Source organism: Numida meleagris, chromosome 1, assembly GCF_002078875.1.
Source record: "Numida meleagris isolate 19003 breed g44 Domestic line chromosome 1, NumMel1.0, whole genome shotgun sequence".
NCBI classification, from domain to species: domain Eukaryota; kingdom Metazoa; phylum Chordata; class Aves; order Galliformes; family Numididae; genus Numida; species Numida meleagris.
The window spans coordinates 50956712-51076714 of NC_034409.1; the positions used below are offsets into that span (position 1 = coordinate 50956712).

The following is a 120003-nucleotide window of genomic DNA, read 5'->3' on the forward strand; positions in this document are numbered from 1 at the left end:
GTGGGAAGCTGCATGGGAGGTTTCTTGGATCCAGGGCTGCACACAGAAGGTGTATTTCATCTCTCCCACACAGATACGTGGGCACACGTGCACACAAAGCCTTTCCTGGCTCTTACCAGCCACAGCCTCCTCCTTGCCTTTGCATCAGCTGCAGGGAGGCCCTAGCAAGGATCCCAAAGAAAGAGCTGCACAGAGAACAGAGGGATGACGACAGTGGTGACAGCAAGAAGAGCTGCGCAGGGAAATGGACCAGCAGCAGCCGTTTCCATGACTTGGCCTCCAGCAGTCACTGGAACAGAGAACAGCAAAGCTGGGTGGGCCAGGCTGTTTCTTCTTTAATACTCAAATCTGACTGCTTACAAACCCTGTGACTCACTCACTGTCCCAGCTCATCTTCTGCAATGGTTGGCAGCAAAGTTACATCCAGGTTCACGAGTACAGCTTTGTGTCACCCCCTTGATGGAAGCCTGCCAGCAGCTTCCCCGTGGCTGAGCTGCTGCTGGGAGCTCAGGGTGGGGCTGCATGGGCAAAGCCAGCAGGCTGACTCCTGGGAGCAATTACGAGACCTCTTGGTAGCAGATGATCTCTTCAGAACCACTGATTAATCACACACAAGCAGAAACGGATGAAGACTCAATTGCTCAGGGGCTAACAAAACATTTGGCCCACTGGGCTATTTTCTTTTTGCACAGGAAAGGAATGATGATGAGGATTCTGGAGGATTTCATCATGCACTGACAACCATTCGCAAAACAGCATGTTCTTCCCCACACTTGTGAAAAAGCAAGCAAAAACCCCAGGGCTTTCCTTCTAATCCTGCACTAAACCTACTCCCAGGCAGCTAGAAGAAAGTCAAAACTTTGTTGGGTTTTTCTTTCTTTCTTTCTCCTAAAACAGAGCAAGATATTCTGTGGTTGTTGTTCTGGATTCATTGACTCTGCTAAAGAAACCATGTTCCCTTTTAAGAGCCCTGAGCAGCTCAGTTCTACTGTTTGTTTCTGCTGCTTGGACTGCACTTGACTGCTGCTAGCTTGTTTCCTGACAGTGAGAACCTCGCAGAGCTTAAACCAGCCCTGGCAGCAATTCTACCTTACAGTCTTGCTTCCACAGGCTAACCAGAACACAAAGAGCAATGAAAATACACATTAACGCTACTCTTAACAAGGCGTTCCAGACCAGGGCTATGTTTGAGAAGAAGTTTGTGCTTATCAAGAGAGTTCAACTCCTGAATCCTTCTATTGCAGCAATTGTTTTTGAAGCAATATTCAATGCAAAGACCCTACAGCGTTTTCAAGGGTTCCCTCACATTAGCAACACTGCTGTGCGCGAGTGAATTCCCAATTACTTATACCAAACGCTACTTACACGGAAGACTTTGAAACAAGATGGAGCCTGCCTGAAACAACATCCTCCTTTTGGCTGCAGGGTATAGCATCTGTGGCTGGCGCCTGTGCTTGTCTGTCTCTGTCTTTGTTCTTGTGAGTTTGTCTCCTTGGATGCAAAAGGGAAGCTGTTGGTCATACTGTGCTGTCAGGAACTCCAGCGTACATCCAGCATAACCCCAGTGGGCGCAGTGAAATTAATCCAGATTTGCAGAAGTATAACTTTGACTCTGTAGATTAATTCACATGTTTAAAAGCGGTTTGGAAATTGGTGAGAAACCAGTGGAGACCGCTCTAACTTTTCCTTCCAGAAAAGTTTTGATTTATTGAAATGCTGCAGTCATAAATACAGAGCAAAGGAAGTGAATATATTACAGTGTCTTCATTGTAAAAGGGCAATGGCAGATGCTTGGATAAACCAGGAGACAGGTCTTTATTTCAGCGCAATGCCCGCAAGGATTTCTACCTCTCATACCTCTCCAAGAAGTTATTTTAACTACCTTCCTATGAGATATATTAGGCTGTGAAGGAGAATCTCAAACAGGTGGTAGAATAACGAAGTCCTACAAAGATACGCTGGTGAATTGTCTTGTATTGCGCTAGGGCAACGGCCCAGATGACCTAGTGGCCTTTTCCATTTCTAACATCCGTGATTGCCACAGTTACACCTCAGGATACTAAGCAGAGCCATTTTCTTCCTTTCAGAAGCAGCAAAATGTCACTAATGGCCATGCTAAATCAGAGGAACTTATCCTTCTGCAGATGTGTTACGCACTTAGCAAGACAGCTATAAATGATCCCACTTGGTTTATATTTGCTATTTTCCATTTCTGTAGTGCGAGTGCGCTGCTCAAGGGGACTGCCAGCCACGAGAAAGAATTTCTGGTAGGAGATTAAGGATAACTAAGGAAATGGTTGTATGACCTATAAAGAGAGGATCATAAATATTGCAACAATAAAACCAATAGCTCTTTCAAAGTTTAAATAGCTTTTCTTTTCAAACACTTGAAGTAAATGCCCTTTTCCCAGGGTTGTCTAGCATCTGCACCTTGGGATTTTGCTCAGTTTCACCAAATATATTGTAATTTCTCAGAGAGATAGCTTTTCCTTTTAATCATTTTTCTTTGTGGAAGTGTCCCCTTCAGAGAAGTTGGAGCCCAGTTACCTCGAAGTGCCTTATTACTTCCTCTAGTACTGAAGTTTCAGAGAAGCCAGAGCACACCAACAGTAAAATAGCTTCTGCATTTCTTAAGCACCATGGTCACAAACAATGCAAGATGAGGCAAGTGTGATTCTGTCCTTCATAAACAAGCAACACCACTTATACATTTTCTTACGTGCTAGAGGAAACCTCAGACACAAGGGTCTGCCCATGTAAATACTGAGGTATAGAATTTATTTTCTTCACAATCTCAACTGTGGAAAAAGCCAGACCTGGGCTGCTGTCACTCTGCATAGTAGAAGACAACCGACATTCCTATCCCACACACACTGTTGGCATGCAAAACATGCCTTTGTTTTCACGGTGTAGGATCCAGCTCTAGAGTAAGCAACCTGGTTTTATGTGCTCACTTCCCCCCATATTCCATCCTACATTATTGTGTACCTAATTCGGGGGAAGCTCAAACTAATGTTCCACCAGCTATATCACAGGGATGCACGCACATCTTGCCAAAGCATTCCTATGCCTTTGTCACACCATTTTCTCATGTTCATTTAATATACGTCTTACGCCCTGGTTTGGGAGTACTGCTTTGGATACAAAAAAAGTCACTACGCCTGCCACAGTACAGAGGCTAGAGAGCCTCGATATTAGTCCTCTATCCTGTGTATTGCTCAGATTGCAGAAAGCAACATCCTTTCTGTAACAGCCACTCCAGTTTGGTAAATCAAAAAGCTGAAGAAACACGGTGTTCATTCAGCCCACAGTGGGCACGTGCCAAATCCACCCCCAAGCCCATGCAAAATGCTGATCTGGCCACAGCCCACTGGCACAACATATTTTTCTCACTTGCACAATTGCAATAAAGTTCACTATTCAGCAGCTTTTTTTTTTTTTTTTTTTGCTTTGCTTTAAATAAATTAAAAAGGCAGAAGACCCTTGAATACAGACAATACTTAGAAAGTATCCTTGACCTGACCTCCCTGTTGCTTGCCTATGGTACCATATGCATTTGCATTAAAATCAGGTCTCATTTTTATATTCTGTGTTTCAGGCCCTCTGTAATGGCTACATTCCTCATTATTCAAATGTTTTAGTCTGGTTCTATGCTCCGTCAGCTTTCCTGCGCGAATTCCACACGTAACCAGGAAAATACAAGCAACAATTTCACACATCTGTTGTCATTTAATCTTGGCTTTCAGCACACCCTATCATCAAGAAGTTGCCTGTCTCAGGTAGAAAGCAAGAGAAGGGCTGTTTCATGCTCACAGTTCTCCTACAAGGTGACTTATCTAATATTTTAGAAAAAGAAAACAAAACCTGACAAGGCAGATGAAAAGGCAGGAGCTGGTATCGCAGCTAAGCTGACTGAAAATGGAGTGAGAAACAGAATTAGAAACATCTCAAAAACTTCTGACATTGACAGATCACATTATGAATTTAGGATACATCAGCAAGTCTGCCCTAAGTTCCTATGCAGATGCTTTTCAGCTATTCTTCCTTGCTTTCATGTCTTGTTGAAAAGCATGGCAAATTTGCCCACATTGTGAGTGAGACTGGAGAAGCTGAAACACTATATATTAAGGTGTGGTTTTCTGCATCCTCACTCCGTGGGTATGCATGTCCAGACTTGCAGCAGAAATCAGAAATAGGTGTTGTGCCAAGAGTTAGGTAAACATCTGTCAGCCCTGCTACATGCTACAGTTTCATCTACATCCATAGGTTTCTCTTCTGAGAGGGTTCCTGCAGTTGTTTGTGCTTTTGGTGAACTTGTTTACAAGGATTCCCAAATTTGCAAATTTCCTCTAAGACAGGGACACAAGGTCTAGGTGACACAAAGAGGTCTTTCATTCCGGGGCTGTTGCCTGATTTTGAAAGAGCACAAATGAAAGTGTCAAGAAACAAGAAAAAAGTTGAATATTCAAGTAAATAATAAATAGTAATATTTAAGATAAAGTACATTTTTCTTACTTTCTTGGAGAACCTCCCTGAGATAAATACAGGAAAAGAAAAGGCACAAAGGGATGGTATTAATACTGGAGCCCTGACATACTCTGTAAAACAAGCTTGGATTAGATAGACTCCTTTTAAACTGTAAGGATGCAATTGCTATGTGGTCTTAAAACACAGAAGGAAAGACAAAGATTATGTTTACTGCAAGTACATTTTCATGTACCGTAATGCCCAGAAGTAAAATAGAGACTGGATTTATTCTGAAACATGGTCAGGAATTTTAAAAAAGGCTTTTGTATACACAAACAAAGGGAGCACGGGAAACGAGCTAGGGAGTTACTTAAATGTCAAGGATTGTACTGTACCAGGTAAACCTGAAATGTAGCAGAGGGATTCTGTTTCATAAGTGAAATGTCATCACTGATGGGAACAAATTATATAGGAAAGATGGAAAGGGAAGCAGAGGTGGCACTTCGTCATATGCATTTATAGCTGCAGCAAGACATAGTTCAGCTGCAAAGAGAGTGGTAATGAAGAAGAACACCAAAGAGAAACTGCAGTGGACACCTACTACAGCCTGCTCCAATGATTTAGAGCCTCTCTCAAGGTAGTCAGAGCCAGAAGACACTGCGCTTGTATGGGCAGCTGAATTCCCCACATCTGTTAACAAACATAGCATTGGCCAAAGATGTTTACGTGTCACACAGAAACCTACTCTAATCCAGAGAGTACAGGTTCTTCACAAATAAATTTTAAAAATCCCAGCAATCTAGGAAGTGCAGTTGAGAAATTAAAAACAACACCAATGAACAAATTACCTGAACATAACATAGCAAAGAGTTTATTTGACTTAGAAAACATCTTTGGCATAAGTCACTGAACACAAGTACATTAAATATACAAGTGCATCCCACAGGAAACATAGAAGGCACACACTCAGCCAAGACACTCTTTCAGAACCACTCCCCATTTCACATCAGAAATAGCAAGCTGCAAGCCCCAGTTTCATTACTCTTTTTCCAAAACCAAGACTGGCCAGTATAGGTCCCATGGTACACCACATGATCAGCAAACCTGGGCTCACATGACGAAGAGCGAAGAAGATCCAGAGAACAGACAACCTCTTGGGATTGTCCAGGCTCAGGAAACAGACTCCAAAGAGAGCTGACCTTGTTCTTCCCAATAGCAACCACCAGATATCTCCCATCTTTCCCACTCCCTTGGAAGGTTAATGACTTGGTTACATTAGTTCCAAGAGCTGGCTTCTTGAACTAGGACAAAATGACATCTTATTTGAAGACTGCTGTACCTTCAGCTTCCATTAAGAGACTTCTAACAGAATTGATAACTGCTACTTCTCACCCCTCTACTCCCAGCAAGATCAACAGCATTTTATCTGGAGAATGTAAGAGGTTCATTTTACAGGTCACAGCTTTAGGATCCTAGTACTTATGAGGAACCACAATTAATAAAATAAATGCCGTCACCTCACCAGGACTCAGAACCGTTGCCATAGAAGCAGCCAAATATCCAAGTTCACCTGATCTTGTCTGCAGGGAAGAACAAGTTCCACCAGAGTCTGAAACATTCCCTCTGGATCAGCAAGGTTGCGTGCATCCCTAAAGAGTCACGCCAAGTTTAAGAAGCAGATTCACATCATGCAAGAAAGCAAGTTTGCTCTCTTCAATTCAGTTAATTAACAATGTGTAATAAGCCTGAGGGATTCTGCTAGACTCTGGAGTCAAGGCATGAGATTAGACTTATATGACTTTCAAGCAATAAAAATAGGGAACGGAATTAAAAATGAATGAACAAACCCTACATTTTAGGAACTGGTGTGGCAACAAAACAGAAGACAAATTGATGAGAGATTCTCACTAGAAAGGAGATCCTGTTAGTTGACAATGCTAAAGAAAGTGCTTTCCCATCTTTCATAGGAAAAAGAAAGTAAAGCATGTTAATCAGCAAGCACAGAATAGAAGAAATAGCAAGTGAAATCAGCTTCTCAGGTGATTTAAGTCACTCCACCCCAGATGAAGCAACAAAGACAAAAAACCTAAAGAGATAGAGGACTTCCTGGAAAACCTGACCAGATACATCAACACAGTACTAGTCAGTAAATTAGCCTATTGCACAATTAAAAAAAATAAATAAATATCATAAAAGTCTGGGAGTACAAGGAAGCACCAGGTGACAATATTTCTATCAGAACAAAAAACTGGAACCACATTGGCCTTATAAATTTCTCTTGAATCTCTGCTAACAAAGTGAAATAAATACGAGGAGAGAAAAAAATCTCCTAATCATTTGGAAAATAATGGAAGCATGGCAAAATCAAGCCATTTTAGACAGCTGTACACATATATAGCAAATAGCTTTTGGCACATAAACATTGCACCCACAGCCAACAAGATATCTCATGTATTAACTTACTTCTGTGTCCAAGTGATGGTGTAATTTCCAACACCTCTTCTCTTCCATTACCAGGAACAATTTTATAAAACACTGCTGATAATAGGAGCTGACAGACCTAGCAGTAAAACTACAGCCTGCTCCCAGAAGGCTATATAGAATAACTATATAGAGTCACAAGCATTTAACCCACTGCGTGAAGGTGTATTTAACAGAGAGCATTTGGTATGTTAGGGTCTTGAGATATTCTACAGGGTAAAATCAGAGTAAAACAAACCTGCTTGCCATTCAAATTAAATTCATTTCCAGGAAAGGCAGTTAATTAATCAATCAATCATATTTTATCATTAACTAGAGGCAGCTGTTTTAGTGTAACAACCAACACTGCACCCCAGCACCTGGAAGAGCCTTTGGAGCAGTTTGTTCTGTGCTGGTAGTGCAGCAGTTGTCTTTGTTGTCCTTGTGCACTGAAATAAACTCAACAGTGTCTCAACACAAAAAAAAGAAAGAAAATGAAACCTATATTCTTCTGATGTCTGTATAGTTTTCTGGCAAACAGGTATGTTACTTTTCAGGTGTCTACTATGACTAGGATTTATTTTTCTTAGATATCACAAGAGGGCTTATTTATGACAGGAGAGTATATAATTTAGATGGAAAGAAAGCAGAGTGAAACATCAATCTGCATACTGAGGGAACAAAAACAACCGGCTTCTCCACTTTGTTAGTGGCAGAACTGGAAAAGAGCCAGTGAACTAGAGGGCAGCGGTGTTGAACAGGTCCCCTATAATGAATAGCTTCACATACCATGAACCTGTAGCTTGGAAAAATGATGGCTGAGGACATGTATGATACAGGTCTGTAAAAAGTGGCAAGGAGACGAGGAATAGGAGTGGTCAGAACTACATCTGACAATGGAAGAATGAGGGTCACTCAATGAAATCATCAAGTAAACCATTAAAACTGCCTGAAGACTGTTCTTTTTAATACCACACAATGAACTTAGGGTCCATTGCCGCAGAACACTGTGGAGGCCAAATGTATAAAAGGATTTTTAAAAAAAGACTAAGTGCATTCATTAAGGCCAGGTCCAGAAGGAACTGCCAGTTCAGAAAGTCCATAGACTGCTGGAACAGCGTCAGAGAAAGATTTTTGTACCCGAGCTTTAATTTTTATGCTTCTGTGATCACCTGTTACTGGGTGCCCTCAGAGAGAGGACAGCAGATTAGATGGCCTTTGGTCTGATTGCATGCAACATCTCTTATGGATCAAAGCTCATGATTTAGGCATTTTTTAAGAGCTTGGAAATGTTAACCTGACAAAAAAAAAAAAAAAAAAAAAAAAAAAGGAGCATTCGAAAAACTCGTCTGCCTGCCTTGCTTTTTTTCAGCCTCAGAGATGTGCTCCTTAATCATACAGTTTCCATGAAGGGTAGAGTACCGCTCACTTAGCAACAAACAGGATTTTATAGCAGCCATCGAAGGCTGTGTGACTGCTCCCAGATCTGCCCACTCTCCCGTTTAAGGCATTTCTCTGACCCACTCTCAGCTACAGGTTAAGCACTCCCCTAATACTCCAGTGCTTCTCTTTAACAGATTATTGCCAAATCGCTTTGTTTGACTACTATATTTACAACCTGGAAAAGGCAGTTAAGATACTAATCCATTGGCCTCTTCTAGCTAAACTCTTCTCCCCTGACCACTAATTTCTGTGTGGGTAAGTGACAACGGGAATCTACAGGAAGACTCCTTGAGGACAAAGCATTGCTATGCTGTCTGTAAACATCACCGTTTCACCCAGAATTTGCTGCTGATTGGACTTCGCTTCCAGCCGGTCAGACCAATACATTTCTGCAATGCAGTAGAGTAAACAATGCAACACAGTGATTCTGAGTCTGTAACTAAACAGACTGAAGTAGCAGCACAAGTAAGTCAGAAAATCTCCTGCATTTATCTGGACACAGAGCAAGCTCTGAGACCCAGTCATCACAGTTGTTTTTATGTATAAAATCTATAAGCACACACACGTATGGACTAATACATTCATCATTAACCCTCACTTAAGGGATCAACCATCCAAAGTCTATGCTTCACCCAGTAAATATGATTTAACTGGGGGTGCCAGCTGCATCCAGGACCACACAGTGGCTTGACAGACCACCGTGGAAGGACAAATCAATAATCATGTTACTAAACCAGCTTGTTCAGTCTTCAGTTTCCCAGACAATCAAGATAACACACAGGTAGATTGTTTGCTTTTATCGCTTGTAGTGGAGTTTGGACCCACATTACCTGGAATGAAAAGAAGTTAAAAAAATGTTAATATTAAGTAAATAAGATCTGGATAAAGTTTAGACTCAAGCTTTAATCCTTGTTATTTATCATACACCTCATGTTAGATCTACATCACTCTGCATTCTCTTGGGGTTTTATTTCCTCATTCTGTGAAATGAAGAGACACTAAAAAAATAGCAAATACAGAGTATACTATGGAGAAAGCCACTGGAGAAGTACTTCCAGGCTTTGGCCTGTACCCAGGCTAGCATCAGTGGAATTCTCAGATCCCAGATGGTGCTGAAAAGCAGTCTGGCCGTGACTTGAGTGGAAGGTTTTCCAAGCAGTAAGGGATGAAAACAAAAAAGAAAGGTCAGGTCATCTCATCCATGAGATCCCAACACACATTTTCAATAGAGCTTTTCCCATGTTCGGTATTAAACATCTCAAGTGGTGATATTTCCACCATTTCCTTTGCAAGAGAAATCCAGAGACCTCAGGGTCCCTCAGTTAAGTAGCATATAATGCTGCCCAAATTTTTATCTTCTTAGGGTTTATTCCATTGCTCATTCTATAGATTTCCTTCTCCAAATGTCTGTACTTTTTAATACTTGAACTTTATTTCAGCCAGATTCTGAACTGGATGCCCCAGCAAACCTTTTTCAAGCACCGTTATAAAGTGTGTTTGCGTAAGCTTTTGCAAGTAAGTGAGCGCTGTACTCAGGGCTTAGCTAGGCTTACACAACGTATATCACGTACATCCCAAGGCTGTATGTACTGAGGGGGGCAGCTGCATGGCTTGCAGCCACTCTGAACAAGGGCAGACCTCGCTTACATGTTTCTACAGAAGGAAGGGATAGGTACATCTCTCATGCAGTTGGAGCCAATGATCTATACAGGAAAACTGCCCGACATGTTACTGAGAAGTCTCAACATCGCTGAAATGAGGAAAAATTCAATCCAAGCACTGCCCTTGAACTGGGCTTTAAGTGCATTATTTTTTCACAGAGTCGTGGAATCACTATGGTTGGAAAAGATCACTAAATTCATGTTGTCCAGCCATCCATTTGGATGTGGGTATTTGACCAACATTTTCCTCACCTGTACCTATGGTAAAGAGGAGAGCTCCCTCTCCCCTTCCGCACAGCAATTTCTGCATATCCACATGGGAGGCTGCACTGCAGTCCGCTCTCCCTTTTGTGGTTGTTCTATATGCTACAGCCTACTCCCCACAACTCCCCATGGCACTTCATTCTAACTCCTGTACCCCTTTGACCCATTGTGTATGTTACTACTAATCTTACCATTGCCCCTATCTCCTCACCACATGTTCAAGTATCAAGTTCAAGACCTTCATGTTTATCTTCAAAAGCATCATTGCTCCCTCTCAGCTCAGTCTCAGCTCTCAGCTCCTTTATTCTTCTCACTTTTCCTACTCTTGTCTTCTGGCCTTTTTCTACAGATCCTGCTACAGTTAGAGCAAACACAGTCCTTCCGTGTATGCAACATCATTTCCTTCTTTCTCTTTACAACAGGAGCTAAAATGTCCAGTTACCACCAGTCTATGATCCCACTTGGGCTGAATAGCACTGGTGATACATAAACAGCTATTTCTGCCCACTTAGACTGCTGCTTGCAGGGGAGAAAACAAAACAAAAAGCCAATGCCTTCCAAAGGCATGCAGCTTTCAAACCCTTGCAGTATTTCCCAGAAACTGCAGACAGACATCAGTCTCTTTGCTGCTCACAGCCTGCCCAGCAGCAGCATAAAATTAACAACATTCTGGTCAGGTTCAGAGCTGCTGCTGTTGTGCTCCAAAGCAGGCAACAGTGAAATTCAAGAACTGTGTTGATTTGATGGTGTGGTTTAAGCAAACCTTGTAAGACAAAACACAATCTCCATGTACTGTAGTAGGACAACACCCCAGAAAGATAATTTGAGCATGTAATTTAGGACATTACTATCTGTAGCCCTTGTATTTTCCAGACTCCCCATTCTAACTTGTAGTTAAAATTTTCTAGCATGTAAATACTAACAGATTTTCAGAGACTGTTGCAAAATACAGTTTCATCCCATCCCAGTTTGTGTTCTTTTCAACACCATTTGCTCTTATGAGACTGAACTGGACCTTTAGCCTCCTTGAATAATGTCTTTCAATTACTCTGCAAGCTACTTGGGGTGTAGATCTGGTCTTTCTGTGCATTTGCAAGATGTGATGTGCCTCTATGGTACTACAGAATTACAGAATTAATGGTGACTTTAGAGGATGTGTACACAGGCAGGCCCAAAGGGCTTAAGTGTGCTGTTTAATCTTTACAAAAGGTAAGGGCAACAATTTCAAACTGTGAAGCTCTGAATAATTGCATCCTAACCTGACTGCATATAGAGCACCTTCTCCCTCCTTCATTTCCACTTCTTATCTCCCTTTTGTCACTCAGGGTATTGTAGCATCAGTTTTGACTAGGTCTGCTCAGAGACAACTTTTAAAACTTTGCAAGTCATACAGTTTCCTCAGAACAAAGGGTGTCCTGTTTTTATCTTTAAGCTAGAACTCTATTTCATATCCACATTCAGGATGCTTTTATTAAATTCTAGTGAAGCACACGCTGCTAATCAAGTAGCTGCAGGATCCTCTGTGGTAACCCAATTTTTCCTTTCACATGAGTCTCATCTCTCTAACGTGCCCTCTGCTATCTCTGTTCACTTTTGGAACCACTAGGCTAGTGAAGCTTTCTTTCACAAGCAGTGAGTCAATTCAAACACAACACACAGTGATCTTCCTCCAGCCTTTTACATGGGATGACCTAAGCCTACTTGCACCATACTTCAAAAGCTGCAGAGTCTCCCACTGTCACCAGAGCAGGAAATCTCATTTAGCATAAAGCAAAAAAGGAAACATTTGCACTGACTTCTTGGAAAGACTTGTCAGGAAGAACACAGCAGGAAGATTGGAGTACTGAACCTCTGCTGCTTCCCTGCACTTTCAAACTGGCTTGCCTGGACCATCTTAGGTCTCCCAAGTTCAGTGTTTTGTGTTCTCCTTTATTAAAAGAGGTGCCAGCACTCAGGAAGTAGCAGTGACAATTATAAATAGCATGATAGTGTCTTTATGGAAATGGTCCAGACCAAGCTGGCATAGATCCACTGTGTTGTAAGGAATAGAGAAGTAGAGACATCCCTGCTGCCCTGACCTATGCTATGCAATGCCCAGAAGGGCTCAGTGCCCCAGTGTCCAACTAGAAAGATCAGTCTCTTTCTTGCCTTAATCTGGACCTAATTTCGCCTTGATATTGTAGGAATTGAGGGCTGTCTGCCTTAAAGCAGCTGATAACAAGAAACTCGGGGAATGTCTGATACTATGAAGTGCTGACAAATCTGAGCTTACACAATTCTCCACTTCTGTCACTAGAGGGTAGTGCAAGTCCTCAGGTCCAATCCTCTGAAAAGAAATGCCCATACATCTCCCTATATGTCTACGAATTTTCTTTTTCCTGGCTCTGAGGAATAGGGCCTAGCAGCACATGCTGTCTACTCAGAAAATAAAGTGATCTGATGAGAGGGTAAAGATGAAGATTTACTTTTGCCTCCCCAAATGACAAACACATCCTAAAATGGGTCTACTATAGTCTCAAATAAGCCATTTACATTTTCTTATAGTTCTCCTTTCTCATGTTCATTTGGCATTTTTGAGTCTGTCCTTCATTTAGCCAGAAATACTTCTAAGAATTTAATCAGTCACAACCTGGGACCTTTCTAGTATCTTGCTTTTTGCTCTCGGGAGAATATCTTTCCACATCACATCATGGTAGTTCTAAGGGAATTCATGTTTTCACTTCCACATTTTAAATTTATCAGAACACAGCATGGCCAGACAAGTTGGGAAGACATTTTCCTCTCTGAACGAGTTTATTTTCCTTCTAGTGCAAGATGTATTGGCATCCAGCACACCCCACTGGGAGAGACAGACAACCAGGCTGCGTAGTCCTTAGTTTTACTTCAAACTGACAAAGCATCTGAAATGTTGAGATGTTAGCAAAGAACACATAAATTAGGAGAAATTGTTATCATTTGTGTTTTCAACCAAATGAAGACCTGGAAGAGCTCAGTGAAAATATCAACAACTCCTTAGCAAAGAAGGGAAGGTTCAGATCTAGTGTTTCTCAATAGCTTCTATTTTCATGATCCTCTCTCCCATTTCAAAGGGAGATAAAGGAGCAAGTTTAAAACACTTCTACCTTCTCAACTCCTTGCTCTCTTACTACAACAGAAACTTGTTTCCTTCCTTCTCTACTGGTAACCCTGGCACAGTAAACATACTCAACAAAAGCCAAGCGATGAAAGGAGAGGTTACACTGGAAATTTGTCTGCACACTGCTAACCACTACAGTACTAAGCACACTGCTGCTGCTTATCAGGACACTGCACTTAAAGAACTGTACACACAACCTGTTTTTCACAAGGAGACATTCATCTTTCTCTCTATCCTACATCTGCTTAGTGGGAAGTATCAGAAAATATATACATGAGAAGTAGCAATCTTACAGTAAGAATGCCATTAAATTGCCTTTGGAATTATGCTTAGTTTGATGCAACTGCTCTTCTTTGATCCTTGTCATTTTAGTATGGAGGAAATAACAGGATCTACTCAGGTGCCTATGTTGAATACATTTGCACCAATCAACCAAACTCAGAGACAGCCTAAAACCACAGAAGCAGAATGTGCTGATAGGAGAGGTTTTACCTGAGGTGCCTTCAGCACTCCGAACACTGTTATGGCCAATGCTGAGCTGCTCATATTCCAGTTTCATATTCCCAAGGTCTTCCCCTGAATGTCCTTCACTGGCAAAAGAATTTGCTTCAATGCTTGAACCTGGAGATCGTTTGGCCTTGCGACTAAAAAGCCCACTGGCAAATCGCTTTCCTTGCTTTGAGTTGGCCTGTGCATCTTCTTTCTTCACGACACGAATGGACTCTCTGGACTTGGATTTATTTTTCAGGTCCATCTGTAATCGGGAGAATAGTTTCTGAGGGCTCCGATTCAGCTTGTTGAAGTTCTCCAGAGGTGGTTCAATCTCTGGGAGTTCTTGCTCCAATGTGATTAAGTCATTCAGAAACTGATTTAATCGTTTCTTAGATTCACTTGTTTCTTCCCTTTCCATATTCCCGTGATTATCCTGCCTGTGTCGTGAAGCCCAGAGCATCATATCACCACGGGCTGCCCCTGTTACTAAGCCATACTTGGGATTAATGATCTTCCGAGCCACAGTGGAGGAATGAAAGCCTGGTTTCCCAATTCCATGAAGGTTTGGACTAGCAATACCCAATTCCTTGCAGAAATTAACTTCCTCTGAAATAGCGTAGAGCTCACGAAACTCAATGTCAAACATCTCCACATGCTGTCCTGTCAAGACTAGTAAGATGTTTCTGTCAATATGGGATGAACTCCATGTGAAGCTATGAATAGGAAAGAGAACCATAAGATTTTTGAGTGCATACTTGACCCAGCCCACCCAACAATATCCAAAACACTGTGAGAATACACAGCATTGTGCTATTTGCCAATATGGGTCAGGATAGATAGGTGAAGTTGTGTATTATTGTTCTTCATTAGGCACACAGGCAAGATCTGGAAGAAAATATCTGAAAACTCTGAAGAACAGCATATCCTTTTCAAAAAGCAACTGGAAGACTCTCCAGATTGGAAACCTCTCTGAAAAGAACTGACTACCGTGGCCAATGCAGTGTAGCACTGTCTCTAGCACAATGAAACAGTTCACTGGCAGGGGAATGTTCTGTTCTCCTGGGAGCAGCTTGTGCTCTAAGCTACCTCCTCTCTTATCTCACTCCAATTTCTACAAATGCCAAACAGATTACAGAGAGGAGGATAAGAAAAAGAATGACATGAGAACAAGACTCACAAACCATTCTTTACCTAAGAAGAATGTAGCTCTGCCTTAAGCAAGAGCAACCCACCTGTATGATCCAGTGGCTACCTTTTCACCATCCACCATCAGGAATCGGGATGCCAATGTACCTCTGATCTTCCCTGCTGGCATGTAGAACCCAACTCCTGTCACAGAACGTATGCGGATGTTCTAACATGGAAGTAAAAAAAACAAAATTTCACAATAATAGGGCAGAGAATTAGATAATTGCCAGCTCCAAGTCTTAACACATCACTCACATTATCTCATAACTTCTGGGACTACAGCTCATCATTAGACACCAGAAATCAGAAAGGCTGCAGAAAGGAAAGCAGAGTGTTGAAAACTCTGTTGTTATCATCTTTCAGTACAAGTCACTCCTATGCATCAGTTTATAACCCTGTCCAGAATGTCAGCATCTTTGTAAGCCTGTCTGCCATCTTCAGCTATTCATCTTAGCCCACTGTCAAGACAATGCTTTCCACATCAAATAATCCGCCGTCTGCTGTGCTGTAGATCAGAAGGCCCAACTGAGTTCAGGGGAATGAAGCTCTAAGTCACATCTGTACTCTCCAAATCCCAATCCCTGTTCTGTAGCATCAGTGAGCTCTTTTCCAGACAATGTTAGCAGAACCACAAAACCAAGGAACTTTGCAACACCTGTATAATCCAAAAGACTCAGAAAGCAACATATGAGGCTTAAATTAGGTTATTTTGGGCTTGTGTTCTGATCCCAACAACATATAGTTTGATAAAACTGGGCAAATTATAGAGCTAGGCAATTTATTACAGAAGGGGTGAGGAAACAGTTGCACTATTCAAAACATACGTAGATATTTCCTACCTGTTACAACAAAGGAACCCTGACATTATCATTTTTCTAAGAACACCAGACAGTTAACGTCTACCTACATTCACCTCTGTACAATGGAGAGTGAAAAACGCAGAATTTTATTCTGAACAAAAGGTGCAGGATAAGTGTCTCTGCTGATGTCCCAAACAGATCAGCAAAGAAGTATTTCTGCAGATAGGGAAGGCAAAACAGTTTATGAAATGTACTGAAGTAGCTGGAAGAAGGTATTATCTCTCCTCAAACCTCCTGTCTCACACCCTTTTAGCCATCAAACCTACAAATAACACAAAGCAGTACTGGAGACAGAGAAAAAACCCCGATTTAAGGTTACCTGATTTTATACAACAGACTTACGCATGCACATAATATAAAAACATATTTGCATATTAGACTGTGAGTTACTCTGCTCAGACCGATGCTGAACTCCATGGGTCCTGGCTGCTTGAGGATGAATTGCCAGACAGGTGTATATACATACTGCCTGACATTAAAAAAAAAAAAAACAACAACACTCAAAAGTACTCACTGCCAGTATAAGTTTGGAGCAAATTATCTTGTCACTCTGACATACAAATTTAGACCATTTTCTTCATACCATCTGTTTCTCTAAGAATTCTTTAACAATGAAAAGCTAAAAGGTATTGTGATCTGCAGTAATAAATATAGGGTTAGGAGTCAGACAGTCTCATGTGTAATCACAGTTCTGGCAGTATTCCCTGTTACGTTCTGTGAAAGTCAATTCACCTTTGCCTCATTCTTCCCCCATCTGCAGAACAGGAGAACCATGAGGATTTGGCTAACGTTAGCACAGCCTCAGATCCCACAAAGAGCTAACTACTATTATTGTGAACCTAATTGACAGCTTAAATATTGATAGGCTGTAGAAATCAGCATGCAGGAACGAGTGATTGCAAGAAAGTGGATTTCTTTCAAAAAACAGTTTTCTGAATATAACTCTTACCTTTTCAATCTGTTCCTATTTTCCTCAGTAAAATACAGCAGTGACAGTACAAATTCTGACTAACAGTAACTGATGATCCTACTATTTTGCATTCATCTATTGCTTGATCTGTCTGCAGTCCTGTGTGGGCATTAGCTAATTAATCCTCCCAACATCAATGACAGTATTATCGCCTTGTTTTAAAGATGAGGAACCTGAGAGACAAAAAAGATGAAGTGACTTGCCCAAGGCCTAGCTAGCAGTGAGTCATTTGTGTGGGATGCTGAATGCAGGTTGGATAGAGCACAGGAGAAAGGCTGCCCTTTCCAGTATTTAGAATAACATTTGTAGATGACTGGCTGGTCGCCTAAAATAATTGTCTTTTTTCCTTGCTGAATAAAGCTGGATTTGGAATTTGCCAAATCATGGAATCTTGACGGCAGGAGTCAATAAGGATGCCTGTCCTTCAAATCAGCCAACAGCTCTGAAATGTCATATTCCTTTCTGAATCAAGGAGTATCAGCCTGTTTCAGAATGTTTTTCATTTCATTTCATCAGAATGTTTCTTAGCATGTAATAAGTGTGGATTTTATTGTGTTTGTATGTTATATCACCTTCTTTAGGAAGAGAGAAGCACATTTGAATTTTTGCAGTAACTGAGCTATGCATAACACTGAGAAAGGCACAGAGGGGATAGAACCAAACAGCTGAACACATAAACCTCCTTGAACAAGGTATGCACAGGAGTGTATAAATGCATCTTGAAATGCAGAAAACAAGCACAAAGTCATATAAACATCAAGTCACTTAATAGGTTATTTGTATAATGTTTTCTACTTTGAAGGATCTTGGAGCATTTGAAGACTAATATATCAAGCTGTACAGGGAAGGAACAAGCTCGGGTTCATGTACTGAAGATTACACAACAGAAGTGGAAAGACAAATATAAATGAGCTGAGATTTCAGCCACTTTCTTTGGGCACTAATGTTACTGTAGTAACAAGTATTTTGGGTAAAGGACCAGTTAGTTTCCAGGTAGAATATTGTTGCAGTAACTTGCTTACGTTCGGTTATATCCTTACTCATGTAGACTGCAGTCTATGTTAGGTTTCCACATTTCCTTTACACAGACTTACACCACTCCTCATTGCAAGCAGTGACTAACAACTCTCTGGCAACAACCTAATACAGACTGGTAACACTTCAGCCCACTTCAACACACAGCAAAGGAATCAGTCTTTCTTGCTTTATTCTGACACACTTTTAAACCTTGTGCTGCATCCACAGCAAGTTAAATTAGACTCAACTGAGAAAGTCAGTAGTACATTGTTCCTGACACTCAGTCGACCATTGACAGACCTGAGCAGCAATGCGCACAAGCACGGGGTTGAGTAACATGAGATAAATGAGATGGACTCTAAAGGCGGGTGTTGCAAGTATTTTCACTAGGGAATCCTGTATGTCCCTTTGCTCTTAGAACTTCTAACAGCTGGTATAAATGTCGCAAAGGAAGCAGAAGTCTTTGTTTCCAGTTGGGATGGATGGCATGAAAGATTTAAATCAGATAAAGGACAGGCAACAGACCATAGCAGTAGCTGTTATATGACGACAGCTCAACAGTCCCTTACATTGACTGTTTTTTTGTGTCTTTCCAAAAAGAGGCACCTGTAAACCACTGTTTTTGAAAGGTCGCAAGCAGCCTAGCAGATTTTTCTAACAGATAATTAAAACAGCACTGCACCACATCACATTCAGCTTCTCCCTTGAGTTAGAATTGGATGAGGAAACCTGGAAGGTAAGACATGAAAAACTGGAATGAAATTCAAAAAATGTTTTAGGCAGAAACCTTTAAGAATATCTAGAGTGAGGAAAGGAACTCCTTGCATGCTAGGGAAATGAATGTAAAAATTAACATGAAAGTGAACTTCCTGCAGATACCACATTCCCTGTGTTTCCTCAGAGCTCCAGGTGAACTCCCTGTCTTTGAGCGAAAGTGTCTCTCATTGAAGACTTGATTAGCAGAAGCATGGGGAAGAAAACACCTCTAAAATCTGGTGACAACCCTCACCCTCAGGTCAACAAGAAGAGGACTTTTTGTGGGGCTATGAATTTTATATCTATGAGAACTTTGATTCATTCTGATCTCAGAAGAACATCCTTATGTCAAACATAACAAAAGTCTGGCAAACCACGTCCTGCAGGCTCAAGAAGCCACATGACTCATACAAACAAGACATACTCACATTAACATCTCAGGATGAATGCGCAAATGATTGAAGTTAAATGCATTTTTAACGATCTCTGGCCTTCATGCAAAATATAAGATTTTCTCATTTCAAATGTGAAGCCAGTGAAGAGTCTTTGTAGAGTGAGATACGGTCTTCCTACACCATTTTCCCTGCTGTGAGACTGTGGGAGGATTGTGATACCTTGCCATCTTAAAAAAATAGCCAGGAATTTCGTGAAAATGCCCCGCGTTACATGTAGACAAAGGGCAAAATCCAGAGTTAGCAGTAAGCCTCCCCGTATTGGGACTGTTGAGGTATTCACTCTGCACTGGATGAAGAGATCGACGGAAACAAAAGGACAAGAATCACAGCAGTCTGAGCATCTGGTGATGACAGAAGACAGAATAAGCACCCTGAAGCTGCAGCAATGCCAACCCATAGTAATGTGTCATCTCTTTTTCTCTTGCATGAGAAGTTGACACTAAACCTTAAAGTTATCTCCCATATTACTGCAATTTTCTGTGGAAAGGCCAGCACTAAAAATGCAACAACCCTAGGCACATTAGCTCAGTGAGGTGGGGTAAGTCCTTAAGGTTGAGACTACACCTTGCTTGAGTCTCCTTAGTTATCCAAAGACTGCTGTCAGACTGTATGATGATTTCCCACCCAAACAGCAGCACTGATACATCCAAGAAAGCCTTGAAGGAAAGCATGACCAACGAGCTGCTCCTCATCTTCTTGACCCTCATAGTCACGTTGATAACAGGAACTTGGGCAGAATGGTAAGAGGCTATCTTCCTTGAGAAACAAGTGACCTGCTTTTCCTTACAGGAAGACTCTTCCCAGTCTTTCCATAGCACCACAGAAAGGAATAAACTGCATTGACCTTAACAAAATTAACTAAAGGCTCCTTAGCTGTACTGGAAAAGGAATATGACATCCCTAAGAGGGCTATTTATGATACAGTATGACTGAGAAAACAGGAAAAATACAAAGGACAACAGTCTGTGGGTTGGAAATTTGCAGAAGAGTGAAGAACTCGGTTAAAGAAGAATGTTAAAAGGTTCTTCCTCAGTGGAACTCCTTCAGATCAGTCTGAGTCTAAAGAAACACACAAGTGCCGCGGTGAGAGAAGGGAAGTGCAGAAGGGACTTAAGAGTTTTCTACTGCTTTTGATGGCCTAAGTTCAAACTCTGTCTCTTTGGAAAGGGTGACTTTGTGATTCAACAAGGCTACTGCAGGACCTAGTCACTGCTGCAGCACGTCTTTGTGATAATTGGTTTTGCAGTGTGAAGTTTGTGTAGATACCTATGGAGAAAGAGGTAAGAGTAAAAGCAGGAAGAGACTGCCTACTTTTTAAAGATGCAGAAGGCAGACAAAAAAGAACATGCCTCTCCAACAGGTCTGCAAGTTTTTCTAAAATGCCATGGCACTCTATCCAGGGTTTAAAGTATGCAGTACTGAAGTCATCATTCTTGCACACAGTGACATGGCAAGAAAAGTACCAGAAAACGGGTACCAGAGCAAATGGAACTACTGCTCTGCTTGTACAGTTTTCTACCAAAGCGACTTGAGCCCAGGCCACAGAACACCTCTGAAGCTTGAAACAGGTCTATTATAACAATGTCTGTGTCTTGCTTTCAAAGACACCAGAGGAAAGAAACTTCCATCTCTGTTTTGGAGAAAGATGAGAAAGCTGCTCAGTTGGATGTCTTTTCTGATGAAGAAGTCCAGAAACTACGAGCAGAGTGGTAGTTCATAGGAGCATTGTTCAGAAATATGCAATTCATTTTCACCACATTTAAGATGGTTCTGCTTGAATGGTTAATATAAGCCTCTCCAACCTTCAGAGCTTTCTGTTTGTTTGTTTTTAACTATTGAGTGTTTATGGAAGATCTGCCTTTCCTCCAGGCAAAAAGGGACCTTTTTTCTTTTTTTTTTTTTTTAACAACTCTGCAAAGCAGTTGGACCACAAGAGTGGTGATTCTTGCACCCTGTAGATTGTTTCCAATCTAGTGACTTTTCCAGTATTTGGAACAAGTCTGTAGTAGCAACAGTGACTAAAAACCATTTAAAACAGTAAGCAACACAATACCAGCTATAAACACACAAAGGATTTCAGTTTGTACGCAACGGAAAGAGATCCTACTGAAGTTGCTTCTGCCAGCCAAGCTAGGCTGACTACTCTGCTGTGATACATGCGCTTTGTGAAGATATACTCCAATACGGAACTGGAGAGCAGCTACCAAGTCCCATATGTTCTCAGGCAAAGAAGGACTATAAGCTTGTTCAGTCCCAGATGATCACTGCTAGATAGGAAAGTCTTGATTTCACAAAGTATGTATATGTGTACTGTTATTGTTTGCTTGGAGCCCAGTTACTCAAATAACTAGTCTAGAAATCTGGAACTTGCATAGGAGACCTACAGGAACTTCCTCAAGCAAATTTCTTCCTAAAAGGAATATATAGGACACAAGAGCCAAAAAAATACACAGATCTCTGTTTCATCATCCCCTGCCTAAGTTCTGTGATGTGACACATACAGAGCAAGAGATGTGTTTGGCTCTACAAGTGAGTTACAAGGTTCATTTCACTCAGGAAGGCCACTTAACTGCAAAAAATAACAATTCAGTCTTGAATATCTTACCCGAATCTGCAAGTCACTGAGGTCAAGGCATCTGCACATTTCCAGGAAGAGCTTCACACCGTCTTCATCTAGGATTATATAGACTGGGATCCAGCGCTTATATGCTGCATTAACAATATCTCGGAAGATGTCCCGGTCTGTAAATACATCCATGACCACTGCAATAATCTAGAAACGAGAAGACAGCAGACAAGCAACTAAATAAAACATTAGGAATTGAAAGGGAAGCCCCTTTCAATGATACAAAATAAAGGAGAGTACTGACACCAGAAGAGGGAAGAGGACACAGGTGAGACAAAAGCATGGGAATGTATGTGCCCAAGCATTTCTAATAACCTTGTAATTTTCTAGGATGGCTCCTGCTACATTTTAGAAAGAGCACAGTAACTAACAGTCTTTGAGGGTTCTCCTTCTTCTAAGGGAAGATGGCTATTTCAGCAGCCTGAAGAATGCCAAAGCCAAATACCCATTTTTAACCCTGTACTGTGAAACTCTCTTTGTTTCCATAAGGATCCACTTAAACAAAAAGATACGTTGATAAAAGTCTGAATAAGAAGAGTGCAAAACTCAGCCATAACCCTTCTCAGAAGGTGAGTAATGGAAGAATGAATGTGCAGAGGAATCAGAGCATGACTCCTCAGCTATGGTGCGCAAAGCAGACAAAAAGAACTCTGCTCTCAGGGCTGGCTTTATGAGGAATGTCTTGTGGAACTCAAACATAAACATCTCATAATTGTAAGGAAGAGACTGGAGTGCACATTCAAGATTTGGAGGCAAAATGATTGTTCCCTCTCTTCACATGTACATTTTTTCTGGTATGAAACTAATCCCTCTTTCCAGACACAGATCTTATATAAAAGCAAAAGGTTGCACTAACATGACAGACAAGCCTGAACATTCATAGGATGAGTAACAACAAAAACAAGATGTCTGTGGGCAACTTTTATGCTGACCTTATGTGTTTTGTCTTCCTCTCCCTTTCTGTGTCTTTTACACCATTAGAATTCACTTTTCTTCCTGAAGGAGTTATTCTCAACAGCACTCTGGATGCTATGAATGAAGGCAACTGCTGTTCTCCCCATCCCTAGGAACCATCAGCTTGGCAGGTCAGAGCTCTCATGCTGATGGTAGGCTGGGAATAGAGTTGCCTAAATTCTAGATTCCCAGGTGCCAGGGTCACAGCAACGAGCCACACTGTGCTGGAAATAGCACATAATGTGTGAACGGAGCTGACGACGGCACCTAACAGTAGAGTTTTCTTCAGTTGATGTTTGGAAAAGGTGCAGCTCCAGTTGCAGTAGCTCCCTGTGGAAGGGGTGATAATTCTCACCAGGCGCTTCTTTCCTTTGAAAATGCCCTTGACCAAAATGGATATGGGAAAGTGATACCACAGTAAATGTCCTCTGTTTCTGTTGAGTCTCTGCTTGTATGGCCAACAACTTGTATGGCTCTGCTCTGTCACGCTCCTTCTGTCAGCAGTGCTTACACAAGCTATTCTTTATTAGAAAAAGAAAAAAAGAGCTGACATTGTGTTATGTCCATCATTAACATGTACATTCCTGATACAGGTGAGCTATGGTGGAGGTACGTTATAAGCTAATTTTAAGTCCTTCAGCAACTTCTGTTAGGTAGAAGAACTGGATTTCAGCTCCCACCTTGGTTCTTACTTTCAAGCTAAACGTAGCAAGAGGCAAGGAATGTTACCTCTGAAGAATACACTGAAATTCTGCCACTTTACTCCTCAACAACTTCACATGCAGACACATTGCGACTTTTCAGGTATTAATTGAGGCATGCTGTTCTTTCTTTCCCCTGCACACACTCTGGTCTGGATGTTGTTACTCAGCAGCAAGAACACCAAATAAAATTCATTTGAAATAAGAACATTAGCATGGGGAATTGATGAAGAATAGATAGAAGAAGTAGGAATGTATTTTCTTTCCATCCCCTCCATCCACAAGTAGAATGATGACTGCAGAAATTGCAGCACACCCTGGACAGACCATTAATTATTAGTACTGCCACTGCAGTATGGAGGGACGGTTGCCTGCCAGCTTGGCAGCTCTAGGTCAGTTCAGGCTTCTTTACAAGACTATGGACTAAACCCACAAATGTGGAAACTAAACCTGTAGGAAAAGCTGATGAATTGCCTTGCAGATGGCTCTTTCAAGACTCAAACTGTGAGAGGGGCAACCATGCTGCTGATGTTAGTCCTTCCAAACCCCTGACACTGCAGATGATCTGTCAAGATTACCTAGGAGCGTTCTCAAATATGGCAAGTCAGAACATGAGTGCCTACCCCATGTAGGAGCTTTTTTTTTTCCCCATTCCTCTATCTGTCCTATGAATGATAATGCTACTTATCTATAGGACCTATAGGTATGCCTTGGTCTTCATGGGTATTTACAGATTGACAAGCATTAACTTGCCAAAATCATTGCAGAGAGGTAGCTTCATTAATGTATGTAAAACACTAATGATAAGCCACCCACAGACATGTGCCAAATATTACTAGTATCTCTTTAGGGCCACTCCCTCCCCCCCAAAACCAAACCAAAACAAAATACCAAAACAAACAAAACCCCCACTCTAAGCTGTTGAATGAAAAGCTCCCACCTGGAGATTTTATTTTCCAAGGCCAGCTTGGTGGAACACAGTAAGCGCTCATCTAAGAAAAAGACCATTAAACACTAAAATGCCTGTTAAACATGAAACCACCTTTGGGCTGGGAGGGGCACAGTTCATCCAGCGAGTGAAAAATATCTACAAAGAAATTAACTACTTGTAGGTGCCAGGCACAGATATTGAAAAGGGCAAAGTTTCTCAGTCATCTCACAATTTGTAGAGGCTTTTGCAGCAAAGCAAGAGGATGTAAGCAAGAGCATCAGCAAGTCAGAGCATAACCATTTTACAGCTTCTGCTTCTTCTGTGTGACTGATTGCACCAGTGGTGGAACAGGATGACAGTGTGTGCATGCAGTGCTGCAAGCAGGGAGTGGGGAACACCCTCTGGATAAACGTCTCTGGAAATTTTCTGTTTCGCAGCAGATTTGCTTTAAACAAGCCTCTGCAAAGGCTGTGCGTGCAGAGTGTGTGCTTGGAGAGTGGTGGCAGGGGAGAGTGCTGAATCAGACAGTAGAAAAAACAGAAAGCAGCAAAACTAAGAGAAGGAATGAGGTGGCTTATGCTGCTGTCCCCTCTCCAGAGGGGAGATATCAGCTGGGGTAATTTCACAGATGGTCTTTCCTGGAGATTTCACCCAGACCTAGAAAAACTTTGTCCTCTACCTCTTCCATGCAAGCTCTCAGAGCGTCACAGCTAGCTTGTTTTCTTGCCAGAGGTGCACTGTCACCACTAACAGTCCTTTCCAGTCCAAGATAAACAGGAGGAACAGCCACATATTGTCTGGACTCTGGCTGCCTTGCAATCAGGGCTGTATTGGATTGCGAACACAGAAAAGAAAACAATCCAAAACAAACCGGCTGCCCTGTGTTTAACTGGGGTTACTTGCACATACAGGAGGGGTGGCTGGAGAAGCACCACTACCTGCCTTCCCTCTGGACAATACACTGGGATGGGGCAGGAAAAAAACAAACCACGGCTACAAAGCTGTAACGCCGGGCTGGGGGCGAACCCATTCCAGATGTCAGCTTTAGCAAACTTCAGTGTGAGGGGTGATTAACTGTATGGAAAATCCAGCCTGGTGGCCACCAGGAGAGTGGAGAATGCTTGGTGTGGTGGTGGGCTCCTGCCACCCGGCCACTCCGCGTGTCCCCAGCCCGGCCCCCCTGCCTGGGTGCCCAACATGTGGACACAGCCCAGGCACAAAAGCACAGAGGCCACTCCCTACCTTCTGTGCCTGTTGGATCATCTCCCGCACCACCTCCTTCAGGTGGGGTGCGTTCTCTTCCTTGCGAGGGTGCGTGAAGAGGGCCACCCGGCTGATGCCCCGGTAGAAGGTCTTGTCAGTCCAGCCGAGGTCCAGCGGCGGTACCTCTGTGTCTGAGCGCTCAGGCCAGTAGGCCAGTGAGATGGCCTCGCCACTGGGGCCCCGCACCACCTTCCCGCTCTCCCGGGGGTCATCGTAGGCGCGCCAGCTGCCCCGCAGGGCCTGCAGCTCCTGGCTGGAGAGGAAGTCCCGGAGATGCTCCTTCCGCAGGGTCTCCCTGTAGGCAGCCTCACCTCGGGTCACCAGTGCCTCCAGGGCCCAGCGCTGCTCCTCGCTGTAGTAGAAGCAGGCCTGGGCCTCTGTCACCTTCTCGTTGACGTGCGACTCGTCCAGCAGGACCACCTGGGAGTCCGCCATGCTGCCGGCACCCGTAGTGCCAGGAGGCTGTGGAAAGGGGGAAAGGCAGGGCCGGCACCGCCTCACCTGGCCTGCCCGAGCCCGCCCCGACAGGTGGAGCAGCCGCACCGCCCCGTGTCGGCCCCTCACGCTTCTCTGGCTCACTGGGGACACGGCTGTCCCCTTCGTTCTGGCCCCCTGCCAGGCCCGCCTGCCTGCGGCTCTGATCAGTGGGGGACGGGGGTGGTGGTCCCGCAGCATGGCAAGCTGGCTGTCCCTGACCGCTGTGTCTGGGGAGAGCCAGGCCTGAGCTGCTGCCACAGCTTGGAGAAGAATCATAGAATGGCTTAGGTTAGGCTTAGGGGACCTCAAAGCCCACGCAGTCCCACCCTGTGCCGTGGGCAGGGCTGCCACCCACCAGCTCAGGCTGCCCAGGGACCCGTCCAACCTGGTCTTGAACCTCCAGGGATCGGGCACCCACGGCTTCTGTGGGCAGCCTGTGCCAGCACCTCACCGCAGTCTGAATAAAAAAGTTCCCCCTAACATCTAACCTAAATCTCTCCTCTTTTAGTTTAAAGCCGTTCCCACTTGTCCTATAGTGTGGAGCTGTGTGAATGCAAAAATCTATTTAAAAGGGTTTTTTTTCTTTCTTTCTTTTTCCTTTTCTTTTTGAAGGTGACTGCATTCATCAGGAATGAGGCAGACCGTGACAGTGGCCATTGGGTGCAGCTGGCTGCTAGCCGGCCCCCTCCAAACCCACCAAAAGAGCAGCTCAGTGACTCCCAGAAAGCCCAAAAAGCAGGAGGTGGGTGCCCTGTTTACAAGCAGGAGGATGACAGAGAGATTTGCCCAAGGCTGCCCAGCAGGCTGGTGTCAGAGCTGGGAATAAAACTGCACTGCTCCAAGACTCTAGCTGGGAGTGTGAATAAATAGCCCCACACGTGTCCCAGCTGAGAGACTGGGGGCTGTTATGTTAAATGATTAATTTTGCGTGGTATGTGATAGTTGCTAGGGGCCCTAATCAAGATGCAGGCCCCACTGAGGTTTGCGGTGCATACACAAAGGATAAAAAGCACTTCTTCCCCATTGTAGCCCAAGGACCGAGCTGACAAAGATGAGCGAGGAAGTGGGGATAAAGACAAGGCAGTGGTGATATACAAACATTCAGAGGCATTTGCAGGGCTTTTCATATGTGATTAGCCCTAATTGCTCACGTACACAAAATGCACAAACTGCAGGAAGAGAGCTGGAGGAGCTGCTCTTTGTGTCCTCCCTGCAAGCGATCACCTGTGCTCAGAGTTTGTCATAAAAAAATATCCATGGAGGAGGTGAAGCACTGTAGCTCTTCCCTGATTTTCCTCTCTTTAAATGGAAGGGAGAGTTTTAGCATTCCAGACTGTCATCGATAGCTTTTCCTGTCATGAAATTCACTAAAAATTTGAAATTGCACTTTGCAGAATCTAATGCTCTGCCTTTCAAATCCCTTTAAAAAAAAAATTCAGTATATGCCCCTTTAGCTTGATTATCATGGAAACAGGGCTTATGTGGCAGTGGTGTCTCCATCTGTCTGCTTGTCTGTCCATCTCTATTAACTTCTGAACCCGCTGGCTGATTTCAAGTAAAGGTGGCAAAGGCATAATTACACCCCTGCAAGTTTTGTGAAAATGAAGAGCCTGATAGCAAAAATAGACCCTATCACAGTCCCCTGACAGGGAAAGTTGCATTAAGGGTTCACGCCTTATTAGGCTTCAAAGATTCCATAAAAGTTGAAACACTAATAAGTTCCTGAACTGTACGAAAAGCTTCAAATGAAGTTTATGCCATGCTAGACACCCCAGTCAATCAACCACAATATACAAATACACAGGAGATGCTGCTTTGTTAGTGTCAGTGCTCACTGAACTACTTTTTTCCTTCTGTACCAGAGGCTGCCATCAGCTCTGCTATTTCATGTGGAGCTAAGTAAAATCTCTTTAATCCGGGATGCTCTATTCAATTGTAGCTGCACAATGTAAGCTTTTCTGTTCAGCTAAGACTCCCACATGAAAGCAACAGTAGGTTCACAAAAGTATGTTTAGTTTTATGTTTAAAAGCAAGTGAATGTTTCCCACATCCAAGTGAAAGCAACAGAGATTTTCAGCTTGCTATGATGAAATGTTTAGCCCCCATCTCTCACTCTACAAGACAAAGTGTTGTCTGTATGTTGATATGAGAAATAGGGGCATGGAGCTGTGCAAAAGCTGAGAGAGACACTTTTCCTATGCACGCATGGTGTCGTTGTCCCCCCTCACCACCTGCTCTGCCAGCTAAACATTCCAACCACGAGTATTTTCCATATGAGGTTTTAAAAATCTGATGATTCAGTCTCTTTTGACATACTCTGACCCTCTGGCTGACAGCCTCACCTAAAACACAGGCGAAAAGAGCTTTGGAAACAAACTGCCCTCTCCGTCGCAGAGACAACCCAGCCCTTTAGGATTGGAGAAGAAACAGGGCAAAGAGGGAGGGGGAATTGAACCTGGCTGAGGCTGACAAGTGAATTCCAGTTTCCACTCTAGATGAGGTTCATTCCTGTTTCAGCTCAGGTTTTCCACTCTGGCTCAAGAGAAAGGAAAAAAGGGGAAGCCTGCTTTAGGATTGGGCTGAGGCTGCTGCAAATCCAAGCAGACCTTTGATTAGATATTAGACCTTTGATTTATTATTATTATTATTATTATTTTTTTTTTCTGGGACTCACTGAAGGGGCTGCCTGTGATTGGGCAGGGTCGAGTCTCTTTCTTTTGACCTTTGCTTGGGTGTCATCCCAGCCAAGTCTCAGTTAAGGTCTAGCTGACTTTTCTGGTCTAGTTCCAAAACATTTTCCAAAGGAAGTAAACTAACCTATCAGGAAATATTACCTCTCACTGTAACCCTCCCCAACCCCATTACAGTGCTTTAAATCTACTGTCTTCAAACACCTCCCACGCATATTCTGCTTACTTGGGCCTAATTGCTTCACTTTCCTTTGCAAGGCAGCGCAGGTTGTGCTTTAGATAAAGATATGACACCTTATATTTAGCATTAATTGTAACTGTGCTCATCCATACATCTCTCTTACCCATCTTTCCTGTGTAATTTCAGTCCTTAAATAGCCCATCTCATGAGATAGTCTTCGATAAACCTCCCAGTGGTGTTTTGCTTGTGACAAACTGCTACAGGCTCTTGTTATACAACTTCGGGTACTCAGTTCTTTGGGAATAAAATCTCGATGCCTTTCCCTCCACTCTCTCTTTACATCTTGTTTCTCCCAGCAGCAGTCAACACTAATGTGCAAAATAGGAGTAAAAACATGGGACAATATTAAAAAGAAAGGATCATTCTATGATAGAACAGTTGAAATTAGAAGGGATCCTTCAAAACAAACCAACAGGATTTACCAAAACATCCCTAGTCAACCTCACTACCTTTCAGCTTTTTCACTGAAAGTGGCAACTGGTTAAAAATGAGTTTTGCAAAGAAAAGAGGTTAGCTCAGTGGATGGGGGATACAGGACTTTGCAGTCTCAAAAAGGAAGAGTAAGTTAATAGGTTGTGCTAAAACACCACTCCTTCCCTGTGTTGGCTGGCACCAAAGCAAGACTTGCAAAGGCTTGGTGCAGATTGCATCTTCCTGATCTGTTATCTTGGAGGCTGCATCCAGGAGTTTGTGGGAAGGATGTTACAGACCCATCCGGCCGCACTAAGCCTGTCCTAGGCCTGACATTCCATTTGCAAAGGCTGCCAACCTGGGGCAGGAGTGGGTGCGTTAATCACGTCCTGGTGCTGGCAGAGCTGAAAACTCTGAAACAAGGTGATTTCAGGGTGAAGAGGAAAAAGCATTTGCCTTCACTGTTCTCCCTCCAGTGAGCTGGAGAGCTGCAGGCAGTGGAGGGTAGGTGTGTCACCTCTGCAGCAGTGACAGGGCTGCAATCCAGATGATGAAGAAATGCTTTCAGATGCTTCCTTTCTGTCATATTACGCTGCCTCAGGGAGAAAAACCTAGCTGCTGAATTGGAGAATTGCCGCAACTGAGTCAAATGCTTCTGGCCTCCCACTCAGTCTTTCAGCTGTTGTTTCCATGTGAGAGTAAATAGGTATAGAGTCCTCTGAAGAGAGCAGAAAGGAGCAACTGTGTTTGCGGGCTCATTTCTTGAAGCAAGGTATTTGCTGACTGAGCACACAGAATGGCCTGTAGCTGTTTTCCCTGGCTGCTCCTATTTACAGGGCAATACTTTGAGGCTGTTTCCTACAAGAGATCACACTGACCCAGGCCTCTTGCTTCATCTTTCAACTGCCGTAGAGGCAAAAGCTCGTAACTGGTTTCAGTTCAGAACACAGCTGAGCTACAGAGGGGCCTTGGCCAGGTCAGCTGTTGTGCCTCAGATCCCTATCTGTAAAATGAGGATAATGTTGCTGTATTTCACAGAACTGCTACGAGGAAGAGCTTAAAAAAACCCACAACCACCCAAACAGAAAAAGCAAACACAACCAACCTACCAAAAAAACCCCAAAACAGCAGCATCTCCTACATTTCCTTTGGCCTCTGCAAAGAGGAGAAGGAGCCAGATAGCTGCAAAGTCCCTTCACAAATGAGCTAAGCCCTGAATAGAAAATCTCAGGAAAGAAAATAGTGAGGAATAAGTGGCATAGTGTCTGAACAGGATGCTTAATGCAGCTATAATGATGCAATTCTCACAGCACAGTGCACTTTATAGACAACAGAACACCAGCGACAGGACCTGAGGGAATGGCATAGAGCTGTCAGGGTGGGGGGACCAGGTTGGGATTTAGGATAAGGTTCTGTACCAGAGAGTGGTCAGGCATAGAACATGCTCCCAGAGCTGTTGTATTGGCCCCAAGCTGCTGGCGTTTGAGAAGTGTTTGGGCAATACTCTCAGACGTACTGTCTGGATTTGGAGTGGTCCTGTGTGGAGCCAGGAGTTGGACTTGGTGGTCCTTGTTGGTCAAGTTGGGGTATTCTGTGATTCTATGGGGTAGAAGATACAGTCTAGATGGAACTACGTGCTGATAGCAAGGAGATGTTCAGATACGGTGTGGTGGATAAGAGAGAGTCAGTGGAGAGAATGCAAGACAGAAATCATTTGTCTAAGAATGAACAAATTCAATGAAAATCTGCACAGTCAGCAGAGGATAGGAGTAATGGGAAGCTGAGATGAGGCTCTGGAGTCCACAGTGTTTCAGTCATCCTGGAAACTTAAAGAGCAAGATAAACCAAACCAAAACAAAAAATTCCTGTTTTGTATAAGGAGGAGGAAAGAATAAAATTGTGAGGCTTGATAATTAGACTTTTTTTTAGACTGCTAATCATTACTAGAATACTTTGAAATTAAAGTGATCCCTGAACTACAATAATAAACAAGTAGGAAGCAAACCGATCCCAACAATAAAAGCAAAACTGTATGAAGAGAGCAGCATAGGAAAGAAAAATAGACCTCTCCAAAAGAAGATGCAGAAGGCTGAAGTGTGAGCTCAGAGCTGGTGACGGAACGAATAGATTTGTTATTTGTGAACATTAAGAGAGATAGAGTTAGGTTTCAAGACATGGTAGAACTGAGCTTAGTGGGTTAGGAAGATGTCCTTTTTTAGCCAGAATATGTTGGCCTCTGATGCTTATTTAGCTTAAAAGTCTCCAGAGAACTGGTGTACAGGTTAGCTGCTCACTCAGAAGTACCAGCAGATCCACAGGATGCTTCCCTCCTGTTCACTCCCCAGTGTTTCCATCCAGCAAACTCATGGCGAGGCTATGACTTGGGTAAGTTGCACTAATTTCATTCTTTTCAGATCAGCAGATCCTTCTGGGATCCGGTTTTGAATTCTTCCTAGAGCAAAACCCAAATGCGTAATGCACTTATGTTCCTCCAGTGGCTGTTTTTAGATCCATTTCTTTTGCAACTCAATTAATCAAAACTTCACTGCTCATTTTAAAATAAGTGGCATCTTTCTTATGAAGGTTTATTCCTTTCAGTCTTAGAGGTTTAAAAATAATCAAATGGATTCTGATTGAATCCAGATTTATGAACGATTCTCATTGTTCATATCTCAACACTTCGGTCATCACATTTAAGATTCCTTTCCTCAAAGGGATAGTTTTCAGGCAGATTGCCCCAAGTCACACCCTCCTTTCAGGCTGCAGAATGTTACTGTGTTGGCACTCATGCGAAACTCAAAGGAGGAAGGGAGGTAGAGAAGGAGCTGTAGCAGAAATAAACCACAGCTCTGAGCTTGTCCATGGTGTTTTTTTTCCCTCTTTTCTTCTGAGGATGGAGAATCCACAGATCCTTATTCATTTATTTGCTTAACCTATCTCCTTCAACTGCTCATTCATATTTGCCCTGTCATCTTTTGTGGCATCTTTCAAAAATCTCACCTCGAGAATGGTTGTGGGCATTTTTCCTTTTACTCTTCCAGCAAGGGTGGCTCAGTAACATGTTTCTGCTCATCAGACCCCCACACCTTCTCCTTCCCCACCTTTCTGTCCTTATTTCTTTCTGCTGGAGAGGCAGCTGCATCCCTGGGGAAGTGCACAGCCTGTGGCAGATCCCAGCTCCTCCTGGAATATTTCTGCTCTGACAGGCAGGATGACAGAGCCTAGCCTTCATGGCTCCACATCCACTGTGTTGAGGATGCCAATTAGTAGAGGAAGCACTGATTGGATTTCCCCCCCCCCCCACCATGGTGACAATTGACCTAAGCCACAGTAAGGCAGGAAATGCAATTAGACAGCGGATGATCTTGGGAAGGGCTGCAACTAATGGCTTAGCATTTTGCATTTTTCACAAACATTTAATTTATTCTCTTCCCGAAAGTTGCATATGGGATGGAGTGGAGTCATTTCATCCTCTCTTGTAAAGTAATTGCTCCGTGATCCTCTTTCAACATTGCAGAGCAATGTGAATAGCAAATTACAGCTCAAGTATCGCTCTTGCCAATGCTTGGGGTAACACTGTGGCAGGCAATAGGAGGGATGTGCTGGTGGCCTTGGTAGCCGAGTGGCACAGGGCCTTCACATCCAGGAGCATTAGCTGCAGGGAGGCTCTTGGGAGCTTTTGGCCATATCTGTCATGACAGAGCAGTGTCACAGCCTGTGTCCGTCAACCCCAGAAAGCTTCAGCTGACACTCAGCGTGCCAGACCAGAGGCAGCTCTGACACCTGCAAAGGAATGAGAAGGGCTGCACACAAGTACCAGTACGGGGACTGGGCCAGCCTGACACTGAGAATGGGAAATAGCTCCTGCTCTGGGTGTTCAGTGCACAAAGGCCCTCTAGGCTTCAGTATATAGGCAGCCATATACTGTCATGGGAATCCACAGCAGTGCAGAGGAATTAATTTAGTCATCTTGGAGCAGGGTGAGTTTGCATTGGGTTGTTTGTTTGCAGCACTAGGTAAGTTACCTTTATGAACGCTGACCTAGTAAATTAGTTAGATCAGGATGGTTCCCTGCCTTCATCTTCTCAATGGCCTGCCAGTCCCTTTTGTTCTAAGCTCATCTGTGTTGAGAAGGTAAACACAAGGTATGCCAATGGTGACCTTTAGAACTAGAAGCCTTTACGGTTTGTGTAACGCTGCAGATGTATATCCCATGGTAATAAATAAGCTAGTGCAATTATGGAATAAATCTTTGCCCCAGAGAGATACCCAGATGGGAATGGTGGAGCACATTGCCAAACAAAACACAGATCAGCCAGAGAGAAATGGGATGAAAGCAGCCAGAGTTTTTGCAAGAGGAGGGGAAGCCTCCCCTTGCAAGAGCAAGCTGAAAGAAATCAGAAGGACAGAGGGTATGAGAAAGACAATGAAGGAGAAGGTTAAAGCATGCACGAGGATAAGGGCCAAAAGATAAGGCCTATAAGAGAGGATAAGAAATGCTACGTTGGCAGAAATGTAATCATGGAAGAGGAAGGGAAGCTTGAAGTTTGACATCCATAGCTCTGCCACCATCTTGCTATGCTGCCTTTGCAAATCTCAGCTCAATGACTTGCAATTTTTTTGGAGGAAGATTGTCAGTACAACAGGCATGTGAGGCACCTACTGCAACCAGGCTAATCTGTAATATGAAAGATAGCAAAATCTTATGGAAGATGGAAAGCAGTTGGTCTTGGAAGAAGACTTGGACACAGGCAAGGCACCTCTTTTTACACAGACTGACAGCCTCTGCAGTGGAGGTGAAACAAAACCAGATGTTGAAGAGGACCACCAAGAGCACAGCCTGTTCTTGGCAGACAAATGAGAACAGGGAAGAGAATGAAAGAAATACTAACACCATGGTATGTGGGTGGAGGTGGAGAAGAAACAAGCAATGGCTCGGTAGACAAGGCAGGTGCTATTTTAGTCACACTAGGCTAATTTCATCTCTGATGTAAATTCATTTACGTCAATTTTAGTCAGTTGAATTACACAAAAGATTAATTTGGGTCAGAATGTTGAGGTGAGGTTGAGTCAGCCTAAAATAAGTGTCGGGGTGCAAGGAAGAGATGTGAAATAGGGACCAGGTGAAGAACAGGAGTCATCCTGGATGTGGAAAGCAGGGATGAGAGAGGGAAAAAAAGAGGCAGCAAAGGGAAACTGGCCACAGGATCCCACAGAGGTGTTGGCCAATGATTCTCATTCCAGCTCTGGTCAGCTTGCAAAGAATTTCAGCCTGCTCCTTGAGCTTTGCAGCATGGTGGTTTTTTACCCCTTTGTCCTTCTCATGGTCCGCCTGCCCTCACCAGTCCTCCTGGCAGCTCACACACCCACATACCATGCTCAGTGAGAGATCTTAACAATCTTTGGTTTTATTTGTTTGTGTTTAATCACAAAGTTTTCTGGGTTTAAGCTGAAATAGATTTTGGATCAGGGTTTCACAGAGCAGCAGAGACAGATGCATTTAGCAGGGAGAATGGATCTGATTCACTCCTGGTACAGCTTCACTGGAGTCAATGGAAATGAATTTGTTCCATTAATTCTCCAGAGATGTCATGGGAGCCAAATGAAACCAGACAGGGCCATTCTCAAGCTGACAAAAGCATCCATACCTTAACCCTCACCAGCCTGCTTCTGGAACACATGGAAAAAGTGCCAGAAATACCTGACACCATCTTTAAGGTTTCTAAAGAAATGCCTCTCAACACAAAGCATAAGAAATAGAAGAATGATGCTATTACATTTAATGAAATGAAAACAAGAAATAATTAAGCACGTCTCTTCCTTTCCACTCTGCTTTTTTCCTTTTCCTGCATGTGCCTTCCATCAATTGTTTGTGATGACTCTTAAACTGGTGTTTACTTTTCATAACTTTATGTACTGAGATAATCCCACATCATGAATCCCTGAGGTTTCTTTTCTCTCCCTTGTCCTCATTTACCCTAGCTTTTATTTTCCTATTCAGTTTATGCATTGTTGTTCTTTGAGATCATGATATTTAATTGTATTTTATTTGAATTCCCTTCTTCTATAGCTTGGCCCTGTTTTTGTTTTTCTGTTGCCTCCTCCCTTGTTCGGCATCAGCCTCAGTGAAGAGAAGGTCAGTAACATATAAAGATTATCTTTAACCATCTCTTTGACACTTGCCCCAAACTCAGCTTCCCATTTCCCACCTTCCACAAATACTTGGTACTTCACTACAAATAAACACGCACAAGGCACTTTCGTCTCATACTCAATCAGCATAACAAACACAAACTCTCTTCTACAACATTCAATCATTATATTTAGTCGTAATATCATGCTTTTCATCTGCAAACACCCACACATGCATTGGTTAATTTGTCCTTACAACAGCCCTGCAAGGTAGGTAATTACGTGTTATTATCTCCATTTTATACATAAGGAAACTCCAGGAGAAATTATGAAACTCCTAACAAGAACACATACCCGCAAATCTAAACATGTACTAACTACAACTTCTACAAACACACACATACACACAGTCGCCTACCTATACATTAGACTACAATGAAAATAAGGAACCAGCAAGTGTGCTGCAGGAAGGGAGAAAGGCACTGAACACATTGCATCTGTCAGAAGGAAACTTCTCAGACCATGTGATGGGCCTTGTGTGGCAGGGGAGAGGTGCGGGAAGCAAACGCTGAGCTCTCTGCAGCACACTCTGTAGTTTCTGGGCAGCATTTGATGACTTCCCTTTCCAGCAGATGAGCAAATGTGCAAGGTGAACTCTTCCTTGCCCTCACATAATTCTGAAGCACGACCATGGTTTGATTTCGTATTTGCAGTTTCACTGCCTTCGCTCTATCAACATTTGTTTCTGAGAAGAAGTTGGGAAAATCCAGCCATGCACAACTCCCCTCCTGACCTATCTGAATGCTAACCGAACCCTACTTCGTCTACTGCCTGTCAAGATGTCACGATGGAAAGATAAGGGACCTTCTGGACCAGAGGAAGCCACACAAAACCAAAGGAATACAGAGGAAACATTAGTGGGAAGGCCAGAGAGCTAAAATGATGACATGAGCAATTAACTTTGCTCCAGAACAGCAGGACTCAGTGCTAGTGCATCCTGCGTGACCTGGAGTCACCATCCCTGGAGGTGTTCAAGAAAAGAGATGTTGCACTGGGTGACATAGTCTAGAGCAGTCACAGGCATGGGCTGATGGTTGGACTCAATGATATTAGTGATCTTTCCAATCTTAATGATTCTATGATATCCCCTCTGCCATGGGGGCAGGGTGCTCTGCTGCAGCCCCACACGCTACTCCCCATGTACTCCTCACAGAGAAGAGGCTCGAATGACTCCGCTGTGTTCAGAGGGCACTGCTTCAGAGGTTCAGATCCTGAAGCATATTTAGGCATTGGATTCCCACTTATGCAAGAAATGTCCACCGTAACTAACATTGTAACTATGACTGCCTCTTATTTCATTGTCCTCCATTCAGTGTGACACTGAGGCTCTCATGGACTTGGGAATCACGATTCAATGAACATCATCCTCTTCCCTCTCCAGCTGCCTTATTTTCCAAATCTATCACATCCTCTCTCAGCATAGCTACATCCAGGCAAATTATTTCAATGTCCTCTTCCTTTCACTCCTTGTCTTTTGGGGCGGACTGCAGACAAAGCTATAGGATAGGGGTAACCAAGTTCAATATACATGTTTGTTCCATGAGAGCTAACAGAAGGCCCCATAACTTCTTTATATCAGTAAAGACATTAAGGATTTTTTTTTTCTATACCAGATTTTCTTAAAATCTCTTACTCTTCTTAGCTTTTCCAACATTGTGCCCCGATGTATTCAGTTTTCCCTGTCAGTTTTCTACACTTCAAAATCTGTGGTTTAGAACAATTGCAATCTTTTTTTTTTGTTGTTGTTGTTCTTTCCCCTAGCTGGCGTACATTACTTATTTTTTAATTTCTAATTGCTGCCTGAGCTCTACTACCAATCCAGAACAGGCTGCTGCTTCCTCAGACACTGGAGCCAAGGTTGAACCTTCACAGCATTCAGCCTACTAACTCTGCATACTCTCATTACAGGGGTACTCTCAGCTCCATCCTTATTAATTGCAATCAATCTTCTATACCACAGAAGTGACACAAACTTCTGGACCAGTTCCTGATCTGAGCATCCATGCACTGTGCCAGCATGGAGGGAAGACTAGCCCTATCTTACAAACAAGAACTTGACAAGGTGAGGCAAAATAATGGTTGGGCAAGACGATCTTAGTGGTCTTTTCCAACCTTAATGATTCTATACAAATGTTTATTCTGATCTCATTGCATTCCTGCGCTACTCCTGTCTACTTGCCTGTATCCACCTCATATCTCAAGCTGGAAGCTGCAAGAGATCTGGGGCCTGGCCATAGTCCAGCCTCATGGGGTCTTGGTCTGGATTTAGCGTTCCCAAGTGCTTATGGCAACTGGGCAATAATGCAAACAAACAGTAAAACAATACAAGCAAAACTTAAAAAGCTAATGGCCGTGATAAGTATAATACATGTCATGGAAAGCAAACGTACCCACTGATGTGGGAGAAGGTGATAAGGATGAGGAAGTTTAGGAAGAATACAGATGGAATTTAAGGATTGTAGTGCAGCATTTGAGCTGGGAATGCAGGACGAAGGAATTTGAAATAGCCATGATGAAGACAAGCTAATGTATTCCAGCTAATGTGGGATTGCAAAGGGAGATGGTGGCAGGATGCAAATAGGAGGCTGTTGTGATTGCAGCACTGAGCCAGCCAACCTCCGTCTACACTAGCAGCATACATTGTATTAGAAAGTTTTGCACCCACGCTCTAAATAACACGATGCTCAACATAAATTTGAATTTTGCATGAACAAAAGACAGCTGCATTAAAAATGAGCTAGTCAGTCTTGGTTAATGCTTTTTGAACACGTGTCTTCTATATGCTAGGCTTCAGCCTCCTTGGGCACAGTATTCCTTCCTTAATGAGTTAGCTCTTCTTTACATGAGATCATCATTTATGTGAGTTTACAACACAGTTGTTCTTCACTGACTCCATTGCAAGGTTCGTTACCCTACACAAAACCTCCAAGTAGTGCCCTCACTTCCCACTGGTGCAGGACGCTTGGCTTGACCGCTTACTGAAAAACACTCATGCCACAGTCACCAGCTTGGTTGCTTTACTGAGCTGAACTAGCTTTAAGTTAGCTGGCTGTTTTTCCAAAATGACGCATTTTCCCTGTGCAGACAAGGTGGGGGAAGAGAAACCACTACTGCGACAGCTTTTTCAACAAGCTGGAGGCTGCAAAAACAAGGAAGCTAGGAACAATAAAACGTAATCCAATGAATATGTTGAGAAGGGTTTTAGAGCTATGGTCAGCCTTGTCTGAGTCATGAGAAAAGAAAACCACGAGACTTTGACCATATTAGACTGCCTTACATAGGTAAATATAAAGAGTCTTTAAATAGATGAAAGATGATAATTATAATTTCAAAGAGGAGTAAATCACTACCCACACCCTTTGCCTCCCTACCTGAAGATCTTATCAAACTAAATTATGATTTCTTTCTGGAATAACGAGGTAGAGCCTCAACCAGTAAAAATCAGAACAGCTTTGTGGACTTACACAGCAGCGACTGACTCAGCCAGAGCTCAGTCCCACTGCCTGCCTGGATGTCCTCCTCCTCCCAGCATCACACTCAGAGCTGTGTGCACCGTAGCCACATGCTCACGCAAAAACAGACCGGTGTTCAGAGATGGCTTCCCCTAGACCCGAGGAAGCCAGAACTTGAGAAAAATAGGCTTCATAAACCCCAGCCTTTTGTTAGTGGTGGTACCTTTTGCCCTTGTGGTTGGCTGTCAATTCTCTGATGGAGCCAAAGGCTTCAGAACATTGAAGGGACACCTGTGACTACATTCTCTATGTTTCCATAACCAAGGCCAGTGTGTTTCACCCAGCACACCTTGCAGCAAGCCCTCTTGCTGCTGATTTAAAACGTTTCATTTCAAGAGTTGGAGACAGCATAGTGGATACCCCCACCAAGCTTGTTACACTGTTTAGGTGGTTATGTGCCTTCACTTTTAAATAGACATGCTTTATTTTCATCAGAATTTAGTCTCTAAAGTCAGTGCTAACCACCCATGTACGCATCTTGAAGCCTTACCTGTTTTTTCTCAGAGTCCTCAATTCAAGATGTTTACTGCTGGTGCTTCAGCATACATTCTGCTGCGTAAGTGCTTGTGAAATGCCTGTGCTCCCCAAGCCACACACAGCTGAAATGAGAACAGGCAGCTATCATTTTGGTCAGCTGATGCTAGAGAGTTAAGCTTGTAAGCACTGCCGTGCTGCTCTCCAACCTGATAAACATGACCAATAGCTGCACCCTGCCTGGAGAGAGAAGCATCAGCAACAAGTGGCACTAATTCAGCTATTTCACAGGGTAACAAGATGCCACTTGCTATTATTCTGTTCCCCACCAGAGCTAACAATGATAATAGCATGAAAGATTGAGACTTGTACTAGTGTGAACAAGTTAGGATTTTTTTTTTCCTGCTTTAATTTACAGTCCAAGAAATAGCAAACTTTCATGGCTTTGCTGTTTGAATGAAAAGTTTGAAGGAGAGCTTCCATGAAGGAGGTGTAGGATGCACCATTTGCAGCAGATCTGAGGTCTTTCTCCCCTTCCCTTCCCACCCATATCTCCTGAAGAAGCTATGAAGGGAGGATTCCCTATTCATGCAAAGGCACTATGCCAATCTTGAAGCCAAGCGAGTTGTTTTGCTAAGTCTGCAGCCTCGGATAAGGTGATTTAATCACATTGGCTGCCAGCAGCGGAGGCCTTGGCTTCCTCTTTCCCCTTCTGGCTGTGCATTCCCACCACTCACCCTGCACCTGCTCTGGGCCTCCCCAGGTTGGTTGCCCAGGCTGAACTGACTCATTGCATCCACCCAGCAGAAAGCGAGGGCATGGCTAACTGCAGGGCAGCAGAGAGCTGATAGGGTGACTCACCTGCTCTGATGAAATCACAGCCACTGTTTTCAGCAGGCCATCTCCATCCAATAAGAGGCAAATAGCTGCCATCACAATGGTGAGATGTAGAGCTATGCAATGCCAGATAGCTGACTCTGCTGCCACACATGCCTTAGATTTGCACCTCTGCCAAGCAATGGCAAAAGGCTTCAAGTTCCTGTGCGAACTACTGTGCAGAACGTGCTTTGGCAGGGGATTGGGCTTGATGAGACCCAGAGGTCCCTTTCAACCCCTATGATTCTGTGATTCAGGATGAGCTGCGGCGATGCACGCACTCCACTCTGATGAATGTGCAGAACATAAGGCAGTTCCACCAGCCCTTGATGCTGGTAGCAAACCTGCACTTGGTATTATTTTTTTCCTCAAATTCTGAAGAGACCTCCAAAAAAAAAAAAAAAAGAAGACACTGATTCAGTCTTATTCTAATTCACCATTTAAGAATCACAGAATTGTTAAGGTTGGAAAATACCTCTAAGATCGCCTAGTGCAACCATCAGCCCATCCCCACCATGCCTACTGACCGTGTCCTCAGTGCCACATCCACATGGTTCTGGAACACCTCCAGGGACGGTGACTGCACCACCTCCCTGGGCAGCCTGTGCCACTCTTTTAGAGAGGAAATGTCTCCTAATATCCAACCTGAACCTCCCCTGGTGCAACTTGAGGCTATTCCCTCTCATCCTGTCAACCAAACTGTCAGCATGCCACACCTGCAAGCAAGGAAGATCAGTCCAGGTGGGTCCCTGCAGCGTGATGTGATCTGTAAATGACCTCCAGATAGCAGAGGAGGTGCCTCATTTTCCCCTTGTATTTTCTCTGGCTGGATATCATGGGATGGTTTCCCGGAACAGCCTCTCGTATGGGGAATTGAACTTTAGCTGTGCTGTCAGGGTGCTGTCACTGTTTTATAGCTTTAAGTGCACAATAGTGGACTCATGTCCTAAACTGCATTTTTTCTGCACTGAAAATTCTCCTTTTTATCTGTGACAAACAAACTTGCTGTGGCAATATCTCCCATAAATCCCAGTGGAAACGAACCTGCTTGGGCTAGCGAGGAAAAGCCACAAGATATCTAGAGATCTGTTATTTTTTTTTTTGTTTCTCCTTCCTCTCTTTGTTGCCTGAGCTAATTTTACTTCTGTGTGTCTACCAGGATCTGTGCATGCCTGCCATTTGGCAAACTTTGCATTCTGAAGTTAGCAGGCAGGACATCCGCCAAGCAGCGTTCAGTCGCACAATGACAGCAGATAATGTGCTTTGAATTTTCTTGCTGCACAGAGGTCAGTGAACTTGCCCTCCTCACTTGCCCATTTCCCTACTATCCTGCACTTCACAGATAAGTCCTTTGGCTGTTTTCTACTGACAGTTCTGCTGATATAAGAAACTTATTCTGCATTTGATGCAAATGAAGGCTCCTGAATTGTCACACAGAAGCTGCTTCTAAACACTGGAGGAATTGGTCATGCTCTGCCCTCTCCTTCAGAGCCATTAAAGGCTGTATCACATGCTCGCTTCATGCTTCCCCACTGAAATGCAAAACTCTCAGCAGTGAGGAGTGCCTGGGTGTCAGGAGCTCTTTAGTCAACATGTGTGTTTGAATGAGTGAATGTTACTCTCTGGATCATCCAGGGAACATTAATGGCTTCAACTGATCTCTATAGGGTTGCGTTTAAAAGCAGCTAAGCCAATTGCTTTTAACAAGTGCTTGAAATGAGATGTCTACAGAGTGTTTTCTTATGCCAGCACAGAGGCACAAGCTGGGCGATGGGCTTTTGGGTGTATCAAGGGGCAGCAGGGTGATGGGCTGCAGCTGCAGTGAGGTGCAGGGAGGCTTATTTTCACTGAGAGGAGTGTGAGGTGCTGGCATGGGCTGCCCAGAGAGATTGCGGGTGCCACACCCCTGGATGTTCAAGGCCAGGCTGGATGGGGCCCTGAGCAGCCTGAGCTGGTGGGTGGTAGCCCTGCCCAGGGCAGGGGGTTGGGGCTGGGTGGGCTCTGAGATCCCTTCCAACCCAACCAGTCTGTGATTCTATGATTTTATGATTCTTTGATTCTTGGCCATGTGAGGCACGGACAAACAGCAGCTCTGGTAACCTCAGAGGGAACAGCATTTCCAAAAAATTCTCACACCTTGTCTGGTGCAACTCAGGCTCCTTGGCAGAGAGCAGCAGAGCAAGACTCTGAGCACAGCCCAAACCCAGATGGCTGTATCTCTGTTCGGCCCAACATCTTGTTGTCCATGAGATGTGATGTTGATATAATTAAAGACCTGTCACTTCCCGTTCTGTACAGAGTTCACCCCTCACCTCACTGCTGGACAACAGCTGGTGGGACATTTTGCATTACAGGTATCTGTTGTGAGAAGCTCCACATTTCGTGCACAGTCCATTGAAATTTTAGTATCTAAAGGGGGGCTCTAAGAAAGAAGGGGAGAGACTCTTTAGCATGACCTCTTGTGATAGAACAAGGAGAAATCATCAAGAGGATTGTGGCCAGCAAGTCAAGGGAGGTGATCCTGCCCCTCTGCTCTGTGCTGTGAGGCCTCACCTGGAGAACTGCATCCAGATGTGGAGTTCTCAGTTCAGGAGAGACATGGAGCTGCTGGAGCGTGTCCAGAGAAGGGCTACAAAAGTGACCACGGAGTGGAACATCTCTCCTATAAGGACAGGCTGAGAGAGCTGGGGCTGTTCAGCCTCGAGAAGGGAAGGCTCTGAGGTGACCTTATAACGGCCTTTCAGTATCTAAATGAGAGCTACAGGAAAGAAGGGTGGAGATTCTTTAGCAGGGCCTGTGGTGATAGAACAAGGGGGAATGATTTCATGCTCAAAGAAGGTAGATTTAGGTTAGATATGAGGAAAAAATCTTTTACAGTGAGGGCAGTGAGGCACTGGAACACGTTGCCCAGTATATGGTTGATGCCTCATCTCTGGAGACTTTCAAGGCCAGGCTGGATAAGGCCCTGGGCAACCTGATCTAGCTGTGGTGTCCTTGTTCATTGCAGGGGAGTTGGACTAGATGGCCCTCAGAGGTCCCTTCCAACTCTAAGGATTCTATGATTCTATGAAATGGTTTCAAACTGAAAGAGGGAAGATTTAGATTGGCTGTAAGGAAGAAGTCTTTTACAGCAAGGGTGGTGAGGTGCTAGAATAGGTTGCCCAGAGAGGTGGTGGATGCCCCATCCCTGGAGACATCCAAGGTCAGGCTGGAGGGGCTCTGAGCACCTGATCTAGCTGTAGGTGTCCCTGTTCATTGCAGGGGAGTTGGACTGGATGGCCTTTAAGGGTCCCTTCAACTCAACCAATTCTATGATAAACTGAGAATTACTTTCAATAAAAAGAGAAAACAATCAAAGCCAGCAATCAAGGAACTTGTTCTCAGGCCTTTGTATGCGCAGTACAGGGGATCCTCAGTGCCAACACTGGGGATCATCTCCACAGTGCTCCTCTGTTCCCGATATTTCCGCAGCACGCTCCACTGAGCACAGCTGTCAGAATAAGTATGTACACCAAAACAGAGGCATCTCTGTTCTGTGGCACAGAAAACTGTCTGGACAACTTTCTCTTTAAAGGAGATTTCCATTTACTGTTTTTCTCTCAGCCTTATTAATCACAGAGACATTTATAAACAAAATATGGATTTGCAGCAGAATGTAGGCGAAAAGTTCATTCTGACAGAAGAAAGCACAGCTCAGCTGTGCTCATCAAACTATTATTTTTCCATGTGCAGTCCAGCTTCCTCTGTTGGATTTGTTATAATAATGTTTGCCTTCCCACATACTTTTCCCAGTTTTATCTTTGTTTGCAATCTCTTCTCTCATGAAACGTCTTTCTTCCCTAAGAGAAATACCAAACAAATCACTTCCCTGGGTTCCCCTCCATTGCTTCCCTTTTTGGTTTTACATTGGCTCCCAGGATGTGTTCTGGAGGGTTAATCCTTTAACAAGCATTGACAAATGCCCAGAAAACCCAGTGCACCACACTGTCATTTTAAAGCTCCTGTCCTAACAGGTGCTCGTTGCATAGAATCTGAAGCTTTCACAGCACCTCGATATTAACAAGGATTCTGTTACTGTTAAAAACCGGTGGGAAGATGAAGCAGGAAGGCTGGTGAGATACATGGGTGGAGGAGAGGACTGCATATCTCTCTCATTTTCATTACTAATTGACTTGGGATTTCATGGGTAGACTACAGCAGAAGACAGGGCGTGGAGAACTCATCCATCCTGTGGGCACAGCATAGAATCATAGGATCATTTGAGTTGGAAGGGATCCTTAAAGGCCATCTGGTCCATCTCCCCTGCTATGAACAGGGACACCTACAGCTCAATCAGGGTGCTCAGAGCCCCTCCAGCCTGACCTTGGATATCTCCAATGACGGGCCACCTTCTACCCCAGCAAAACTACTCTCCTTTTATCCAAGGGTTCTATCGATGTGGGAAGGGCCACGGTTCTCTGCGCTGTTGTTTTACTGGGAAGAAAACAGCTTCCACTGTGGGAGGGTACAAAAATGCAGTCTGACTCCTGTGCCTTCCAGCTGCTGGAAGTGCCTTCCAGCACTGCCTCTGCTCCTCAGGACAAAATGACAGTGGTCTTGCAGACCAAATCTTGGCCAACTCACAAGGCTGTGCAGAACATGGCACCAGTCTAGTTATCACGGATGCCATGAAACCATTGCTGCCTAGTAATTTTGGTGTCATTAGGTGCTGCCTATAATGGGAAACCATGATTTTATTGTGGTTCTGATGTGTTGTCCGTAATTAGCACACAGTCCTTTAATACTAGTTACTTGAAGTATTAATTCCTTAAACATCAATTAAAAAATCACGTGGAAATTTACCTCTTCCTCAAAAGAATTATGACTTAACATGGGGGTACTTACAACATGCTACTTAGACTTGCTTAATTAGTCAATCTCTGTTAAGGGCTTTCAAACGTGTGAAAAACCTATCAAACTGCTACATGCATTATCTTCAATTAATTTTGTGCAGCTACACCTTCACTACCAAGAGGGTCTTTAGAGCACTGAGGAAAGGAAAAGGAGGCGCTGCTTCCAATTTTAAAAGTAACCAGTTGAAAAGAAGAACTAATTGAAAGATGATTTGACACAGTGGGAATAGGGGTGAACATACCATTTTTCTGTTTCAGCCAGACCTGAAAATGAAAGAATAATCATTCTTATCCCTATTCTGCTTTGACAGTATTTTTTTTACCTCTTTGGTTCCATCTTTGCTTTGGGTTTTGACCCTCTCTCACTGAATATTAGCTCATTGTCTTTCAAATTTGGAATTAGTTTAGTTAAAAAAAAGAAAAAGGAAAAATTAAAAGAGTGAATCAAAACAGAGCACTTCAACCTGTAGAGTCACTGATGTTACACCCCATACACCCCATATCAATCCACGAGTGGGGCAGCTTGTTCCAAACCAAGCCACATGGACATCACTTTAAAGGCAAGATGCTAACGGCCTGGAACAGAGTCCCTGCATCAGAACAGGGCCATGTCAAGCCCAGGGTTTCGTGTGCTCTCTCTCCATTTCCTGAACCACCCTGGTAGCCAATGGAGATTAGCTCTTAACGTGCCTTTCAAAGATTTCTATTCTATTGAGAGCTTATATGCCATGTTAATTATTCTCATTTTACTTCAGCCATTAATAATCTGCTTTTGGTGGAGCTCTCTCAAACCCTTGACAATAGGTCCTTTCTGCTAATACCCTGACTAGCTGGCAGCTTAATTTAGGCCGGCAACATTGAATTGGGCTGCACCAGAAACCTGTTTCCTGAATTTTTTTTCTCCCACTGGGACTAACAAAAGATAAGAACATTTTTCTTGCCAAGACTGATTTGTTTTTAGAGTTTTTCACTTGCCTTTTCTTTTTTTCCCAAGAATGATAAATCACCACTTCCTTGCTGACTGCTGAGGTCCCACATACTGTGAAAAAATCAGGCATCTTGTTTAATATAAACTCATGTGAGCAGTGGTTATGCGGCAGTCCCTCTTTCTCATGGTTTGGATCACTTTTAATATTCATTTGCAGTGTATTTGTATCACATCTTGGCATTCACTCAGCCTTGATTTGAAATCCTGTTCATTTGCCTTATTTTATCTAAAAGAAACTGGAACTGAGAACAGACTATTCAATGGCCACAACTTTATTCTCTGCATACTGTAAAGTAACAGCTCAACGATTTGCATGAGGCATTCCACTAGCAAGTCAGAGCTGTGTACTCAGTGATCCTGAACACCCCACCTTCTCAGGGACAGAACTTCTGGCACCAAACCAGAAAAACCTCTTCTTCCCAGCCCCTCCCCAGTTCAGTTTTAGAAAGGAACCAGTAAGGTTTGCCCACTGTTATTCAATCCAGAGGATATTCATTTAGCTGAAGGGCTTGATCTGCTCTAACCAGGACATCTACAAGGATGCATAGGTACCTTGGAAAGCAGCTTGAAAATGAGACAAATTGTTGCTATAGGGTGCAGACGGAAGTGCAGGAGAGCAGGACTGTCTGAAGAAGCACTGAAATTAGCTTCTCACCCTTCCATGCCTTTACCACTGGGTTGGCTGTACAACAACTTACAGGATTTCGTCCCTTCCCCTGGTATCCACACAGCCTAAGCCCACAGCAAGTACTAGAGGTGCAAGCCTAAAACTATTTAGAAAAGTCATGGTTGCCTTGCACCTCAGCCTAAGGACTTTTCATCCCTACCTAAAGGATTAATGTGTTTACCAGTCATCATTTAATTCACCTGGGCACTTGTCCTGCCTCTAGAAGAAAGGTGAAACAGTGCCTGAAGGGACTATGAATACAACCAGATCCAAAAGAAGGGCGTAGTTCTACTCAGATACTGAAGCCCGACTTCTCTGAGGTGCATTTCCACAGAACAAACCTAACTGCAGGAAGTTATTAATACTTAGCCAAAAGAATGATGGGGCAGGGAGGATCCAGCAAGATTTCAGTAAACAGTCCAGGATTCTTGCTCCCCTCCCAGTCATTAACGTACAAAACAAGGAAAAAAAATTCCTTCATAGGGTTCTCTTTCTCATCAACATCTCAGAAGATCAATTACCAATAAATTAAGACAAAACCAAAACCACCAAATGTCCTGGGGACAAGGGAAGATGCACTCTGTCCCTGTCATGTCAGAAAAGCAGCTCTAATATGGATCTCTGGGGCACAAATGCAGCCTCACAGTAGCACCGGTGTGACATAGTTGGCAGGGAAGAGACCCAGTTCTCCACGCAGACGTCCTTTCCACCATGATGGGTTGGAGCTGTCTAGGACTTCTACGATGTCTCCGCTGCGGAAGCCCAGCTCATCGTGCTCTACAGCATCAAAGTCGTACAAGGCACGGACCCATAGTGTTCGCTGGGAAGGAGACAGAGATGAGCAGGAAGCAATTAATTACATGCTTGATCCAGACTGTTCAGTGAGCTCAGGCCTTCTCACAGTGCCCTAGATCCCTACTGTGGTGAGCTCATGCTAAGTTCCTTCTTCTAATAATTCTGCATGTTAACTGAGAATGATTTTGAGAATAGTTCTAGAACTTTGCTCATGTAGCATGCTAGTCCTACCTTCAGAGTGCCACAGAATCAGATTCAAGTGGTCACAATAGAGCCTTGAGACTCAGAAACATCTTCTAAGATCATAGAATCATAGAATCATAGAATCATAGAATCATAGAATCATAGAACAGCCTGGATTGAAAAGGACCTCAAAGATCATCTAGTTTCAACCCCCCTGCTGAGTGCAGGGTCGCCAACCACTAGACCAGGCCGCCCAGACCCATGTCCAGACAGGCCTTGAACGCCTCCAGGGACGGGGCATCCACAACCTCCTTGGGCAACCTGTTCCAGTGCGTCACCACCCTCTGAGTGAAAAACTTCCTCCTAATATCTAACCTAAATCTCCCCTGTCTCAGTTTAAAACCATTCCCCCTTGTCTTATCGTTATCCACCCTCCTGAAAAAAGATATGTCCCAGCATGTCCAATAAACTGTTTCTCATGCAACCTCTGTGCAGGTGGCATTGCCCAAACTGCTTGGCCATCACTAAGGGGCCCGTTAAGTTGGGTAGGTGCAGCCTTGCAAGTACATTACTCACTGGTGTCTGCTGATGCAGTGGGTCCGTGTGTCTCCGTTGCATAGCTGCTGCACTTCCTTGGCTATGATACCTTAGTCCGTGCAGTGCATCTTTCCTGTCCAGGCTCCCTCCATACCTATCCTAGAAGGAAAACAGCAAGAGAAATGTCAAAAATATACTGAGGATTTCGAATGAGGGGCTTTAAGAGTCACTGGTGGTCAGGGAGTCAGGGTCCAATCGTCATGTAAATGATCTTAGATGTCTGCCTCCAGTACAGTCCCTGTGTTGCAGTCCTGGAAGCAATTCCTCTCATGGAAGAGGTCACCTTAGGCTGTTCTACTTCGGATTTTTCTCCATAGAAGTTGAAATTTGGCTGCCCTCAGCTATGTTCCACATCTGCTGGGAAAAGGCTTCAATGGCTTTTTTTGGCCTCTGGCAGGCCAAAAAGCTATGTCTGTTCTAAGTCACAGGTGAAAAGCCAGCTTGCCAAGGGGACTTTTGCCTATCTGGAGTTACTATGACCCAGTCTGACTGTTTCCCTTTTCCTTTGGGCTGCCCCGTGCTGTACAGAGCAGGGAACAGGACTAAGAATCCAGTAGCCCAATTAATCAAAGAGGAAAGAAACAAAATCACATTCAAAGAAAAGATGCCACATGACTGCACATCTGAAGTCAACACAGACCTTCTAGGGAGCAAGTTCTCTTTTGTCTGCACAACCAGGAGGTGCTGAGTGTCTTCATCTCTTCAGGCCTGTACGTGCACTGAGGGTTTTTTATGATAACGATGTGACACAATCTGTTATCGTGTTAGCTCAGGTTGCAGCAGTGCTTTAGTGTCACAGGATCTGATCACTTGTATCAACAAACAGGAGGAAGAACAACAGCTTGTGCTTGCCGTAAACAGCTATCTTGCTCTTGCTTCTTCTGTTGGACTTACTCCTCTAAATGCTCCCTTCGTCTTACTTTGTCAGCACCTTTGTCAGCATAAAATGTATCTGAGACTGGAACGCAATTTGCATCTCAACTGTCCTTGCCTGGAGGTGAGTGACCTCAATCTGGCTTTGCAGCTGCAAGATGTACTACACAAGTGCTTCACTCCCGAGTGTTTGTGCTCTGTAATGAATGTGACTCAGATGTAGGCTGTGCTCCAATGAGTGCAGCCCTCAGCTTTATCAGAAGCCATATTGTTCCATTAGCAGTCTTCTATTAGCAGGCTATCTGGTGAGAGATCAGCTCTTTCATGATTGTCCCTGGCCACATTATAGAGGAGCTCTCATGCCTTAAGGGACACAGGTTTGGATTTCTTCCCTTTAGCAGGACAAGTCCTCTCCTTGGCCGATGCTGCACTGTCTTTAGCTAGAGACATAAGGCAACCCTAGTGCTATGGTTTTAGCTGGCATAGAGTTAATTTTCTTCACAGAGGCTCATGTTGTGGTATACACTGGATTTTTGTGGAAACAATTTCCCCCCAAATTAATCAAGAACCTTGAAGAGATCACCAGATACTGCTGTTGTCCTCTCCATTCCTATGCTAGCAGGGGAGCAAAGAGGCATCACACATCAGGGGTGCAACATGATGAAAGAGCACAGAGAGAGCCCAGGATGGAGAGGAGAATGAGGAAGAATGTTCTAGAGGAAGCCAAACTCTCCCAGTGTTACCATAATCATTCCTTATTCTTGATGTGTTTGTGTCACTGTCAGTGGCATCACATAGAGAAAAAAACAATCAGGCAGTGAGGTTTCATTTGTCCTTCAGACTTGAGAGGAGTTCCTGACACTGTGTGCAAGACTGGGAAGTGTTTTTCTGTACCTTCACATGGCACTACCCCTTGCTTTCCATTTTTTGGGATGGAACCCAGTACTCCCAGGTTCCACTGGGAAGGACCATGGTGAACCGATTTCTATTTTTTGTTTGTTTGTCAATCACTCCCAAGGATCACAGAACTAAATAAAGCTGACATATTTGTTTCAGTCCAAAAGAGCTCCCCAGGCAGATACCATCCATCATTGCTGCTACTCCCGTAGGAAGAACTGACCAACTCTGCCTCCTAAAGCGGATTCAGGGTGGGAGATTTTGATAAAGTGACTGTTCACTTGCTATCAAGCAACCAAGGCCAATGTTTTGTGTGCCCAGGTTTCATGTGCCCTCTTTCCTGGTAGCATCACAGAATATCCTGAGTTGGAAGGGATCCACAAGGATCATCGAGTCCAACTCCTGGCTCCACAAAGGACCACCCAGAAATCAAACCATATGTCTGAGAGCATTGTCCAAATACTTCACCTGTTGCTGGTGAAACACAGGGACAGGATGGTCCACATATCTCTTGGACATAGAAGAATGAGCTTCTCCAGCTGCTCCACCCACATGGAGTCCATCCCGGCTCATTCGTTCCAGGCTCCCACCACGCCTTTCCTGAGGGAAGAAAGATTCCAAAAGTGAGGTCAGGTTTTTCTTCCTGTCACAGTCCTGACTGAAGCTTAGCAATCGTTACCCATGGATTATTATCACTACCCTTTATGTTGGAGGATATTCCAAAGATAGGCTCCTCTGAATGGAAGGACAAATCAAGACTCCTGTATTACAGATCTTTGTCATAGCTGTTCCCCATTTGAAAAGTGGGTAGTAATAGGTGATGCTGGGCTGAAAATGCAACCACTGACGTGAAGTCTGGCACAGGAAGCAAATTCTTTTTAGAAATAATGCCCTCAGACTTCATTTGTTTCTGCACTGAAATCCATACATTAGTATCATTTTATCATATGGCTGTAGCAGCTAGAAATTCTAACTGTGAACTGAAACCCCACTGTGATGAGTGCTAAACATACCCTGCTGAGCCCATCACCATAACAAATGCACAGAGCGTTTGCCAAAGCAAACTTGACTCCTGTTCTTTATTTGCCTGTCTGCATCTCAGAGCAAATGCTGTTCCCTTTTCCTTCCTGCTCAGAGTCAGCCCAAACAGGTTGTTTTACTGGTAGTCTTGCATATAGTCTTCTTTCTCCTTCCCCAGACTATTCTTTGCTGTGATCTCTCTCTCACAGGTCCCAGAGCCTCTGTTTTATATCCTACTAATGCATTTTTAAAGCGCTAAGTGAACTAGAAGAAGGCAACAACACAAGTCCCCTCTTCAGACTGAAATACAATTTTTTTCTTTTTCGGAGCCAGCAAGAAAGACCCATATGCAGCCTACAAAACTTTACTGCTGCAGTGAGCAAGTCTGTACTTCCTGCTCACCTCTGCCTGTACATCCTGGTAATTTAACACCAGAATCCGTTTCCCAGTAGGGCTGGACCTTGGTTATTGCAGTGAGCAGGCATGATCACTCCCAGTATTGTGTGTGCAATGCATAGCAACCACTGCTATGGCATTTGCTTGTCCTCCTGGCACAAAACCAGGCATTCATTGGGCTGGGATTTCCCTGCTTTCTCAAACATCTACTACATCTTTCCTGAGTGCATACCTTGCTCCCACATATGCTGTGCTCTCCTCAGCAGTGCTTTTCAGCCCCTACCAGCCACCGTTCCAGGGTTCCTCCACACCCTTTATTGTGTTCACTGAGTAACAGAATATAGATGATTCTTCTGAACAAACTTTGCACTGTAATAATAGCTGCAATCTGAGTATATTCAAGGACAACAGGACACCAGATTCAAATTCTTCTCAGACACAGCCTAACAGTGAACTTTGTACGAGCCCTTATGAAAAAATCTAGGCATTTCGTATGATAGGACCTGCTTCCCTTGGTTGTGCAAGGCATCTTAGAATTTCATCTCCAGAGCCTCAGAACATTAGCAGAACCTCTCTATGTAGATTTGCAGCCCTTTCTGTTGATATCGAAAACAAAATCTGAAAATTCTGCTCAGTTATATAACCACACGCACTACTGAATCAACTAAAAAATCTGTGTTGCAGCACCCACCAGCACAGTGTTGTGGTCAGGTTTCCAAGGATAGACCCTCCCTCATTCTCTCTGCAAGACATTCTTGTGGGCTAAATTCCATTAATAGAAGGGTTTCTTACTCAGGAACACCTGAGGATAGCTTGTGTTTACCTTCTCTTCTCGGCTGTCATCCCTCAGGAGGATCTGCTTCTGCCTGGAGATGGTACTTGTCTTGTAGTAGTCTACCAGCTTGTTCAGTGAGTAGAATTTCTCTGTCCACAAATAATAGTTTCCCTTTGAATCCCTCATCACTTTGAAGTGTTGTACATCTTCTTCATGCCTGAAACCCATTTAGAAAGTAAGAGATCAACTGGACTGCACCATCATCTTCCTTGAAAAACAAGGGAATCAGAACAGTTTTTTCTGCCTCTTGGCCAAATTGAGACTTCTGGAAAGTAAAGCAACGGCAGCTCTTGTGTGCATTGGCTTTGTATTTCAAAAGACACATCGACTGACAAACATAGAATGCCAAAGGGCTGCTCAGTCACAAAGTACTGTCAGAGCGAGGCATGGGGCTTTAAAGCCTATCCTCTGAAGGAAAGGCTTTCAGGGCCCAAAATATCCAATAGCTCTCTATTATGTACTTTGTATGAGACTCAAATGTGCAGTTGCAGTCTACCCCTTGGCCTCTTCAGGTTCCTGTTAACACCAGACTGAACTGACTATGAGATGTATTATACCCTTCTGCACCAAGGGTATCACCACTACATGAAGACATAGTCACATGACATAATCACACAGTATATTTTATAATAGCACAATATCTAATATAATATCATGACTACTGGTCTTTCTGCCTACCAAAAAGAAAGAAAACAAGAAATTATTAGTTGCTGTTATAAGACAAAATTAACAGTCTCACCTCCTGCCCTGCTCCCCTGTGGAACTCTCCTTCCCTTACCTCTTAACTGATTTGGACAGTTCCTCTTTGCACCAGATGTGATCTGGTGATCTGGTTTTGGTACTTACTTCCTTGCTCTATGCAACTCCAAGAATTCAAGGCACTGGTCTCAGAGGCTACATCTATGCAAATAATCTAAACAGGGACCAGACAGGGACTGGAGTGCTATCTTGTAGTGCTACAGTCACACAACTGCTAATGTTATTGCATGGTTTTGGACGAAGCCAAAAAGCTCTCTCCCAAATAGTGCTGGATGGTGGTTATGGGGACAACATGGACCAGGAACCATTCCCACTGAACTTCTTGAATACAACTGTTCTGTCCTGTGAGGTGAAGAGAATTTAGCCATATGGGTCTGAACTCTGTTGCATTGTTGGACCTTCAGGCCAGAGAAGGTTCCAGTCTGTGCTCAGATCATTGGTGTACATGTAGCCATGGTCTCTTGAACTGGGACACAGAAAGAGGGGTCCACAGTGGAGTTAATGTTCCTGGCAACATGTTTTCCTGCATTCCTCCCAGATGCTTTTTGAGCTCCCCAAATAAACAATGCTTGGAAAAGGCAGTGCTAATCAGTACTTTAGTTTATAACTGATTATTGACTGAATATTGATTAACTGAAAATCTGGAAACTGACCGCCAATTAACAGCTCTGCTTTGAAGTGCTGAGAAGGGCCGAGGTACAATAAGCGGATGAAAAGCAGTTGGGCTGCTAGCAACTGAAAGCCGTTCCTACACAACTGACTGGTGGGAAATAATAATGTAATAGTCATGTCTTAATGGGTAGTTTGGAACTCTTGGGTATAGTAATTGAAGCTGCCAGGCAGATAAAACAGATGGAAGGCACGTGTTTTGCACTGTGGGAGATGTCCCACGTACCACTCCTCTTTGCTGCAGCTCTTTCAGAGAAGCAGGTCTCCAGGGGATGCGTCTTTGGAATGGGACAGTAACCGTGTCACTTGAAAGGAGACAGAAACATCTGGGAATTGGGTGCCTAATTCATTCTCATTCATGTGACACAGAGGCACTGCCTGACTGGCAGCATGCAAACTTCTTGAGAGGCAGGGTCCCATTAGGATTCCTGTCAAGAAGGAGCTAGGGAGATCATTAACCAGAAAAAGGCACAGGAAAATGCTGTGAGAAGCAGATACCTGACAGAGATGGAGAAGTCACCGTGAGAGTTCTGACTGGCTCGGACAATGAAAGAACCAACTCCTTTGCTCATGAGGATGCTCTCAGCTTCGTGGCGGGATATCTTCTCATCAAACCAGCTGTCAAGTGGGAAAAGTCAAGGAAATGTGAATAAAGGTATGAATGAAGATAAGAAACAGAAAAGTTGAGGGTAAGGAGAATATGAATAAGCAGGATAGTGCAAAGACAAAACAAAGGAATCACAGGATCCCACATCCCACAGACATGCTAAGGTACAAGGTCTTGATGGGTGCGGACCATTTGCTTTGGGCAGTAAAAGCACTTAGATGCAAAGAGACCAGCGTAAGCTTTGGCCTGCTAAGCAACACTCAGCCAAAAGTTTAATTACAGGCACAGTACAGTAAGGTGTTACTCAAAGAGATTTTAAATTACAAAGGTGTATATATATATATATATATATATATACACATACAATTCTCAGACATACATCAAATTGCTCTTGGTAAACTGATTGAAAATTACTGGACTGTGATGGATATATTGTGAGGAACAAACATAAATTTTTAAGAGAAACAAGGCATAAAAGTTTCAGTGCTAATAAATTGGCTTCTGCAAGAGTTATAACACCACAAAATCTCAGAACCACAGAATTCATAACTACTCTCATGTAAATTTAGCCAGTAGTATAAGGCACTGGGCAAATAATGAGAAAACTCACCATAAAATAGTAAAATAATACTGTGTCAATAGGAATTTTTAAGTAGAGAGAAAAAACATTGTGTATACTTCTGTAAGTCTGCAGGTAATAAGATCTGTAATCTGCAGTCTTCTGATTTTATGTAATGCTTCATTACCTGCTTTGCATTAAAAACAAGGACACCTCCTTGCCACCATTGCAGTTTACCTATGTATCATCAACAGTCAGTGGGAAATCAGAATTTAATATGATGTCTCGATGATTATTGGTAATACATAGATGGAAAAAAATGACCCATCAAAAAAAGGAAACTACTTTCTTCCCCGCATCAGGTTCTAGCACTTGCCCTGAGCTGCTTCAAAGTGCAGGTCTGCAGCTCTTAGGGAAGTGTCAAAGTGGAAACGTTTCTTCACAGCTCTTCTCGCATAGAGAAAACATCATGAGGAAAATGTGTGTGAAAATAAGAAGCTGCTCATTTCCCTGTGAGATGCCACAGCCCTGTGAAAGAGCAAACAAGCACAGTGCACTGGGAGATCCTGTCCCCTTGAGGCCCCAGTGCAACAGCCCATCTTTGCAGAGCAAACTAAGTTCTTTGGCTCAGCTGAGCAGGCGGGCTCACGTCCAAACAGGCCAGCAATGCCACTTCCAAAGGGGACAGCAGCACTTATGGGTAGGGCACAAAATCCAGCCAAATGGTGTTTGCCTGTTTAGGGCACCAGTGTGTCGGAACCAGCAGAACTGGGCTTGGTATGTGCTCTGCCCATTTCTTCTGAAATGCTGCAGTGTTTTTTTTGAAAGAGGACAATTAGAATCATATAATAGAATCACAGAATCATGAAGGCTGGAAAAGACCTCTAAGATCACCCAGTCCAAGCGCCAGCCCATCCCCAGCATGCCTGCTAACTGTGTCCTCAGAGCCACATCCACACAGTTCTTAGAGGGGCTTCAGGGAGCATTTCTGCCAACTGAAAAGAAAAAGGCTATAAAACTGCCATCTATTGTCATTTTTATGGCACAGGGCCGGACAGCATGCTTAGCAAGCATTTCAACACCTCTCAGTCCTTTCTGAAAATGCCGTCTTCCCAGTAGGGAGAGAGACGTGAGGTACGCCTGCCCTCTGACAGATCTGTGTTTGGGTGTGCAGGCACAAAGCGCGGAGAGGGATGTGTGTTTGCGACTGCATGTGTGTGGGAGCGGAGTGGCATGTCTGGTCTATCATCTCCGTCAATCCATGAGCAACACCAGCTGTCACACTTCGTGCGGCGTTGCACTGACCTCTAGTGTACTGAGAGGAGCTCGCACACATCTCCGGGGGAGGGAATGTGGATGTCAGGGTGGGGAAATGAAAGCGAATGCACTGAAAGAGTTGGGAGGAGGGAATTACGCTTTTATAATTCATTTACAGGGAGTTCTTGCTCTTCCTTTTGTGCTCAGCCTCTGTTGCCAAGATTTCACATCGTGACTGTTCTCCTTCTGTCCAAGGAGAGCTTCATGCAGCTCCTGCCACATCCCAGTGACATCCCTACGAGCAGCAGTAACAAAGGAGTCACTTGAGAGTGATACAGAGAACCATTCAGCTCTGAAAGAACAGAGGATGCTTCAGGGAAGGAAGAAGGTGCGCTGGCAGAACTGTGCATGGCATCACGCCAGCCTCAAACTGTGATGGGCTGCCGGTCGGACGAGATGATGTTTGTGGTCTTTTCCAACCTTAGTGATTCTATGATTGCGTGTTATAACCAGTGCTTCCTCTGTCATGCCTGCCTATCTGCATTTGCACACACACATGTGCTTGACTATCCTTTGGAAATGTGCAGCGCCGGTGCGTGCATTTTCCATGACACTTACGGGGGAACGTGAAAATCAATGAAATTCTTAGGAACGTAGCCCTCTTGGCTTCGGAGTTCAGCTTTGTACCACTCTTCCTGGGAGCTCAAAACCTGCAATGAAGAGACGGGTTGAATAAACATGTCTCCTGAGAAAGGCAAAACTCACTAAGACACTGACTGAAAACCAGAATTTTGTGTAAAAATGAAAGAGAATTCCTCATATGCTTTACTTCTTACCCACCTTGCAGCAGCGCTAGTGGCTGATGGCCACTTCAGTGCAAACAAAACAGTGAAGAAGGCCAAGTGGAATTAGACTGATTGCTTGTTAACTTTATCCCTTCATCTGAAAGCCTCTCCAGGTGGCAGGGGATGCAGTCTGCATATCTCTGATGTCTGTGAGATCAAGGAAATCAGCTTGGAAGGACTTAATGGGGGTTTAAGGAGTTCTCTGTGCTGCTTTTAGTAGTACTGGATCATCTCAGATTCACAGGGAAAAAAAAATCCATGAAAACTGCTCTGACATGTATGTATATGGAGGGATATATAGCTGTACCTGTGTGTGTGTTATGGCTGCACAGAAGTCATCCTACGCTCTCAGCACATCATTTTGCATGAGAGTATTTCACAGAATCATAGAATCGTTTGAATTGAAAGGAACCCTTAAAGAGCACCTTGTCCAACTTCCCTGCAGTGAACACCTATAGCTAGATTGGTTCAGAGCCTGGTTCAGCTTGACCTTGCATATCTCCAGGGACAGCACATCCACCATCTCTTTGGGCTATTTAGTGGGCTATTTAGTAGGCTATGTAGTGGGCTAAGTTTTCAGTGGCAATGAGCTTTGCCAGAGTAGATAAAAGGAGGCAAAAAGTATTGTAAAGCAACTCTTAGACTTCCAATGTTTATGGCAGCAGGAAGCCAGCCTACAGCGCACATGGAGCAGCTTCAATTGTGTTCGCATTAATGCTGACCAAAAAGGTCCATAGGGAATGCACTGCTGACCATGGACTGCCCAAATTCCCTGCTCCCTGGTGGATGGTCTCTGCTGCAGACCTCGGCTAGCAGGAAGAGCACAGGGATACAACAAGGTTGTGGTTTTCCTGCAAACACTGCGGTGTTTGGCATTCTGTTTGACATTCCAATTCATGAGACAGAATTCCATTTTATAAAATAGAATGTGTTTCTGCTCATCCTGGTTTTGGAGGGGAGCCTGAGAGGATGTGTCCTGACAGTTTTAAAAGGAGAAAGCAAGAGGAAAAGACCTCATTTGAAATCTATTGTTTAAGAATAATAATACTTGTTCTATAAGCCAATCCCATGTTTCTGGGAGCCTAACGCAGACTCTAATTGCTTGGTTCTGGCAACAGGATACTGCCATCTCTGGGGCTGATTCTCCATTGCCCTGCCTGCCACATAGGCTTTTTCTGAGCATCTGGATAAAGAAAGGTTGGGAATAGAAAGCTGTGGAGGTCCCTTCTTGTCCAGTTACTGCTTCCCCCCCTTCCCACTTCCCCCCGGGTGCAGGATAAAGGTTCCTTTTTGCTGCTGTGGCCAACCAGAGGGGATGACAGCCACACACCATGTCCTGCTCAACTCTCTAGAGCGACATATCTGCTGGTCCTTAGTGCACGGCTGTCAGGTTTCTGTGTGTCATCCTCTCAGAGAAGGATGTGGGATGTGTGTGTGTGAGAGAGAGGGTGGATTTCCTCCTGTCAGTGGTGGTTGAGGGCCTCGTGTTTCCTGTTTTCTAGTCTCTGCATCAACACTGTTCATTTTATCTCCTTTGTAAATCAGAGAAGATAGCCAGCAGGTTGTGCAGGCAGCAGAAGGGGGCTCGGGACAGGGTATGAATGTATGTGTATGTTTGCCAGACTGAGAGACAATGCTCAGACTATTTTACTGCTACTATCTCTTGGGCAGTGTGTGTTTGTTCACCTCAAGGACCTTAAAGCAAGAGGCAGTCTGACTTCTGATGGCGAAGTCTCAGTAACTACTAATATTAATACGGATGTATTTGACTCTTTTCATCAGCAGCTTCCGATGTAATTCAAAAGGAAGCTCTAGTTTCTAATGATTGTACAGGAAGGGAAACCGAGTAACAGAAGGAAAAGTGACCTGGCCAACACCGTTACCATAGCCAGGGCTTTAATGAAACCACAGTCTCCTGAGGAAGCAGATATCAGGTAAAGATCAGGGGACGGTAGGGATGTAGGGACTACTCTGAAATGAAGGAAGAATTAGGAATGAGAGTATTCATCAGTCCTTCTCATAGCACTGTGGAAAAAAAAAGTCTTTGATCTTAATGAATTCTGGATGCCATTAGCTTTGTCTAAGCTTCAAGGATTAAAAGGGCAATAAAATAAAAAATGGTGGTGATGGAAGAGGCGGAGCTGAGACATAATATCTGGTCATTAAATGGAACAGCTGGGACTATACAGGGAGGTAGTGAAGGCTTCTTGGTAGAGCAAGGTTTTATATCTCACTGTTTTGCAACATCCCTTTGGCTAGTGGAGGAGTTAAGGCCTTAGAGAAATGTTTTGCTCAGTGATTTTCAACTGAAGCAGAACAGCGATGTTGTGGGTTGAAAAGTGGATAAATAATTAGGGTGGAGCAGTGTGTGGCTTCATCTACGGGACTTCAGTAGGATTAACAAACTGTTCTACTGTAACACATGCGCATCAACATTCAAGAGACTCTCACATGCTCTGTTTCTTATGATAACTTTACTTCTGCCAGTCTGCCATTATTCCACTGCTCAGTTCCTGCAGGAGCGTATATAACATTACTGGCTGAGGACCTCTTAAGCTTTTCCATTATGTGTGTAACAGACTGTTTCACGGACATATCCTCTGCCATTTGCAACTGCCTAAAACCCCTGCGGCAACTAACAGTAATTACTTACGGTGAGACGTTAGATGCAAGTTCTACAATGCATGTTAACCATCTTTTTAACCGTTTAAGAGTTGGAAATGAGGAATACAGCAATCTCTCTGGCTCATATTCATCCTGCTTACCATTAGACACAGTCATCGTAAACACAGTCACTCTAGACTACCTACAGAGTTGATGAAAACAGACAAGATTTAAAAAAAACTGTTCTACCAAAGAACTGGATCTCTTCCACTGCAAAAATGATTATACTTCCCCACTGCTTAGTAGAGGACTGTAGGACAACTACGTGCATAGTTTAGGGACCTAAAGTCAAGTAGAATGGACCCAGACTCAAGTGATGAGGGGGTTGCTGGTTGACCTGTAGCTCTATAGGAATCTAGTGTCCTGCATTTCTATCCCAGTTTATAGACATCAGCATTCATATGTTTTGTCAAGGCAGAAAGCCTTGGCAGAATATCAGCACTGACCTTTAGTCATGCTTGGAGCCGCACTTACCTTCAGGATATCTCCAGCCTGGAAACTCAGCTCATCCTCTCCAGAAGCAGTGAAGTCAAACTTGGCGATGGCTTCCATACTGTGTGTTGGTGGCAGGGCAGAGCTGAAAGAAGTGTATGCAGGTCAGTATCTACAAGCTGCTGAGTCTAGCTTGCAGAAAGCTTATAAGCAGTGCTGTGATTTGCACAAAGATGAGCATGCACCTACCATTGGTAGACATTAGTTACTAGATACTGAAGGACATTAGCAGGCAGAAGAGATGGCGTGGCCAAGAAGCTATAACCCTCTCAAAAACTTTGAACAATCCAATATATCAGCTCATTCCAACAGATCTCTTTCTCTGCAGCAATTTCATGGAAAAATTTGCACACATCACCCAAATAAGCTGGTAGCAGGGAGGACCTTCTTCTGTGTAGACCAAGGAGCACTCTGACACAATTCCCAGTTAAGCAAATGATTCTGTCATGCAACAGAAGAATGTATTTGCCCTCTGCAATCACTTACTCTTTATCTCAAGAGGGAGGCAAATTGCGGACAAAACGAAGAGCTTGCAATAAATACATTTTTTTCTTGGACAGGGGCCACGGTTCTGAAGGTTGAAAGAGACTTTTCTCTGTGATGGCTTTGCATGGGTAACCACAACTTACAGCTAGGAAAAACTGTTTGCAGAAAGACTGTAGTCCCTGTTTTGAAGCTGACAGGGTGTGAAACTGTAGCACTGACAAATTTAAGGCACGCACTTACTCGTCCTCTGTGTTCATAACCCAGGAGCCTGAAATGTACCAGACAGCCTGCAAAGCAAAGCCTGCTTTTCATCAGCAGAGCACATGTGGCACGGGAAGTCACAACACGAGCTTTGCTTCTTCACCACTTCCTGCACATGCAGCTCAGATGTACCCCAGCAGGACCACTTCTATGATCAAGGGAGTTACTCGTTTCCCATGGCTGGCTCGTGCTCCCTGCAGCCCAGTAGTGAGGCTGCCAGTGACGAGACAAAGAGCAAGGCAGCGCCACATTAAGCAAAGGCACTGCTGTGAGATGCTCCAACAGCTCAGCTTGTGAGACCATCAGACTGCTCCAGTACAGAGGTACCTTCAGTGGTTACTAAACTAGGTTCATCTGGAAACGATGATCCTGAAGCCAAAGGTTTCGCCTAGCTTCACTTCCCACAGAATCACCAGGACTTTAAGGCTGGAGAAGTACCACCTTGCCTGATCCAAAATACTCTTAACCAGAAAGCCCTAAAACGAAACAGTACCAACAACTCAAGTTAGGGAGCTATTTCTTGAGTGTCCCGTTACTAATGAGATGAGATTCCCCCCCAGACAATGTGCTGAGTGAGCTCCAAAATTCTGTCACTTTTAAATTAATAGGCTACTGTAACCCCTGCTGTAAGCTTCCCTTTGACGCACAATCCAGGGATTTAACTGCCTGTGTACCAGTAATCCGGGTGTAACTGCGTAACTGACTCAAACTGCTTAATAAGATCTAGGAGAAAATACATAGATTGGAAGGGTGAAAATTATAGATAGAGCCATTGAGATGGCACCAACAGTAGTTCAAGGATTCAAAAGGAAAAACATCAATCTGGAAAGACATACAATTTCAAAGGAAAAACAACAACAGGAGATTCGGTCAGGATAGTCAGTCCAGCTGGGCACCAGCCACAAATCTTTGAGGTCACTGAATTGTCAGTGCCACCGCTGTCGACTGAGCTAGAAGCAGGCAGCAACGGAGCAACACCAAGGTTTGGTCTCAGGGAGCGACAGGGACTAACTCTTCACCTGAATGATGCTTGCCTTGCCAGCAAAAACCCTTTTCTACATCTCATTTCTAACTACAAGAAAGACCTTCACTTGCTTTCTCTTGGATTCTGTTCACAATCTCTTTTCATGCTGCTTATTGTAGGTGAATTGGTATTCATATGACCAAGGTGAGCTATGCAGCACCAGGGCAGATTGATCAGCAGTCCACAGGCAGCTCTGCCTGTTGAGCATCAACCCATCCTACAGCAGTGGGACTTGTTCCGTGCTGGGGCTCCTGGGTAGCGTGACACATAGGTGTTGTGACCTGCCACATGCCTGCTATTCCAACCCAGAGCCCTGAAGTTTTGTCCAATACATCCATACTGACCTGTATCATCCTATGTTTTACCAACGTCCTTTATTCTCATTCTTGAGCAGCTTCCAGTCCTTTTCACTCCATTTTCTCTCCATCCACTTACTGATGCCTTTAATTCTTGCTTATTTGCTCTGTATGTATCAGAGCTGCAAATACAGCTTGAGCTTGCTGTTTAATTGCCCCTTTCTTATTCCAGGTGCAACTCTGTGGGTGCAACTCAGACCTGATCTGAAGACTGTCCTCTCTTCTTGCACTGCAATTCTTCGTGCGCCAGTTCATAACTTCCCACAGCCATACTTGCTGATAGAGTGTAAGGGTATCACATAGGAGAGGAATTAACCACTGAGAGAACAAGATAAACAATAATACTCTTTCACGGTAGAGAACCGAAGAAAAGGACCAAAGAAAATTACTTTAGTAATGGATGTATTTCAGTATTTTATCTTATGGTGGTGGGGATCGGAGCCAACAGTGCAAATGAATCCTGGAACTCCTAACGCAGAGCATTAATCTCATCTCAAGAAGAAAAGCCAACAACAAAACAAAACACAAAACAAAGCAGAACCAACAAAAAAAGAAATCAAAGAAAACAAACAAACAAACAAACCCAAACCCCAAACCAGTTCAAAACAATAAACTGTATAAATACAAATCCCGTCTTTGATTTTTGCTCCTTAGTCACAGGATAGGCAGCAGGGCTTCTCTCTGCAGGGAGCAGGCGGGGGGAGAGCCTTTCATTTTGCAGTCTCCCAGGTGTTAAAGATGCCGCTGGAGACGTGACCCTCTTGAAAGGAGAAGCGTTTGTGAAACGGTTAAAATCTCCTCTCTCACCTCATTTTCAATTTCAGCAATCACAACCATGGGGAGAGACCAGGAGACAGATACCTCTTCAAACAATCTAACACATGGATTAAATGTGCTTTTCATTGCCAGCGGCTGGATTTAGACGCGACTCAAATACCATGCACAGTGTTGGCTGTGTTGATAAATCAGCAATGCTGTGGCCTTAAGCTCTTCCCCCACCAACTACTAAAGCAGCGCTAGCCCATAATCCTGTCTTTGAACGGCAGCCTACCACTTTTCATCACCTGAACTTCAAACCAGCTCTGTTTTTCTGATCCCATTCCTCCCTCCATCTGTAACATGAGGATGTGCAGGTCAGTGCTGGGCCCTCATGAAAACTCCCCTCCAGGGGCCCTTTCTTTCCTCTTCTACATGTGAGTGACTTCGAGCACCAACCCGTGACACAACGAGATGGGATTTTTTGGGGCACTTGTCAGAACTTCCATTTCTCAAGCACCTTTTATCCCAAAGGACAGCACTGCAGTTTGCAGGCAGCCAGATTCTGCTTTTAACTCCCCGGTGAAACTCCTTTAAGCTTTCAAGTAACCAAGGACAATTTTAGACTGTGCATAATGTTCTGAGGGAAAAAATCACCTTTGTGCAGGGTTTAGCATGAAGCCTCTGCGACGTTTAAAGGAGGATTTGTCAGTTCTGAGTATAGGTTGACAAGTTCCTCCATTTTGTGCTGGTTCTCTGCATGGAGGTGAATTTTCTCTGCGGTTCCCCACTGTAATGAGGCAGATCCAAGGGGCACAGGGCTACTGCCGTTCTGTGGGACTGACGCTGCAGAAGGTTCATCAAGGGAGAAGAGAAAAGCAGCCTGGCTTTGAGAGCATGAGGTAGGTATTTCAGTTTGGCAGAATGCCATTCCCTGAGCAAGAACATCAGCCTCTCTCTGTTGATCAAAAGAGCTGAGACCTAAATCATGTCAGCAAGCAGCGTAATCTGACAGCGGCATCCCAAAGAGTTTAACATTGTACCCCTACACCAAGCTGGATCAAAATTCAGTAATAACAATGCCAGGGAAGGTCACCTCCTATGAAGTTTATCACTCTGGGATGGCTCAGGCTCACCCCTACTCAATCTCACACATTAAGATCACAGAAGAAATCACCGCGGCCTACAAAGTGGCTGCTTAAAGCAGCCATATGAGCAGAATCTTGATTTCCCTGCCTGCAGCACGCATACCTCCAGCAGGCAGCTCCATCCAGCAAGGTTTCGTGCTGACAGACACAGCGTGAGCTGCTGCGTCTTTGTTCCGCTTCGCAAGAACAACCTATTGGACTGATGAGCGACCAGGGACAGGATTCAACCCTGAACATCTGTACAGAAACTCCTGATGACATTTCAGCAGAAACAATGGCGAAGGGACCCGTTATCTAGAAGAGCTGTGATAGATAAAGGCTTTGTTGTCACCAGCTAAGCCACATACAAGTGGCATGGGAATATTTCGTTCCAAAAACACAAGCCTCTTGCTACTGAGTTAACGGCGCAGCTCTGCTGACTGTCAGTGATAAGAGGGTAAAATTTATAAGGGAGAACAATGCGCTGTATGTTTCAGTCTTGGCTGTGCTGCCATCCAAAGGAACGCAGGGTTCTGGGCTGAGCCCTTGTACAATGCTCTGACAAAATAAACCTCCTAAGAATGGGATCCAGAGAAGGAAAACACTTTCAGGGCTCTACGACCAACAGCAGTCAGTAAGAAGCACCCCAGGTGAGGACAGCTCTTAGTCACCATGGGAAGAGCTGGGCCTCTCGTGCTGCTCCCAGCACACAGAGCGGAGCAGGGCAGCACCATGAGATGCTGTGCACAGGCAGCACCGAGGAGTACAACGCTACGCAATGTCGTGAGAGTACAACGTCATGAATCTTTGCTGGCGCACAGGACTTGGCCTGGGGAAAGCAGCTCCTGTCTGCCCCACCTCCTCCTGCAGCTCCCAGCTGGGTGGATGTGGCCGAGGTGCAGGGATTTCTCCCACACAAGCACTGCTCTAGTGTGGAAACCGCCCAACAAGATGACACAGGGATCCCATGCTCTTCCCCTGCTCTGCAGTGCTTTACCTCTCCCTCCAAGATCCCACCTCTCTCCCTAGAGCTTTTCCCACACAGCTTGCCCCCCCGGGTCTCAGAGCCGCGCTTGCCCCATACCTTTCAGCAGCTCTCTTCTCCTCTGGCACTTTTCTAGAAAGCAGGAGGTGCGTTGCTGTCTAGGGGAAAGGAAGGGAAGGAGAGCTCAGCCCATACAGGCTCCTCCCTGCAGCGACAGTGCCACAGCGGTAACGGGTGCACGTGTGCGGACAAGGATGGTCAGGAGTTGGCATGGAGGACAGAGGTGGAGGCACTGAAACAGTGGCCGTCACAGGACAGAGTGGGGAATGGACCGTTTTTAATCTCTAAAGTTCGAAATACTTGGTATGACATGTGCTTTTAATGGTGCTGTCAGTTTGCTGCCGCTGCCTCAGCCCATCCTTGTTAAACAGCCGAATAATGGAGGGTACGGTCCCTCAAAAAGTGCGAGCTCTACCCAAATACAGAAAACAGAAAAGGGTACAGATCTGGTAAGTTAAATGAGAAACCATAATAAGTCAGTTGAAAAGCATATCTTGAGGAACAAGTAGCTGAAGACATAAAAACATGTAATAAAATTATTTTCAAAGACAACAGAAGCAGGAAGCCTGCCAGAGTGTCTGTAAGGCTGACAGATGATTGAGATGTAAAAAGAGTGCTTAAAGAAGATAAGGTTGAGGCATAAAAGCTAAGTGAATTCTCGGCATCCGTGCATCTTCCAAAGGGATGTAAGCTGTTTCCCACACTGGGGTTTTCTTTGTGGAGAAAAGCCAGGGAAACAGTCTCCAGCTGAAGAATTGAAAGCAGGGGTTTTAGGACAAATCAGTAAATGAACAGGAGTAAATCCAAGGACTCAATATTTTAGAAATCTTGACTGAAAATTAAACTGAGTGTGAAACAGTAAAGGTTGAGCAATTAAGATGTGACATACAATGTAGGACTTAACCCAGCCTCCATATTAGGACAAAAACCAGCAAACACAATGCCAACCATTTTAAAAGTGCTTTGAGGGGATGCAAAGAGCAGGAGGTCTGACTTCTGTATGCCTGAAATTAATACACAGAAACCATAACGAAGAAAAAAATTACCGGGAAGAGAGAAATGACATAGAGGTTGCAGCTTGTAGCTTTTGCAGAAGGAAGTCCTTCTGCACAAATCTGACGCAGTTCTGTGAAGGAGATGATGAGCATGTGGGTGCAGGTGATCATTTGATGTAGCATACATTCATTTCTAAACCCTTTTTGATGAAGTCTCTTACTAAAAAGTCTTTACAAGCCTCCCTCCTAAGCTCTCCAAGAAGAGAAAAGTTCCTATAGAGGATTAACAGCTGAATAAAAATCAGGGAATGAATTAACAGTTCAACATATTCATAAATGGTCTGGAAAAGACGAAGTGACAAAGCTTACTGATGAGAAAAAAAAAAAAAGGTAATACAAATTAAACCCGATCACAGGTTAAAATGGAAGATGAATCTCAACGCTTATGACTGCAAAGTAATGGACATGGGAATAAACTACCTTAACTAAATGAACACATTGATAAACTTAACACTAGCAGCTACTACTCAGGAAAGATACCTTCGAGTTCCCATAGATAATTCTATCAAAGCGTCAGCACAGTGGAAGTCAGAAAGGTGCGTTAGGAAATGTCAGCAAAGCAACAGAGAACAAAACATGAAACAACGTTATGCCACTGTCCAAATCCATGGGGCACCTCTTTGAATATTTGTAACTCAAATTCGGCAGTTTTCCACTCTCCATCTCAGCAACAGAGGCAGTGGTATGTAGAAACAGAGAAGGTCACTAAGGATGACCAAAGGAATGGATAATTTCTGAAAAACAAAGGACCACATAAAACAGATTGGAATCATTCATCCTAGGAAAAAAAGTTGACAGAGGTGTATATGCAAAAGCGTTGTAGAAAGTAATGAAAATCATCGAACAAGCAAAGAGAAAATGTTCCTATTTTGTTTCTCCTAAGCACCAGGAGCTTGTTGTCAAGGGTGTCCGGAATTTGCCCTGTTCTTCTCCTTCTTCCTGAAACTGTGCAGCGCCGTGGCTGTGTGGAGCTGTAACCTAATGAAGCCCATCCTGTCTTACGAGCCCCAGTACTTCACAGAAATGACCACGCTAGGCTAGCCTAAGGCAATCGGTCCAGCAGCAGACGAGGCTGTCCCACTGCCCTCTGGGGAGGGAATAACGTTCCTGGAAGAGCTGATAGTGAAAAAAGAGGTAGGCTGTAAATGACGCACTCAAGCCAGTGAGGGGTAGAAGGAATGGTAATACTCTCGGAAGAGGAGTATCCCCAGTATATTTTGCTGAAAGAAATATACAGGTAAGGAAAGCAAGGCACCATAAGAAATACTTGGCAGCCAGCTCTCATCATGTCCCAAAAAGTTTTACATGTGACTATCACTGTACACATCAGGAATTAAAGCTTCTGTACACATCGGGTGGGACACCAATCCCTACAGTCCTGTTGGATTTAAGCTATGTTTATTTTCATGCTCTGTGAATGGCCTGACAGATTTCATTACATTGCACATCATAATGACCTATTTCCTCTGTTTTTACCATGATGCGATCTAATGGGCCCCCCAGCAAGAGAGCTGCTGTGAGCTGTCACTCATGCCTGCTGCCTGGCATTGTCAGCGCGCACCGCCTGCCTTCCTGCAAAGTGTCCAGAATGGTTACATGAAAATACCGAACATATTTAATGTCAAACCCTACAAGACATGGCTTTCTGTACCACAAATGAAAGACTGAATGGCAGCAGCCGCCTGCAATGAGAAAGGATAGGAAATAAGATAGCATAAGAACTAATGCTCTTCTCTTTCACTTCTGTACATTCCTCCTCTGTCACTGTTACAGCAGTGTGTTAACCTCTTCACCATGCAGCACAGACGTGTCAAAAAAATGCAAAGAAGCACCCAGATACCTCAGACACAATGAACAGTAACAAATGTCATGGAAAAGGTTGTAGACTCCACGTTTCCAAGTCTTAGCCAAGCTCTCTTAGGCAACTGAATAAAGCCTAATCCAAGCACACAGATTATTCCACAACTACCTGCTGCAGATTGCTTTTATCATCCTCAGGAACATCTTCTACCAACACAGAGATGGGATAGCTGAACTATGGCCATGGTACAGTTTGGGAAAACCTGGATAGACTGGGGAAAATGAGGCTCAGGGGAGATCTTATCACTTTCTACAGAAGTGGTGAGATGGGGATCGGCCTCTTCTCCCAGGTAACAGCAATAGGACAAGAGGGAATGGCCTCAAATTGCACCAGGGGAGGTTCAGGTTGGACGTTAGGAAAAAACAACTTCTCCCAAAGAGCAGTGTTGCACTGGGCACAGGCTGCCCAGGGAGGTGGTGCAGTCACCATCCCTGGAGGTGTTCCAGAACCGTGTGGATGTGGCACTGAGGGACATGGTCAGTGGGCATGGTGGGGATGGGCTGGCAGTTGGACTGGGTGATCTTAGAGGTCTTTTCCAACCTTAATCATTCTGTGATTTAAAAAGTTTCCAATAAACTCTCACCTGGTTTTATGCTTAAGCAAGTGACTCAAAATAATTGTGTCTGCAAACATGCCCGAAACCTGCCTACAAATAAACTCTTACAGAAATTTTAGCCATTTCATTCTGAGCTGGAGATTTCAAAAAAACTTTTTCCAAGGCAGTTTATTCACTTTAATTTCCATCTGGGGAGAATGGGGGCTGCCAGAAAAAAAAATGCAATTGGAAGATAAAAGGAGAAATAGCAAAAAGAGAAAAAGAGATTATTATTAAAAAAAGAGGTACGGGTCAAACATTTTGCCCACTCCAAATTGTTCAGGTTGATAATCTAAGAAAGATGAAGTGACTGTGTTTTGCTTGTCCTCAAAGTACACTACTTCTCCACATTCCTAATTAGTTTTCCTCTAGAAAGTATCATTGCCAGCAAGGGAAACTGAAGTCGGAGCTTGGAAACAAGGGAAATTTCAATTGCTATATTTTGTTTTAAGTAGTAACACAGCATCTGTGGATTCAGGAGCATCAGGACTGTAAATCCACATAAAGCTGAATGTTATGAATGGAAGCTGTCTGTTCTTACCCGATCTCCCATCTATTCTTGTCCCACACTCAGATGTGCTCCACACACAGCAATCCATCCTCCCTCACCGCTTCGCTTTCTGCAAACAGCTGCTCGGGCTGTCCGCAGTGACAGGTCATTAGCGGGCAGTTATTTTTTTCCAGGACTGAGTGCACAGGAGTGGCAGTGCTATAAAAGCTTTTCTGCAGAGCTCCACGAACTGATCTGGGCAGTACTCTGTCCCAGTTTGTTTTCTCTCCTGTTAATAAAGATTTTCTTGAAACCTTGTTGCTCAAACTGCAACGGTCTTGTTCATTCGTATCACAGGAATTTCAGGCAGCTCATTCTGTTCTACGTGCACTGGGAGAGTGTACAACCTTAACTGCCTGGTACCATTAACATAGCACCACTTATTGCAGAGAGATGCGGCTTTAATCGTGAACAGCGCTGCTGTTTTGCTAGTTGATTCAAGCAAGCCTTCCCATCATCCTGTTAATTCATCCCCAAAGATACCTCCTACCATTCTGGCTGATGAACATCCCTGCACTTCTGAGAGGTTTTTCATTGGGAATGTATTGCTGTGATCCTCTACTTTCATGTTCTAAACAAGCACTGTCAAACTTGATGAGATTAAATACTTTCTTCAAATCCCTCCAAATGCGCTAACTTTATCTTGTTTTCCCCAACCCATACCTCCCGATTACCGAATTCTTTGAGTCTCACTAGTAGCTTTTTGTACAGAATCAGATAGGTTCTCCACCTTCTGTATTTGTAGAGTGATTATGCTGAACCATGCTCATGACATCTCAGATCATCATCTTGACAGCAATTACAACATCTCAAGAACTGAACCTTCACAGAAGTGACTGGATTAGCAGAGGAGAAAGCAGCAGATTACGATAGAAAAATGAAGTTTTGACCTCTTTTTTTTTTTTTTTTACTGCCAAACAATTCTCCTGGATTTCCATAGATTTCCCTTAACTGCTTCATTGCTGTGCAAGGGTTGGGACAGAAGCAACTGCCTTACAGCTGCTGTGCTGACATTTGCTTTGAGGATACAGCCTGCCCGCTGTGCTGTGTAGTATTGTGCCTCAGAAGTTTTCAACCTGCAGGCTATGAGCTACCTTATAATAGAATCATAAAGGCTGGAAAAGACACCGAGATCATCTAGTCCAGCCACTGTCTCACGGCCGCCATGCCCACTGAGGTTCTACGCATCAGGCCAATGAAGATATCAAGGAAGCCTCTGTTCACCTCATGTCAGTTTGCACCTTCATTTGGAAATCTGGATGAATCTGCAAGCCCAAAGAAGTTTGGAGTCCACAGGAAAAGATAAGCAGAAATACGCTCATCATAACAGCATGTTTCCCAAGCCTGCCCTATACTGATCTCAGCTAAGAGCTAAAGAGGGCCAGCAATCCAGGGCCAGAACCTATGCACTGTGCAGCCTGAACTCTGCTCTGGAGCTCTCCCCTGGTAAGACTTGTCTCTGATAGTCCTCAGCATCAAGAGATCTAAGAAAGCTTTCTCCTTCTTACTGCTCTCCTGGGAGCCAACACCACCTCTTTCAGCTTTATCTTGAGTCAAGCAGCTGGTTTCCATCATCATCTACAAACTGTACCAAGTTATACCAGCAGAAAATTTGGCATGGCTGAATTTATAATATATTGAACTAGTTCTTTTTATGTGTTCAAATCCAAAAAACTGTCAAGTGAAGACAGAGGGAAGCACTGCTACCGATAGAAGGAGCCTCTTCCCAGACTACAACTTATCATCTTGCTTTCTGAACAGAAACAATTAGCAAAGCCCTACAGGCTGTTGCAGCCGTTCCCTGTGCTACCCTGAAATATAAATCTGACAAAACCAGGGGAGCCAGACACCTAGGCCTTTATGATGACAGTTAATTTTGTTATCACATTAGAATTCCAGCTATAGGTAAGCCAAGCAGGGGCTGCATGTGTATCAAGCAAAATCAACACGAGCCACATGAGCTGCTGATTTGCTTCTTCGCTGCGTGCAAGCAGTAAGAAGAAGAAAGAAAGGAGAGAGAAAGAGAGAAAGAAATAACTCTTCTTTGGTGATTTGAACCCAGCACTGGAGTGCTCAACAAAACATTCCTTCCCAGGATTTAAATTCTCCCTTTGATGAGCACCTAGTGACTCAGTGGGATTTGCTAAGCCTCCATTTGAAGCTAGAGAACAGTACATTCACTATTTATTTCTTCCCCCTCCCTGTGCTACACCCTTTAATCATGATAAATATACCTAAACACGCTTGATTAAGCCAGACAGACAATGTGCCCCTAATCTGAACTGATCAGGGCTCTGGAGCTGCCAAAGTGAACCTGCTGTCTCTCTATCAGACAAAGTGATAAGGGGTCGGTAATGCAGCTCCATTAACTGCTTCCCACAGAATGAATTCTCCCTGCCTGCTCCTAAAGAGCAGACACTTGAGGAATGCCACCTGATGGGAAGCTGCTTCGAACGGTCTCTTTTGGCACAATTGTTGAGCAGCTCCTTCTCAAGCCTTCAAGACAAACACCTAAAGTATTAAAAATGTAGTCACTTCCTTCTATGTTATTTTTTTAAAACCCCCTCATACCTTATCTAGCTAACTGCCTCTCAATTTTTCTCATCTTTTCTTGGTAAGCGTTGGTACTGGCTGATATGTATTTTACTGCAAAAGGGTGGTTATCAGAATAACAATCACGCTCCCGCTGTGCGCATATGCATGTGAGGGATCTGCTTTTGGGTATGGGTAGAGCTTGCACTTTGTGGACTTGTAGAATTTAAGACCACTGTATATCAATATATCAGTAGTTTTATGTGGTGTGTTTAGCGTCTTTACTCTAATATTGGAGGTGCACTGCAGGATGACCTAGAATTTTTAAGGCTGGAAAAGACCTCTAAGATCACCCAGTCCAACCGCCGGCCATCCCCAGCATGCCCACTGACCATGTCCCTCAGTGCTACATCCACACGGTTCTGGAACACCTCCAGGGATGGTGACTGCACCACCTCCCTGGGCAGCCTGTGCCAGTGCAGCACCACTATTTTGGAAAGGAAATTGTTCCTCAAATCCAACCTGAAGCTCCTCTGGTGCAACTTGAAGCCATTCCCTCTTGTCCTATTGCTGTTACTTGGGAGAAGAGGCTGATCCCCACCTCACCACAACCTCCTTTCAGGTTGTCATAGAGAGAGATAAAGTCTCCCCTGAGCTCCTCTTCTCAGACTGCACAACCCCAGTTCCCTCAGCCGCTCCCCATCAGACTTGTGCTCCAGACTCCTCACAGCTCCGCTGCCCTTCTCTGGACACACTCCAGGGCCTCCATGTCTTTCTTGTAGTGAGGGCCCAGAACTGAGCACAGCACTCAAGGTGCAGCCTCACCAGAGCTGAGTACAGAGGGACGGTCACCTCCCTGCTCCTGCTGGCTGCACTATTGCTCATACAAGCCAGGATGCCATTGGCCTTCTTGGCCACCTGGGCACACTGCTGGCTCTCATTCAGCTGGCTGTCAGCTAACACCCCCAGGATGAATGCATATAGATCACAACAAGTGCAAGCAAACACACTTCTGAATTTGTTCTGCAGTCCATATACATGTATGGACATCTGCTTTTGTGTATCCCACTTTGATCTTTATCTTCCATGAAAATCTATTCTTATTAAAAGAATGCAGTAGAGAGGATCAAGAGGGCATCAGACCACGCTTGGGGTCTGTGAAATTCTGGGACCACTCATCTGAAAACTGGTCTTTGGGGTAACTACAAGTACCATCAAAGCTGCTCTGATTCACACTGGCTGTGAGCAGCAACAAGTTGGCTACAGACTGCTTCTTCTCAGAGCTCTCACTGTCCTACTGCTGCTGGTGTCAGAGGTCTGCAAAACACTGCGTGCCAACAGTCAGATTTCTCAAATAGATCATACAAGAGACCAGGATGAGGAGTATCACTGTATTTCAGACACATTTCCTATCAGGAAGGACTTTCCAAAAGATGCTCCCAGAGCAAAGGAGTCAGAACAAAAATCAAGAATCTGCCACTATGAGTGTAGATTAAAACCAACCAACTCCCACAGATAGTAAAACCACCTACAGTTCAACTCAGATATTCAGAGGTGCTTTCCTTGTATTTGGCTATCTAAATATGGGTAAAGAATTCTTAAGATTAATTAGCTCCAGCTTTGACAGTCAGAGAGAGATTTCCAAAATACACGGCAGCATCCACTCTCTGCTCTGTAAGTCTGAGCTCTTGCACTGCAGCTAAGAGTTGATCTCTGCTGATATTCTTGCATACAAGCACACACTGATGTGCATCCCTTCAGATCAAACAACGTGAAATGGAAATGCAGAAAAAAAGTCTGTAAATGCCAAGATAGGCGTAAGTTCACCCTATGTCTTTGGTTCATTCCCACAACAAACAACAAACTCCGCTCTGCATGTATAAGCGATGAAGGACACAACAGAAGGCGATCAAGTCTTTCTTTCTGGGCATAGCACAACCTAGAGATTTCATTTTCATTGCATTGAGACATTAATCCAATCTGGTAAAAGTAGTTTTTACTCTTATATTGGGTTTGATAACCTGTTTGAGTGGGATATGCAAACAAAACTATGAAAATCTGCTAGCTATAACGTTGGGTAAATAGAATTACATTTCCAATCAGCTACTGCACGTTTCTCTGCTCATGCCAGCTGATGGAATTTTGTGTGAAATGGGATGGAAGAAGAGGGAGATCAGTGAGGCGTTGCGTGTGCGTGTAAGATTCCTCCTGGCAGCACGGACAGTTGTGCAGAATTTGCAACACTGCTACTAAAATTACATTGTGTGCCAGTAGTATTTTGCACAAAAGTAGAACTAAAGTTAAATCAGTACGAAAAAGTAGCATCTCTTTGTCCTTTTAACCATAGATCTACATTTGTACAAAATTGAACATGACTGTGCAAGTTGTTTTCTACAGAAAGTTTCACTTTTTTTTTAATACATATTTTTCTTCTCCTCTTGTGCTTAAAAAAAAAAGGGATATGTTATTGATTTCAACATACGTTTATCTATGACAATCTAAAAACAAACATTGGAAATCTGATCATTAGGTTCCAAGAGCCTTCTTATCTTGGCCACATTATGCACAATTTCAGTTCATAGCCACATTTGTTCTGAGAAAAAGAGCTGATACACTTTCTATTAAAAGTTTCACATTTAAGTAAGGACAGAGAAATTGAAATGCTGTGAGAGGTATCAGCCATGTGGTACAATTAATACTCCTGTGGTATGTTCATTGCATAATGCCACTACTGCATATTTACATTCTGAGTATCAGTGCTGCATTAGCTGTTTTTTTTTTCCTGCTTAATGGACCTTCATGGCTCAACTTCCATTTAAACACAGCACGTCTTTTACAAGACCTAAGTGCTTGTCAACGGCTTATGGGCTGGTTCGGCCCGGTTCTGTGACTACTGGGGCGAGGGACCCATGGACCCACACCCCGGGAAAGGAAAAGGGAAAAGAGGGTAGGGAGATGGGCCTAAAAACAAAACAGTGGCAACGATCTGAGGAGAAACAAACTAATTTACCAAATAAGATATTGGAATGCAAAATAACACACTATAATACAGTATAATTACAATTTAAGCTAATAAATCCAATACAATGACAGAGAGTGTCCAAAATTAAGGTAGGCCTTACTCTAGTGCCGATGGTGAGACTGTGCGAGATGCTGCCGGGATGAGAGATGGGAAGAGAAGAGAGCAGGTCTCGTGATATGCGAACAGTTTTATCTTTCCCTCTGACCGGAAAACGGTAATGGCAGCAAAGTCCTCTGGGGAATGTAGTAGTTCTCCTCTTCTGAGAACCAGGTAGCCAGAACTATCCATGGAACTGGAGCATTAACTCTTTAACTCCCAGTACATTACATGATGCTATGATGTGGAATACCAGTAACCAAAAATCATAAAACCATGACAGTGCTACAAAACAGCCTGTCTATAAATTAAAGTCAGCCCCTGTGCATCTGCGCTTGGGAATGCTTTTGAAAGGGTTTTAAAAGCAATCAATTACAATAATTTGTACATTTAAAGATGCAACTCCAACAGTCAATCCAATTTTTCTTCTGATTATAAGGTAAATGCGAATGCCAGCTTGTTACTACTCCTGGGGTTTTCTCTGCTCAGAAATCACACAGTTTTAAGGAGAAGTGCAGCACATATTTCATGCTTGTCTATGCATTTTTTCATTCTATTGGATTATGATACCTTTGAAATTAAAGTGCAGCAGTGGTTTCTGAATGATTTAATGTGTTAGAAACTTTTACTCTCAAGTAGAAGCAACTTGTTTGTTAATCCAAATATAAGTTCTATCAAATTGGAATAGATTTTCATCTGGAACAAAAATACCCAAGCCTTATCCTGATGTAGCAATATCTCATACCAAACTAATGTGCAGACCAAGGCTTCATTAAACAACACGTTCCTAAAGGCGGATCAGAGCTGACATCCTACGTTTCCCACTCCTACAGCCCGGGAACTTTCACAGCAATGAGGCTGATGGGAACTCACTGCACAGCCCCTGCACACTCTGCAAAAGCAGTTGCAGCCCCACTCCTCCAGTGAACAAGCTATCGATACTGCTCTGTGGTAGGGAACCATGCAGCTGCCAGACTGCTCAGTAGATCGCATGTGGCGAAGAGGGAACACTGTGCAAAGGGTGTGAATGAGTCATTCGACATTTGAGGTTGACTGGAGTCATTCTGCTACATTTACTTCTAATCTTGATGTGCTATCCATATTTGCATTTCGAGCAGAATGGGAAGAAAGATTTAAATTATTTGCTACGACACACAGCAGACTGCATGTGTTCAAGAATGTACTGAGGTGTTCAAGAAAAGGGTAGAAGGTGTTTATGAACTGTGTGGATGTGGCACTGAGGTCAGTGGGCATGGTGGGGATGGGCTGATGGTTGGACTAGGTGATCTTAGAGGTCTTTTCTAACCTTAATGATTCTATGTGTGTGAACAAATAGGATTGCCTGCACGTTGGGGTGAAGGCAGCAGGCTGTGAGCTGCCTTTCCTACCCTTTGACATGAGCAGGCACTCTGCATACAAGTCTGAACATGTCCAAGCAAAAGTATGTTTGAGCATTTGTATCTCCGGGGATCTGATTATAAATGAAAGACGTTCATTTGCAGCACGCCTGAATGGAAGGGCAGAGGTCCCACTAGCCTATTTCAGGTGATGTGCGTGTTGTGTTTTCCTAAGCAAATACAAATCTGAGCATCTGTGAATGCATTGGCCTGCATACGCTTGGAGGGTAGGCAACGTGCTGTGTGTGCATCTTGGTGACAAAGAGCAGCCACGAGCAGGTATCAGCTCAAGCTGGAATTTTGGCATTTCTGGCATTTCTCAGACATTAGCAGGAGTGTTCAAATCATTTAAAGATGTTCTTGGAAAGACTATATGGCAACCTCTTAAAGTGAGATCTGGCCTCACATGAAGCTCCTTCACTTCTGGTTATAATTCCAGCTAGAAGCAGAAGTTTTCAGCGTCTGACTGCTTACAGCTCCCACTGAAGCCTGATCCATGTGCATTTAGCAACGTTAAGTGTGAAGCTGTTTTTAAAGCATGCACATCCGTGAGGTTTTGGCCCCTCAGTTCAAGCCCTTGGTTTTGAGATTCTGGACAAAGACATTCTTAGCTCTAATTTAAGAAGAAGAAAAAAGCAATCATTATGGAGATAAAGATCCTGCACAGAAGACATTTTCTGAAGGTGATGGAGGTGAGTACAAAAGATACTTCATGAGGCTACTCAAAGGTAGGCCGCAAGGAGACTGAAGATGGAGAATCTGGCTGTGGATACAGAAGCAGCTAATGCTGGAGAAGATTAAATGAAAGGTGGGGCAAGCAGAGCACTCTCACCTCAAGCTAAAAACAGGGAGGTTTGTTTTTGCACAGAGCTAATTACGTGTTTGCATCTAAAGCAAGACTTGCAGCATGTCACATAGGTAAAGGGCATTTTACCAAAATCTGCATTATTATTTTCTCTTTTTTTTCCCTTTAAGTCCAAGTTATTTTAACCTTTAAATTATTAAGATTTCATAGCTACTAAAAACACTGCAGGCCGCCCCTCCCCTGCACATCTACTCCATAAGCTATTGATACCGCACTCAATTAACCTTGGTAAGTGACTGTAGGCTGGACGTTGCCTCTCAGATTCAGCCATTCTTGCTGAAAGCCACAGTTTGCATACAAACCACTGAATGGCAGCACTTAAATCTCCAAGTAAAATTGCTTTAATGAAAGCGAAAACGTACATACATGACATTTGTATTCATATTTGTATTCATGTTAAGTCTCACATTTCTTTATCTGAAAACCTAAACACTGGGCAAAGAATGTGCGGATTCTGTCCTATAAAATAGTGCATGCAATTCCAATTCAAAAAGTTTACAAAAATATATTTTCTTATTTCTTTGGGTGACAGTTGAAGGTATATTACTGCAGTTCCAACCTATCTACTATGCTTGTATTGGCTTTTGTAGAGAAGAGAAAATGGAATGAGCTGGAAATCCAATTTCTATTAGCGAGTCCAGTCCAAAGAACACTTACTGAGGTACATAAAGGTCCAAAAGCCATTGGGAGTGGCAATGAATTGAAGGGAGGCACCAGACAAAGGAACTCACAGATAGTCAGGGCAGAAGCACAGCACGATCCACAACAGCTACAAACCAGATCTCACACCCCTGAAAACTAACTCTGGTTGCACCAGCACACTTAAATGAGACAGCACAACTGTTTCACCTTGTCCTTGCTCTCAAGCTGAGAAATGGTCGTGCACACATTATAAGAAGCCAGCTGTTCAACATTACACTGTGGTTTATGAGGAGAGAACAACATAATATTTCTTCCATAATACAAGAAAACACCATGCACAGTTGTTCCTACAGTTATCCTCCTGAATACACTGTGCCGATGGCAGCGTTGTCATGAGAATTACCTTGTTGAAAAGAAATCAGGGGATTGATATAATATTGCCAGTCTTTTGCATCACTCCTTATGTTTCTGTGTTACATCTCTTTCCTCACCCTTTGGATTGTCTTCCCTGTTCGTAACACAAACTATTTGGAGCAGAGGGCCTTCAAGAATGGTATTCTTCTATATGGTGCAAGTTAACAAAAACCACTGGGTTAGAATCATACAACAGTTGGGTTAAAAGGGATCTGTGGAGATGATCCACATCAAGCCCCTGCTTATGGCGGTGCTAACTTTGAAATTACATATGATGAGGATATAACTCAGCATTTCTACAGTTACTACTCTAATGGAATACCAGTCTTACACAGGCAATAATATAAATTATGTACCTGTGTAGATCAAAGGTGTACCGAAAATCATTTAGGTACAAGATCTTCATTAAATGATTTGAGTTCTCCTTTCACTATCACCTCAAAAGACTGTAAAAAAAAAAAAATTAAAAAGATGATACTGATTTCAGTGCTGGGCTCCATTTATACAGTTGCATATTATCAAAACACGCACTAAAGTGAGGCTAGCATTACAATCATTATTTCCTGAATTTTGTATCGTTTACATCCTTATTACATAACTTAGAAAAAATAAATCATTGTTTGTAGATAGAATCTGTAAAAAAGGTAAAAGAGGAAATAAGGAAATTCCAGAATGGAAAACAAGACAACTTGGTTAAAATTGCCAGGCAAAATGCTGAAAGAGAGTTTATGTCATGTACCTTACAGCTTAAGGAATGTGCTCCTCTTCACCATACCTTTGAAGGTCTGCAAAAGACAACTTCAAGAGCTGCAAAGCGTAGGAACCGTATGAACGTAGTAAGGGCTCTGCACTGGGAAACTACCAATGGTGAGAATCACTCATCACGAGACATAAGCATGGTCCATGAACTACAGGATTTAGCACCTCAGAAAAGCAATTAGCACGATTACTTACTTGATGAACAGGGTGAATTTTATCCAAATTGAGTGCAAGTGAAAACACTTGCAACACTGCATTTCTGCTTCCACGTGAAAAAACAAGCCCTCTCTTCACTACACTTCCATTTTCTGTTCTGTACCAGTTTCTTCTACTCATATCTGTTTCACCTGCTATCAGATTTAAGAAACTATCACTATCAGTTCCATTACTACTTCATATCTTGTTGTACTTGATTACAGCATGCTGTCGCTTTAGTCCTGAAGATGAGGTTTGCTTTCTAGCTTGCAGCTTGTCAAAAATTAAAGTAGTGATGATCTTTGTAACAGAAATGAATCCCCAAATATTCAAAAATCAATTGCTAAATTCTGGCATATTGTCTCCTGGTTGCTTTTTCTGAAACTGGTTGGACTTTGCTTATCTCTGCAGCTGGTCAAGGAAAGAAGTAGATGCTCAGCCCTTCCCCTTAGGAAATGCCATGCCAGACTCATTTAGACTAAACAGAACAACAACATTTCAAAAGTTAAACACATTGCAGAAAAGTAAAACCAACCACTCTGATCAGAAATGGTTCCAAACAGTAGTAATTCATTAATAAAATAACCACTCTCCACCCCCCCCCCAAGAGATTCCCACTGCATTTCACAACTGAGAAATTAAATTCAGACTCATTTTGCATTTCTGTTACCTGATTGGCTCTACTGGAGAGAGGGCCACACACTGCTGCAGTTTTTCCTTGGTAGGTTATAAAGGATTACAGCTGCTCCTTTGGCTTCTCTTGCTAGAACTACCCATCCCCTTAATTAAGCAACCCTATTAAGACCTCTTTTCTTGCTGCAGCCTGATTGAGAATCGCACTTCTCTGGACGCTTCTAGAATGAGGTATTTGAGTTAGTAAGCCTGAATATTAAACCATGTCAACGGTGCCCTTTGACCCCAGCTTTACCCTGGAGGGTACCTCCGGTTTGACAGCCACATTCTCTCCCTCTGTATCTATCCCCCAAGCTAACAATGAAATCCATCCTCCAGTGCTTTTCTGCAGTGCACAGCAGGCTAGGAGCAAGAGCAAAAACAGCCCAATTAAAATCAAGATGTCTGATATGCAGAAGGCAAACTGAAATCTGCCTGGGCTATTGGGGCAAACACCTTCAGGCTTATGCAATTAACCAAAGGATAACTGATGACCACAAGTAATCAAGCTGTGGCTGGAGGTCTCATGTGCAAGAAATGTACTAGGGCATATCATTCAGTATTGGCTCAGAGGAAAGGGCTCCACTGAATCAATAACACCATCTACTGAAGTGCAGCAGGTTTCCTTCAAAATCTCCCTTAACTACCAGATGAAATCACCAGGTGCTTAAAAGACTCAAAGGAATAGTTACAGTTGTGCTAGCACTCCCAGTGCCTCTGTAAGCTATGGCATACAAAGAATGGTAAAACCCTTTAGCTGGCTGTGGGGAAGAAAGGGGTATCCCTCTCAAAATCATTCCCTGAGAATGTACTAGGGCGACTTTATAATAATACAGACAAAAGCATGCATGGGGAACTTTGCAGTAGTACCAAAGAGATAGAAATCAAGCCAGAAAAAGAAAAGAACTCTTATTCTGGAGTTCCAGGGGCCACGCAAAGAGCTGTACCCAAACCACTACTCTGATAAGACACCAAGGGAATACCTCTTTCCATCAAGTCCTTCACCTTTCCTCCTCTCTACCTCCCACTCTTTTTTTACCTTTCTCTTTAGACTGAGAGCTTGCCGAAGCCTGGATCATCTTCTGCTATGACTTCTATTACTTCACCTTCATTGAAGGAACTGATTTTTATCTATTAATTAATTTTCAATGAGGACAGCTATTGCATCTAAATTCCCACTGGAATTATTACCTAGATGTAACCGTTGGAGGTTCATTCCCAGCAGAGGTATTGTATTGACCAGAACCAGCCGCACTGCCATACGATCACCTTTGCTTTCTCATCCCTGAAATTCCACACTGAGGATCAGATCTGGAGAAAACCACTTGATTAGCAAGGAATTTCCCTATTTTTTGCAACGGAGGCATAACCTCTGTCAGCGCATGGGATCTGGTGTCATAAGTATCTGAAAGTCAGCAAAAAACTTGTAAAAGAAATAATAATACAGAGCTCAGGGTGCTTAAGGAGTTGACCCTCAGAAGCTCTGGAGACTTAAGAAAGTATTTCCAAACCCATTCTGGAGCTGCAGTTATTAATGAATGGTTAATCACCACAGACATCATCCTGTGGTTGCTTCCACCCTGTTTCCCACAGTGACCTCAACAGCAAAGGGAAGCAAACCAGAAGAGTATTGAAAAATCAAAATAAAACCAAAGTAAAATTAATTGGTATAGCCGATGGAGGTACTTGTCATGTCTGTGTACTTACAGCCGAGCTTACATTTAAATAATGATCCAGTGGCATTTGGTATTTTTTTTTTTTTATGTATAAGAGGCATGATTTTCATGAAGACTTACAGCACTAACTGTAAGAGTGCGTAATGAATTTTCTGAGAATTTACAAGTACATTTATTAACTAATTTATGAAGTAAAATTAGTTTAAAATATGGATCCGTTACGAAAATTGATGCTTTGGGTTTGACCTTTTGTTTGTTTCTGCAGTCTTGATAGTGGATTAATCCAGATCTTCATCATACTCAAGGATCACAAGAATCTTGCACTGACAACATCTGAAGGTTTTTCCAAGATTGGTAGCTTTTTCTTTTGTACCTCTATCATACTTCTTATCAAGAATCCCCTTTAAAAAAAAAACAACAAACATTTAATTTTTTCCTTCAGAGGATGCTATGAGGGACATCTGAAGATACCTGAGAAGCCCACAGCTAGACCGGCCCTTTCACTTCACACCGGGAGGGACATTTCGCTGCAGTTCTTCTGGAAACAGAGGGAAGCAGCTGCTGCTCTGAGTGAAGAATCTCCTACCTGTGCACAGATGGATCAGCCCCACTGAGAACTGACTTGTTGTGATGTCGTGGGAAAGAAAAAATATTATCATGAACATCATTTAAGGCTAACCTGACATCACAAAGGTTCAGAGGCTTTGATTATTTCATGAGATCATTACAGTAAAAGGAGAAGACAGCATTCAACCATTTAGGCATGTAGTACAGATGTAATTACTTGGGATACAGGAGATAGCAATATATGCTTTGTCAAATCAGTAGGCAAAGGACGCAGCTGCCATACATGGCCCCTGCTGAAGGTAATGCAATGATTATGACAATGCTACATAATCTTCAGCAATGTAATATTGCAATTCCATTCATCCCCTTTCTACTAAGAATCTCAAATAATTTAATGACTTCAATGAATTAAGATTCTCCTTCTGTTCAGTACAGGAAAATACTTTAAGACCAGATCCAGTTCTGTACAACAGAGAAAGTCAGCATAATTTTTATTTATTTTGACGGATTTAATCTGAGACTTTCTACACTGTTAGGATTATGAGAAAAGGAGGAGCCAGACACATTCAGGTTCCACAAAGGCATTGTTTGTATGCTTGCATAACAAAAATACAACTTGAATCTTCAAACTGTAAACTAATAACCCTGTCAGAAAGTATTAGTTCCATCCACGTGTAGAGCTCTGCACCCCTGGCTGACAGAGGGTTGGGTCACCTTTCTCTCAGTCATTAGGTTTTGACCATTGTTTGGGCAGCCTATGGCACGTGATAGATGTCTGGTCCGGTACAGCAAATCCCACGTACAAACAGATAGAATGTCTCCAGTATCTTATCCTTAGAATCTATACACTTGTGAGTGAAAAGCAATTATTGGGGCACATTCATGCACTGAGACAGTTTTAGAAGTTTGTCTACATCCTAAGATAATCCCTGTCTAGATTGCAGTGTTAAGGAGTGTGCTTTCCATGCCAGAACTCAGCTGGAGCTTGGAAGGGCTGTGACCTGGAAACACAATGTTGTTACTTACATAGATAGATTTTTTTAAAAATAAAATAAAAAAAGAGATGTCAGAGCTCTGAGGGTTGAAGATTTTACTCTAAGGGTTGCTGGTGAATTTGTCATGATAAGACAATAAAAAAAATTGGAGAACTAAAAAGAGAAGTCTAGAGAACGCGAGGCATACAGTGCCTCAGGGAAAAGAATGGCATGTAATTATAACTGTACGCTGCTCTGAAAAGATAAAGCTGCATGTAAAAAGGTTATAGGCTCAGGGAGAGGGAGGAAAGATGGATCTTGGGATTCCAAAAGAGGGGAAAAAAGGATTTAATCGTGTATCAGTGCATACTGCTCATTTAGGCATTCCAGTCATTTTCTTTCGTCTCATAATATTTTGCAGTACTGACCTGTGAACTCAATGCCAGCATAATGTGGCCATTTCTAGCAAGCTTATTCCTCAAAGGTTAGTCTCCCTTGCTTAGACATTATTTAAATGGTACCTTAGTATGGTTCTCTAATCAGCAGAACAATTTAAAAAATGTAAGTCTACAGGAATTGCTCAGGCCTTTCCAAGATCACACTTTTCATTCTCATCTATCTGGAATTCTTCTAGCAACAGTATTTACAACAACTTGGCTTAGATACAGCATTCTGGGCCAAAGCCAAAAGAAGAAAAGATGTCCTTCTTCTCATCCAGATGACCCAGCTGGGGAAGATCAATATCTGCGGCACAATAGTGGCCAGACTTCAAAAGCGTTTGAGTAAAGCACTGAATGCTTCTATTATGGGAATCGGTTTGCATCTCAAAACATGAAGGTGATAGTACCTAGCTAATATCACTACCAAATCTACTCATGTTTGTGCAAGTTTCTCTTTCTCCAACCTCTTTTTTAAAAAGTGCTTATTTGAAATTATATTTTAAAGGTAGTCAACGCTACAACCTGAAGCAACACGGCAGCTTTGTCTAGGGAGTAAGAAACAGGATCAAGAATTTAGTTTCCAGACCCATGTCAGCTAAAGATTTGGTGCGCTTCTCCAGGCAAGTCCCATCACCTCTCTGTACAGTAGGACAGATCTATGAAATGCAGGGTAGCCATACACAGAAGAATTGAAATGGGTTGGGGTACTGAAAGCCATAAAGCTTGATTCTGGGAAGACCTGTTCATTTTTGCACGTTGACAAATTAATTAAGCCAGTACGGCTTTAAGGGCTTCTATCATCTCAATGGCACTACATTCATATATGTATATATGTATATATGTATATATATATTATTATAACTATAAAATGAGAGCACTTGCATTGACTCAATTGACTTGCAAATGGGCAAAATTCCCCTCAATAGCCAAAAATTTGTGGAGACATTAAGACAAAAAGTTTATACAGGAAAAGCAAAGTTACTGCCATAAAACCCTTGGTGGTAACATACTTCATTTGCTGCTGCCACAAACTATGAAGAATGGTGGAAAACTGAGCTGAAAACACTAGAAATTTTCCCTTGAGGGAGCTGCAAAATAAACGTTTTTGAAATATATCATAGAATTTATAGATGCTGTTTGTGCTGATGGGAATATGGCTTGCAGCCAGCCCTAAGCCTCAAGTCAAGTGCGTGACAGCCATCATATTCAGTATAGCATTCTGAGGAACTGCAAGAGGACAGTATGGTTACGTTCCTCTTAAACAAAAACCAGACTCTGGAGAGAGAGAAAAAGGTAGAGGAAGGCAAGGCCTTATTATATTATATTATAACTAACAGAACTGAAATAAGCCCCAAACACAAAGGGGTACCAAGTATTGACAGAAGTACTTCATGGTAAAATAAATGGCATTTTCTCAGCCACAGTGGTTGGGCCCTTCTGACTACTTATATCCAGAGACTAAACTTGGCAGTGAGAGTATTTTATGGCATATAACTAACAGCTCCACTAAGAGAATTTCAAGTATTTTACTGTTAAGGGAAGAAGCATAGCAAAGGGAGTGAAGAACACTTTCATTATGTCAGGCAGTAAAAACAAACCAGAAGACGCTGCTACAGCAGTGGTTCCAGACTTGTGGCTTAAAAGCAACCTCTTGCCTGCCAAACTTTCAGATATTGCTGGTGGCCACAGAGAGCTGCTGTCAAGCTGGAAATTGATGGGGAACGCAAAGTGTAACATTGTACAGAGGATATTACTTCTCACTGCTGTTGCTCTTGAATAAGCAAAAATGGAGGGCACTGGCACACAGTTGCAAGAGTGGAAGGTAGGAATTGTGGGGAAAAAGAAAAATTGTTTGACTAGATAAAGAAAGACACGGTTTGGAGAGAGAAATGATGCCTTTTACTAGAGTAATAGCTATAGCTTACAAAAACCAGACAGACATCCAGACATACCATACCTTCTGCAAACTAATGTAAAAACACATAAGAGATCAGGACTGACAGCTGAGTACTCTAGGGGTTGTAAAAACTTCTGTCTTGTGAAAAAGCCAATTTTTGTTCAGCCCTGGAAGACACCTCACTCTTAACAATTTTGGAAGATCTGTGTGGAGAGCAATGGTAGAGGTGAAGTTAACTTCAAAATCCAGACAACAGAACTAAGCCAAATTATGTGGGTATGCTTCGCATTGCCTATCTACCCATCTTCAGGTTACTCTGCTTCCTGCACACACGCTAAAGCATGGGCCCCTCTCTCCTTCCAAGCAGAGGACTCTCGCTGGTGGCTGAACCAGACAGACTCTTCCATCCCAAAACAGAAGCAGCGGGCAGCTTTTCAGGGATTCTCAACCCAAAACCCAACTCTTCTTGCCGTGCCTGTTTACTAGAAACTCGATCAATACAAAAAGCTTTCTTCTCCAGGCAAATATATGAGAGCTTTTCCTACTGTTGATGAAGAGATTGTCATCTTTTCCAAGAAAATTTTGTACAAACAGGCAGTACTAAATAATGTCTGGAGACTGATGTCCTTTTAATCCTAAATTAACTGCAAGGCAAGTCAAGCAATATGAGCTTTCTCCATGAACACAAACATTTGCGAAACATACGCAGCCCTTGCCGTGGAGCTTTATAGCACTCTATCCTAAAGAAATGTCTCATACCAATGCTGCATATTGCACTTACAACGCACTGAAAAGCTTTATAAGAATGTTACAAAGCAATTAAGGAGAAATCATATTCAGGCCTTGTCTCTAGAGACCCCAGGATATTTCCCAGGAGCCACCAGATAGAGGGTCGGTGATGCCAGATCTACAGCTGCCAGAAGCACTTTTGTTTCCTAGGCATCTTGTCCCAGTCAGTGTGATCACACTGGGTGTCTTGGAGACACAATAGCCTGATCTCTCTCAGGGGAACCTTAATGTTTCTGGGAAATCTGGATATCTCTTTACTTTGTGCTTCTGGCTGAAAAAAAAGAAAAATGAAAAAAAGAGAAGTTCCCATTATTTTCTTCCCATAACTACCCTCCTTCTGAGCACATTCCTGATCCCCCACTGACAAGCAGAAAAGCTTGATGCAGTGGTGGTATAAATGAAAACTTACTAAATCCCGCGCCTTGCAGCTAAGACTTTCCTAGTTAAACTCTGCAGAAAATATCATGCTAATTTAATGAATATTACTCTTAAAACTTCTCAACAAAAGAAGCAGAGTAGATCTGTACCTTTGAAGGCTGGTGGTTGCACTCTGCTGTTTCAGGATCTGTGTTGAGATAAAGCGATGGGGAGTTTCATAACGCGGTAATTAACTTGCCTTCTGCCTTCAGCACCAGTGCTCAGCATGGGCCGAAGCCTGTGGAGCCATATGGGACAACAGGGCTTCACCATGGCATCTTTGCCTTTCCCTCACCAAGCACAGCCAATCAAGCCAGCAGCGTGTGAACCACAAACCACGCAGGAACTCACAGGCACGGCTGCTTACAGAGATGGGTGTGGGGCTCAGTTTTGTGCGGTTTTATTCGTCTACTCTCACGATGACAGCTGCTTGAGAACAGTTTCTCGGAATGCTACAGCTGTTCACTGCTCCAGCTGCATTTCAAGCACTGGGCACTCCATAACTTGCTCAACATTTGGGTACTTGATGCATCTGTCTGGAAAATACCAGTCCCTGTTGCATGCAAGTTGTGGTCCACAGAAGCAAGCCATCAGGCATGTCCTGAAAGATGTCCTCTTTTCTAACATAGGGTGGCTGGTGGTCATACATCATCTGCGTTTGAACTTCAGGGGCACCTCTCCCGCTCTGCGTCTCCTCTAATGTGACAGAGTCCATGGTACACAGTGCGCTCACACTTTAGCAGGGTCTGTTCCAATAGGGTAAGTGACAATGGTTTCAGACTAGAAGAGGAGAGATTTAGATTGGATATAAGAAAAAAATTTTTAATAGTAAGGGTTGTGAGGCACTGGAACAGGTTGCTCAAAGAGGTGGTGGATGCCCCGTCCCTGGAGACATCCAAGGTCAGGCTGGAGGGGCTCTGAGCACCCTGACCCATCTGTGAGTGTCACTGTTCACTGCAGGGGACTTGGGCTAGGTGGCCTTTAAGGGTCCCTTCCAACTCAAATGATTTTATGATTCTATGACACGTGAGAAGATGCTGTATCTCTGTAGGAAAACACAAGCACACACAGGGGTCACCTCAAGCAGTGCAGGCATGGGCCATCAGAGAGATAATTTAAGAAAGTATCCAATGTTTCAGCAGCCTCTGTGATTTTATCAACTGAACGGCTGTCTTTGAGCTGTGAGAGAAGAGATGTGAATACCTGATGTGTACACCTGCCAGGTGTCTTACTTATTGAGTCATTGCAGCAGTTCAGACGCCCACAGGAGAGTGCCATGGGAGGATGGTGGTCTGGAGAAAGCAACTGCCACCTACACCTGGCACTGATGATTGGCCTGGACACCATCTGTGCCATGCCTCCTTAAGATGGCATAGTAGTTACGTATCATGTAAATGCAAGGGGAAAACACTATAATTAAGGTTTCTCCTCAGGAGAACCTTTTTTTTTCTTTTCTTCCCCACTCTTCCTGAGGCCTGCCAGGGGCCAGCAGGCCCGTGGAAGAAGAGAAGTTGGCAACTAGAAAAATAGTCATTACTGGAGAGTAGGAGCTCCCTTAGGAAACACAGCCCTGGCCCAAAGTGCCGTGCCTGCAGCACAGTGCACCGGGGAAGTAGAAAGGACTCAACATCAAGAGAAACATCTCCCTGCAGCCATCACTCAGAGGCCACTTGAAATCACAGCCTAACAGTGTAATTCTGCTTTGTAAGCTGTTAGCAAGGAAAGGACCATTTGCAGGAGCTGAAATAGATTCATAAATTCTCATGTTCTCGAGTCAGTGATATTCACAGTCGCTAGTTTCTTGAAGCCACTTTTCTTGACTTTGTACCAGACTGAGGATCCGGATGGGATTCTGTTTCATTGAGCATAGTTCAGAGCTTGGCCGAAAATCTGTGCGTATTCCGTCCTCCATGCTCAAATGCAGAAATACAAAATGTTTTAACTCTTCATTAGTGTTGGTTTTGAAGAACAAGCAGCCAGGTTGGTCAGGTTGAATGTGTGTGACTCTCAACCTAGAACAGATGTTACAACTAGAAATGGGTAAAAAGTTATTGACAGTATTATTGATAATATTGTGCAGGAGGACCAACTTTTTAAGTGAACAGGACAATAGGCAATATTCAATTCAATATAATTCAAAGCAATAGAGCTTTAAACTGAAAGAGGGGAAATTGAGGGTAGATGTTGGGAAAAATTCTTTACTTAGAGGGTGGTGAGGCACTGGCACAGGCTGCCCAGAGAAGATGTGGGTGCCCCATCCCTGGAGGTTCAAGGCCAGGTTGGATGAGGCCCTGTGCAGCCTGAGCTGGTGGGTGGCAGCCCTGCCCACGGCATGGGGTGGAGCTGGGTGGGCTCTGAGGTCCCTTCAAACCCAGCCATTCTGTGATTCTATGATATTAAAATATCTAATATTGGAAAAAATTTTCTGAATAATATATTCTGTCCTCCAAAATTACAGGGAAGGAGGAAGCTGTTTTGTGAATTTCTAGTAGATTACTCTTTTTCTCTTTTTAATGATTTAAACACTTCCAATATGAAATATTCTGATTTTCAGTTTAAAACAGATCTTTGTCTCAAAATTTATTTTGACTTCAAAAAAAAAAAAAAAAAAAGCAAAACACTTTAAAACAAACCATGGGGGGGGGGGGGGGGGGGGGAGAAGGGAATGAAATGTAACTTTCCAGTTGGGCTAAGTTAAAATGCTCTCAACTCTTCAGCCAAAAAAAAACCCTAACAAAACCAAACCAAAGCATTTATTATTTTATGTTAAAAACTTGAGTCTTGCAAGCACTTCAATATGCATGTCATTTTCAATATTACCAAAAATCAGTTATATATGCAGCACTGTAGTACTAGCACAAAGCACACAGAGTTGGCTCAAGGACAGAGGCACAGAATGCAAGAATCAAATCATGATTTCTTGTTTGCTAACACTAAGACCTAAAAAGTGTTCAGCTTCATTTATATGACGTGATCTGTATGACAGTAACTGACAAACAAAAGCAGAAGGCAGGAAATTAGTTCATGGCTATATCCAGGCTTCAAGCCTTAATAGTCAGAATGGCTCAACTGAAATATTATTTAAAGAAGAAGACCTACCAGATTTTATATTTCAGTTTTGTTGTTGATGATTTTGTCAGAGGAAGGTCTTTTAAGTTAATGACTTGTTTTTGGTATGATTCAACAGTACCGACATATTTTTATCTCAAGCACATCCTACCCTTTAATGTCTTAGAGTACTAGATAGATAAATATATCTGAGCACTAAGAATATATGATCTGTCAATATAGAAGTCCTGTGGTTTTGCCCCTCCAACACTTGTATTGTAATGTCAGGTCACAATAGTACACTCTTTTTACTCATCTAAAATATTCTGGAGCTCCTGAAGGGAAGGGGAAGTGCATGCTGACATTATTCACATTGTTCTTTTTGTATGCATATAGAACTTCAAGCTGTCACTCTTGAACTTTTCATCATTTCCTAAAAACAAAGAAACAGAAAGAAGCATGGCATGCCCTGCTTGCTGAGAACACATCTCATCAAAATCCTATGCGTACAAAAATCAAACTGAGTGGGGACCCAGATAAGGAGCACATGGTAATAAGTTTTCTGTCCAAGCAAGTTATGATTGCAGCAGGATTATCTAATCAACTCATAAACACAAAAACAAAAAAAGAACCCAACATCAAAGTATGCTGCCACATAACCAATGTCACAGTGCAACTCTGACAGAGGAAGAGAGAGAGAAACATACAAAAACAAAAGAGGAGTCTCGCGATTGAAGTTTTTAATAGCTTCATTGAAACACACGACAAATTCAGTTTCTCTCAGTGGGAGAGGCAGATAAAAATGGACTCCATTTGAAGTGCAAACAACAAAGAGACACGGGGAGTTGTAAAACATACAGCACCCTCCTCATAAAGATCCCACTTTCTCTCGGTTCCAAGTGTTTGCAACTGTCTCTCCCTGTGAAATCTTAATTAAACCAATATATTTCCCATCTAAGTCACTTGAAGATGTGCGTAGTTTGATAAAAAAGGTTAATTAGCTCTGTTCTTTAAAACATTAAAAAGTACCATTTTGATCTTTTGCTTGAAATTCATGCCCATCCTTGCATCAAAAATATCCCTCAGTATGGACTGCAGTAGCTAGCAGGCAGAAGCACACTAGTAAGCGGGGTGAGGGGGAGGGGGCTGCGACAGAAAACAAACATTTATTATGAATTTTAATATTTTTTACCATGTGTTCTCATAAAGCACATTACAGATTGTTTCCCTTCTTGAGGCTGGGTGTTTGTCAGGGCTTGAAATCAAATTGATCCATGATGAAGGCGGGCCCCTCTCTGGTGACTCAGCTGGGAATTGCACAGAAACCTACCCAGCCTGATGTGAACTAATAAAAAGAAAGGAGGGAAACAGGAACATCTCATAAAGCTGTGAAATGACAATTCGCAAGCATCATTTAAATCATTTGGAGGCTGCATTCCCCTTTTATGCTATTACTGCATTGACTAAAATGCACCTCCTATTGAGCATACCAGCTGTGAAAGCTGACAGATCCAAGTGATCAGTCTAGAAACACTGTTGTTACAGTTTAGCAGAGCAATTCACAGACAAATGGAAGCTCTTGGTTTAATTCTGTCACCTCTCTGCTCCTGTTTAGAGCCCATCAACAATTCCTTAGACAGAAGGGATGCTGCAGATTGACATGAGGCATTTCCTTCCCTTCTCCCCAGTTGCAGATATTGTCCTTTTGGTGCAACATAGCTTTCACTGAATCTGACATTTGCATTTGGATCTTGTTAAAGGTGTGATCAAAATGCAAACTACTGTAACACCATAAAAGTCATCTGAAGCTGTGGTTTAATAGTAGAAGGTGTTATGCTACTTTTAAATAAGCTTACTGGAAAATACAACGATCCATTTCTTCTTTGACTTGCTAGTGCTGTGTTCTTGGTAGACTTTTAATAGTAAAACACCTGAACGTGGTTTTTCAATCTAGAAATGTCAAAGCAGTTCATTACTATGGAATACATTATTGAGAAGAACCAAGCCACTTTCCTTCTAGTTTGGTGTTCAAATGTAGTCTCTTTAAAAAGAGAGGCTAGGAATATTCTCTGTATTTTCTCTTTGGGTCTGTCTTGGTTGCTGTATTTTTGTTAAGGGCAGTTGACTGGGACTAAAAGGTTATTTCAGAAAGCAACGTCTTTCCTACCTTTATCCTTAATCTTTCCTAAAGTGGAATCCCAGTTGGCTCTCCTACACAGCTGAGAAATGGAGAATGAACCTATATCTTTCTACACATCTTTATGCAAAAATTTAAGTGAATGATACCACATTTGAACTGTTACATTTGCATAATTGTGTTGGTTTACAGATTTGGAGAAAACAATAGATGGCAGAAGAACTGGCTGGCATCACGCAATGATTGTAGATGCAAAATAGCCTGTTACCTATGGCGCTCAGGAGACACATGAAGAACTTTATGAAAATGTATTCTGAAGCTGAAGTAAAAGTCAGGTAAGCAAACTCTAAAAACCCTCAGGGGCCCCCAGGTTCACCTATGTGAAAGATCAGTGAACCAACGTGTAGTGCGGCTTCTCTTGCTGAGATTACGGACGTGATAAGTCACAGGATGAGTGACTGTGGAAAGAACTGGAGGCACGTGCATGAGTGCCTCACACTGTTGGGTTGTTTTATCAGTAGTGGATGAGAAACAGTCACACACTGTCAAGAGCTTCTTCAACACTGAGACACAGAAGAATTTTTGTTTTACGGGTAACGCTGGGAGGGATCAAGGTAAGGATGACTTAACAAGGCCTGCCAACTAAAATTAGGAATTGGGGGTTTATTTAAACTAATTGCTCAAGGGAAAATAGTAAATAATTGTAGCTGCAGAAAGAAGAGAGAGTAGGGAAACCAGCTATTCCATATTGTTTTCAGAAGAAAACTCATAAAGATACCATTGCATGTACAAATAACAACTTAGGAAAAATTACATAATCACTGACTTTAGGCTTACAGATCACCGGAAATTTTTTTGAATATAAAGACAGATGAGCTGAAATACTGAAAATTGAAAATAAATTAGCAACTGCTTGCCATGTCTGAAAATTACTGCTTGAAAAAAAGCAAGAAGAACTAATATTTCCTGGCTATAAAATACATATTGAAGTAGATTGGGATTTATATTGAGCTTTCATAGCCATATTTTCCTAGATTAATGAACGGAATTGCACTGGAGACGACAGTAAGACAGGATTTGTGTATAAAAATTTGTTATATGGGAATAGGATAATTAACATGGCTGCTTGGTGCTAGGATAGTCCAGACAACTTAAGTTACTAAGCAGCTTCCCAGGTGTATGTCAATTAGGAAGCAAGTGCTGAAGCAGTTTCAGTCAGTAGGTTTGCTCATTCTGCAGTTTTGACAGATGCCACTAACTGAAACAGCTTGGTTTTGAAGCAAATGTCTTTTTGCCAAGAAATCATACTGAAGATACAATAATGCACTACAAGTCTAAGAGAACTACAGTAGTGTACAGGGTCAGGCAAAAGGCCTGTCTGGCCCAATGACCTCCAGCTAATAGCGCCGATAAAGTCTATTTACAAAAAGTGGGCAGGAAGAAAAGAAATAGTGAGCCTTTTCTTGACATTCCTTCTAGGAGTCATTACCTACAGCGACCCAGGGGCTTGTTGAACCAGAGATTATTTATAAAAAATTATACTGAAGAGCCACATTTTTCACTGTAAATCTACCTTTTTATGTTTCTGCCCTTCATTACACTTCTTGACTATAAATTTAACAGCTCACTTAATGTGCAGTACGGAAAAATACTTCCTTCTTTTTGTTCCAAACCTACTATTTGGTCATTTCAGTAGAAGGAGAAGGTAGGTCATGCTGACTTAATGGATGGTAGTCCAGAAGTTTACATTTAAAGTAAAGACACAACATTGACCGCTCAAACATTTTTACCACTTAAAGTAAGTAACCTTTTCTATTTCAGAATGAATCAGATCAGTTAAGAAACTTGGTAATTTAGGAAATCTGTAACAGCATATGAAAGCTGTTATCTTTATTTTCAGTATCATCTTCAGACATTGTTTTTAGCTCTTAACCTACAAGAAATTCTTAATAATTACTGTCTAACATCTCTACAGTGAAAAGAAATGGAAATGCCAATCAATTCACAGTAGAAAGGTATCCATACTGCAAAGACAATTATTCAGTTCATATCAATTATTCCACCTGCTGGTAATCCCTACAGAGAATCTGAATGTCAGAGAGGCTGTGGAAAATGAACTTCTCATTGTCCAGCCTTTTGTAGAGCATTTCTTCTTGCCCATTGTTGACACATTTATGAAAAAGCAAGAGTCACGTTCTATCCTTGCCCTTGTGATAATTAGCATCTACTAGACAAATGAATTCTGTTTTGTAGGCATTGTCAACTGACATATTATGTGAGAAAGCAAATTCTGCATACTACATTTTCTAAGAAAAAAAAAAAAAAGAAAGAACGAAGCATTAAGCTGAGCACTGGAGTTTTCGTTCAAAAAGAAATAAAGGTAACTGTTACCTGTATTCTTAAATATATGTATTGTTATTTAAGTTAAATATCCTGGAAAAAATTATCAGAAAGTCAAAGCCAGAGAAACAATCTTCATTTCTCTCCTCTTTTTTCAGTTATTTATACAGGACAGTATTACTCATCGATTCAATTTGCATTCCAGGGAACAAATATATGGGTTACAGTATTATGTATAAAACTTACTCCTGCTGTAGCGAACCGTGAAATTGCAGTTAATTTTGCTGAAATGGACCATTATATTTTTAAGTAGAAGTGAAAGAAAATGAGAAAGAGGAGACAAACTGTTGAGAACCGAACTTCAAATACAAGATTAAATTATTAGTAGGATCGTAGCACTGCTGGGAACAGCATGAGCTGTTAGATGAAGTCGCTGACTTGTTGGCTTTCAGACACAACCGTGTATCCACCTTGCCATAGTAAATTAGATGAATTATTGGTAGTGATGGGCCTGTCACATTGCGCATTCATGTCCCCAAGTGATGTATGTGAAAGTGAATTCCAGCTGATACAAGCTGCATGCAGCTCCTCCTGGCTCTGAGATGCCAACAGCATGCATCTGTTCTGTGCAACAAAATAATTGCATTGTGAAACTGCTGTCGTACAGCTGTGCATAATGATTTTGCTTGATTTTATATTGGTAGATGAGATAAATTCAAGACTGTTTATTGATTGTACAATAATCTGGAGGCTATGAGATTAGACTATGTAAAACTGGAACTGTACCATGAGAATTTGCATTTCAATGCCCTTTTTTCCTGTCTCGGCAAATGATGGCATATGCTTCCACCATCTCACTGCTGAATTTCAAAGGCATGTGTGGCTTAATGCTGGGTTCAGTACAAGCCAGGAAAAGCAAGACTTGGTCACTCATTTCTAAGAGATGTGTCACCATCTTAATTAGCTATTGCCTTTCTCCCAAGTTTTGAAAACAGACATTATGCACAGTCTTACTCCATCCCATTTGTGAAGTAAAATGTCTTAACCTAAAAAGCCCTCGGAAGAGCAGTTTGACAGCCCTGTACTCCTCCATAACCAAAAGCAACCACTTAAACTATGAGCTGCCAATAATTTGTCCATCAGGTCAGTCTGCACAGGGCATCCCAGTCCAACATTCTTCAGTGTGATATTACAAAGAGACTAAAGGCATTATCACATTCAGTGCTTGAAAAATTATCGACAACAGAAAGAAGGGAAGAAAGAGGAAAGGTAATGTACTATACAGTACTGAATTTTCAGGTTTATAATTCTAAATGGGGTGGAAGCCAGAGGTCTTTCATTGCCTGCGACTTGTCTCCTGAGGCATTATGTAACATATGTTAAACACTCTGTTCAGCATGCCCAAACCAGCAAAAATCTGCCTTATTTTCCCTTTCTTGTGGCTCCTGACAGCATCAAAATTTATATAGGAAACAGGCAGCAAGGTAGCTAAAACAAAGCTAGATGTACCTCTCATGCTGTGCTGTCCCCAAGAGGGCTACTATCAAAGGCTGTTCACCAGCATCATATCCCCTTCAACCTCATCAGAATTCTCTGGTTCAAACAAACTTCAGCCTAAAAATCTCGAGTGTAAATTATAAGAATAGGTATGTCAAACCTATAAGTGAATAAAAATTTTTATATCCAATAAAAATAAAAATTAAATAAAAATGTACCATATTACTAAAGTCTATATTTCAATGATTTTAGGAAAAGAGGAAAATGGAAGCATTTAGCAGTAAATAAAGGGTCTATTATAGTACTCCCTTGTGCAGTCACAAATAGTCTCATGTTGTGGGTGTTTAAATCTGGCAGACATTCCTCTCAGTCTGTTCACTGTTTGGTACAACTTGGTTTGATCAAAAGACTTCATTCAAAACTGGAATAGCAATGTGTATTGATGGCTATTCTTAAAATAGTTTGACGAAAGTACATTGGGATCCCATAACCAGGAAAGCATGAATGGCTTTGGGTCAAGATTGAGGTGCCTGGGCAGCACTGGGAGGAAAGCATCAGCAGGAGAGTAACAAGTAATCAGCTTAATGGACTCTTGTTAGAGCTACGCAACAGCATTGGGAATGAAAAGTGCAGAGACCAATACCAGAACAGAGATGCTGCAGATGAAATGCTCCATAGAGATGGGTAGAGATCAACAGAATGGTTATAGGATCTTTGTAACTTTATGTTTCTTCTCAGCTACAGATGTCTTGCATAATTTAGAGATCAGTGGTATTCATACAAATCATGTAAGATATATAGGTAAAAGAGGAAATTAATTCCTTTTTATGTAGTGTTCAAAAATGTCCTCCAATTTCCAGGCAGATCTCTACTTTCAGAATAAACTGTCAGATGATATTCACTGTGAAATAACATGGGAATAAGATGACTGTACCCTAGTGTTAACTAAATCAGTATGGCTCTATGCCACAAAACAAAGAAAAATTGCCCACTGGAAGCATTATTTTCAGCAGTTTTTGTACAGCTTTTACATACATCAGATATCACTAAGGTCTAGAAAACATCAGGGCTATTTATTCATGAGTAAATAATTCTACATAACATTTAAACTATAAAATAAAAGGCGAGGAAACTTGTGAATAATTAATATTGCCAGGAGTTAATTTTGTTCAGATAATCTTCTAAAATGCGGTAAATTACATTTGAGCTGAAGTCACACAAGGAAGCTTAACTAAAGCAGCCGATGTTTAATATCAGAAAGAATCTACTCAGAATTTTTGGCTTGTTTTTCGAAGTCTTAAATGCCAGATATTGAATGCAAAGTTACAGAACATGACTATTCAAGTTGACGTACAGCCCAAACCAACCAAAGGCACTGTGTACAGCATTTAGTCTGTTGCTGCACCTTTCACCCTGACTTATCATTCTTAAATATTTTTTGCAGTTTAGAGGCAGCCAGTAAAACACAAAGGATGTCATATTGTTCTAGTTTCATGAAGAGAAAAACAGAACTGCTGCAATTTTTTGACAGGGTGGCAACAAATGTTGCGTGATATGACAAAGTAATTTCAAATAGATGGAAGATTACATCTGTTTTTATTGGTTGGGATGCATGGTCTGTTTGCAGCGGCTCCCACGGAGAGGTAGTATATGAAATCCTCTGCTAGGCCTTCCTCTGCAATAATAATATCTATGATTTCTACGTGTTGCAATCCAGGTGCAGGGTAGCAGCAGGCATGTTTATGGCAGCTGCAGTGTACGGTCACCAGTTGGCAGGCATGCTGTATTTAGGTGTTGTGAGGTCGTCAAACACAGCTTAATGTTTCCATACCATATGTACTGTAATATCTTATCATCATGGGACTAAAGTCTAGAGTTTCAGCTCAGTTTATCTGTTGGCTGATAACAAACCAGCTAGCACGCTGAATGCTATCCTTCCACTGTCACCTTTTTAAAAAAAAATTAACCAAGACAGAGAAAAGCACTCTATTCTGCAGGTTTTTCCCCTTTCTGCCTCCCAAGCTCGCTTTTTCCTTCTCACCAGACAGCAGCCTTAGCCTTCTTCATCTTCCAGAAAAGTTTGGATTTTTCAGGCAATTAATTTCACCTAATGAAATCTGTCAAATCTTTGGAATACTGTGTAGTTCGTAACAGAAAGAACTTCAGAGTTCTTTCAGAGTTCACTTTATAAGAGTGCTTAAATCATTCTTGATATGAAAGAAATTCCTAACAGCTTGCGTACTTTTCCCTTTGCAGTTCCCCAATTCCATAATGCAGTGCTAGCTACAAACAGGCCTGCATGTGAATCACCAGAGTCTATGAAATAATCATATTTTTTCCATGCTAAATTCTGTTTACAGTTAACCAGGGAAAAATAATAATCACATCAAAGCTAAGAAACTGAAGAATTAAGGTGCCTCCAGTGTGTGCTTTGCAAAACCTTGAAGAATATATCTCACTCACATACAGACACATAACTTCTCCTTTTCGAAGCATAACAATGCTGAAAGACACAGCTACGTAAGACCTTCACAACACAAAACGAATTAATTTTTTTCATTATGATTCCCATGACTATGTGCTATATCATATTCGAATTTCCAAAGGAATATTCAGATCCAAAGCAGTCATTTCCATAGGAAATCATCCCATTCCTTCCTCTCAGTTTTAGCTCCACCTATGTGCTTGTGCAAAAGCTGTACTCATCTCATCCTACTGGAGAACCTAAAATCTTTTTGAGAAGTGATTATTTTTTCAGTGTAGCTCTCTTAATCTCCGGTTGAAGTTCTGGGGGGAAGTGGGCAGGAGGAGAAGGGAAGGCATGAGGCTGCCCATTTAAACTACTGCCAACCATTGGATGTATTTAGCTGTATTACAAAATCACACCCTTTTACACAGCTTTGGCAGCAATGAGAAATTTGAAAGCACATGCAAATTGTGCTGCATTTGCATCCACTCAAAAAACACTTTACATTACCAGAATTATATATATAAAAAAAACTGTAGCGCAAATAAAAAGTAGATCAAATATATGCACTGCTGAATTCTGCTACCGGTATCTTCCTTTTGATCAACTATCTCTGTGGAAAATGTACTGGATAAGGCAATTTCATTCTATTTACAGAGAAGTCCTAGAAGGCAGTGGATTTCAACCTTTTTGATCAGCGGAGCCCTAAAGATTGTACAGTTAAGTTGCAGAAGACTGAACAGAAAAAGTAGGCATAATGATAGCAGTCATTTTTTTCCCGAGCTCTCAGATGACTTAAAAGCACGTCATGGAACTGGTGAATATACCTTGAGTATTTGCATGAAAGCCTGAGAACCCTTTATTACAAATAGGTTAATATAGCTAATAAAAATTGCATCAGCTTTCTTCAATGTTCTGCAGCAGTTACAATATAGATGTGCAAGCCTGAACACATACCAAAAAGCTCACTTAACCAGATTGAATGTGGTTACAAAGACATACTCACTGGCAGTAACATAAATAATGAAATATGCTTAGCTAATATTGCATGACACCTGTCCCCTTAGGAGCTATGAAAAAAAAGTGGCCAGCTCTCCCAGCAAGCCCAGTGAGTAAAAGTTTTTACAAAGATAATGATTTTAGTTATACAGTCTTAAAAACTGTATGATCAAAAGCTGAAGGAAGACACAAACTGTAAACATTCTATGTAACATGACTTTTTGCTGTTCACTCTTTTTAAATATTAGAAATTCCAATTTAAATGACCCTTGGAGCAATAAAGGAGAGATTTTTTTTTCTTTTGTATTTCAGCTATACCTGCCTTGTTATCAATTTGACATGTTGTAACCTCTTCTAACATAGGTGTTACTATCTGCACTGGCATACAAGTCTTCTTGCTTTTCATAAGAAGACTACATACAGACAAAGCTCAAAAACAGCCTCTGCTTTTTTACAGCTTAAGCAGCCTGACTCTTTTCAACCGATGTACCACCAAAGTTGCCCACCAAAGGTTACCTGAAAATACATTTCTACCTTTCAATGTGCCTTTAACCAAACATCAAGACTAAAAGGTAGGCTTTCTCCACCATGACCATAACGCTCTACAGCTGGTAGCTGGACTAGATGATCTTACTGGTCTTTTCCAACCTTAACGATTCTATGCTGTGGGGATCTCTCACCAGCATCTCTCCTGTGGCTATGTGTTGTACCAACAGCCCTGCATTGTTGCCTTCTTACCCTGACAGAAGATTGGATGGTTTTATGGCGGAGTCACTGCTCTGGATACAGGCCTACATTACTATTTCTGTCACAGATTTCCTGTGTAGTCTTGGACCAATAATCTCGTTATGCCTCTGATGGTAAAATGAGGCTAACATATCTGAAACTCACTAGGGTATTCTGAAGATCAGTTGATTAGTCTTTGTGCGATACTCTGATATTAGAGAACAGATGCTTCAAAAAAGCCAGTAAACAGACAGTGATCTTTGATTTCTGCTCTTCCACAGCTTTCTTTTTTTTTTTAAAAAAAAATGCTTTCCACTTAATAAATTGCAGCTGGATGACTGCATTTTTTTACTCAGCAGCTCTCATCTTAGTTTTCTAAGGTGGAGCCAATTTTCTTCCCTTTTTCAGAGCTCTTCACCCTTTGCTGATTTAATACACCACATCCTTTCCAAACATATTTATTTGCTGCTTTTTTATCCTCACGTTCTCAAGTGTCTTATAAATGCACATATACAAAACACTTCAAATAACAAAGAAATAAGAGAGCTGCAGGGATCCCACACAGAGAGAGATAAAAAGGCTATTAAATAGTTAGCTATATTGTCCCTTCATGATCATATTGCAACACCCGCAATGGAACTTACAGCAGAAATACCATATATTCCATAGAAACTGCAGAGAGGAGCTTTAATTGTATATAAACTATAACAATCAGGACACTAGAATTAACTTTCTAACCTTTTAAGTGTATTTGGGATAATTAACCGCTCCAACTAATGAGGACTTTGGGTTTCACATGTCATCCGTAGCTGACTGAAAAGTGAGTGTCTTTTATGGGTGCTGGCATAATACAAATTCAGAGTTGTATTCTGCAGACTAAATTGTCATGGTCCCCATTCCAACAAAGCAAGAATCCAAAATGGGTGCTCAAATAACGTCGGGTCATTTTGGGAATGCTCTGCTCTACTGTGCAGCTTTCTGGTGAACTGGACTCTGCAGTGAGGAACTCTACAAGGGCTTGCTGCCTTCTGCAAGAAAGACCTTGTGTTTTGGGACATTGATGGTGTACATGGAAAAAGAACTGCTTTCAAAGAGCACAGTTTGAAGTAGCCAACAAAAGACCACGTACTCACCAAATAACAGCAACATCTTTTCATTTTCCTCCCATTTTTTCTTTCATGTTTTTCTTAAGAATGTAAATTTCTCTCAGGAAATCACAATCTTAAAATTTTGTGATTAGTTTCTCAGCTATTCCCTACTCTCCTGCTTTGCTACCTGTTTCATGGAGCAAGTGTCAGACGTAATGTAGCAATAATGCTCCCCTTAAAATAATAAGCAGATGTGGGGGAAGGGATGCTGGTCCTGGTTTGCCGGGTGTTCACTCATCTGTATAATTTTCACATAAATGAGCAAAACAACCCAGCTTCTCATATTCACGTCTCCCCTGTTAAAAAAAAGGAAGCAAGTTTCAGGCATTGGGGATATAAACACAGAAGGCAGCAGGTAAGAACAGGAGGGCTGTGCTGAACTGTGAATCTGTCTGGCTTTGTCAATTATTGTGAAGAGTTATAAAATCTGTTAGCATTCAACTCCAGACACTGGCAGTTGGCATTGCAGTTAATGAACTGAATGATGCCTCAGAGGCATTTTCTACCCGATTAACTCCAGGAAATTTAACACCTGTATAAAAAGACACCACCCCAAATAATTAAAAAAAAATATTTCTCAGCAGAACATTTTTCCAAGGCAGCATCCATGCTACACTGAAACCCACTTTTCCCAGCAGCCAGGTGAGCAGCCTTGACTCAAGACAAGTTCTTGACAGCACTGCTATGAAATCACCAGGGGTAAATGTTATGGGTAACAGTGCTGTATTTATAAGGGAAGAGTTGATGAATATCTAACAGATTTATTTTCATCATCATTCAATTTCCCCACCTTCACAGTAACTAACAAATAGCGAGCAGCTGGTGCTAGCAGTGAAATACTCCAAATGACAATGCGCTCTCAGGGGCAGATTTTTGGGCCCAAATATCTGAAATAAACGTAGCAATTTTGTCTGCCATCTTATCCTTGTTGTTTAAGTGCTGCCGGAATTTGGACTTCAACATGACTTGCCAAATTTCTGTCATTTTTCTAAATACAAGGGACCATGGGAGCTTATTCTGGATGACATCTCTGAACAACTGTAAGAAAAGAAGGTTATCAGGAGTAGTCAACATGGATTCACCAAGGGGAAATCATGCTTAACCAGTCTGATAGTTTTCTATGTCATGACTGGTTGGCTAGATGAGAGGACAGCAGTAGATGTTGCATACCCTGACTTCAGCAAAGCTTTTGGTACTGCCTCCCATAACATTGTCGTGCATAAGCATTGGAGGTGTGGGCCAGTTGAGCGGACAGTGAGGTGGACTGAGAACTGGCTGACTGGCACAGCTCAGAGGGTTGTGATCAGTGGCACAGAGTCCAGTTGGAGGCCTGTAGCTAGTGTGTTCCCCAGCGGTCACAGCTGGGTCTGATCTTGTTCAATATCTTCATCAGTGACCTGGATGAAGGCATAGAATACACCCTCAGCAAGTTTGCTGATGATACAAAGCTGGGAGGAGTGGCTGACACACCCAAAGTCTGTGCTGCCATTCAGTGAGATCTGGACAGGGTGCAGAGTTAAGCAGAGAGGAATCTGATGAGGCTTAACAAGGGCAAGTGTAGGGCCCTGCATCTGAAGAGTAACCGCTTGTAAATATCTAATGAGAGAGAGTCAAATGGATCGAGCCAGGCTCTTTTCAGTGGCAGTGATAGAACAAGGGGCAATGGGCATAAACTGGAACATATGAAGTGCCATAGGGCCATGAGGAAGAAATTGTTCACTTTGAGGGCTACGGAGCACTGGAACAAGCTGTCCAGAGAGGTTGTGGAGACTCCTTTGGAGATACTGCAAACCTGCCTGGAAGTTTTCCTATGTAATTTACTGCAGGGAACCTGCTTTAGCAGGAGGTTGGAGTAGATGACCTCCAGTAGCCCCTTCCAGCCCCTAAGATTCTGTGATTCTGTTTCTTGCCTGGCATCCATTGACAGGAATCAGAATTCTATCAAAACAAACGCACAAACTGCCATTTAAAAATTACATTAGAGATAAAACTGCACCATTTGAACATTAAAGCTTTGCCTGAGTCCTCTGCACATCACAAAGCGTGATGTGCAGCTCAGACTCCTTCAGGATAGCTCTCACTGGGACATTTTAGCACACTGAGGTGGAGCTCATTTTATCTCATGTTGTAAAACTGCACTGATCCCAGGTCCCACTGAGACACCCTTTCTGAATTGCGCCGCATACTCACATTTAATACTTTTACATTGTCAGTAATCCTGTTTAAATCAACCAGGTGTTACCTAATATGAATAAACATATCGCAATTTGACTCAGCGACATACACAGGGCATTAGGCTACCTGGCTAAATTGGTTCTAGCATCTGACTACCAGTCAGCAGAAATGAAGCCCCGAGAAAGTGTTTTGGAAGATCTTTTGTAAAATGCTGTGTCATTAGCAGAATTACTTTTATCGATAGTGAATAAATGCATAAAATATCTATAAAATTGTGTGAGTATTCCCAGCAAAACTCTGTACTACCTTAAAGTTGCATTGGATGCCTGGCTCTGCACAAAAGAGACTATTTTAGAACTAGTTAATTAGTGTGTGAATCATCAGTGTTTTACATCTGTCAAGCGTATGAAATATTTCACCTAGCTAGTTAAAATGTTTAATTTGGAAACTGATTTATACATAAATATAATACCATGCATATTTCTCAAGATATGTTCATAATTACTATGTGCTGAAAGATTGCAGAATGTTATGGAACCAACAGTTTTTAAGGTAAGGTGACTATACCATCGCTCTTCCATTAATATTAGGACACAGGGAAGGATGCTGGTATGACCTATGCTGAAACTGGGAAGTGAGAAAATAATTTATGAAATTATCAAGCAACAACACATTCCTTAAGAGTTTACAGTAGAGAAGACAGATCATGACTGGATCTACATTCAGCTGTTGCGTAAATGAGATCTCCAGCAACTGAATTGCAGAGCAGCAGGAGAAGAGAGAAATAAAAACAAAAAACAAAAAAAACCCAAAGAAAAACAAAAAGAAGGAAAAAATCTGCATCTGTCCTCAGAGGAGCAATTTTTAAACAAATTGTAACCAGTTATAACTCCACACTGTGCAATTCCGAGGATGTATTTTTCAGTCAAGGCAACTAATTCTTTGTGCACCCACGAGGGGAGCAGTATGCCCCCAGATATTTTATGATATATTGGGGGGAAATGGAGTGCAGCTTCATCTCTTATTCCTACCTGCCTGGGATGATTATTTCAGTGGGCTCTGCGAAAACCTGCTGTAACTGGTTTGCCTCCTTGAATCCAAATCATCTCCTATAAATTGTGCCCCTGCTTTTCAAAGAAGTTTGGAAATTGTACACATCTATATATTGTTTTAAAAACATTTTTATATTATGGCAATATTCTGCCATATTCTTGCCAAATTTCTTCTCTTATTAGTACCAGCAGCATCCACAACAACCCAACTCTTCCCTCTGCTCAGCAAGCTGCATTCTCAGTGGTTGATGAAACCTGGCATGGATAAACAGTAAATCTTATTAGCGATGCCCACATGTGCTGTGCCAGGGCTTGTACGTGATCTATAGCACTGAAGGAAGACATGCAATCTGATTACAAAAGAGGATTTTGAAAAAGGTTCATCTCTATGGTTGCTAAGTCAGCATAAGCTTGTACATCTTTTTTTTTTTAAAATGGTTTGAGATAAAACCTGCTTTCGTCCATTCTGATTTCCATGCATAGTCTACAGGAATTTAGGAAAGCAGAGCTTTCTAACTCATTGCAGTGCTCTCCTTTACCTACTTTTTCATGCTTTGTAATACTAATAGTTAGCATTTAGAAGGCACTTTACTGTTTCAACTCACTGTCTAATTAAATATCACTGCAAGATACTAACTCCTCTAAAACTGCAGTAGTTACTCAGGCACAATTACTGCACAATGTTATGATATTTTGCGCTGTTCTAAAAATAGGGAACTGCAGTACTTTCTCATACTATGATGGCAGCAGGAGAACAGCTGACTTTCTAGTTGTAAGAGCATTAGGCTGTACTCTGTTGGAAGTTAGGGGCCTGAATCTTATTGATGGTAGCATTACTTTAAGGCAACATAAGGAGGTTTTTAAGTGTTTGGACAACATCGCGTTGTTTAATTCCAAGTTTTGCTTCCTGTTTTGTGTTCCCCAGTTGTCCAACCTGGGCTCCAGCTGGAGTCAAAACCACAAGTTCCTCTTGTAAGGAAGTCTGAGCACACTTCAGATGTGGTTGTGGACCATGTTTAGAGCAGCCCATTCTAACACATCATAGAATCATCACAGAATGGTTTGGATTGGAAAGGACCTCAAAGATCACCCAGTTCTAACCCCCTGCCATGGCAGGGTTGCCAACTACTAAAACAGGCACTAGATCAGGTCGCCCAGGGCTCCATTCAACTCGGCCTTGAATACCTCCAGAGATGAGGCAATCCTGATGGTCCTTCATGGTATGGCCTAGAGTACATATGAAGTACTTTCAACAACAAACTACAAAACCACAATTCTGGCAAACTGAGTACTGGCCTTGATATTATATGATCATCTACCTTTATTAAAAAATTGTAAGTGCCGCCTAATATCCAAGTGCTTTGTAGCTTGGTTCATAGGCAAATGCCAATATATGAGCACCTTCTCACAAAGCTGAATCTGATAGGCACTGGGATGCCAACGTGATATGCAGACATCTCCTTCCCCATCACAGAAGAGATTACCTGACCTTCCTTTAAAATGGTGCCAATTATTTTAGAGAACAAGCTTGTTCCCAACTGCATTTTTAACGAAAGCAACTATAGATGAAATGACATCAGACGTTTGCACTTCTGTAACACTCTGTGATAAAGCAGTGGCCTTCATACCTCTCCACTCACTTATTCTTCTTTGCACTTTGTCCTGTTCAAGCCACACTTTGGCTAATTCATGTCTTCCCTGTTGCCTTGTTCTAGAAATATCTCCCCCATAGCCTGGCCACATTCTGAAGCTCCCTAGACCATGGAGGTTTGGACCATGGCAGGCTCATTGTGTAACTGTGCTACAGGAAGAGAAAGATGTCCAGCTATCCTTCATGTCATCAGAATGAGAATGCATGCTGTCTGCTCCCACATGCTTGGCAAACTGCAGATAGCAAGGCAAAAGCTGAGCAATTCAGCTTTGACACAGAGGTGTGAGCCTCTTCTAGAATGGGACCTCAGGCTTGTTTGTAATACCTACTCCAACATTTTCCACGAGGGACTTGTGGAGAGGCACAGATCACAAGGAGAGGCACAGATTGCAACGCCAGTACCCAGTTCTTTCATAGTCTTAGGTTTACCACATAGCATGTGGGCCATCCCTGGCCTCTACAACTTGTCTCCAGTCACATCTGCAGTTATTGCCTGCTGAAGTATAATGTCAGCTGAGATTATTGGAGATGGCCCAGGAAGAAGTCCAGGAGGTGGAGGTATGGAAGCTCTTTGGGCACCTTTCTTCATTTCAGCCTGCTTCCACAGAAGCATCTTTTTACTAGGAGGAGCCAGTGTAATCTCTGGCAGTAGCTTTCCAGCCCCAGATCAGTCAGAACAACTGAGACCTAATCCTGCTGCCTCACCACTTGTATCACAGCAGATAAGTACTCTGAAGTCTTCCCAAGTGTGTGGCCAAAGTGGCTTTATTGTGATTTTAAGTGGCATGCGATTTCTTTCTCGCCTACAGGTGCCTGTGTCTAACCAACGCTTATAGTTATGGTCGTGGAGGCAAAAAAGTCCCAGACATCAAACCTTGGTAAAGTCTGAAATGCTTCTCAAAACTGCAGAAACAAATAGCACAAAGCCCAGAAGCTCATGGTGATTCTCACAGTACTGAGGATTTTTATATCCAGTTTTTGCTAGTAAGCTCCCTTAGCAATCAGCAATACAGGAAGCAAGGTGCTAACCATGGGGTTAATTGAACATTATCTTCTAACATCTTCCACATTTTCATTCTGATTCTGTCTCTGATATATCAAATAATGTCACCGTAAGAACATACTCCTACCTTGCTCAAGACCAACGTGTATGGTCTGGTGTGTCAAGGGAGAAGAAATCCAAGTCTACATGACATAAATCATTCACTACAATTCAATACAGGAACAGGTGTCTGAGGTTACTGTCAGAATTCCATCATTCAGAGAACATAAGAATAATTGTACAAAATTAGATGAAAGGTTCCACTAGTTCAGTATCCTCTGTTCAGTAATAGAAGAACTGAAGTACCACTTTACGAATGGCTACAAGAAGTGAAATAAGTTATGGGTGATCTTTTGATACAAACTTCTAGATTCATGACATGTAATGCTTTCAAGAACCTGACATAAAGGGTGTGCGTCGGCTACGTTCAGCAGCCACACGTATTTATCCTATGAAATCTTTGTCTGCTTTTGAATCCCTTTCTGTTCTTGGTCTCATCAAAATGCTGTGGCACTAAGTTTCATGATTACATGTTGTGGAGAAAAGCATTGCTTTCAGTTTGCATTAAAACTAATTTATCACAGCTTATAAATTCACTGGGTGCCCTTTAGCTCCTGTGCTGTGAGAAATAACAAGTAGTCATTTCCTATTCACTTTCTCTGCACCACACATCTTTTATAGATCTGCATAATAGCTCCTGCTTTTTTTCCAAGCCAAAGAAACCATTTTGTAATTCCTCCTGTATGAGTGACTCCATACCTTAAACCACACTTGCTGTCCTTCTCCGTAATCTTTCTAGTTCTTTGCAATAGTCAAGGTGAAAATGCACCAGGAATTTATATAGTAGTACAATAGTGTTTTCTGACTTGTATGACTCTTAGCATTCCCTTTGCCTTTTTCACCTCTGTGCAACAATGAGCTGATGTTTTCATTTACCTGAGACAATCATAAGAAGTCTTTTGCAATGCGCACTAATGACTAACTTAAAATCCATCATGGAATGCCAGAGAACACAGGAAAGATGAAGTTACTTAAGGTCTGAAAGAAGGAGGACTGTGAGAATTCTAGCAGGTTAATTCACGATGGCAATGCATCACTTTTCCAGTAAAAGGAATTGATTTCCTTAAGTCATCCTCCTACTTAGCCTTTGTTGCTACATGTAACATTGAAATTTCTTGTATTGTGATATAGTGGTAACGGGGTAGGTGAGCACTGGGTCAGAATCAGATGGATCAAACACACACGTATTCAGCTAAGTCATTTTGGATCTGTCTCAATGAGTTCAGGATCTAAAGACAGAGAGGGAAATCATATCCTCATCAGTTTTAAAGGTAGGGACTTGCAAACCTGGTTGTAAACAACTCTTTTTTACTGGTGGTCACACAGTTTTGTATTGTAACATGGTTCATCAGAAACTGATGTTCCTTTATGACAAGATTGGAAATGATGAACAAGGGCAGAGGCGGAAGATTAGAGAAGAAAAAGAAATCATGGTGGAAAAGATTTCAGGAAAAGAAGAGACTGTTACAGCAGCACATGATGATGAGGACCTTTTAGACAAATTGTTAATATGATACTGTATATATGTATTACTACATTAAATATATGCACCAGGTAGGGTGCCTAATTAGCTGTTCTGTAACAAGATTTAAATGTTTCTTGATGCTTACTGCACAAACAGAAGTCGAAAGTGTATTTTATTGGAAAAGTAATGTACAAACAATGCAGAGCATGAGTGAACAAAATCATAACGCTGCCTAAACTGCCAACGGCAAGCCATGAAACACATATTTTTAAGTATGTTGGAGATGCTCATTGATTTAGCATATAATCTCCCATTTCACCCCACAAAGCAGGTCTCAGAAGACAAGTTACATCCACTGTAATTAATACTTCATTTTACATAGTAATAGTAGGGTTGGTTTTTTTTTAAGTAACTGAGGACATCTCAGAACAGACGTACGTGCTGCCTAGATTTAAAATGACAGTGACGATTCACTAGCCCAAAAAAAGGAAGAAAGGTAGGGGGAACAGAGCTACGTGCAGAAACACAGGCTTAGAGTTGGTTTGTCTCCTCAAGCCTGAAGAGGATGAGATCAGCTTTAGTGGGCAAATAAGAAGGCTTCAGTAAGGAGAACAGAAATAATGCAAGGGAAGTTTTGGAACAAGACAGAAATGCAAACACTGTCCAGGTAGTTCTGAAAAGAGACTTTCAGCAGACACATACAAGTTTAAGCAGAACAAACTACAGCATTAACTTCTAACAGTTCAACTGCTGCCAAATGCATCAGTCTAAGTGAAGGCAATGCTACTTAATAGACTGCAGTGTACTTCACATCTCTTGACAACAGCTTCACTTCTTGACAAGAACTTGGAAAGAAGAACTGAAATTGCAGCAAGATGTCCTGAACAAGGGAGATAACATTGCTATTGATCTTCACTGTTTACTTTTGCACCTGGCTTTGCAGCTTTAGTTTCTGCATCATTAAAAAGCTCTGAGAATCATTTTGCTGGCCCTAAGAAATCATCACTTCAAGAGGAAGAGTCAAAAGTTTTGGATTTAAGACCTGGAGCACCAAGCAACTACCAAAATGCAGTAGAGGAAAAATGCAGACATTGGGCAAAATATAAATTAAAAATTTCTACCGTTAATATTGTTACAACATCATTTATTTTGACTGGTTATGTACAAAACCTTTACCCTAAGGCAGATCTTAAATACAATACTGTTTCAACCCTGAACACTGTTAATTTGCCTTCTTTAAGCTTTCATAAAAGCTGCAGCCTCCTTCAGCTTTTCTTCTTCCAACTAATCCTGATACGATCACCAGGCATGGCTATTAGAATGACACATATTGACTAGAGCCTGATTCTGATTTAGGAACAAAACAAAAAAGCCAGCCATTGTCTCAGTTTGGAGTTGAACCTAAACAAATAGTTCTAGAAACCCAGGAATTGTCTGTCAGTTTTTTTCCAGTCATTTTTCATTTCAAAGTTCTGTATTTTCTTTTCAGTGTGAAACAAAACAGAGAAATGCTGAAAGGATCTCCTCTCCAAGTAGTTCTGGCCTATTTTTTGAAATCTGAGAGGAAGGGGGTAAACAAACATCAAGCAAACTCTTGGATGCTTATGTGAATTTAACAACCAAGACTTTAAAGTTGGGCCAGCTCTGAGCAGCCCAAGAGGAACTGGACTTCTGTAATATGCTCTTTGTTGGGAGAAAAAAGGAACAGACATAGATATGAGTTATTCTTCTTTGTGTGTCTAGCTTTCTTATTGTTGTCATAATTATCCTGAAGAAAGATAAACAAAGAAGAGAGAAGCATGAATTTTGTGGCATTTCCTGAAGATCTGTATTTAAACTTTCATCCTGTGCTTCATCAAGCAACTGCTTCCAACTTCTACATGTCTGTTTCTGTTAACCCACCCACATAGCAATCCTATAAGATCATACACATTTATGTCACTCACAGTTACTGCTACCAGTCATATGTCAATCACAGTTCCTCCCCATCTACCCTGGGTGGCTGTCAATCTGTTATCAGGGCAGAATCTCTTTAACCAGTTCTGAGAATTTCTGTCTTTCATCATGACTGCAGTACAGAAATATCCTTTGCTAATAACAGGTGTTAGCAGTTGATGCAATTAAACTTGTCCTGACATGCTTGGATGTTATTCAGCATTGTATTTCAACTGTATTTCTTTCTATCATCCTCGTCTAAGAAAGTTACTTTTATTCTGGTGTAGCAAAAAGCGTTAGTTCTCTGTTCAACTGCTTTTCACAGTGCACTGATAAACATAAACTATTTGAACAACTAGCATCCTGCTGTAATTTTTAAGGTTTTCTGCAAAAGAGAGATAAGCATCTCAAATATTACATGCTTGGATAGCAGCTTTGCGTGCTATCAGCAGTATGCAAGCAGAGAAGCCATTTATCAGTTTCTGGTTTCCCTCTCAGTATCTAACTTGAAGGGGAAGTTGGCTAAAATTTCACCTTACAAAAGTCAGTATAGTGGGACGGATGTCACTGGGGCAATACCAACTCATTTCATGCAAAGAACTGGCTACATTTGGACAGAATCAAGAGATACAAGACCTCTCCCATGCGTCCCCAGGTGTGTATCATAGATCTGTGCCATAGTTTCCAGCCCTGGAAAAGCACATAAGTTATGAATTTCCTAGTAAAGGTTGTGTCAAAGTGTCTGTATTCCTCTCCTTAGGATGTTCTGTTTGTGGTTGCATACCGCTTCCTCTCTGGTCAAGATGCATTCAGCCCTTTTGTAGCCTATTACACAATAGTGCCATGTAGCTCATTTGATTTAATTCTTAAGTATCTTAACGCGAAAGATATGATAAAATACAAAACGTTAGAAGCACAGTGAGGAGAAGTAAAAGTGATAACTGGATAAAAGATATCCCTTCTTAGAATACGTTTGCAATAACAGCAATGGAAATGCAGTGCAAGTATTATTTTTTTTTGTTCTGTTTTACAAGCAAAGTTTGGTCTAAGAGTGACAGTTGCCCTTTAGTAGACTAGTTCCACTAAAGAGGTCCATTATGTAGTTTCAGTAATGATCAAAGAATTATGCAAGAGCTCCTTACAGGGTTCTGTTCTCTTGCAGGAAAAGCACAGAGCAGCAGCTGCAGTAGTTGCAGTAGAAGCCCTAGTGATATTACAGCCTGCTGTGGGGGAAATATTCTAGTCTTCCCTACATCCTGTTGCAAAGGAGAGAAACAAACATTCATTTGTGCTTGTTGTTAAATATCTGCTTCTGATCACCTCAATTTCTCATGGTTACACACCCAGTTACCTGCAATATTAAGCATTTTAAAAAAATGCTGGTGCTTGGGCCAACAGATCCATTATACACCACTACCAAACAGGTTGCAATTTGTAACCACCTGGCCCTTCTTCCTCCAACTTAAATCAAATGGGAAAAAAAAAATCATCTTAATGATCAGAGTGGCTCATAAATGAATATTCAGTCCTCCATTTATCATTTCTATATTTCTTTTTCATCAGGACCTGAAGTGAAGATGAGCTGATCCCCTCCATAACCACTTCACCGTCGCCCTGTTTTGCCAGAAGGTCTGCAGATGAATGGCCACTGGCGGATAAGAATGCTGTCAGCCGCATCTGGAGCTGAAGTATGATGTTTAAAATGTGCACAGTTTGAACAGAGCATACATCCTAGTTAAAACAGGACCTTCAGCTTCCTGAAGTTTATCAAAATAAATCTGATTTGAAAGTTATTGCACAATAAATACTAGTACAGAAAGCAAAACAGGCCCTACTCCATATATTATGACACGCATTTAAAAGTGAAGTCCAGACCAGGAAGAAATAGTGTAAGCAGGGATTTTACAAGAGGTTTGGTTTGATTCAGGCAATGATTCACAAGTACAGGTACGCTATGCATCTGTAGATGTTAAATCCTTCTTATTGAACCCCCTTTCTTTTCTAACTCATAGTGCTTAAGTCCCACAACAGCTCTGTTGCGTACAGATTATTATTCCCTTAGGTTGTTCATAGGCATCCTTTATCTTACCATCTAATTACTAACAAAAATAGAGAAAATACAGTGGATTACCGAATTCAGCCTCTAGAGACAGTCAGTACTACAAGGGGGGGAGGCACAATTTCATTAGATACTGAGAGCGGATTGGGAAGGGTACGTAGCAGGGGAACATTTTAGGAAGCAGACGGGAGTAGGAAGAGAGGAAGACAGGGTGGAAAAATAGAAATGAGGACCAGATCTAAGCAACACCAGAGGGGAATTCAGGCCAGGAAACCTGAAAACAAAACTCATGCTAGTATTTTTCAGATACATTTTGTATAATTCTAGTATAATGAAGGCAATCTTTGAAACTGAGTTTTCTGTATATTGATTTCTAACAGCTGACATGAGCTTAAAATATCTTTTTATGTAGGAGCAGTTCAACTTCCCCCCAATATGTTCTGTGCTTTCCTTCCTTCTATCTCCCTGGGACTAAAATCAGCTTCTTGAGGACAGTCCACCTCTTCCTCCTGCTGCCTTGTCTCCCACGCCCCCAGAGAGAGCCCTCTCTAACGTCACCTCTGATGTCACTAGCAGAGGGCTAAGGCTGTAAATAAAAGGCACGAGGTAACAGAATTAGAATGGGAACAAGTGAACTACCAAGAAACCAGGAGACTATTTTCAAGGCAATGCTTGTCTCCTTAGAGATGAAAAATGAGGAGGAGTCAGATGAAGGAAATCTGAGTGATTAAAAAGTGAATTGGTTTTCTAATTTTTTTAAAAGGTTTTCAGGGAGATTTCAGCAACTCTTTACATTCTTAATGAAGACACGGAATTGAAGACGTGAAATTGAAGATTTAGTCTGGCTGTAAAATTGTATTTAGGTATGCATATAAGAAATGCATACAGAAGAATATTCCTGTGGAATTTTATTCCTTGCATTTGATTACAAAAACATTGGGGAATGTGTTACTATTAATTGTGCATATAAAACAGGCCATAAATTTCCTTCTAAAAGCCTCTAAAAAACCCTAGGCGTGGCAGCAATACTGCAACGGTGAGAAGGTTCATTTTTACTCCTGTTAATGCAATAGGCCTCCACAGAGTCTGCTGCAGTAAAAGTCAATTGAAAAGCCAAAAGAATGGAACGGCTTAACTATATATATAAGACTGCAGTCACTTTGCATTTTTCCTGATGACAGAAATAATTATATCATTTTCAAAAGCCTCAAATAAGTTTGAGACTGGAACACCTACAAATACAGGGTCTGTCCCATGACCCCCGGTGTGATGACACAAACCTTCTAACGTGGCCTTAGCAAACAACTATCTTAAAATGCAGTCAATTTAATGCGGTAAATTGTCCATCTGTTTTCTAGATTGTTACCTGTCTCAGTTACTGTTAATTTGGCTGTATCACATGTGTGTTCTCACTCTCAAAACACGTAGGAAAATTATAGAATAGAATCTAGTCAGAAGAAGGAACTGAACATCAACAATCTATGAAATATGTATATATTATATGTATATTTAATAAGAAATTTTAGAGGATCTGCATTAATTATACCTCCATATGTTGGTATCTTTGTATCAGCTGAACAGCATATTATCAGTCATACATTACTAGTTATGTAATCAGCATCTGGAGAGCAAACAACTCCGCATCTAACTGCTAGGTAACATTTACTTGGCAATAATCTGGAATCACTCAAGACATTATATTCTCTCACATGCCTGTTACTGCCTTTTAGGTGAAGAATAGTGCCTGTACATTTGAACCTTGTAAGGTAAAACATATGAATGCTCTTCACATTCTTCAGTGTGAAGCCAGCTTGTTCATTTAAGCACATGATGAAGGTGTTTTGAAGCAACTTAGCTGATACATAATTGTCCGTACTTGGAATGTAAAGTGGTATTTTTGAGTTTCTGGCAAGAGGGAGATTACTTAATGTAAAAACTTGCATTTTAAAATGCTGTTATAAACTAGGTTATCATTCTTGATTTTATATCCCAAACTTTAGAACAGACCATATGGAAGAAAGATTTACATTTTTAACATCACATTAGTAGAGCAAGAGCTGTAGGAAAAGGGCCAGTGACAGGGAAACACATCTTTAAAAATAATTACTTGTAGTAGCACTTAGAGCCTCCTATGAGGTCTTCATTTTGCTACAAGCTGTGACTTAAAAGCAGTTCTTTGAAGAGCATAATTTTGTTTTGTGAGAAGACAACAGGTAAATCAGACATGGTGGAAGGGAGCAAGTGATACAGCCCCGATTAGCTTAATAAGCAGCAGAATTGCCTGCAGCTGCTTCGCTGCACTTGCCTGAATTGCAGCTTAGCAGCAAGTACTTCAGTTTTAGAAGGAAGAACACTACAAACAAGACTACTTTTTCAGCCAGACTTTTCCTGCTGACAAAATGGTGGAACACAAGTAGTGCTCTCGGTTAAGGCCATCTCAGCTTTGTAGAAGCAGCGCTCCCCACCCCAGCCTTATTTATGCAGTCTAGCCAACGCCATGTGTTTTCTACTTGCAAACCCAATTTCAGTGCTTCTCAGCACCTCACCTATATCCCCTAACAACAGAGGAAAGGTATACTTCAATTTTTAATAAGCAGCAGCAACCTGAAATTGGTGCAAGCTGCTTAGCTCTAGATAAAGCAACAGCAGTTAAACCACAGTTAAACCCCTAAAGAGAGAATGACTGAGAATTGGGAGTGCATCCAAAAACCTGCAGCATTTAATTGTCTCTCGTGATATATACTGTAAGCAAGGTATGACTACAGTCACACGCAACCTAAGAAATGTTCATCTCGATTCCTCACTCTCTTTTTTCTTTGAAAACAAAGACAATCCTGCTGTTCAATTCCCCATGCTGGAGACTTGGCTGCCTGCAGTGCCTTGCAGTAAAATTGGAGGAGAGCTGAAGATGGCTTTTGACTGAAGTCATCATATTTCCACATGGTAACTTTAGAAACAGGTGAAGAAACTTCATAGAATTGTTTGAGTTGGAAGGGACCCTTAAAGGCTGTTTGGTCCAACTCCCCTGCAGTGAACAAGGACACCTACAGCTCAATCAGGGTGCTCAGAGCCCCTCCAGCCTGACCTTGGATATCTCCAGAGATGGGGATCCACCACCTCTTTGGGCAGATTGTTCTAGTGCCTCACTACTCTTACTGTAAGAATTTTTTCCTTATATCCAGCCCAAATCTCCCCTCTTTTAGTTTGAAACCATTTCCCCTTGTCCTATCCCAGCAGACCCTGCTAGAGAGACTGTCCCCTTCCCCTTAGATACTGAAAGACTGCTTTCAGGTCTCCCTGGAGCCTTCTCTTCTCCAGGCTGAACAGCCCCAGCTCTCCCAGCCTGTCCTCACAGGGAGGTGTTCCATCCCTTGGATCATGTTTGTGGCCCTCAGTTTATGCCTGGCCTTTCTCTAGCAGAAGGCACAGCCCAAAAGCACTCCCATATGCAAGTTCCTCTGCCTTTATACCTGCAGAGCTATAACAGAGCACCTGAACGTTACTTCTTTTAAACTGCCCTGCCACTAAAAGAGGCTGCAGGCACCAGGGTCAGACCACAGGCATGGCAGAGGGATTATATATTTTCATTAGTTGTGGTTAAAGAGGAGACTTCTCTGCCTCAAAAATTTTTTTTCAGCATCTTCAGTTACTGCTCTATCAAAATAGCCCAGAGTTTGCCAGTAGGCGTCTCTGAATGAATAGACATAAACCACAGGCCTTGGAACAGAGACCTATGGAGATGCAGTGAGAAGTCAACATTTATAGATGAGAATTTTTCATACACCGGTACACTAAAGAAGTGGTTCTGTGTTTGAATATAGTATTTCCCACTGCAGGTGACAGCAAATCAGACCAGCATCCCTTCCTCCAATAGAATCATAGAATATCCCAAGTCAGAAGGGACCCATAAGGACCATCGAGTCCAGCTCCTGGCTCCGCATAGTACCATCAAAAGATCAGACTATATGTCTGAGAGTGTTGTCCAGACGCTCCTTGAACTCCAGAAGCTTGGGGCCGTGACCACTGCCCTCCATCCTCTGGTGCAGAACCTGTCCCTAACCCCCAGCTGCCCCTCCCCTGACACAGCTCCATGCCGTTCCCTCGGGCCCTGTTGCTGCCACAAGAGAGTAGAGCTCAGCGCTGCCCCTCTGCTCCCTGTGAGGAGCTGCAGCCACCACGAGGCCTCCCCTCAGCTCCTCTGCTCTGGGCTGAGCCAACCAGGGGACCTCAGTTGCTCCTCATACCTCTTCCTCTCTAGGCTCTTCTCCATCTTTGTAGCCCTACTCAGACAACCATGAGTGAATTATGGTAGAACACTGGTCTGGTCTTCCAAGATTTCTCCAATAGTAGAAAGTTAGATGCTTAAGTGCTCTCCTGATCAAGATAGGCAGCGATGTACCTGCGAAACTGTGTGCCTATGTGCATAAATCAAATACACAGTTCAGTAGCTGTGCGTGTTTAGCATAGGGCATGGAGGTTCCTGGGATTGCTACATGCTCCTCTAGGAGTTCACCAAGGTGAAGAAACGCTTTTACAATCCTACAAAAGTCTATTTTGAACAACACGATGTTTTTCATCTCTGGGATATGCATCTAGAGCAACCAGATGTCTCTGCTTCAAGCCAGTCTGCTACATTCTCCTCTATAGATTTGCTCAAAGAATCTAGTAATCTAAATGTACCTACTTGTTTGACCATGTTCTTTTACTTGGCTATGCTCTGGTTTTCTGTTCTTCTTTTAAAAGAATTTGGCAGGGATTTGTTAAAAGCATTTGCTTTATTGGGACTATGTGTGGCATTTGAATACGTCCTCTATCTCTATGATTTTTTAAATTATTTTTTCCTAGATCATGAGACATTAAAGTTGGTGAAGTCTCTTTAGATGGTGGGTATCAAGTTCCTTATCTATTATGTGCCGAAGCTGGTCATCACTTTGGGAACAAGAAACAAGTTTCAGACACTCAGATCATAACTAGCACACTGTACTGCAGTAACGCAGCAATAACAGGATGGCATAAAGCAAGATTAGTTTGCTTTTAGCCTTCTGTGCTCCCTCACAGGCATCCATCTCATTTTTAAGCTATATCAGAATGATTTCTATGGGTTAGCTTTCCTTGATGTCAAAGCAGCAGATGAGCAATTAAATTTTTTTTACTTCATTTTGGAAATGAAAAAAGGCAAGTAAACCCTTCAGCTACATTACAGGCAGTTTTTGCAAGCAAAGTAGTCAGATCTATTTCTGTTGAGATAAAACAGAACGTATTTCTTCACAGGTGCAGCAATGAAAACAGAAAATAAGTGATTTTTAAACATTAACCGCCTGACAGCATAAGAGCATTGAGCTGCTCTGCAAGTTGCAGTGTGAAGCAGTTGGAGCAACTTCCAGGTACCTTGAGGGAGACAACACTGAGAGATGCTTGTCTGAACAGCCGAGCATCCCATCCTCAGAGCCAGGGCCCAAAAAGGATTTCAGACCCCATGTGCAGCACCATGGTGCTCTGACAAAGCCTCTCCTCAGATGCCCTTTTGGTAACCCCGTTTGTATTCAAATTAAAAAAAAAAAAGCCACAGCAAAATGACTGCTGGGGAATGCTTCACAGCATGAAGATTGAGCCAAGCCTTCGCTTAGTGCTGACAGGCTCAACAGATGCATTGAGTGTGCAGATCTGGGTTGCAGCAAGCATTCATTTGTCCTACTGACTTCCTGTGAGGGTTTGGTGTCTGCAGCAGGGCGCAATGCTGGGAGCGTGCACGGGGTGAAATGCTGCACCACACATCCAGAAGCAGAAAGCTACTCCGGGGCTACAAGTTGGCTCTTTCGGCAACACATAGCTATACCTCTTCAGGATCAGAGCTGGACAAGGAAGCAATCGAGAGCAGCAAACAAACCCAAACATATGTACGAGTGAGATTTGCCTCTGATCTCTGTCTCAGTAAACTTGGCTACACAAACAAGCCAACAGGACAGGCCCAGCTCCTAAAATATGTTTGACACCATGTATCATGCCAAGTCACCACTAGCTAAGGTTCTTACAGTCACAGCAGCTTTAAACTATTGAATGTGACTAAATCCCATTCTTATCCCCCCTGAAATGGTCTGGCATTAGGTTTCTGTGAACAATTTCCCCCAGCTGTTTCAGTAAGCAGAACAAAAGCACTTTCCTAGTCTGATCCAAACCAAGTTTTTTTTTTCAAATTTTAAGAAAGTCTGTACAACTCAAAATACTTTTTTTCTTGTTTCACACATTCTAAGCCAAAAATAAAGAAAGGGAAGCAAAGAACTATAGACCTGACCAAAACCAAAATAAAGCAGCAGCTGACCAAAAATGTAGGAGCAGCAGTTTTTAAAACCTGTTGCCTAAAGGCATCTACTTCTTAAGGGAATGCTTAGAGGAGACTGAGATGTGACTATCACTATTAATACCTCTCACTTTGAACTTAAAGCTTAAATGTTCATGACAATGCACGTTTTCCACTTCTCAAATGAGTGCCTAGCAATTAGTCCCTAGTCTTTGGTTTGATGAATATTTAAATTGCCCCATGCCGAGCAGAAAAGGTACAACAGGGAGTTCAGAAGTAAATTGGTGTGCCAACCTCACAAAGCCCCTCCCTTGTCCCCCAGGTTTCCCCTTGGCTTGGTAGTCAGGAGGGGTAGATTTAGGTCTTCCCAGGTGGCATCCATAGCTTAGAATCATAGAATCACCATGATTTAGTGATTAGTGTTTAAAAGCCTGCACTTGTGTTTGGCTTCAAGAGGTGTGAACAATTTGACTTGTTCCAGTTCTCAGGGACCATAGTAATAAGAACCTCTTTACGATGGTACCCATCCCCATGCCCAGTAGACAGCTTTTCACAGTCAAGGTGCTGAAGCAGAGATGTTCTTTGGACAGAAGTTCCATATTTTTAGCATTGCACAGAGCCTTTTTTTGGGGCTTTTTGAGCCTGCCCAGGCAAGCAGCTCTGAACACTTCAGGAGCTGTGAGGGGTCTCTGCTGAAGCCTTGCTTAGTCTCTGCAGTGATTACAGGGCTGTGTGTTATGCTAGAGTCAGGACCATGTTGGGAGTAATGCTAAAGGTGGAGGTGATGGCAACATAGCAGCTTGAGGGAAGGAGGCAACATTGCTGAGGCCCTCACCCAGGGAAGGGAGGGCATCGTGTGAGTGAGATGGCAGAGCGCTTTTTGCAAGCACTTTCACGCTCCCACCTTGTGATAAACAAATGA

General features: G+C 42.6%; 2 protein-coding genes and 1 long non-coding RNA gene across 6 annotated transcripts in view; 1 reads left to right on the top strand and 2 right to left on the bottom strand.

Annotated features, from left to right (window-relative positions):
- FAM83F (family with sequence similarity 83 member F) overlaps positions 1–26176 on the bottom strand; it is a 27832-nt gene extending 1656 nt beyond the window's left edge. The window contains exons 1-5 of the mRNA XM_021384691.1: positions 25624–26176; positions 21775–21942; positions 15156–15277; positions 13924–14636; positions 1–9200 (exon numbers count right to left, since the gene is read on the bottom strand). The exon at positions 1–9200 is cut by the window's left edge and continues 1656 nt beyond it. Of these exons, the coding sequence (XP_021240366.1) occupies positions 9136–9200; positions 13924–14636; positions 15156–15277; positions 21775–21942; positions 25624–26079 (1524 nt within the window). The 5' untranslated portion in view covers positions 26080–26176 and the 3' untranslated portion in view covers positions 1–9135. The remainder of the gene's footprint in view (positions 9201–13923; positions 14637–15155; positions 15278–21774; positions 21943–25623) is intronic.
- On the bottom strand, positions 46654–87298 carry GRAP2 (GRB2-related adaptor protein 2). Of its 3 annotated transcripts, none has more exons than XM_021384718.1 (8): positions 87093–87298; positions 60495–60597; positions 57130–57221; positions 54587–54706; positions 52649–52817; positions 50878–51009; positions 48619–48738; positions 46654–47884 (listed from the first exon to the last, which is right to left on the bottom strand). In XM_021384718.1, exons 2-8 carry the CDS (start codon positions 60570–60572, stop codon positions 47705–47707), a joined length of 891 nt encoding a protein of 296 aa, XP_021240393.1. In that variant the 5' UTR covers positions 60573–60597; positions 87093–87298; the 3' UTR covers positions 46654–47704. The 3 variants fall into 3 exon arrangements, with proteins under 3 accessions (XP_021240393.1, XP_021240395.1, XP_021240400.1); XM_021384720.1 differs by lacking the exon at positions 87093–87298 and adding an exon at positions 65607–66010; XM_021384725.1 differs by lacking the exon at positions 87093–87298 and adding an exon at positions 61587–63177.
- On the top strand, positions 92636–115812 carry LOC110392491. 2 transcript variants are annotated; one of them, XR_002434426.1, is made up of 4 exons: positions 92636–92781; positions 94421–94547; positions 99928–100042; positions 112288–115812. It is a non-coding gene; the product is annotated as an uncharacterized LOC110392491 (long non-coding RNA). The 2 variants fall into 2 exon arrangements; XR_002434424.1 differs by lacking the exon at positions 99928–100042.

Excerpts from the sequence above, each read along its gene's own strand:
- GRAP2 (XM_021384718.1), bottom strand. The coding sequence starts at position 60,572 with ATGGAAGCCATCGCCAAGTTTGACTTCACTGCTTCTGGAGAGGATGAG. Across the intron at positions 57,222-60,494 it reads AGGCTGGAGATATCCTGAAG|GTTTTGAGCTCCCAGGAAGA; the intron begins GTAAGTGCGGCT and ends TCTTCATTGCAG. Across the intron at positions 47,885-48,618 it reads CACTGCATCAGCAGACACCA|CGAACACTATGGGTCCGTGC; the intron begins GTGAGTAATGTA and ends TCTCCTTCCCAG.